This window comes from Panicum hallii, chromosome 1, assembly GCF_002211085.1.
Source record: "Panicum hallii strain FIL2 chromosome 1, PHallii_v3.1, whole genome shotgun sequence".
Lineage (NCBI taxonomy): Eukaryota > Viridiplantae > Streptophyta > Magnoliopsida > Poales > Poaceae > Panicum > Panicum hallii.
This window is the reverse complement of record NC_038042.1, coordinates 14,572,707-14,716,885: the sequence shown is the minus strand read 5'-3', so window position 1 is coordinate 14,716,885 and position 144,179 is coordinate 14,572,707.

The following is a 144,179-nucleotide window of genomic DNA, read 5'->3' as shown; positions in this document are numbered from 1 at the left end:
CAACAAGTTGGGTGGTTCCTAACAACTATGTTAAAAAGCTTTATATATTGACTACATTAATTATTTATATGATCTTGGTATTACTATTACACTATGGACTAATTAAATTATGTCTAACTTGTTTGACACCTAATTCTTGGTTGGAAATTTAATAACATGTTACACTATCAAAGAACAGTACCCTAAAATATTTTCATGATTTTTGGAATATTTATCATCTATAAAAATCTATCATATAAGATAAACTATACATTATTTCTAATTAAACTTGTACATTAAGAAAATATTACTTAATTATTAGGACAATTATTTTTCTTAAATTCTACATGTTAAAATAAAACTAACACAACTGGTTTCACCATTTTATCATTTTTCTATGTATTACTATGCATTTCTTAAGCCTACAATTAACCAAACTTAACATTTAAATTAGATCATCAAACATTCAGAAACTGAATTTTACCCCTTAAGTAAAGTTGTAGATATTTAACTTAGAATTCCAACAAAATTTATTTTGCATTTTTATGATTTTTCCCTGAATAGATACAGAATTTCTAAGTTAACAGCATTATTTACACAAGGGGGCCCTTCGGGACTATTCATCTGAGTCTACAATTGTGCACATAACCCCCTGAACTTTTGACTCTTCTAACCCGGGGTCCTTGGGCTGTGAACCAGAGCAGAGCAAGGCGGGGGCGGCCGTGTTCCGGCGACAGTGGTCACCGGCGGTGAGGTCCAAGGGCAGGGAAGGGTGCAGGAGCTCACGAGGGTTCTGTCGCACCACGTGTCGAGGGCTGGGGTGGCCGGAATGGTAGAGCTCGACGAGGACCCGAGGTGGCGGCGGAGGGGCCACCATCGACGGCGAGGTTCTGGCGGTGAACGTCAGTAGAGGACCTGCGCACGAGAACCAGTTCATCATGGGGAACGTGTAGGTACAATCAATTGGAAGGATTCATGTCGGATTCGAGGTGACCGACGGAGACAGTAGCGGCGGCGGCGAGAAAGAACGCCGGCGAGCGTCGGGGAGGCGCGGTGGTGGACTAGAGAGCTAATGGATGGGTCGGGGAGCTTCGGGGTGGTGATGTGGTGCTGGCTAAAAGGTCCTGGGGGTGTGGGGAGGCTCGAGTCGTGCTGCCCACGGTGAGGCCGAAGGCGGCGACGGCGGCGCTCGTCGGAGGCGAAGTTTCTGTGGGAATTGGGAGGCAACAGAGGGTCGTCGAGCACGAGCAAGCAACGGGGAAACTTGCACAAGGATGGATTGGGGCGGAGGAGGTCTGGTGTTGGCTGTCCACGGGCGTGCCGTGCGTGGCCGGAGCGGAAGAGGACGGCGGCGGAGGAATGTGGCTCGGACGCTCAGAATTGGGCACTGGGAGTAGCAGAACAGGATGTAGGCGTTGGAGTGGTGCTGCTGCGTGCGAGAGACCGAGAGTTAAGGCGCGGCGGTGGGCTGTCCACGGCGACGAGGAGGTGGCGGCCGGCGGAGGCTCGGGGTCGTCGTGGCGCACGCGCGCGAGGCCAGAAAGGAAGGGGAACTGGACCGGGAGAGGAAGGAGGCGACGCGTGGATACTTGCAGAGACTGGAGGTGGAGCTCGGGGTCCTGTGCCGGCGGTCAGCGGCGGAGGCAGAGCGGAGCAGAGGGGGAAGCGGCAGTGGCAGAGGTAGAAGAAGCAGGCAGGAGTCAGAAGGACTTGTTCGTGATTTCCACAAAGTTCAGGGACCTCTCAGTAAACTAAAAATTCTCACTGCTACAAAGGTCAAATGAAAAAGTGCTCAACATGAAAGTTGTAGAGTTTTTCAAACTCTACAATGTTGCTTTAGGGCTTAGGTTTAGAAACTCAAAGTTTACAGCTACTTAGATTATAGTTTGAAACAAGATGGAATTTAAGTTAAATTTGCCTTTGCCCACCTAAATTTGATCAAATTTTGGGCATATTTACAAATTTTCTGACCTGTCATGATTACTTGTATTTTTACACATTAACCCTTAAGTAAATTTGAATTTGACTTTTATATTCCAACCATTTCATATGTAACCCCTATATTTGTGTTAATTACACATAGGCCCTTGGTTTCATACAAAGTCTATTTCTTTTAGGTTTTAACTTAATATTTGTACTTTTCTTCTCTATAGTCATTTGAATTTGACATTTAAGAGCATTATCACACAATTGCACATAAGGACTTATAAAATTCATAATTTACAAATACACCCCTAGTTTTCTGTACAATTCATAACATACATACAACACACTAATACCTAATGTCTATATTCTAATTACATGAATGTTACAGCCTTCCCGTCCATCGTCTCCTTGTTGCAGTCCCACTCCATGTTGACTTGCTGAACGACAAGAAGAGAATCGCCATATACAAGTAGTCGCTTGATCCCTAGTGATATCGCCAAACGAAGCCCGTGAAGCAAGGCTTCATACTCGGCTTCATTGTTGGATACCTCCCAAAGGATCTGAAGGACGTACTTCAACTGTTCGCCCCGTGGAGAAATAAATAGGACTCCAGCGCCGCCGCCGTCGAGCTTGAGAGATCCATCGAAATACATGGTCCAGTGCTCTGGCTTATCAACTGGAGTTGAAATTTGATTCTCTCTCCACTCAGCCATAAAATCGACTAGAGCTTGGGACTTGATTGTAGTGCGTGGCTTGAAGTCGATTGACAAAGCCCCCAGTTCCACTGCCCACTTTGATATATGCCCCGTGGCATCTTAGTTATGAAGAATATCCACCAACGGGAAATCCGTAAACACAGTGATCTTGTACTCATCGAAATAATGGCACAACTTTCGTGAAGTAATTAGAATTGCGTAAAAGAGTTTCTGAACTGCCGGGTACCGTACTTTGCACTCGGAGAGTACTTCGCTGACGAAGTAGACAGGCCTCTGCACTCCAAATGCATGGCCTTCTTCGCCTCGCTCGACTACAATGACACAGCTGACAACATGAGTTGTCGCCGCAATGTAGAGTAGTAGACCTTCTCCCGGCAGTGGTGTCGTAAGGATTGGTGGAGACTGAAGGTGATGTTTCAGATCTTGCAGGGCCTGCTCGGCCTCTTCCGTCCATTGGAATTTATCTTGGCCTTCATGAGCTTGAAGAAGGGTAGTCCTCTCTCCCTGAGTCGGGAGATGAACCTGTTCAGGGCTGCCATGCATCCTGTCAGCTTCTGCACATCTTTGACTGTGGCCGGAGCCTCCATATCAGTGATGGCCGTGATCTTTATAGGATTGGCTTCAATTCCCCAGTTGCTGACGATGAACCCAAGCAGCTTCCCTGATGGCACCCTGAAAACGATTTGGTTGGGTTGAGCTTCCACCGAAATCTGTGTAGACTGCTGAACGTCTCTTCCAAATCTGCAATCAGGCCGTCGGAATTTCTGGTCTTGATGACCACATCATCCACGTAAGCCTCAACGTTTCGATGTAGCTGATCCGCGAAACACATCTCGATCGCACGCTGATATTCTCTGGTCTTGATTGACAAGCGATATATGCATATGTCCCATACGGGGTGATGAATGCGGTCTTGATTTGATCTTCCTCCTTAAGCGCAATCTGATGATATCCTGAATAGCAATCAAGAAAACAAAGAAGGACACAACCAGCTGTCGAGTCGACGACTTGATCAATGCGCGGTAGCCCAAAGTGATCTTTCGGGCAATGCTTGTTGAGATCAGTGTAGTCAACGCACATCCTCCATTCATTATTCTTTTTCCTTACAAGAACGGGATTAGCTACCCACTCTGGATGGATTACTTCTTTAATGAATCCAGCCGCGAGAAGTTTAGCTATTTCCCGTTTAATTGCCTCACGCTTGTCGTGGGCAAACCTTCGCAGATGTTGCTTTTTAGGCACAGCCTTTGGGTGTACATTCAGACTGTGCTCGATCAGCTCCCTGGGCATCCTGGAATATCCGCTGGTTTCCATGCGAATATGTCTCAGTTAGCCCAAAGGAAGCTGACAAGCGCGAGTTCCTATTTCTCACCTAAGCTCGCGCCGATGATAGCGGTCTTAGATGAGTCACCCTCCTAGAGCTAGATCATCTTGAGGGCCACATCGTCAGTCGACTGGATGCTCGACTTGCTGGCCTTTCTCGAAGGGATCTCCAGCCTGGACTGGGAGAGCTGCTGCGCGGCCGTGAGTACTTCCCCAGAAGCATCTGGCACACGAGTAGTCGAAGTATACTGGATCGCCTCCTGATTGCAATCATACGACTTTTTCAAGTCACCACGGAGAGTAAGCACTCCACTTAGTCCTGGCATCTTGAGAAGTAGATAAACGTAATGTGGTACTGCCAATGAATTTGGTGAGTGCCGGATAACCCAATATAGCATGATAAGAAGATTCAAAGTTAGCCACTTCGAATTTAATGAACTCGGTGCGGTAGTTCTCCCTCGTGCCGAAGGTGACTGGAAGAACTACCATTCCAAGTGGGTGCGCCACGTTACCTGGGATGATGCCATAGAAAGGGGACTTGCTCAGAACCAACATGTCCGTGAAGTCCAGGCCCATCTTAATCAGAGTGCTGACAAAGATGAGGTTGAGACTGCTCCCACCATCGATGAGCACCTTGGTGAGCCTGACCTCTGCCACCACTGGATCCAGGACCAGAGGGAACTTGCCGGGCTCCGAGAAGCTCGTCCACTGATCATCATGAGAGAACGAGATGGGGACCTCAGACCAACGGAGTGGTCGTGGTACCACCGGCTCGATGGACATGATCTCCCGGAGAAGCAGCTTCTGGTCCCGCCTGGAGCCGTAGTCTCCATCTCCCCCAAAGATGACATTAACGGTCTTCGAAGCATCCTGGAACTTCGCGTTGCGCCCTTGGTCCTCTTGGTCATCATCCTCGGGTTCCTTGTCTGCTGGCTTCTTGCTCTTCTTACCGCCACCGGAGTTGCTGAATATCCTCCGGAGGTGGTAACAGTCGATGGCCGCGTGATTGGCACCTGGGTGCCATGGGCATTTCTCCTGCAGGAGCTTCTCGAACTCCTCCTACATTGTCGACTTCTTGCCTCACGAGGGACGATCCATGGCTGCGATGAGATCATCTGGCCTACGCTTTCGGGGTGGACCCGAGTAGTCCCGCTGGCTTTTCTCATTGCGGTTGTCATTTGGACGCCTCAGATTGCTATCTTGGCGCCGCGGGAACCGCTCCCGAATCTTCTCCTCCTGTTCGGACTAGTTGTGCATCATGTCACAAAGGCCCGCAATAGTTTTCAGCCTGTTCTGCCCGAAATCTTTGTAGATGCCTGGGTCGGTTATGCCATTGTAGAAGCAGTCGATGATGTCGTCCTCCAAGATGTTCGCGATAGTAGCGCGAACGTCGAAGAAGCGACATGTGTAGGACCGCAGGAGCTCGTTACGTTCCTATTTACACTGAGCAAGATCATGATGAGTACCTGCGCGAGTGATTTCTCCCTGAAAGTTGTTGATGAAGACCTTCTTGAGCCGTTCCCAGGAGTCGATCTAGTTGTTGCTGAGGCTCTCCAGCCATGTGAGCGGCGCAGGGTCCAAAGCCATCGGAAAGTAGACAACCTTGGTGATGTTGGAGCCCCTGCGACTTCAATGGCCGTGGAGTAGCAACGTAGCCATTGTTGAGGAGCCTGCTTGCCGTCGTATTTGGTGATGCCGATCAGCTTGAAGCCCTCAGGGTACTTGTAGCTGCTGAACCGTGCGAAGAAAGCTGGGAAATGGTCGCTGCAGTCAGTACCTTCAGTCTCGACTTCTTCACGAACCTTGCGCCTGGAGTCGATCACGGACCGCGCATCGCGGCCTTCATTAATATGCTGGCGCAGGTCCTCTGGATGAGGCCGATGATTGGCCTATCGCGGGTTACCCCCTGGAGGTGGCTGCTGCCTCCCACCAGGGGCTTGGCTCCCGCGAGCGTTGTCGTTGTTGTGGCTGGGCTGAGGTCGAGGACGATCGCCAGCCATTCGGCTGTGAGCCTGGCACCGACTCTCGCCCACGCACTCCTCCCTGATAGCGGACGCTGGGTTTTGCTGATCCAGCTGGATCCAGGCCCTCTGCGCGTAAAGAAGTGCTTCACGCACATTCGGATCGTTATTGCGCTCAAGTATGGCCGTAACCTTGGCGATATTGGCCACCGGAGTCTGGAAGCCCCGTTCACTTACAGCGGCAAACTCAGGGTCAAGCTCGCGATGCATAGATCACCTACGCTCGTTGACCCTCCTCTGCCGGATTGTGCGGGCCCTGTTCCTGGCCCTCTGTGCCTCACGATCGGTGTTGTTCTCGTCGCCGGCGTTGGCCGTGGCCTCATCTTCGGAGACCGCATCAGATTCAATGATGGGAAAATCACCATCGTCCTCGCCTTCTTCCGCCATTAGTACCTGGCAGGAGGCGAGCTCATCAGAACTCGTGTCGACCAGTTCAGTCGACTCCTCCGCCACGGTAGCCAACGGCCTGCCTTCCTGGAAAGGCAAAGGCTCGAGGTGGGCCACAAGTCAATCCTCAACCTCGAGTAGATCGGAAAGCTTCATGCCCCTCCAATGTACGTAACGCCCCTCCGGTGTGGAGGTGATTATCAGATCACTGGCGTGAAAACAACCCGGAGCCCCCCGACATGCGGTGGCTTTGGGCCCTCCTTGTTGGAGCAGAGGATCCAGGTCCTTCTCTAACGCAGAGAGGGACCCGGAGATGTCGGCCTCCTGAAGATTAGTGGCCGGATTGCGTGAACTGAGTCAGGATCGGCTACGCGAACCCTTAGATTGTAATGATTCTAACACAAGGGAAGTTGCCGCAGCGCCGGATGAAGTCAAACCGGCAGCTGACTCCACCCTGTCCCCCCTTATATATCCAGGAGGCCAGGGTTACAAGAATACTAACCAACACCAGCTAAGGAATCGTACCAGAACATATCTCGAGTAGATTCCTTCTGGATCGGTTTGTCGGGTTTTATCCGGCTGCCCACCGAGGGGTATACCCACGGTGGTAGGTTTTCGGTTGGGATGTGCCGAGATCAGGAACTCGAAGGTGCAGACAACACAAGATTTAGACAGGTTCAGGCCGCAATATGCGTAATGCCCTACGTCCTGTATGATGGTTTGTATTGCCTTGATGTGATCTTCTGTTTTGAGGGGGTCCCTGCCCGCCCTTATATATCCAGGGGGACAGGGTTACATGAATCCTAGCCTGATACTAGCTCAGGAATCGTACTCAAGTACAACTCGAGTAGTTTCCTTCTATATCGACTAGTTCTACTCCGCATGCGGGTAGAATACAACATAAACAAGGTACAGGACACGTCCTATCCCCTAGCCTAATACGGACTCCTTGATGTACACAGCCCCGTGGCCCCGGGTCTGACAAGCCCCCGAGCTCTTCGTAGCTGAGTACTGCAGGCTCTTCGAGTACTTCTGAAGCAATCTTCGACTTCTTTCGAAGCTCCGTCTTGAAATTTCTCTTCGAGTACTCTTCTGACTGCAACGAAGCTATGAGGTGCTCATGCCCCGAATTCCCCCCTTTTTTTACATGGGGTGCGATGAATAATCGCACTCCATATGGAGTAGCCCCCGAGCCTTAGGTTGAATCGAAGAATCAGGCTGAGTGTCAAATTAGTCTTGAGTCTTCTTTTCTTCTTATCCTTCGAGTACTTTCGAAAAAATAAGTAGTCGATGCCACGTGTCTCACAGCCCCCGAGCCTTGAATCCAAATCTTTTTGGAAAAACGGATCCTAAAGGTCGTGGCAAAATGTTCCCTTTTCTGAAAATATAGTCCAAGATGATGTAATTGGCAGAAATTGAGCTCGAAACTCAAAAAACCTCTTTTTTCGGGACAATTAACCCTGAAAAAATGGTGAATCAAGTAACAACCCAAAAAATCCACCAAAAGACTGCTCATAGTCCAATTATTCCCTTTGTGCGATGCTTCACCTTTCACACAGTAAACCACTGCCTGAGCGCTGGTTATTTAACCCCGCAGTCAGTTAGAGTTTTTTTCCGTGCCTTCAGATCTTACACCGCCACTAGAGAAAAACAAAATCCCAATTAGAGCTTATTCTGCCGTCGCCCCACCACTGCCCTGCGTAGTCGAAAATCTGCGAGCCCGCGCACCGTAGCCCCCGAGCGTTGTGTGAACAACTCGTGGCTTAGCAGATTTGCAATGGCGCCGAAGAAAACCGACCAGAAGGACTTGAAGGAAGCGCAAGCAGCAGCCGGCGAGTGGTCGATTAGTAAGTGTTCTCGCTACAATCTCGCAAATTTGGTGTTGGGAGGTCTGCTTCAGGAGAGGGATCTCATCAATTGGCGCCTTCCCTTTCGTGATCCATTCCCCATGGAAAGCGTCGACGAGATCGTTTCTTTCTGCTCTTTTTCTGAACGGGGATTTGCCCTCCCCACTTGTTTGTTCTTCCGTGGCCTTCTCTATTTCTACGGGATTGAGCTGCAACACCTCAACCCGAACTCGATTTGCCACATCTCCATTTTCATTCACTTCTGTGAGGCCTTCCTCGGAATTGAGCCCCATTGGGCTCTTTTCCGCTATCTTTTCCGCGTGAAGCCCCAGCCCACCTCAAAAAATCCATCTGTGATAGGGGGCACTGGCATCCAGCTTAGGCAACATGCTAGTGAAAAATACATATCTTACATATTTCCTTCCAATGTCCCCGGGTGGAAACAGCAATGGTTCTACATTGCGAACCATGCCCCCCAACTCCCTGTGCGGTCAGGCAGGCCCCCTGTTCAGCGCGGCGAATGGACATTGGAGCCCGGTGAAGCCGAGATGGACCAAGTAAAAGAGCTACTAGAGTTGATTGCCGCACACAAAGAGATGGGGGTAACCGAGGCATCTATAATGTTATCATTCTTCAAACGCCGAATTCAACCCATCCAACAGCGCCATACCTTAGGATTCGAGTACATGGGTACTGAAGACCCATCCCGTATGTGCGCAGAAGAGCTTGGAGACGATGCTGCGCTTGTTCGCGTCAAGCGAATTCTGCTGGATGTGGATGCCATCCCTTATGTTCCAGCGGGATTTACAGCCCTGAATCGACCACCATCGGTGAGTGTTCGACTTCTCGACTTCTCCTTTGATATGAAGCGTTAAGACTGATTGACTATCTTAACATAGGATTCAACGGCGTTGTATCGGAGTTACCCGCCGCAACCCGATCTGCCTCGCCCTTATCACATGTTGCCCAGGGCTGCAGCCAAAGCACAGAAAGAAAGAATTGCTGGCAGCGAGTCGACCGCGGGCAGCCAGGCAACCGGGGAGAGGGTGCAAGCAAACGAATCCTCCGGATCATCCGTGGAATTATTTGAAGACGCACCTCAAATTCCCCAATGGCATCGGGAAATACGGAAACGCAAAGCCAGCACCGCTGGCCTCGCCGGGTAAGTACTTGTCAAACTATAAAGGTATCGAGTTGTTTTGCTGAATACTGATAACAACTCTATTTTGCAGTCCTTCATCTTCTTTGCCCAGCCCCCAGCACCAGAGGGTAGCCGAAGTGCCCCCCACCAGGAATGATGCACCAGAGACCGAACCCGCGGAAACTGATAGGGTGAACCCGTCACCTTCTCATGCAGACGATGTAACGGTCGCCGTGGCAGGCACTGTATCGGGCCAGCTCACGTCCTCGACTGAAACAGCTCCGCCGCCAGCAGTGGGTGCCGCGGCCATCGCCACGCCAACGCTGCCAGCCCCCTCGACTTGTACACCTGCACCTCCGGCCACGAGCACTGTGGTGAAGAAACCATTGAAGCTGGTGTTGAGGAAGCCAACAATGATCCGATCTCAAGTGTAAGTAACGCTCTGGACCCTGCCCTTAGCCATGTGTGGAAATCATAGTAAAGGTGTTGTGCTGTTGTCTTAAACAGATCAACAGCTGCGGTGACGCCAGAACCCGAGGTGCCTCCACCAGCCCCCGAGCCTTCGCTCGAGCAAGCCAACGCGCCAGAGCCAGCAGAGAGGGCAGATGTGGCCTTGCCTGACTCACCGCTGCCCGAGCTCAGCATGCGGAACTCGAAGCCACTGGTGATGAGCAAGTCAAGGCCTCCGTTACCGCACCCGTCGAAGTTGCAGGTAAATGATCCCGCTACCTTCTGCCGTAATCGTCGCTATGTTAAACACTTGTCCTTTGCAGAGACCCCACAGCCGTCAGCCTTGGAGGGTGCGGGTGCTTCTAACGAAGCAACCGTGCTGCCAAATACTGGAGGAGAGAACGATGACACACTCCAAATGATGCACCTCCCAAGGGACGACCTGAGCCGCCTGCGTCAAATGATCAACATTGCGCTTGATAAGTTTGCCCTGGTAAATCTTGTCTAGATCGCTGGTAACTGTATGCTCAATTCGTCTGTCTCTGACGTCCGAGAACGTGCAGGATATGAGCACAAAAGCTGATGAGCGGGCAGTGAAGCTGGAAGAGTCCGCCAAGAGTATCGACGAGCTGATGCAGGAGCGGGCCGGCTTCGAGCAAACCATCACTGATCTCCAAGGCCGACTCAAGGAGCAGCGGAAAACCCATCAAGGTACGTTGAATTCGATTCTCGAAATCGTACCCGCAGTTGATAACTCCATGGTCTGAAACCTGCTTATCATCGCAGAACTTAAAAAACTCTTAAATTATAAAGAGAGATTGCTTACTGATTTGAAGAACATGCTGTATCGCCGCGCAGATGAAGTCGAGAGTCTACGGAAAGTGATGGCCGACACGGAGAAGCAGTTCGTCGACTGCCTCCAGCAGATCAAGACTTTGGGCGAGGAGAAAGAGCAGCGCCAGAAGGAATTCGAAGATTTGAGGACAGCGGCCCAGGAACTCGTAGAGATGGTGGACCCTCGAGAAGACGGCGCTGAAGATGGGCCACCACTACTGGATCGACTTCGCGGGGCGCCGCAAAAAATCCTCAACTTCGTCACCGAGGCAGCCACAACATACGTGGGTCATGCTTTGGGCCTTGTGAAGTCCTTCTGGCCAAAGGCTCGGCTAGAAGTACTCGCGGAGGGTGCAGCTGCTGACTGTACTGACGAAAACTTCCACGAGTATTTGCTAGAGGTCCGGCCAGTAGCTGAAAAAATTGTAGGAAACATGGTCCAGGATTGAACCGTTAGTGTTTATGACTTTTGTAATATAAGAAACCACCTTTGTTATCTTGTAGCCTTATATGAAGTCTAAGAGCCCCGTCTGCTCTGTAGCAGGGACATGCTACATCCGAGTGCAGCGACTCAGAGAGTAGTCGATATAGCTCGTGAGCTCACCGGGTAGGCTAGATAAGATCCGACCGAGGGGACCCAACATGCCCGGAACGCGCGGTTTGTGGCGCGACGACTAGGATGCCTCATAGCAAACAGTCGAGAACTACCCTGGGTGCGACGACTTCAGGAGTAGTCGATATGGCCCATCATGTGGACATGTCAGACAAGTTAGATAGAACCCGAGCCAGACGGGCTTAACTAGTTTGACAAAAGCACGATTATCATCGCGACGACCCATATGCCTGGAGCAAGTAGTCGATTTGTATAAAACTTGAGCGTGGCCAAAGCCTCCGCATTGTATTCAAGAATTTACATTTCGAGTCATGTGGCACAAAGCCGCCATATTGACCCAGAAAGGAAAAAATTTGCCTTTGGCGCACACAGGATTTGAAAGTGAGTCTGCTTAGGGGTAGAACCGTCGCAGGTGCTGGATATTCCATGAATTGGGTACATCCTGACCATTGGGGTGTTGTAGTCGATAAGATCCTGGTCTTGTAACCCTCTTGACGATGAACGGTCCTTCCCATCGTGAGTTAAGCTTGTGCAAACCCGACTCATCCTGAACGCGACGAAGGACGAGGTCGCCTATGCTAAACGACCGTTCCTTAATGTTGCGATCATGATATCGCCGGATTCCCTGTAGGTAACGGGCTGATTGAACGAGAGCAGAGCAGTGAGCCTCTTCGACAGAGTCCAGCTCCAGCTGTCGTGCTTCGTCCGCCTCGCCTTCTTTATACATCTCGACCCTTGCGGATTTCCACATGATGTCTGCTGGGAGAATTGCCTCGGAGCCGTAGATAAGAAAGAACGGGGTCTGCCCTGTGGCTTTGGAAGGTTGAGTCCTGAGCCCCCAGATGACATGTGGCAACTCGTGAATCCACTTCCCGCCCTTCTTGCTATTGGCGTCGTAAAGTCTCTTCTTGAGGCCGTCGATAATCAAGCCGTTTGCCCGCTCGACTTGCCCATTTGCCCTTGGGTGTGCCACCGAAACATATTTGACCTCGATGGAAGAATTTTCACAGAATTCCTAGAATTGGTTGGCCGTGAAATTTGAACCCAAATCGGTGATAATAGTGTTGGGGAAGCCAAAACGATGCAAGATATCGGAGATGAAGTCGACCACCCTGTCTGGAGTGAGCTTGGCGATCGGTTTGAACTCGATCCACTTGGTGAACTTGTCGATAGCCACCAAAACATGAGTAAAACCTCCTGGTGCCGTTGCGAAGGGCCCAATCATGTCGAGGCTCCAGCAAGCGAACGGCCAGGAAGGCGGTATAGTAATGAGGGTGTGGGCCGGGACATGAGTTTGCTTGCCAAAGAACTGGCAGTTGTGACATCTTCGCACCAGATCTTCGGCATCGGACACGGTGGTGGGCCACCAGAAGCCAGCTCAAAACGCTGTGCCTACTAGCGTGCGTGACGCTGCATGGTTACCACACACGCCCTCGTGTATCTCTCGCAAAATGTCCAGGCCTTCTTCTGTCGTGACGCACTTCATGAGTACTCCAAATCGTGCGCTGTGCCGATAAAGTTTGTCTTCGACTAGGACAAACCCCTTGCTCCGTCGCATGACGCGGGTGGCAGCAGCGCTCTTAGGGTCCATCCCCGCCGGTAGTACAAGATCTCAGATGAAGTCGATAAAAGGTCCTCTCCAGTCCTCGCCGACCAGCATAACCTCCCGTTCTGGCTGTACAGAGCCAGTAGCGGTGGAGATCTGCGGTGAAGGGCTGATGGACGGGTGCTTCAACTCTTGAACGAATACCCCTGCTGGGACTTGTGCTCGTGTTGATCCCAGCTTAGATAAGGCATCGGTAGCGACATTGTGCTCTCGCAGCACATGATGAACTTCTAGGCCAGAAAATTTGTTTTCTAGCTTGCGTACCTCCTGTACATAGGCTTCCATGGTCACCTTGTTGCAGTCCCACTCCTTGTTGACTTGCTGAACGACCAAAAGTAAATCGCCGTATACAAGTAGCCGCTTGATCCCTAGTGATACCGCCAAACGAAGCCCGTGAAGCAAGGCTTCATACTCGGCTTCATTGTTGGATACCTCCCAGAGGATTTGGAGGATGTACTTGAGTTGTTCGCCTCTTGGGGAAATGAATAAAACTCCAGCGCTGCCGCCATCAAGCTTGAGAGAACCATAGAAGTACATGGTCCAATGCTCTGGCTTGTCAACTGGATTTGGAACTTGATTTTCCCTCCACTCTGCCATGAAGTCGACTAGAGCTTGGGACTTGATTGCGGTGCGTGGCTTGAAGTCGATCGACAAAGCCCCCAGTTCTATTGCCCACTTTGAAATACGACCCGTGGCGTCCTGGTTATGTAGAAAATCCGCCAGCGGGTAGTCTGTGATCACGGTGATCTGGTACTCTTCAAAGTAGTGGCGTAATTTCCTTGAAGTAATCAGTATGCCGTAGAGAAGCTTTTGGACCGCCGGGTACCGCACCTTAGACTCCGAGAGTACCTCACTGACAAAGTACACGGGCCTCTGCACGCCAAAAGCATGGCCCTCCTCGGATCGTTCGACAACAATGGCACTGCTAATAACATGGGTAGTTGCCGCAATGTAAAGTAAAAGGGTCTCACCCGGCAATGGAGCTGTGAGGATCGGGGGCGACTGTAGGTGTTGCTTGAGATCCTGCAGGGCCCGCTCGGCTTCCTCTGTCCAGTGAAACTTGTCTTGACGCTTTAAGAGTCAGAAAAAAGGTAGTCCTCTCTCCCCGAGCCGGGAGATGAATCTGTTGAGAGCTGCCATGCACCCTGTAAGTTTCTGCACATCTTTGATTGTGGCAGGTGCCTCCATATCAGTGATGGCGGTAATCTTTTCAGGGTTGGCCTCGATGCCCCGGTTACTGACATGAACCCGAGCAATTTACCCGATGGGATGCTGAAAACACACTTGGTCGGATTGAGCTTCCATCGATATTTCCTTAGGCTGGCGAAAGTTTCCTCCAGATCCGTGATCAGGCCCTCGGGACTCCTGGTTTTCATGACCACATCGTCCACGTAGGCCTCCATGTTCCGGTGTGACTGATCAGCAAAGTACATCTGAATTGCCCACTGATAGGTAGCGCCAGCGTTCTTCAACCCGAAGGACATCGTCTTGTAGGCATAAGTCCCAAACGGGGTGATGAACGCGGTCTTGATCTGGTCTTCTTCCTTGAGAGCAATCTGGTGGTACCCTGAATAACAATCAAGGAAACATAGCAGTACACAACCTGCGGTGGAGTCGACTACCTGATCGATGCGAGGGAGCCCAAAGTGATCCTTTGGGCAATGCTTGTTGAGATCGGTATAATCGACACACATTCTCCATTCTTTATTCTTTTTTAATACAAGAACCGGGTTAGCTACCCACTCTGGGTGGATTACTTCTTTAATGAATCCAGCCGTGAGGAGTTTAGCTATTTCCTGCTTGATAGCCTCCCGTTTATCAGGGGCAAAACGATGAAGTCGTTGCTTCTTTGGTACAGCTTGTGGATACACATTAAGACTATGCTTGATCAGCTCCTTGGGCACCCCTGGCATATCCGATGGTTTCCATGCGAATATGTCTCGGTTAGCCCGCAGGAAGCTGACGAGCGCGAGTTCCTATTTGTCACCCAAGCCCGCGCCGATGATGGCTGTCTTGGATGAGTCGCCCTTTTGGAGCTGGATCGACTTGAGAGCCACATCGCCTGTCAACTTGATGCCTGATTGGCTCGCCTTCTTCGTCGGGATGTCCAGCTCGGCTTGGGAAAGTTGCTGTGCGGCCGCGAGTACTTCTTCGGAAGCATCTGGCACGTGGGAAGTCGATGCATACTGGATGGCCTCTTGGTTGCAATCATAGGACTTCTTCAAGTCGCCTCGGAGCGTGAGCACGCCGCTGTGTCCTGGCATCTTGAGAAGTAAATAGACGTAATGCGGCACCGCCATGAACTTATCGAGCGCCAGCCTCCCCAGTATAGCATGGTAGGAAGATTCGAAGTTGGCCACCTCGAACTTGATGAACTCGGTTTGGTAATTCTCCCTCGTCCCAAGTGACTGGGAGAACGACCGTTCCAAGCGGGTGCGCGGCATTGCCAGGGACAATACCGTAAAAAGGAGCGTTGCTCGGTGTAAGCTTGTTGGTCAGGTCTAGACCCATCTTCTTCAGCGTACTGGCAAAGATAAGATTAAGTCCGCTCCCACCATCGATAAGAACCCGAGTAAGCTTGACTTCTGCGACCACGGGATCCAGCACCAGTGGGAACTTCCCAGGCTCGGAAAAGCTGGTCCATTGGTCATCACGGGAAAATGATATGGGGACCTCCGACCATCGGAGTGGTCGTGGTACCGCCGGTTCAACTGATAGAATTTCCCGTAGCAGCAACTTCTGTTCCCGCTTGGAGCAAAAATCTTCATCACCGCCAAAGATGACATTGACGGTCTTGGAGGCATCCTGGAACTAGGGCGTCTTAGATTTATCTTCCTGTTCCTCGTCTTCGGGCTCTTTGCCCGTTGACTTGTTGTTCTTGCCGTTTCCAGGAGAGCCAAAGGTGAGCTTGAGCTGAAAACAGTCGATCGCTGTGTGTTTGGAGTTGACGCACCACGGGCACTTCTTCTGCAGGAGTTTTTCAAACTTCTCCTGCGTGGTCGACTTCTTGCCCCGCGAAGGACGTTCCACAGCCGCGATGAGATCATATGGCTTGCCTTTTCGGGAAGAACCCGAAAAGTCCCGCTGGCCTTTGTCAGCCCGGTTGTCGTTGTTGCGCTTCTAGTTGAGGTTGGTGCGTCTTGGAAACCTCTCGCGCATCTTTTCTTCTTGTTCAGACTAGTCGTGCATCATGTCGCGTAGTCCTGCAACCGTCTTCGGCCTGTTACGCCCAAAATCACGATATATACCTGGGTCTGTGAGGCCGTTGTAGAAGCAGTCGATGATGTCCTCCTCCGAGATGTTGGCGATGGTGGCCCGTACATCGAAGAAACGTCGGGTGTAGGATCGGAGGAGCTCGTTACGCTCTTGCTTGCACTGGGCGAGGTCGTGCCGGGTTCCTACTCGGGATATCGCCCCCTGGAAGTTGTCGATGAAAACCTTCTTGAGGCCTTCTCAGGAGTCGATGGAATCGTTGGGGAGGCTTTCCAGCCAAGTCAGCGGTGCAGTCTCCAAAGCCATCGGAAAGTAGACGACTTTGGTAGTGTTGGAGCCGCCAGCCACCTCAATAGTAGTGGAGTAATAGCGGAGCCATTGTTGGGGGGCCTGCTTACCGTCATACTTGGTAATACCAATCGGCTTGAAACCCTCTGGGTACTTATAGCTGTTGAATCTCGCAGTGAATGCAGGAAAACGATCGCTGCAGTCAGCATCGTCTCGCTCGGCTACCTCGCGTTCCTATCGCCTCGAGTCGAGGACTGACCGGGCATCGCGCCCCTCATTGATCTTCTGGCGAAGGTCTGGTTGTTGACGTGGAGGGTTGGGCTGCCTCGAGTTGTTTGCCGGAGGTGGCTGCTGCCTCCCGCCGGTGAACTGACTCCCGCCCACACCATCATTGTTATTGCTGCGTTGGGGTCGCGGGCAATGACCTGTTGTTCGACTTGGGGCCTGGCTTCGGCTGTCTCCGACGTGCTCGTCCCTGACGAGTGATGCCGGAGCCTGCTGGTCTAGCTGGACCCACGCCCATTGGGCATAGAGGAGCGCTTGTCGAACGTTGGGGTCATTGCTTCGCTTGAGTAGTGCTGTTACCCGAGCAATGTTGGCCACAGGAGTCCTGAAGCCTCGTTCATCTACCGCAGCGAATTCAGCGTCGAGTTCGCGCTGTGCAGAACGTATGCGCTCGTTGGCCCGCCTTCTACGAACTGCACGAGCTCTGTTTCGTGCATGTCGCGCGTCGCGCTCGGCGTCGTTCTCGTCCACAGCTTCAGCGGTGTCTTCATCTTCTGATATCCCGTCAAGTGCACCGATGGGGATGAGAGCATCATCGTCCCCCTCTTCCACCATCAGAACTTGGCGAGTTGCGAGTTCTTCAGAGGGGGCTTCAACTAGTTCAGTCGAGCCCTCAGTTATGGTAGCCAACGCCCTGCCCTCCTGAAAAGGCAAAGGCTCAAGGTGGACTACCAAGCGGTCTTCATGTCCGAGTAGATCAGACAGATTCATCCCCCTCCAATGAACAATTCGTCCTTCGGAGGTGGTGGTGATCATCAGCCCACAAGTGGCCAGGTGATCCTCAGCCCCCCGACATGCGGTGGCCTCGGAACCTCCAGCCTGGAGCAGAGAGTCCAAGTCCTTTTCCAGCGCGGAAAAAGGAACAGTAGTGACAGACTCTGCCTCAGTTTCCCTAGCAGAATCAAAGAACAGCAACTCATCGAGACTATCGACAAAGTCATCGAGCCTTGAGGCGAGTGTTTTTAGCTTGATGGTGTCATCGACGATGAGCCGACGGAAACCGCCTGCGCCGTTAGCGACGCAGACCCACGAGCCAAAAATGAAGGTTGTGCCCTCAGGGAGCACGGGACTGGGGAACTTGAAAATTGCCATCGAGCTCTCCAGCGGATCTCTGATGCGCACCCCTACCTGGCGCGCCAGCTGTCGGGTTTTATCCGGCTGCCCACCGAGGGGTATACCCACGGTGGTAGGTTTTGGGTTGGGATGCGCCGAGATCAGGAACTCGAAGGTGCAGACAACACAAGATTTAGACAGGTTCAGGCCGCAATATGCGTAATGCCCTACGTCCTGTATGATGGTTTGTATTGCCTTGATGTTGATCTGGTGATCTTCTGTTTTGAGGGGGTCCCTGCCCGCCCTTATATATCCGGGGGGACAGGGTTACATGAATCCTAGCCTGATACTAGCTTAGGAATCGTACTCAAGTACAACTCGAGTAGTTTCCTTCTATATCGACTAGTTCTACTCCGCATGCGGGTAGAATACAACATAAACAAGGTACAGGACACGTCCTATCCCCTAGCCCAATACAGACTCCTTGATGTACACAGCCCCGTGGCCCCGGGTCTGACACGGTTAGCTTTATCTCCTATTTAAATGGGATAAATAAGAGATAAATGAGATAAATAAGAGATAAGACGGACTTAATCTCTTAAACCTCTTTAAACTACATTATGTACATAGTCCCGTAGCCCCGGGTCTGACAGAGGGGCCTGTCTTCTTGGTAAGGCAGTGTGTCAAGGTGTGCCACAAGGCGAGCGTCATCGCTGAGTAGTTCTTCGGGTTTCTTATGCTTCCAGTACACGAAACGGCCTTGTGGCGTTGATGTGATCATCAAACCTTGGTGAGTGCCCATAAAAGGCTCTGCACCATCATCAAAGTCCGAGTTGTAGGTTGTATGTGGTGTCGCCGAGATCAGAAACTCGAAGGTGTAAGCAACACAAGGTTTAGACAAGTTCGGACCGCAATGTGCGTAATACCCTACGTTCTGTATGGTGGTTTGTATTGCCTTGGATTGGTTATGCTTTGGAGAGGGTCCCTGCCTGCCCTTATATACTCTGCGGGGACAAGGTTACATGGAATCTAGACCAATACTAGCTTAAGAGTCCTACCCGAGTACTACTCGGGTAGTCTCCTTCTGTACCGACTAGTTTAGATGTATGCATGGAAGATGTTATGAGTAGGTTCTTGCGAGGGCTCAATTCTGAAATTCGAACCATGCTCATCCCTGAAACGTGCGACTATGTCTCTTACTTGTTTTGTCTTGCTCGTACAGCTGAAAATAAGATGTTATCATCTATGAATACTTGCAAGAATGATGTGACCCATGATGATTCACATTTGTCCACTCTGCATGCTAACCCAGAGCAGCAAATAGTGGAACCCGCTATTGATTTGCCTTTGTCACACTGTGATTTGCTTGCTAAACCTTGTTACAAAGATGAGTTTTGTGACACATCCATGGCATCACCACAACTAGAGATAGAGCACTATATTGTTCCCCTTTTGTTACCTAATATTTTTCAGGAAGATGATAACAATTCCATAGAGTGCATTGAAGAAATCAAGCTAGTACACCCACTGCTGCAGTTGGAAAAGAATGATCGTGCCGCACCTATAGCATTGGAAGAGAGCAAAGAAGGTAATGCAGGTGGAGCTAGAATCCCTCAAAGTAAGTAGGCACCTGTTGAAATGAATCTGTCCCATAATGATGCTAACCTCCAACAATCTTTGGTGACATCCTTTGCTACCTTGCCTTTGTTGGTAGCTGCATGTGTTTCTTGTGATAACAACGAGTTGCGTGATCATGTTGTCTATTCACCAATGACAAAATTAATGCTCCAACATGTTAAACCTATCTTGAATGATATACATGATGTTTCTAAACATGTCCATTTTGCCTTGTTAGCAAGAAGGATGAGCTGGAACTCCTATCCTCTTTTAACACATTAGGTTATATTGAATTTGATATTCTTTGTAATCTGAATTGTCTAAAAGAGAAACTTAAATTTGATTCTAGGTTGCTAAGTTTTCATTATTGTTCGCTTCATATTGGCAAATATGACAACAAAGGAGAATACTTGGTACATAAAGTTTATATTTGCTCTAATCTGAAAACTCCTTTTGGGCTGCAACAACATGATCAAATAATGGACTACACTAATGCAAGTGGTGTCTTGCATAGTTCCTCTACTTTTGTTCTTATGCAATATGTTCAGCCATAGGAAAGGGAGCAATATTCATTGTGGCCGTGCCACATTGTCATTGCTCCACGTGTTGATGTCAAAACAAATTCCATGGCTGCCCATTGGAGCAAGCGAAGGATGGCTTGTCATCAAGATGGGGAGGATGATGGGAGCATCCCCATGATGGCTGCACACACAAGGTCACCATAGCAGCAGCATGACTACTTCACCATGTTCGACTACAGCAACAACTTTGCTATAGCAACCTCAAATTGCTCTACATCAACCTCTTCACATTCAGTTGGGATAATAGGCCCAAGCTATGCACATGCCCATCGCTTCGTGTTTGCAATTGAGTTCCCCCGTGGCCTCCTCCTTTTATGCCTATTGCAGGACTTGGTGGTGTGGCTGATTTTAAACTACAAGCAAGAATTATGAAAGAGTTTGAGTCGAGGACGACTCAAATGTAAGAAGAGGAGGATGATATGGACATCCCTGCCCCTAATACAACCACATCTATGGAACAGCAAGGACAAAAAAGTCGCATAACTAATGATCGAGCTTACATGCCTAATCCTCAGGTAAATTCATTTCTAACTGTCCATACATATAGTTCTCAGAATTGGATGCTACTAAATTATGATGATGGATTTATATTTAGAAACATGAGTGAAGAACCAGCCAAGTGTGAGGGTGCGAGCAGCAAGCTTAGACCTGGAGGAAGATCAGACAACAACAGCTAGTTCAGACTAGAAGAAACAAGTTCGGACCACACATTCGGACCTATAGGAAGCGCCAGATTGAGATGGCCACAATTCTTGACTCCGGAGGTTGCTTGAGGTCCATGAGTACTTGTTGGAAACATATTGAAGTCTACTTTTAGATGATCTGGCCTCGTAATCAAATTAATCCGAAGCTGATCACAATCAGCCAAAGAACGTTCGGACCTCCAGTTTGAACGGAACCCCAGCTGTTGGGCCATTGGGCCTTGTTTTCAGTAGAGCCCATGAGAGGAGCGTCCTAGGGTTTGGATGGCTCATCCAGGACATCCTGGTAGCATCCTCCCTATAAATAGAAGTAGCGGCCACCATTTGAGACCTAATTTTTATTTTGTTGTAAGTTTAGCTTCTGCTACTTCCTAGTGAGCGCGTATATTGATTAGACCACCTGTTTGCTTGATTCAGAACCCCAACTTCGTATATTTTAGATTTATTCCTTGGGCAAGGTCTGTATGTTGTTTGCTTGTCTGCTTATTCTTACCTGTTTCTCGATTTGCTTGCAAGTTCAAGGTTGTTCTTGGAATAGCAAGAATAGCACAAATCGGAGGTGGTATAACTGTCGCTAAGGCGCAGCCCCTTGTGGTGTTGTAGTCGGGCAGCACAACGTTGATCCTCCTTCAAATCGAATTATCCTCCACTGTCATTGAAAGATCATGAACAAATCCAAGCGGATTCTATCATTTAAACGCTTACGATGATCTTTAGACACTGATTTGATAGTTGCGCTCCACCATGCCGAAAAACTTGTCGTCGATGAGGCAGGCCTGGCAATGGCCAAATTCAGGGTTGAGAGATTAGCGACCAGCATTGCCGGGTGAACACAAAGGTGAGGAGGAGATGCTGGGCTGTTTTCTGTTTCTGGTCGCAAAGCGGGCAAGCAGCTCGGTGAGGCAGGCCCCGCTTGGCGAGGCGATCAGCGGTCCAAATGCGTTGCTTGATGGCTAACCAAGGGAAGAACTTGCAGCGCAAAGGAGCCCAGCTCTTCCGGATTCGCCTCCTGGGTGGAAATCTGATGGAGCCAACAAAGCAGGCTGCATAAGCTGATTTACTGTTATAAGAACCTGACTGAGTTAGTTTCCACCGGAACTGATCAGGTACGCCCTGCTGTAGAACTACCCCATCCATAAGGTCCCAAACCTATAGATACTCCATCAAGACCTGAACTGATAAAGCACCTTTGGTGTCACGAACCCACCCTCTGTTTTGCGGTGCTTGGGCTACTGTCCTTGATTTTCTCACCCATTTTGGTACAGCTCTGAATAAATTGGGGGCTAATTCAGCCAGTGTTCCACTATTGAGCCGCCGTTCTGTCCAAAATAGAGGATGGATTCGCCGTCGCCGACCACTGCATCGACTGTCATATGAAAAAGAGCTTTTGCTTTCGCTGGCACTTGAATCGGCAGACCAGCCCAAGGTCCGTTGGGGTCAGTTTTTTGTGCCCATAGCTACAGGATCCGTAGTGCCCACCCAAAAACTTCCAGATTATGAATTCCCAGACCACCATATTCAAGAAGCCGCTGAATCTTGTCCCATGAGACCAGGCAGTTACCACCATTAGCTTTTTCCTGACCCTTCCAGAGGAAACCCCGACATTTTTTATCAATTGCTTTAATTACCCATCTCGGGAGATCTATTGCCATCATCATATAAGTGGAAGTGGCTGTCAGGACTACTCGAGTCAACACCAGCGGCCAGCCCTATTCATAAGGGAGGCCTTCCAGCCCGGCAGGTGATCTGCCACTTTGTCAATGAGAGGGAGCAGAACTTCGTTGCTGGGTTTCCCTGATGGCGAGAGGTAGCCCAAGATATTGGTAAGGAAAAATTTTAATTGAACAAGCCAAATACTCTGTCGTGCGCTGCAGGTCCTCCTCGGAGCAGTGAATTGGAGAAGCAGAACTTTTGGACAGATTGGTGTGGAGCCCCGAGGCTCGCCCAAATAAATCGAGTAGAAACTTCATGACCTGGAGATCATTGCTGGTGGGGTGTAGGAAGATCACAACATCATCAGCATAGAAGGAGGCCCGGTGTGTGACATGCTGAACCGCTAGTGGCAGCAGAAGATGCTGTTGGATAGCAAACTCTATTAAAGAATTCAGCACATCCATTACTAGGATGAAAAGCATTGGGGAGAGGGGATCCCCTTGTCGAAGACCACGGTGGTGATAAATGACATCACTCGGCACCCCATTGACCACGATCTGTGTAGATGAGGTAGAGAGGACCAGGCAGAGCAGGTTGCACCACTTCTGGCCGAACCCCAAGTGCTTCAGAACCTCAATCAAGAAAGGCCAAGAGACTGAATCGAAAGCTCTCGAGATATCTAGTTTGAGAAGGATGTGCGCTTCTTTCTTGCTGTGTAAGGCCTTCTTTCTTTGACTGGTTCACCGAGAGAGGTTACCGGCCCGTGTACTTTTCTTCCATCGGCACATCACCACCTCTGATACTTGTGCTTCTTGTGGCCTGCCGGAAGACCAGCAGCATATATTCTTCTCCTGCCCAAGAGCTGTTCAGGTTTGGTCCATGTTGTGGCCTTTGCACTCCACCTCACATCTGCAGGTGGTAGACTTATGGACCCATCAGGTGTTCCGTGATAACACTCAGAAGGTCCAATCTATGGTTATTACGTGTATCCTTTGGAACACTTGGAAGGCGAGAAATCGAAAGGCCTTCGACAATCTGGAGACCCCGGCTCGTATTGTGCTTCGTGCCATGACTAATTATATGAGTCTGTGGTTGTTTCGAGCTAAGAACCCCCTGTGTAAAGCTGCTCTTCGCAGCTGGTGTGATAGATTTGATCATGTAATAGGGTGATTATTCTCCTAGCTCTCACCTTCTCTATCTTTCACAAATCCTCTGTATGCTAACACTTGCATGAGTGATATATGTTCAGGCCGGCATTTGCCTGCCGTAGGTCATCCTCTCAAAAAAAATCAAATCATATGTTATATAAATTCCTGATCAAGCGATGCCAATGTCATATCTTTCTGTAGGGCTCTTGTATCGTGAGTGTTGCAAGTTAGATGGTTTTTTTTCTTGTATAATGTGGATAAAAATGACACTAGAACGGCACTATGACACATTGACACTCCATATCTTTTGGTCTTAGCCTTCAAGAAACGAAGAGAGTGCTCTATTTTCCATTCCTTTTGGTGTTTCAAACTTTTACTCATATCTAGATTGCTTCCATGATGTAATTGCTATGTGGCCACAACTCTTTGTGTGGTTTAGATAGGACCTTGTATCATTTAAGTTGTGTGACTGAAGGGGCCGGGATTGCAGGCTAGCTAACGACTCTGCATTTAGAGATATAGCAAACAACTTCAGCACAGGTATTTTGAATTTTGCCTACCTCTGTCTACATTTTCTATCACACATTCTGATTGGCTCATTTCTATCAACAAAATTATGGCTACAACACCAGGACCAGCACCTCCCAATGATGAGGAGCCTAAGAGGGAGGAGAAAACAACGTGAATACCGTGCAAGGAAAAAGGCTGAAGAAACCAAAACGCTAAAAAAAAGAGAGAAGAAAAGGAAACAACAGGAACAACGAGAAAGTAGGAAGGCTAATCATCATTAGCAGCTGCTATTTGGTAAAATGTTTAATTACAGTGTCATAAGGCACCATTACCCAATGTACATTGCTCTGCTCTACTGACATTTGTTATTGCAGCATCGTCACTAGCTAGGGTAATCCTTTTCATGCAGTGTGAGTTAAAATTCACTCTAATGACTAGGTTACATTTTGAAATAAGGATGCTGCAATAATATGGGTAGCATTGAGCGCTTGTTTCATTAGTCATGCAAGTGTTCGTAGTATTACCTGGGAGTTATTCTTGTGATTGCTCACTAACACTTTCTCTCTGATGTTTATATTTGACTCTCTCAGACACCTTTTCCTAAATCACTATTGCTTTGTAGTTTATATTTGAATTTTCTAATGCGTGCTTGAACAGTTTGAAAAGCAAAATACACCAGAGGTTTTCAACTATGTCTGATACAGCTTCTCAGGTTTAGACAGGTCTCAAATCTGTAAATGTCAAGCTGTGGTTGCAGTCATTTTATTTTAGATATGAACCTGCAGGTGGAGTTTTATCTGGACTTTGCTACGGTACTTCAAAGTAACCGTGGACCGTAGAACTTCATGGTTAAAATGAAGTATTACCACCTAGGAGGTAATAGTATTTATATATTTTTAATTCTAAAAGTAGAGAAAATATAGGAACTAACTTCCTATTAGATCTAACCAAAATCATATAACGTGACAGTTTCAACGTGACGCACATCCATATGCGCATGTTGACCGTTTAAACGTGACGAATTTGCGCAGGAAGAGCCATCGGCATTACTAGCATGTTTGGAAGCGGCCATGTGCATCTCTGCCTGGCCGGACTGATCACAATTTGGACCGTTAGCTAATGCAAACGTGACACGTACATATGTGCATGATGGACGTTTATTTTTTATTGTTTTTTCTTTAACGTGAATGCATTGACATGGGTTGATACTTGACACTTTAGAGGAACATAAAATAATAGCATTTAGCATGGGTGAGTTGTAACATCTTTTTCCTAATTGTGACATGGGTGTGTTGTAACATTTTGTTCCTAACATGATATGGGTTTGTTGTAACATTTTGTTCCTAACATGACATGGGTGAGTTGTAACATTTTTTCCTAACATGACCTGAGTACTAACCCAGTGTTTGATCAAGAAAATAATAGACACTTAACATGTTATATACTATGCATGTGACCCCTGTTTTTATAACGTGACTAAAAAAAAACAAAAATATTGCATATGTATATATGTTATAATTTTAAGATATATGTGACCCTATACACGTGACAATTGTTTTGGAAGATATACATACGTGGTATCAATCTACCTGATTTACGCCAGATTAGATTTAGATCTAACCAAAACATAACATGTTTGTACACTTTTTATTATTCCAACTGACAACAAATAAATGTGACATACTACTTACCCGCAAAAAAAAATGTGACATACTACGTGTAGATTCAACAACATCACAGCAAACAAGGGGAGCAAATCCACGCCAGAGTCCACCTGCACGCATGGTCGCATGCATGATAACCGAAATAGCATGTAATATCTTTTTTACATTTAATTAATTGACTTATCTCTTCTAAAATTCAAGGGTCCAGATTTATTGAACCTCTTTACCTCCTAGGAGGTAATTGGAGTACTGTAGCAAGGCCCGATTCTCATTTCTTTTGATCTTATTCAATGCTTGCGCTCCCTTTTTTTAGTGATCAGAAGCCACATAGCGCATTATATTGCTTATTTAATGTACCATTTCTGCTGTCTATGATGCAATTTTGGGATTGAGAGCATGGCTATGCCAATCTATTGATCCTTATGGCTGGATAGTTAAACTTACCGTATCATAGATTTGTTCAAGGTCTTCACCTTTTTAGAGGCTTTTGTTTTTGAAGATATTGAACTTGCGGTTGAAGAAATTGCCAGATCATTCGATTGCTTAACCAAAGGGAGTATATTGGGTTCATAATTGAGTTCTATCCGCAAATACTTTCTAACTGAATTTGCAATACGTGTTGTTAGATATTTCAATTCGAATATGAAAGCAATCGGTGCTCGTAGCCTAAGAGAGATAGGGGGTGATTAGGTAATTCTAAAACCTTAACATATGGCTCAAACTAGTTAGCACGAAATATAAGCTAAAACATATAATCTAGATGTGCAACTAGGGTTCAACTATTGTGAAAATTTTATCCCAAAAAGTTTTGCAACCTATAGCCAATCATAACAAGATATTACACTAAGAATGTAAAGGCAAATAGAATTGCAATAAGAAATGCAGAAGTTTAAAGGAAGGGGATGAGAGGAAACAAACTCTCGATATGAAGATTTATCCTGTGATATCGGTAGGCATAAAGCCATCCTTAGTCCACGTTTGTTGAAACACTCACTAAGAGTATTGCTTCCCGATCACCGAGTCTCTTCCGGAACTCTTCTTGACTCGCCACCAAGGCTCTCGCTAAGTCTCCGGTCACCTTGATGCCGTATCCACTAAGGAGGTTCTCCATGAAGGAAGGGGGTTTTCACATCCCCCGCACAAAGCTGTCGCTACCGCTCCACACCAAGCTAGAGGGTCGATGACTTGCCGACGAGCCACCAAGACTCCAAGACACCGGCACACCGAGATACAACTTGTGGTTCACTCAACAACTAGCACACAAGGCACCAACGCCTTGCTCTCACTCTCTCTAGAGCTAATTCTAGTACTAACGCTCTTAAAACTTGTGCTAAACCTAAGAATATGATCAATAAGCTCTTGGGTTGCTTGGAGAACTTCTTCAGAGTGTGGATAGCTTCTCACGAACTCCCGCCACCTCAATTAACCCGGGGTGAGGTCTTATATAGGCTAGAGGGCAGCTCATAGCCGTTGCTTACTGAAAGGATCGATGGACCAAGAGGGGGGGGGGTGAATTGGGCCTTTTTCAATTTCTAAAACAAGATAAAGCAACCTTAACCTATGCAAAACTAGAAAGGCACCAATTCACCAACCGGATAACTAAAAAACCTACACAAGCTAGATAAGATAAAAAGAGATAAAGCCTAGCAAGGTAGAGCTAACTAGTGATTCCTAAATCAAGCACATGAAAGAATTGCATGAAAGATAATGCTTGAAAAAGTAAAGTGGACAAGGGACAACCGGATTTTTTTCCGTGGTATCGATGTGTTGGCACACACCCCTAATCCACGTTGTGACACTCACAAAGAGTATTGTCACCTCCCAAGTCACCAAGACGAGGGCGCTCACTAAGAGTCTCCGTTCACCATCCCGGTGTGGTGGAGATCAAGCCACGTACAAATCTCTTCTCCGGGCTTCCACAATCCTTGGCAAGCTCCGCGAGAATCACCTCGATCACCAAGATCGCCTAGGTGATGCCAATCACCAAGAGTAACAAGCTAAGGCCTTCACTTGAGCAAGAACCAATCACCAAGAATGGATGCACACAAGCTTCTCTCTACTCAAGTCCTTAATCTTGCTTCTTGAATGATTGAATGAACAAGTGTATGAAATGTTGAAGCTCAAAGTGGCTCTTGACTATAGTATGTGTGTTTGGATGTTGCCTGGTGTCAAGAGTGGTAGAATGACCCATTGGAGGGGTATATATAGGCAGCTCACACGAATAGAGCCGTTGGAGAAAAAACTGCCAGAAAAACTGCGTAGCGCCGGTTAATCCGATGTCCCTCCAATAGTCATCGTCGGTTTAACCGGTGAATGTAAACTGCCACTTCTGAAAACTAGCCGTTACAGCTTGGGCAGATTAACCGTCGTTGCATCGGTTTAACCGGTGAGTGTAATCATCCATTGATCAACAGAAATACCAAGTCACTGGACAACTGCACCGACGTCCAATTTCAAATAGCGTCGGTTTAACCGGTGAGTGTAGTTGTCCACTGATCAACTGAAAACCGAGTCTCTGGACAACTGCACCGACGTCCAATTTCAAATAACGTCGGTTTAACCGGTGTATTGACTTGTCCAGACCGGCTGACCTCGTTTAACCGACGTATAGAAAACTTTAGACGTCGGTTAATCCGGTGTTAAGGATTTTTCTGATTTTGCCTTTTCTGACTTGAGTGTTGAATGAAATCCAAATATTCTTGAGGTATTGTAACACCCTAAGGTAATTTCCTCAAATTTTAATTAATTTATTTGGGCTTAAATAAATTTTCCAAGCTTTACTTTAATTTTCGTGGCATTTAAAGTAATTTATAACGCAAGAAAATAAAATTAATTATAAGATCAACTTGATTGTGCATTCATGCTGGTGCATTATTTTTGTTGTGTTGAATATATAGGTTTGAATTCAAATCGTATTTGAATTCAAGTAGAATTGTTTGATTTGGTGGAGTGTAGAAAAAGAAAGGGAATGGAAAGGAGCCCAGCCAGCCGGCCCACTCATCTCTCTTTCCCCCCCTCGGGCCCAGCTCTCCCCTCTTTCTTTCTCTTTCCCCGCGTGGGCCGAGCCCCGGCCCAGCTCCCCTCAGCGCTGGCTCCCCTTCCCACCTCTCTCTCTCTCTCTCTGACCGTGGGGTCCGACCTGTCAGCGCCGGTTCTCCCCTTTCTTCCTCCCCTTCCTCTGTTTTCCCGGCGCCAACGAACCCCGAGAACTCCGGCGAGCTCTCCTCCCCGGGCCCGCGCGCCAGGGGGACTCCGCGCGCTACAAAGGGCCGCCCCAAACCCTCCGGTGCCCTAACCCCGCCGCCACCCAGAACCCTAGCACCACCGGCCTCCTTTCCCTCCGCCGCGGGTAAGTTGCACGCCGCCGCTCAATTCCTCACCGCCGGCGCGCCATGCCCCCGTTGACCCCCTTTTACACCTTCACAGGGCCTGCACGTGGTGATTGGGTGGACCAGCAGGCCGGGAAGAGCACCACGCCGAGCTGTCCGCGAGCGCCGCCCCGTTTCCTCCGCCGGTCGTCGTCGGTGTCCTCCCTCCGCGGCAACTCCGGCCCTCACAAGCCCTTGGTGAGCTTCCCCTACCCTGCCTGGTCGTGATGCACCGAAAACCGTAGTGGTTAGGACTCGATTGCGCCCGGAACGCACGCACGCCGGCGTGACCGCCGCCCCGAGCCGCCCTCGCCGCGGGAATCGCCCACCCGAGCCCCGATCCGCCACGATGATAGCCCGGGTGGATTACCCGTACCGCCAGCTTCCTCCACGGCGTGGTCCCGAGCCAAACGAAGCCCGGACGGCCAAGTTTGGCCATCGCCGGCGTAGCGCCGCCGCGGGAGCGCGTCTCCGGCGACCTGCACCGCCGCTGGCGCGTCCGCGTAGTCCTGGCCGCCCGATCTGAGTCCAATGCTTCGGATTAGATCCAGCCGGGGTCGTGTGAGGGTCGTAAGATCCTGATCCGAAGGCTGATAGGCGCGCGTACCGGTTCGGGGTAGGAAAGGGGTTAGAGCCGTCTGATTCAAGATCCACGGCGAGGATTAGATACCGTTTAAGATGGATGCCGTCCGTTGGATCTAGATCCGAGGGACCCAAATCGCGCGTACCCCTTCGATTAGCAGATCTAATCTGAGCCGCCCGAGGAAGATCCAACGATCCAGAACAGATCTTACCGCTTCAGTCACGTCGTTTTTGCTAAAGAGCCCTTGTCTTTCTTGGAAACCAACCCGCGGTCCATCTTAAGTCAAAAGTAATTGCAGTTCAGCCCTGATTTCATTCGTTTAAGCCCCTGGCTTCTCTGGATTTTGAACCCGCAGTCCATCTCTTGAGTTTTCTCGAGCTAGCCCCTAGATCTAGGCTTTAATTACGTTTTAGTCCTCGGTTTTTGTCCAGAAGCCCCTGGAAGCTCCAGTTTTCTTACAAATAGGTCCCTGGATCCTGTTTTAAGCGTAGTTTTCGCGTTTTAGCTCCGTTTTAGGTGTTCTTTATATCCACGCGATCGTTGTAACGCGTAGAATAGATCTAGGCCAGTTTCACGTGTTGTTTTATTGTATTGGTGTACTGTTTTTCTTATATTTTGCTATTGTTTGCATGTGTGTGCATGTGTGGCCCATGTCTTGCTGTTACGATCGTGAGTAGACGCGGAGCCTTTGGATCAGTACCCGGAGCAGCCGTCTTCCGAGCAGTTCGAGCAGCAGCCGGGAGAGTACGAGGAAGGCAAGTATAACATGAACCTCCTATCACTTTTTAATACAATTTCATACTGCATTTTAATACTGTATACCTATAAGGACTTTCCTAGCCACCTTTATATCCTTTATATATATCCTTTGGGATTGCATTATGGTTAGTTGTGCTAGGTTGCTGCGCTATAACAAATCTTGGTCCTTTTTAATTAATTTGATTAATGGTCTTATGCAACTTAATTCTGGAGCCGACCCTCTGTGCTGTGTGCTTGAGTGGTTTGTGCGTCCTTAAAAGATGTTTTTGTTAGAAACATGGGTTAGGGGGCCAGCACGGTGCTTAGTGCTTAGTTGGCCACTCTCCATAAGGACCGGTTCATAGAGCGACAACCTGGGACAACCGCGCAACCACAAGACTGGAATGGGACGGTCTTGACTCACTAATTAGGTCGGGTTGGTTCGGGAGTAACTTACCTGCGTGGGCAAGAGGGGTGGTAAGCTTCAATGGTCCCTGCTCCTCTGGCTTGGTCTGTGCTGTGTGTCTTGTACCCCCGGAGGTGGGCCCCATCGTCGCTGATCCAGAATCCTTAGCGGTTACACCTTACCAACGTGATCCTTTGTAACGGTCTCGTAGTGTGCTTGCTAGCCATCTCACCTAAGGAAGTGTGATGAACAACTAGCGTAGTTCACGACTTGTGGGTAAAGTTGTGCAACCTCTCGAGAGTGTAAAACTGATATATCAGCTGTGCTCACAGTCATGAGCGGCCCAGATCCTCCGTCTGATTAGTGGGGTTATCAACCTTTGACGAGGGCGATTCCCCGGGTGGTTTTGGGTTTGGATGGTTCTCAGTAGTTCTTAATTAATATTGATTAATTCTTATGCAATTTGGGTTACGGTAATTCATCCACTTGTAGTAATTAGCTTTAATAAAAGTTTGCCAAGATTAAAAGCTAATGCAGTTGAGTCAGCTAACCTTAGAGCCTCATGCTCGTGTTATACTTGTTGAGTACTAGTTTGTACTCACACTTGCCTCTCTACTCTTCTGTTCTACTTCGGATATCTTCGACTGCTGCTCAGTGCCCGGCAACGTGGAGGATTACGTCAGTGGCTTCGACGACTTCTAGGCGTTTGTCTCCCAGTCGACGTCCCTGTGGCGCTCAGCTTTTCATGTATCTCTTTTACGCTTCCGCAACTCTTGAACCGATTCTTGATTCGGTTGTAATGAAACAATTTATTCATGATCTATTTACGATTTATATTAATGTTATTCGTGACATGTGTTGTGATATCTTGATAATCTGTTGTATATATGCGTGACTTGATCCTGGCGCATATATGATTGCTCGATTTATGTTCTTATAAATCGGGTGTGACAGGTATAAGTTGAGAACCACTTATTTGAGCTTCTAGAAACCTGAGTGACCATTGTGTGCATCCATTTTCAAATGACCATGTCCATGCTCAAGTTACTAAGCCTAAAACCCCTCTTAATAGTGCGATCACTACAAAACTACAAAACCTATACTAACCTAAGTGTCCTTCTCAACCTTATGACACTTAGGACTAGAAAGATCCTTAGTCTTGACACATTATAGAGTTGAATGCCGAGATCGCCTTTTTGAATAATGAAAATTAGGGGCCTCTTTTGACAAATAACCAAATGAGCAATAATGATCTATAAAGCTGCACAAACTCATTAGTCACAATAATGGTTGTCATTAATCACCGAAACATACCTTAAGGGCCTAGATGCTTACAATCTCCCCCTTTTTGGTGATTGATGACAACACTGACATAAATAACGAGAGAGCGAGAAGGATATGGCAAGAATAAACACAGGCAAACTCGAAAGAAAGGAACCAAAAAACTCAAAGGCTCAAACGAAATCCATAGATATGTCTCAAAAGCTCAGCATGCTCAAATGACAAATGTACATATCCATGAACTAAAACCAAATGTAAGACAATATATAATACAATAAGAGACAACAAAGTCCTGATCGAGCTCTCTCTAAAGCTACCCTCCCCCTGACTCCCTCTCCCCCTTTGGCATCAAAGCACAAAAAGGCTAGCTACTGATCCGGGTGCCGCGGGACGGCGAGGAAGCGATCCGGGTCATCATCATCGTCGTCAGACAGTGGGTCCTCGGTGACAGACGGAAGCTGCTGATCTGAAGTGCCGGTAGGTGCTGAGCTGACGGGAGGTGTAGCTGTCGTCGAGGCTGTCGTCGAGGCCCTGGTGCTAGCACTGCCTGGGAGAGGGTCCGTGGAAGTAGTAGCCGGCTCAGCAGAAGATGTGTCAACATCTGAAGTAGTAAGAGCTGATGCTGCCGGCTGTGACGACTGCTGAAGTAAGGACACCTCTCCGCCTCCCCCTGAAGGTAATGGCTGTGGTACGACGGGGAGGCCAACTGACTGCACAGCTGAGGGTGACTCCTGGAAGAGTGAGGTCGCAGGCAGAGGAGAGAAAAGAGGACGACTCGCAGACCCAAGAAGTGCTGACAGTGAGAACATGATCTCCGGGGTCGCAGAAGAAGCTGGAGCAGTGGGGGCCGGAGCAGGTGTAACTGCAAGTGGTGGTGCTCCGGCGCCCTGAAGACCTGACAGTGCTGGCTGCTGAGGGGCGAGTCCGGTGTGAGAATATAACTGTGAAATCATCCCGAACATCGCCATCATGCCCTGCTGCATCTGCTGAAACTGAGCGTCCGTCCTCTGAGAGACTCTGTCAATAAGGCCGACGAAACGCTCCTCTGTAGCAGCTCGCTCTCGGGCGGCCTCCCTCTGAATCTGTGCAAGCTGGGCCTCATGGGCTCTCCTGGCCTCCTCCTGTGCCCGGCGGTCCTCCCTCTGCTGAGTGACCAGCTGCTGTAAAAGTGCGGTGAGCTCAGACGGCTGAGACACCTGAGACTCTGAAACTGTAGTAGCAGCAGCTGACACTGGAGCTGGCTCTCCTGAACCTCCTGCCTCGTGATCATGACTAGCTGGAGCAGGTGCAGGGAAGTATTCCTCGTCCTCGGAGGAGTCTGACTCTAGGTCTGACCAATGAATCTCATCATCTCCCCCGGGAAGCTGTGCCTCTGCAGCAAGTAATGCCTCGTCCTCCTGGGCCACTCGGGCCTGTACCTCGGGTGACAGTCGTGCCATGGCAGCACGATCGGCCTGTCTCCCTCTCCTCCTGTCAGAGGGTGCTGTCGGGCGGTAGACGGGGAACCAGGGAACCTCGTCCTGTCTGTAGACTGCACTGACGGGTGACTCAGCTGGCACTATCATGGAGCAAATGAAACTGATCCAGTGAGCATAAGGAAACTGTCGTACTACGCCCATCCCGTCAGTGATAACATCCTCGATCTCTGCCAAAATAAAATCAACAATATCGAACGGCTCGTGAGTGAGGATGTGAAGTAGAAGGAGCTGCTGCAGACCAGTGAACCCCTCTGGGTAGCCACTCCTCGGGAGCAAAGTCCTCCGGAGTGCCATGTGAACTGCATAAGCCTCTGGGGTCAGCAGGCTGGGAACTCTGGCGTAGGAGGCCGGAAAGGGCTGGCGGAAACACTGAGAGATCGCCTCGTGTGAAGGTGCTATTCCGCCAATCATGGCTCTGCGCGGTGGATCTGCATCACCATATACCATCTCGTGCAGGGAGACGTCAACCAAGTCAACTCCTAGAATCCCTGCGAGTGTCGCTCTGGACAAACCAAACACCTGCCCCCCAAACATGAAGTGAACTGCTCTGCGCTCTGGGGCAATCCAAGCTGTGGCGTAGAAAACTCTGACCCAGTCCTCAATATATCTGTTCCTCTCAATCGAGAGCAACCTGGGCAGACCTCTGAAGTGATCGAAGTGCTCGCGGACATCGGCCCCCCCTGCAGCTGTCCTCAGTGAAACCCAGTCCAGTACTCGGTGAGGGAAAATCCTGTGGCCCCGCCTCTGGTAGGTCTCGTAGAAACTGGCCTGAAGGAGCGTCCAGAATCTACGATCGACCCTGCTGTCTCGTGTCACAGGAAACCACTCCTCCTCCTGTACACTCCACCTGAGCCTCTTGACCTTTGCCGCATTGGCCTTGGTCAAGTTCTGGAGCAGTACACCTGGCTCCAGACGCACGACAGTGTCCATGCGGAACACTGCGCGCTCGGCCGCTAGGGCCTCGGCTCGACGAGCTGCTGCTGCTGCTGCTGTGGACCTGCGAGGCTCCTGTGGCTGGTGGCCTCCTCGCGTCCTAGGTCCGGTGCGACGCTCGATCGCAGGTGAAGTCTCCTCAGCGGGGGACGTCTGCCGGGTGCGGCCAGAACGTCGTAGAGCTGGTGACTGTTGTGTACCCTGCCCCTGAGACTGCTCTGACTGCTCTGACTCTGAAACTGAATCGGACTCTGCCGCTGAGACTGACTGCTCTGACTCTGCTGCTGCTGCGGCTGTGGCTCTGGTGGCCCTGGCACCTCTGACTCGGCCCATGCCTCTGCCTCTGCCTCTGCCCCTGGCTGCCGGATCCCTGATAGCGAACGGACGAGCGCGGCCTGATGCCTGCTCCTCAGCGGCCTTAGCCACCATCTCGGCCCTCTCGGCCTCTCTCGCTGCCCGAGTCCGCTTGCGCGCGGGCTCCTCAACCACGATCTCCTTTCCCTTTCTCTTGTCACGACCCATCTCGACAAACCACAGAATCAAGAAAGCGAAGCGGTGAGCGAGGGCTAGCGCGATGGTTCGGGCAAAATGCCGAACACGTGGCGTGCGAGGCGTGGACGCGTGAGTGTGGTGCAATGCACGTGGGCAGCGGCACGGTGGAGATGCAGGACGTGCAAGCGACGGTGAGGAACGCACTGGCGATGGCAAGGTGGAGCTTGGGCGGCGCTGTTGTGGCGGCGACGGCGCGGTGGCACACGGGCGCAAGCGTGCGGGGCTGTGTGCGAGTGCGCGGGCGGCAGGTGACGGCGGCGGCGCGCAAGGTGTGCGGGAGCGGTTGAGCGGGTGACGGCGCGACGCACGGCGGCGCTACAGGCGGCGGTGTGACGGCGGCCGGTGGCGCAGCGCGGCGGCGGAGGCGACGGCGAGAGGGAGAAGGCGGAGCGACGGTTGGAAACCGAGAATGAGCAGAGGGTCGTGAGCGGGCAAGAGAGAAATATGACAAGTGGACCCCGCAGAATTTCTTATCGCCGGTTGATCCGACGCTTAGGTTTTGAACACCGGTTGATTGCGTCGGTGTAGTTTACCAGAAACTCTGCCAAATCTGCATCAGTACGCCGGTTGAACCGATGATCTGAAAAATGAACTCGTCGGTTGAACGCTGCAATTAACAGTTGATTTTCAGGTCAAAATTGTGTTCTGTTCATCGGTTGATCCGATGCTGCAAATTTTGTATACGCCGGTTGAACGCCTGAAATGACTGAGCTGTGGCTGACACTTAGTAACGCCGGTTAAACCGATGGGTATAGATCCATTGAACGTCGGTTTAACCGGTGAACCCAAAAAAAAAAACCCTCTCTCAGCTCACTTTTCTATGCTAAGTCCAATGAACTTATAAGATTCAACTAAACTCAAGTTAATGGACTTGCATAGGCGACTTTACCCCTCAAAATAGGATAGCTTAATAACTTAAATAGTTTTTCTTTTCAAAATCAAGGATAAGTCGCAAGAGAGACAAAGCGCCAAATTAAAATGTATGAGCCATGTCATAGGAATATTGAAGGAGGAAAGCTTCAAACTCACAATGACATCGCTCACTAGGCAATAACGCACCTAAAACTTTACTCTTTTCACTTCTCATGAATTAAGATCTTGCATGTAAAACAAGTCTCATCTTCATCAAGTGATCTCCTTTGTGACTTTTACGCATGCAATGATAATGCAAATTACAAACACATGCGAAAGAAAAGGTAAACATGAGATGCACAATTATATGACAAGAAGTGCATAGCGAGAATTTTAGATCTACTTGTCAAGATTGAACCCATGGAAAGCTTCTTCATGATGAGCCTTTCTACAAGCCTAGAGGAAAACAAGTGGACCACCACCTCTAGCTAAACCCTTGCTCATCACTATCTTACCATGGTTAGACAAGTGTCCTATATGTATGCATTTTTCTATATGACATGACAACTTACATGACGTTTGCCGCATCTAACACATTTAGCTCATTTCTTAGCCTAACAAAGGTACTCTCGTCTAAAGGTTTTGTGAAAATATCCGCCAATTGCTCCTCGGATCTCACACCTTGAAGGGAAATGTCCCCCTTGGCTTCGTGATCACGCAAGAAGTGATGGCGAATATCAATGTGCTTTGTGCGAGAGTGTTGAACAGGATTCTTGGCAATTTTTACGGCACTTTCATTGTCACAAAGGAGTGGTATTCTTCCTAGTTTCACACCAAAGTCCAAAAGGGTTTGCTTCATATATAGAATTTGGGCACAACATGCACCGGCAGCTATATATTCCGCTTCCGCGGTGGACAAAGCCACGGAATTTTGCTTCTTACTCGACCAAGAAACTAGAGAACGCCCAAGCAAGTGGCAACCCCCGGAGGTACTCTTGCGATCCACACGGCTTCCGGCAAAATCCGAATCCGAGTATCCCAAGAGATCTAAACTAGCGCCTTTGGGGTACCACAAGCCTATGCTAGGAGTGTGCTTGAGATACCGAAGGATCCTATTCACAGCCGAGAGATGTGACTCCTTAGGGTTAGCTTGAAAACGGGCACACAAGCACACGCTAAACATTATATCGGGCCTAGATGCGGTAAGGTAAAGCAAAGACCCTATCATAGAGCGATAGAGGGATTGGTCAACCGGTTTACCGTCCACATCCAAGTCGAGATGCCCATTGGTTGCCATGGGTGTCTTGATTGGCTTACATTCATCCATCTTGAACTTCTTCAAGATATCTTTAGTATATTTTTCTTGATAAATGAATGTCCCTTCCTTCATTTGTTTGACTTGAAAACCAAGGAAGAAGGTCAATTCGCCAATCATGGACATCTCGAATTCCCTAGACATCATGGTAGCAAACTCATGGCTTAGTAAATCATTAGTTGAGCCAAAGATAATATCGTCAACATAAATTTGACAAATGAAAAGATCCCCGTTGACGTCTTTTGTGAACAAGGTGGTGTCCACCCTCCCGATCTTGAAGCCTTGCATGATTAGGAAGTCACGAAGCCTCTCATACCAAGCCCTTGGAGCTTGTTTGAGTCCATAGAGTGCCTTGTGCAACCTATAAACATGATTAGGATTCCTCGGATCTTCAAACCCGGGAGGTTGCTCAACATAAACAAGTTCGTTAATAAAGCCATTTAAGAACGCACTTTTCACATCCATTTGATATAACTTAATATTATGATGTGAAGAGTAAGCAAGAAGGATGCGGATAGCTTCAAGTCTTGCGACCGGAGCAAAAGTTTCACCAAAATCCAAACCTTCGACTTGAGAAAACCCTTTTGCCACAAGTCTAGCTTTGTTGCGCACTACCACCCCATGTTCATCTTGCTTGTTCCGAAAAACCCACTTTGTGCCGATGATGTTCTTGTCTTTCGGAGGAGCTTCGAGGACCCAAACTTCATTGCGGGTGAAATTATTCAATTCTTCTTGCATGGTCATCACCCAATCCGAGTCCTCAAGTGCTTCCTCTATGCTAGTGGGTTCAATACAAGAAACAAACGAGTGATGTTCGCAAAATGAAGCATGCTTAGAACGAGTTCTTACTCCTTTGGAAGGACTACCAATGATTTGACCAATTGGATGATCCTTGGAGATGCGACCATGCTTCACTAGCGGTATTTGCGTGGATGCTTGTTGGGGTAGATCATGAGTGACTTGTGCTTGTGGTGGAACATTTTGCTCTTCTTGTTCTTGGACTTGGGGTGTTGGCGTTGACACATTTTCTTGGGTAGTGGATCAACTTTATCTTGATCTTCATTCCTTGGGGTGCCGCGGAGGTGTTTGGCAAAGATGAGGAAGTTCCTCCCCCTTGATCATTGTCTTCATGCACCTCTTCCGGCTTGATATCCCCAATGGACATTTCTTTAAGGCTTCTTCAATTCTTCATCCCCTACATTTTCATAGCCAACAACCTCCTCTTGGGAGCCATTAGATTCATCAAACTCCACATCACATGTTTCTTCAACTAACCCGGAGGTTTGATTGAATACTCTATATGCTTTGGAGTTTGATGCATAACCAAGAAAGAAACCTTCATCACATCTACTTTCAAACTTACCGAGCCTTTTCTTCTTATAAATGAAGCATTTGCAACCAAAGACCCGAAAGTATGATATATTTGGTTTCTTCCCGGTGATGAGCTCATATGGAGTTTTCTTGAGGAGTCGGTGAGGATACACCGGTTGGATGCATGACACGCCGTGTTAATTGCTTCCGCCCAAAACTTCTCGGACGTGCCATAATCATCCAACATTGCTCTTGCTAGGGTGATGAGTGTCTTGTTCTTTCTTTCCACCACACCATTTTGTTGGGGCGTGTAGGTGGCGGAAAACTCATGTTTGACTCCTTCTTCATCGCACCATTCTTCAATCTTCATATTTTTGAACTCGGTGCCGTTGTCACTCCGATCTTCACGATTGGGGAATTGTATTCCCTTTGAGCTTTTCTTGCAAATGACTTGAAGATTTCCGGAGTTTCACCCTTATCGCCTAGAAACATGACCCAAGTGTAACGTGAAAAATCATCAACAATTACTAGGCAATAGAGGTTACCACCAATGCTCTTGTATGAAGTTGGACCAAAGAGATCCATGTGTAGTAACTCGAGCGGCTTGGAGGTAGACAACATTGTCTTGATAGGATGATGAGTTGCAACTTGCTTCCCGGCTTGACATGCTTTGCATAGCTTGTTCTTGTCAAAAGTGACGTCCTTTATGCCGGTGATCATCCCTCTCTTGTGGGCTTTCTTGAGGTTGCTCATGCCAATATGAGCAATTCTTCTATGCCAAAGCCACCCAAGAGACGACTTGGTGAAGAGGCAAGTCATGGTGCTTGTTTGCTTTGAAGAGAAATCCACCAAATAGATATTGCCATGCCTAAACCCCGTGAATACCAATGACTTGTCTTTTTCATGAGTCACTACAACACCATTCTTGTCAAAGGCACACGTTAGTCCAAGATCATACAATTGTGCAATAGAAATGAGGTTAAAACTAAGTGTTTCTACAAACAAAACATTTGAAATGGATAAATCTTTTGAAATTGCAATTCTACCCAAACCTAAGACTTTCCCCTTGAGTTATCACCATAGGTGACATGTTCATGATCGCCGGGGTCTTCAAGTGAGGTGAACATGCTATCATTACCGGTCATATGTTGAGAGCAACCGCTATCAAGTACCCAATGTTTTCCACCGGTTTGTAGTTCACCTACACACATGAGAATTTATTTTTGAGTTTTCGGAACCCAAACAAGCTTTGGGCCTTGCACATGTGTGACAAGAGCTTTTGGGACCCAAAGTTGCTTGGGGAGCTTCTTCTTCGACTCCTTAGCAATTTTGCCAATAAACTTGGCTTTCACCTTGCCCTTCACTTACTCAAGAGAAAATGATTATTTTGAAACATTGATGAGTAATTCTTGGGTAATTTAGGAAGAGGACGTGATGGTAAAGTGCACTCCCTAGTGTGGTGCCCGGTGACTTGGCAGTGTTGGCAATATGAACCAACTTCCTTGATGAAGCTTGTCTTGATCTCCGGAGAAGGAGTTGTAGCCATGTTTGGCTCCGGAAATGAACCAAGACCTCTCTTACCATAGTCACGGGCATTGTTGAAGAGAATCTCCTTGTGGATGTATTCTCCCCTTGAGAGTTTCTCCACACTACTCTTGAGGCTTGCCACTTGATCCATCAATTCCTTTTCCCTAGAAGAGGCACGCTTGGGCACAACATTAGTGGCATATGCATCAATGAGTAGGTCATCACATGAAGTAGAAGCATTGACCTTTTCATTAACAACTTTCTCAAGACTTGGGTCAATTACTTCATAAGCAAATTCAAGTTCTTGATACTTGTGAGCCAACTCCCTATGCTCTTGTTTGAGCTTTTTGTGGCTCTCTTCAACTTGCGTAGTAAGTACAAGTGACTCATTGTGCTTTTTGAGCAAGTCATTGTACTTACTAAGTAAGTCGGAGTGGGCAAGCTCTAACTTGGCATGAGTGCTCTCAAGAACTTTAACTTTGCCCTTTTCCCTCTTGATGACGGATGTATACTCATTGATGAGGTTAGTAAATTCATTTGGATCAAGCTCTTCATCACTATCATCTTCACTATCTACCTCACATACCTTGGTGTTACCTTTTGCCATGAGGCACATAGGAGGCGGAGGTAGAGATGGTTCTTCATTGGTGAGGGCGATGGTGACAATGTCTTCTTCATCACTTGAGTCTTCGCTTGATGAGACATCGGTCACCCATTCTTGTTTCTCCACCAAGAAACTTTTCTTGGTGTGCCCTTTCTTCTTTGGGAAGAGCTTGGTCTTCTTGTCATGGGTCTTCTTCTTCCCAAATCTCTTGTTTTTGTTCTTCCTCTCCTCTTCTTCATCATCGCTTGAATCATGGCGATGCTTACTCTTGTTGTCCTTGCTTCTTTTGTCCGGCTTGGAGCAATTTGGACGAATGTGTCCTTTTTCGCCACAATTGTAGCAAATCTTGTTCTTGACATCCATTGGCCGGAACATTCCCTTCTTGGAGTCAAAGTTGAAGCCCTTCTTATTGATCTTCTCATTCAAGCGTGTGAACTTTCTCATCATGAGAGCAAGTTCTCCATCATCTTCAACACCGGATGAGCTCTCATGGTGATCATCTTCTTCATTGCTTGAGCTTGAGTCTTGTTTGACCATCTTGAGCTTGCGGGATTTGTTTGTCTTGGTCTTTAGAGCAATTGACTTGCTTGATGTTGGCTCTTCGGTCATACCAAGAATGCTCATTTCATGAGCGCGAATTTCGCCCACAAGTTCTCCTACTTCCATTGTGGCGAGATCCTCCTTTTGAAGCATAGCATTGATAATGTTATACTTGGGCTTCGGAAGGAGCATGAGGATCTTGCGGTTGATGGATGCACTGTCAATTTTGGATATTTCAAGTGCATTAATGTCCTTGACAATGACATTCAAGCGAGAATACATATCATTGCAATTTTCATGAGCTAGCATTTTGAAGGAATCATACTTAGCTCTAAACAAGTGATATTTTTGTTCACGAACTTTGGTGGAACCTTCATGTATTTCAATGAGCTCCTTCCAAATATCACTTGCTAGGTCCATGCCATTAACTCTAGCAAAGACCTCCTCACTAATAGCTTCGAAAATTGCATTTCTAGCTCTAGCATTCCATTTTAATTGGTCGGGGGTGGGATCTCCGGTGAACCCGACTTTAGTTGCCAACCACACTTCGGGGGCAATCGCATCAAGGTATGCGGCCATGCGAACTTTCCAATAGGCAAAGTTCTTGCCCTCGAAGTGAGGCGGCGAACCACCCATCTTGGCCATAGCTCTAGGCGGTGAAGCCTAATGATCCAAATGAGCAACGAGGCTCTGATACCAATTGAAAGGACCGATGGACCAAGAGGGGGGGTGAATTGGGCCTTTTTCAATTTCTAAAACAAGATAAAGCAACCTTAACCTATGCAAAACTAGAAAGGCACCAATTCACCAACCGGATAACTAAACAACCTACACAAGCTAGATAAGATAAAAAGAGATAAAGCCTAGCAAGGTAGAGCTAACTAGTGATTCCTAAATCAAGCACATGAAAGAATTGCATGAAAGATAATGCTTGAAAAAAGTAAAGTGGACATGGGACAACCGGATTTTTTTCCGTGGTATCGATGTGTTGGCACACACCCCTAATCCACGTTGTGACACTCACAAAGAGTATTGTCACCTCCCAAGTCACCAAGACGAGGGCGCTCACTAAGAGTCTCCGTTCACCATCCCGGTGTGGTGGAGATCAAGCCACGTACAAATCTCTTCTCCGGGCTTCCACAATCCTTGGCAAGCTCCGCGAGAATCACCTCGATCACCAAGATCGCCTAGGTGATGCCAATCACCAAGAGTAACAAGCTAAGGCCTTCACTTGAGCAAGAACCAATCACCAAGAATGGATGCACACAAGCTTCTCTCTACTCAAGTCCTTAATCTTGCTTCTTGAATGATTGAATGAACAAGTGTATGAAATGTTGAAGCTCAAAGTGGCTCTTGACTATAGTATGTGTGTTTGGATGTTGCCTGGTGTCAAGAGTAGTAGAATGACCCATTGGAGGGGTATATATGGGCAGCTCACACGAATAGAGCCGTTGGAGAAAAAGCTGCCAGAAAACTGCGTAGCGCCGGTTAATCCGACGTCCCTCCAATTGTCATCGTCGGTTTAACCGGTGAACGCAAACTGCCACTTCTGAAAACTAGCCGTTACAGCTTGGGCAGGTTAACCGTCGTTGCATCGGTTTAACCGGTGAGTGTAATCATCCTTTGATCAACAGAAATACCAAGTCACTGGACAACTGCACCGACGTCCAATTTCAAATAGCGTCGGTTTAACCGGTGAGTGTAGTTGTCCACTGATCAACTGAAAACCGAGTCTCTGGACAACTGCACCGACGTCCAATTTCAAATAACGTCGGTTTAACCGGTGTATTGACTTTTCCAGACCTGCTGACCTCGTTTAACCGACGTATATAAAACATGAGGCGTCGGTTAATCCGGTGATAAGGATTTTTCTGATTTTGCCTTTTCTGACTTGAGTCTTGAATGAAATCCAAATATTCTTGAGATATAAGTTGAGAACCACTTATTTGAGCTTCTAGAAACCTGAGTGACCATTGTGTGCATCCATTTTCAAATGACCATGTCCATGCTCAAGTTACTAAGCCTAAAACCCCTCTTAATAGTGCGATCACTACAAAACTATAAAACCTATACTAACCTAAGTGTCCTTCTCAACCTTATGACACTTAGGACTAGAAAGATCCTTAGTCTTGACAAATTATAGAGTTGAACGCCGAGATCGCCTTTTTGAATAATGAAAATTAGGGGCCTCTTTTGACATACAACCAAATGAGCAATAATGATCTATAAAGCTGCACAAACTCATTAGTTACAATAATGGTTGTCATTAATCACCGAAACATACCTTAAGGGCCTAGATGCTTACAGCAAGACTTGTGGCAAAAGGGTTTTCTCAAGTCGAAGGTTTGGATTTTGGTGAAACTTTTGCTCCGGTCGCAAGACTTGAAGCTATCCGCATTCTTCTTGCTTACTCTTCACATCATAATATTAAGTTATATCAAATGGATGTGAAAAGTGCTTTCTTAAATGGCTTTATTAACGAACTTGTTTATGTTGAGCAACCTCCCGGGTTTGAAGATCCGAGGAATCCCAACCATGTTTATAGGTTGCACAAGGCACTCTACGGGCTCAAACAAGCTCCAAGGGCTTGGTATGAGAGGCTTCGTGACTTCCTAATCATGCAAGGCTTCAAAATCGGGAGGGTGGACACCACTTTGTTCACAAAAGACGTCAACGGGGATCTTTTCATTTGTCAAATTTATGTTGACGATATTATCTTTGGCTCAACTAATGATTTACTAAGCCATGAGTTTGCTACCATGATGTCTAGAGAATTCGATATGTCTATGATTGGCGAATTGACTTTCTTCCTTGGTTTTCAAGTCAAACAAATGAAAGAAGGGACATTCATCTATCAAGAAAAATATAGTAAAGATATCTTGAAGAAATTCAAGATGGATGAATGCAAGCCAATTAAGACTCCTATGGCTACAAATGGGCATCTCGACTTGGATGTGGACGGTAAACCAGTTGATCAATCCCTCTATCGTTCTATGATAGGGTCTTTGCTTTACCTTACCGCATCTAGGCCCGATATAATGTTTAGTGTGTGCTTGTGTGCCCGTTTTCAAGCTAACCCTAAGGAATCACACCTTTCTGCTGTGAATAGGATCCTTCGGTATCTCAAGCACACTCCTAGCATAGGCTTGTGGTACCCCAAAGGCGCTAGCTTAGATCTCTTGGGATACTCGGATTCGGATTTTGCCGGAAGCCGTGTGGATCGCAAGAGTACCTCCGGGGGTTGCCACTTGCTTGGGCGTTCTCTAGTTTCTTGGTCGAGTAAGAAGCAAAATTCCGTGGCTTTGTCCACCGCGGAAGCGGAATATATAGCAGCCGGTGCATGTTGTGCCCAAATTCTATATATGAAGCAAACCCTTTTGGACTTTGGAGTGAAACTAGGAAGAATACCACTCCTTTGTGACAATGAAAGTGCCGTAAAAATTGCCAAGAATCCGGTTCAACACTCTCGCACAAAGCACATTGATATTCGCCATCACTTCTTGCGTGATCACGAAGCCAAGGGGGACATTTCCCTTCAAGGTGTGAGATCCGAGGAGCAATTGGCGGATATTTTCACAAAACCTTTAGACGAGAGTACCTTTGTTAGGCTAAGAAATGAGCTTAATGTATTAGATGCGGCAAACGTCATGTAAATTGCCATGTCATATAGAAAAATGCATACATATAGGACACTTGTCTAACCATGATAAGATAGTGATGAGCAAGGGTTTAGCTAGAGGTGGTGGTCCACTTGTTTTCCTCTAGGCTTGTAGAAAGGCTCATCATGAAGAAGCTTTCCGTGGGATCAAACTTGACAAGTAGAATTTAAATTCTCGCTATGCATTTTCTTGTCATATAGTTGTGCACTTCATGTTTACCTTTCCTTCGCATGTGGTTGTAGTTTGCATTATCATTGCATGCGTAAGGGTCACAAAGGAGATCACTTGATGAAAATGAGACTTGTTTTTACGTACAAGATCTTAATTCATGAGAAGTGAAAAGAGTAAAGTATTAGGAGCGTTATTGCCTAGTGAGCAATGTCGTGATGAGTATGAAGGCTTCCTTCTTCAATATTCCTACGACATAGCTCATACATTTTAATTTGGCGCTTTGTCTCTCTTGTGACTTTTCCTTAAGTTTGAAAAGAAAAATTATGTAAGCTAGTAAGCTATCCTATTTACTTTGAGGGGTAAAGTCGCCTATGCAAGTCCATTAACTTGAGTTTAGTTGAATTTTATAAGTTCATTGGACTTAGCATAGAAGAGTGAGCTGAGAGATGGTTTTTGGGTTCACCGGTTAAACTGACGTTCAATGGATCTATACCCATCGTTTTAACCGGCGTTACTAAGTGTCAGCCTCAGCTCAGTCATTTCAGGCGTTCAACCGGTGTATACAAAGTTTGCAGCATCGGATCAACCGGTGAACAGATCACAAATTTAACCTGAAAATCAACTGTTATTTGCATCGTTCAACCGACGAGTTCATTTTTCCGGGCATCGGTTCAACCGGCGTACAGATACAGATTTGGCAGGTTTTCTGGTAAACTACACCGACGCAATCAACCGGTGTTCAAAACCTAAGTGTCGGATCAACCGGCGATAAGAAAATCTGCGGGGTCCACATGTCATATATCTCTCTTGCCGGCTCACGACCATCTGCTCACTTTCGTTTTTCCGCCGTCCTTTCGACTTCGCCCTCCACTCCGCCATCCGTGCACCGCCGTCCGCCGCCCGCTCGCCGCCGCTGTCACCGTCCACCACCGTGCCGCCGTCGCCCGCGCCTTGCGACGCCCGTGCGCAGCTGCATTCTTGCGCCACCCCCGCGCCGCCGCTGTCCGCCTCCCACGTGCAACCGCCGGCCACCGTCAAATCGCCGCCCGTCGCGCCGCCGCTCACTGCACCGTCCTGCACTGCGCCCCTGCACAGCCCCGGCGCCGCCACCATCACATTCCACGCCGCCGCCTGCGCCCGCGCCGCCCACGCTCCACCGTGCCATCGCACTGCACCTCCACCAAGCTACTGCACACACGTGTTGCATTGCTCTCGCGCATTCACGCCGCGCTCCCTTTCGCTAGCCCTAGTTCGCAGCGCCGCATTCTTGTTTCTGTCGATTGTCGAGATGGGTCGTGACAAGAGGAAGGGTAAGGAGATCGTGGTCGAGGAGCCCGCTCGCAAGCGGACTCGCGCAGCGAGAGAGGCCGAGAGGGCCGAGATGGTGGCTAAGGCCGCCGAGGAGCAGGCATCAGGCCGTGCTCGTCCGTTTGCTATCAGGGACACGCCAGCCAGAGGCAGAGGCAGAGGGATGGGCAGAGTCCGAGGTGCCAGGGCCACTAGAGCCGCAGCAGCAGCAGCAGAGTCAGAGCAATCACTTTCAGCGGTAGAGTCCGATTCAGATTCAGATACAGTGCAGTCCGAGCAGTCTCAGGGGCAGGACACTCAGTCACCAGTTCTACGACGTTCTGGCCGCACCCGGCAGACGTCTCCCGCAGGTGACACTTCACCAGCGACCGAGCGTCGCACCGGACCGAGGACGCGAGGAGGCCACCAGCCACAGGAGCCTCGCAGGTCCACCGCAGCAGCAGCAGCAGCTCGTCGAGCCGAGGCCCTAGCGGCCGAGCGCGCAGTGTTCCGCATGGACACTGTCGTGCGTCTGGAGCCAGGTGTGCTGCTCCAGAACTTGACCAAGGCCAATGCAGCAAAGGTCAAGAGGCTCAGGTGGAGTGTACAAGAGGAGGAGTAGTTCCCGGTGACACGTGACAGCAGGGTTGATCGCAGATTCTGGACACTCCTTCAGGCCAGTTTCTACGAGACCTATCAGAGGCGGGGCCACAGGATCTTTCCTCACAGAGTTCTTGACTGGGTTTCACTGAGGACAGCCGCAGGGGGAGCTGATGTCAGGGAGCACTTTGCTCATTTCAGGGGACTGCCCAGATTACTTTCGATTGAGAGGAACCATTATATCGAGGATTGGGTTAGGGTTTTCTATGCCACAGCTTGGATAGCCCCAGAGCGCAGAGCTGTTCACTTCATGTTTGGAGGGCAGGTATTTGGATTGTCCAGAGCGACACTTGCTGGGATTCTTGGAGTTGACCTTGTTGACGTCTCTCTGCACGAGATGGTCTACGGTGATGCAGATCCACCTCGCAGGGCCATGATTGGCGGGATTGCACGTTCTCACGAGGCGATCTCACAGTGCTTCCGCCAGCCCTTTCCAGCCTCCTACGCCAGAGTCCCCAGCCTGCTGACCCCAGAGGCTTACGCTGTTCACATGGCACTCCGGAGGACGTTACTCCCGAGGAGTGGCTACCCAGAGGGGTTCACAGGACTGCAGCAGCTACTGCTTCTTCACATTCTCACTCACGAGCCGTTCGATATTGTTGACTTTATTCTGGCTGAGATTGAGGATGTCATCACTGACGGGATGGGCGTTGTACGACAGTTTCCTTATGCTCACTGGATCAGCTTCATCTGTTCTATGATTGTGCCAGCTGAGTCACCCGTCAGTGCAGTTTACAGGCAGGACGAGGTCCCCTGGTTTCCAGTCTACCGTCCGACCGCACCCTCAGACAGGAGGAGAGGCAGACAGGCAGATCGAGCTGCCATGGCACGGCTGTCACCTGAGGTACAGGCTCGTGTTGCTCAGGAGGATGAGGCACTGCTCACCGCAGAGGCACAGCTTCCCGGAGGAGATGATGAGATACATTGGTCAGACCTAGAGTCAGACTCCTCCGAGGACGAGGAGTACTTCCCTGCACCTGCTCCAGCGAGTCACGATCACGAGGCAGGAGGTTCCGGAGAGCCAGCTCCAGTGTCAGCTGCTGCTGCTACCACAGTTTCAGAGTCTCAGGTGTCTCAGCCGTCTGAGCTCACCGCACTTCTGCAGTAGCTGGTTACACAGCAGAGGGAGGACCGCCGTGCTCAGGAGGAGGCCAAGAGAGCCCATGAGGCCCAGCTTGCAGAGATACAGAGAGAGGCCGCCCGAGAGCGAGCTGCTACAGAGGAGCGTTTTGTCGGCCTCATTGACAGAGTATCTCAGAGGACAGACGCTCAGTTTCAGCAGATGCAGCAGGGCATGATGGCGATGTTCGGGATGATTTCACAGCTATATTCTCACACCGGACTCGCCCCACAGCAGCCAGGACCGTCAGGCCTTCAGGGCGCTGGAGCACCACCACTTGCAGTTACTCCAGCTCCAGCCTCCACTGCTCCAGCTTCTTCCGCGACCCCGGAGATCATGTTCTCACTGTCAGCACTACTTGGGTCTGCGAGTCATCCACTCTTCTCTCCACTGCCTGCGACCTCACTTTTCCAGGAGTCACCCTCAGCAGTGCAGTCTGCCGGCCTCCTCGTCGTTCCACAGACACTACCCTCAGGGGGAGGAGGAGAGGTCTCTTTGGTTCAGCAGTCGTCACAGCCGGCAGCATCAGCACTCACTACTTCAGATGTTGACACATCTTCTGCTGAGCCGGCTACTACTTCGACAGACCTGCCTCCAGGCAGCGCCAGCACACGAGCCTCCACGACAGCTACTCCTCCAGTCAGCTCAGCGCCTGCCGGCAGTTCAGATCCGCAGCTCCCTTCCGTCACCGAGGATCCACCGTCCGACGACGACGACGATGATGACCCAGATCGCTTCCTTGCAGTACCTCGTCAGCTGGATCCGTAGATCACTCCTTTTTGGGCTTTGATGCCAAAGGGGGAGAGGGAGTGAGAGTCAGGGGGAGGGTAGCATTAGAGAGAGCTCGTGGACCTTGATGTTTCTTATTGTATTATATTTGGTGTTAGTTCATGGATATGTACATTTGTCATTTGAGCATGCTGAGCTTTTGAGACATATCTATGGATTTCGTTTGAGCCATTGAGTTCCTTGATTCTCTCTTTTCGAGTTTGCTTGTGTTTATTCGTGCTTTATCTTTCTCGCTCTCTCGTTATCTATGTTTATGTTGTCATCAATCACCAAAAAGGGGGAGATTGTAAGCATCTAGGCCCTCAAGGTATGTTTCGGTGATTAATGACAACCATTATCGTGACTAATGAGTTTGTGCAGATTTATAGATCATTATCGCTCATTTGGATATATGTCAAAAGAGGCCCCTAATTTTCATTATTCAAAAAGGCGATCTCGGCATTCAACTCAATAATATATCAAGACTAAGGATCTTTCTAGTCCTAAGTGTCATAAGGTTGAGAAGGACACTTAGGTTAGTATAGGTTTTATAGTTTTGTAGTGATCGCACTATTAAGAGGGGTTTAGGCTTAGTAACTTGAGCATGGACATGGTCATTTGAAAATGGATGCACACAATGGTCACTCAGGTTTCTAGAAGCTCAAATAAGTGGTCCTCAACTTATATCTCAAGAAATATTTGGATTTCATTCAAGACTCAAGTCAGAAAACACAAAATCAGAAAAATCCTTAACACCGGTTTAACCGACGCCTCAAGTTTTCTATACGTCGGTTAAACGAGGTCAGCAGAGTCTGGACAAGTCTATACACCGGTTCAACCGACGATATTTAAATTTAACGTCGGTGCAGTTGTCCAGAGACTTGGTTTTTAGTTGATCAGTGGACAACTACACTCACCGGTTAAACCGACGCTGTTTGAAATTGGACGTCGGTGCAGTTGTCCAGTGACTTGGTTTTTCAGTTGTTCAATGGATGACTACACTCACCGGTTTAACCGATGCAATGACGGTTAATCTGCCCAAGCTGTAACGGCTAGTTTTCAGAAGGGGCAGTTTACATTCACCGGTTAAACCGACGATGACTATTGGAGGGACGTCGGATTAACCGGCGCTGCGCAGTTTTCTGGCAGCTTTTTCTCTAACGGCTCTATTCGTGTGAGCTGCCTATATATACCCCTCCAATGGGTCATTCTAATACTCTTGACACCAGGCAACACCCAAACACTCATACTATAGTCAAGAGCCACCTTGAGCTTCATCATTTCATACACTTGTTCATTCAATCATTCAAGAAGCAAGATTAAGGACTTGAGTAGAGAGAAGCTTGTGTGCATCCATTCTTGGTGATTGGTTCTTGCTCAAGTGAAGGCCTTAGCTTGTTACTCTTGGTGATTGGCGTCACCTAGGCGATCTTGGTGATCAAGGTGATTCTCGCGGAGCTTGCCAAGGATTGTGGAAGCCCGGAGAAGAAGATTGTACGTGGCTTGATCTCCACCACACCGGGATGGTGAACGGAGACTCTTAGTGAGCGCCCTCGTCTTGGTGACTTGGGAGGTGACAATACTCTTTGTGAGTGTCACAACGTGGATTAGGGGTGTGTGCCAACACATCGATACCACGGGAAAAAATCTGGTTGTCCCTTGTCCACTTTACTTATTCAAGCATTATCTTTCATGCAATTCATTCATGTGCTTGATTTAGGAATCACTAGTTAGCTCTATCTTGCTAGGCTTTATCTCTTTTTATCTTACCTAGCTTGCGTAGGTTGTTTAGTTATCCGGTTGGTGAATTGGTGCCTTTCTAGTTTTGCATAGGTTAAGATTGCTTTATCTTGTTTTAGAAATTGAAAAAGGCCCAATTCACCCCCCCTCTTGGTCCATCGATCCTTTCAACCCGCCATGACAGGATCTGGAACGAGCAGAAATTTTCCCAGCTCGGAGAAGCTGGTCCATTGATCATCCCTGGAAAAGGAGATTGGGACCTCGCTGTATCTTAGAGGCTTTTGCGTGGCCGGCTCTACATAGAGGATTTCACGCAGGGTCAGCTTCTACGCGCGCTTGGAGGGGAATACGCCGTCTTCGCCGAAGATGACGTTGATGACGTTCTTTGGATCCTAGAAGTCTTGAGCCCCCAACTTGTCACCCTTCCCGTCGTCCTCCTGGTCCTTTCGATTTCCTGCTTGAGGGAGGGGTGGGGCATTGAGTGAGTTGCGGAGGCTGACGCACTTGAAGAGCGTGTGTCGCGACTTCGGGTGCATCGAGCATTGTTTGTGCAAGATTTTCTCAAATTGTGTGTCATTGTTCCCCAACTTCTTGCCACGCGGATTGCACTCAACATCCACGACTTCTTGGTCTAGCTTGCACTTTCGGGGGTTCCCCGAGTGGTTACACTAGCTCTTTGTCGAAGTGGCTGTTGCCATTGCCCTGCTTGTCACTGTTGCGCTTGGCGAAGCGGTCGTTCTCCTTGTCTTCCTAGTTATCCCACCGTGCCATCATGTCACGTAGCTCCACGGTAGTAGTTGGGCAATTGGTTCGAAGTTGTGGTATGTGTGCTTCAAGAAGAGCCCGTTCTGGAAGTGGCGGATGACGTCCTCGTCGGTGATGTTGGCGATGGTGGCACGTGTCTCGAAGAAATGTCGGGTGTAGGATCTTAGGGTCTCATTCATCTCTTGCTTCACTAGAGATAGCCCGTGGCGAGTGCCCACTCTGATCATGGATCCTTGGAAGGTTTCGATGAAGGCCCACTTGAGGTCCGTCCAAGAGTCGATAGAGTTTGGTTTGAGGCTTTCAAGCCAAGTGAGGGGTGCGGACTCCAGAGCTACTGGGAAGTAGAGAGCTTTGGTGGTGTTGGATTCCCCTGAAACCTCGATGGCAATGGAGTAGCATTGGATCCACTGGCAAGGGTCCTGCTTGCCATCGTACTTGGGGATTCCGACTGGTTTGAACTCCTTGGGATAGGATTTGTCGGTGATGTTGGAACTAAAGGCGGGGAAGCAATCGTTGTCGTCATCATCGTGGTACCTGTTGGTATGGTCCCTTCTCCTTGCTTCAATAACACTCCGCACATCACAGCCGTCATTGATCATCTGCCTGAGGTCGATCGTGGGGGCGTCGTGAAGGCTGGCCTCGAGTGGAGCTTGGCCTTGAGGCCTTGCACCATGCTGGTTGCAAGGTTGGTGAGTAGATTGTTGTACTTCTTATTCCTCATTGCCACACGCGGATGGGTGACCCTCGTTGCGCTGGCGGCTATCGTTCCTCCGGTACCTGGGGCCTCCTCCGAGGGTGCGACTGATCAGCGTAGTTTCGCCATTGTGCTCAGACCTCAAGGGCAGATTCCGAGTGGAAGACAGTGGATGTTGCCCGTCGAGTTGCACGAGTGCGCAATGGGTCAGGTACTGCACCCTTTGTGTGGTAGTTGTTGGGCTAGTAGAGCTAATTCTATGATGGCGCCAATTGGTGTACGGTACTCCCGATCCGCGACTACTGCAAAAGCGTTGTTGAGGTTCCTTCTGTATATTGGATCATGAGCGCAGTTTTCTGCATGTCGCCTACACTGGGCGTGCTTGGCGTTCTTCACCCGCCGGATCCTTCTGTGCTCCTCGTTCTCATCCTGGGGGTATCAGCTATGGGCTCATCGGCAGAGACGTCCGCGAGTTGCTCGTCATCGTACTCAGGACCCAGCTCATCATCATCCACGTTGCAAAGGCCATGTAGACTTGATGATCCGGCGAGTTGTTAGCCGTAAGGCTATACTCGAGTAGCTCTGTGCTATTATCTCCTTCTTCCACGATGGGAAAGAGAGGTTTGCCCTCCTGGAAGGGTAGTTCCTGCCTGAAGGCCACAAGGCGGAACTCGTAATTGAGTAGTTCGGAGGGCGCAAAGCCCTTCCAGTACACGAAATGGCCTTGCAGCGTTGATGTTATGGTTAAACGCAGATGGCTGCCCAAAATCGATTCGGTGTGGCCATCGGGTTGTGAGTGGTTTTCAAGAGCGGGGGCCTCCCAGTGGGCGGTGGCTCCCTCATCTCCGAGTCCTCCTCGGCTCGGGCTTGAAGGTGTAGTACTAAGCAACGAGTACACTTCGTTGGAGTCCGAGTAGTTGTCAAAAATGGGGGCCGCCCGGCAAGCGGTGGCTCCCATGTTTTTGAACTTGAGTAGCAGATCTAAGTCCTCGTCCAAGTCAGAGAGGGACTTAGGTCGTGTGGTCACCTCAGATTGGTTTAAGTCCGATCCGGCTAGTTCTGGTGCATCACGAGTAGATGTCGCGTTGAAAATGGACATCTTTTCAATCTACAGGGCCAAATCGAGGAGCAACAACTCATCGAGGTTGTCGACGAACTCGCCGAGGTTGCTGCTTCGAGTTGATATAGAGGCCTCTGGCTTCTTGGAGTCGACTAGGTGGCTGTTGAAGCCACCTAAGCCATTGGTGATGCAGATCTAGAACCGAAGATGAAGGTTGTGCCCTTGTCGAGCACGGCACTAGTGAAGTTGAACGATGCCATCGAGTTCTTCGGTGGATGCTTGATGAACACCCCTACCTGGTGTGCCAGGTGTTAGTGTTTTACCACCACACCCACCGAGGGATACCCCTGAGGTGGTGAGTTTGTAGGTAGGGTGTCGCCGAGATTAGAAACTTGAAGGTGCAAAGAACACAAGGTTTATACAGGTTCGGGCCACCGAGAGCGTAATACCCTACGTCCTGTTTGGTTTGTATTTCCTTAGGTAGTGATTGGGTGATCTCCTATTTGGAGGGGGTTCCTATCCACCCTTATATAGTCTGGAGGGACAGGTTTACATGGAAGTCTTAGTCGGGTACAAGCCCAGGAGTACTACCTGAGTACTTTTTAGGTAGTTTCCTACCGTGTCTGACTAGTTTTACTACTGTAAGTAGTCCTACTACACTACAAGTGCGCAGTCCCGTATGCCCGGGTTTGACAGCGGCCAAACTCTTAGCCGTTCTAGAAAATCATAGGCCTATTTTTGGCTACTCACTCTAGGACCTAAAGAGAATTAGCCCAACCTCTGCACTCACTGCATCCCTATAGACCCAGCCAGCACACCTTCTAGGGAACCTCAGCATAGGCTGAAAAATGTGATGAAGGAAGTTGTCAAGAAAGAAGTCCTGAAGCTTTTGCACGCCAGGATCATTTATCTCGTGCCTCCCAGTGAGTGGGTGTGTCCCATCCAGGTTGTGCCAAAGAAAGGAGGAATGACGGTCGTTGAAAACAGCAAAAACGAGCTGATCCCACAACGAACTGTCAAGGGATGGAGAATGTGCATAGATTACTGTATGCTCAACTCGGCAATGAAGAAAGATCACTTCCCACTGCCCTTCATTGATGAAATGTTAGAGCGGCTGGCTAAGCACTCTTTCTTCTGTTTCCTTGATGGGTATTCGGGTTATCACCAAATCCCCATCCACCCCGATGATCAAAGCAAGACCATGTTTACATGCCCCTATGGAACGTATGCTTATCGAAGAATATCATTCAGGCTTTGCAATGCTCCTGCATCGTTCCAAAGGTGCATGACGTCTATCTTCTCTGACATGATTGAAGAAACCATGGAAGGTGATGGACGACTTTTCCGTCTATGGGAAAACTTTCGATCATTGTCTCGAGAATTTAGACAAGGTCTTGCAAAGGTGCCAAGAAAAGGACCTGGTATTATACTAGGAGAAGTGCTTGGGCATCTTGTGTCCGAAAGAGGAATCAAGGTGGACAGAGCTAATATAGAAGTCATAGAAAAGCTTCCACCTCCGGTAAATGTAAAAGGGATCCGCAGTTTTTAGGTCATGCGGGGTTCTACAGGCGGTTCATTAAGGATTTCTCTCAGATCACTACACCCCTAACGAATCTTCTAGCTAAGGACACGCCTTTTGAGTTTATTGATGAGTGCTTAAAATCCTTTCTTATCTTAAAAAAAGCGCTCATTTCAACTTTGATCATTCAACCTCCTGATTGGATGCTCCCTTTTGAAATAATGTGTGATGCAAGTGATTATGCTGTTAGGGCAGTCCTTGGCCAAACCAAAGATAAAAAGCATCATGCAATTGCCTATGCAAGTAAAACTTTGACAGGAGCACAACTGAACTATGCAACAAATGAAAAAGAGCTTCAAGTTGTTGTGTTTGCAATTGATAAGTTTAGATCTTACTTGGTTGGTGCAAAAGTTATTATTTTTACCGATCATGCTGCCCTGAAATACTTGCTTACCCAGAAAGATGCTAAACCTTGTTTGCTAAGATGGATTTTGCTACTCCACAAATTTGACCTTGAAATAAAAAGATAAAAAGGGAGTAGAAAATACTATTACCGATCAATTGTCACGTATGCCTATCACTAACTCGCAGGAACTGCCCATCAATGATTTTCTACGCGACGACATGCTGCTAAAGGTAACAGACTCAAACCTGTGGTACGCAAACATCGTGAATTTTATGGTTTCAGGTTACGTATCACCTGGAGAAAATAGGAAGAAGCTGTTGTATGAGAGCAGATGCCACTTGTGGGATCATCTGTACCTGTACAGAGTACGCTTAGATGGTCTGCTTAGAAGATGCGAGCGAGTAGCTGAAGCGATCCAAATCATTGAAAAATGCCGCTCTGCACCATATGGAGGCCACTATTGCGTATTTAGCATCCAAGAGAAAATATGGCAAAGTGGGTTCTACTGGCCATCAATGTATGAGGATACCCGAGAGTTCATCCGGAGGTGTCGGAGGTGCCAAATGCAGGGAGGCACCACCTTACGTGATGAAATGCCCCTGAACTTCAATCTTCAAGTGGAGTTGTTCGACATTTGGGGATTGACTTCGTGGGACCATTCCCGAAGTCTAAGGATTGCGAATACATCCTGGTTGCCGTCAACTATGTGTCCAAGTGGGTAGAAGCATTGCCATACAGAGCTACTGATGCCAAGCGTGCCCGCAAGATGTTCCATGAGATCATCTTCCCACGCTTTGGGACTCCAAGAATGGCGATAAGTGATGGAGGATCCCACCTCATTGGTCGGACCTTCCGAAACTTTCTAAATGATCTTGGGGCACAGCACAACATCGCAACTCCATACCATCCACAGATTAGTGGCCAAGCAGAAACATCTAATAAGCAAATTTAGAATATTCTGCAGACGACGACGAATGAAATGGGGAAGGGATGGAAGAATAAGCTACTCGATGCACTCTGGGCATATAGGATGGCTTACAAAACCCCCATAGGCATGTCACCATACCATCTGGTATATGGAAAAACATGCCATTTACCAATCGAGTTGGAACACAGGGCCCACCAGGCCATTCGGACTTGGAATATGGACAGCAAACTATCACGAAGAAACAGAAAAATTTAGCTATCTCAGTTGGAAGAATGGAGAGAGAGAGAGAGAGCATATCACAGTGCCAGAATATAGAAAGATAGAGCAAAAAGATGGCATGACAAGAGGATCAAGCCCAAGGAATTCAAAGTCGGAGACAAGATACTCTTATTCAATTCCAATGTGAAATTCTTCGGGCAAGGAAAACTTCGCAGCAAGTGGATAGGACCATATACCGTCGTTAACATGTCTTCACATGGGGCGATCACAATCTAGGATGACGAAGGTAAAAAATTTCCAAGGTAAACGGTCATCACTTAACTATTTTTCTTGCACCTTCAGAACTAAATGAAGTTGTAGATGTTATAAACTAAAAACATTTTCAATAAATCACATCTATTAAATAAAAATGAGTGCCCAAAACCTCTTGGCCTCAAGAACCCGTGAGAGGAGCCTGGGGCCCAGCTGGGCCCACAGAGGTTCGGCCGACCCCTGCCTGGAGCCGATGGCCCCCACCTTTCACTGAGTTTTGGAAGGTTGAGTATGGCTTTTGATCCTCTCACCTTTAAATTGCACCTCTCCTCCTTCACTGCTCCTTATCTCTACATCTTTCTCTTCCATTACTTCTCCTCCTCAACACCTCGGCACCACCATGGTTGGAAAGTCCATCGTCCCGTTCGTCGGCTCCGTGTCAACTTTCGCTCTCAAAGGAGAGCCTTCGGCGGTGAACAAGGCTTTGGCCACTGCCTGCACCGAGGAGGAGATCGAGGCAATAATGGAGACACCTCTAGGTGTGCTGCCTGCACCCCAGTTGAATATGACCCTGAGCGGGGCCAAGAGGGGGTTGACCAACCCCCAAGGTCGGCCGACCCAAGGAGGCGGCCCCTTAGCCCCCCTCTCTGCGTTGCGCTCCACCAAGTTATGAAGCACGCTGAAGGGCAAGGGAGGATGCGCACATCCATATCAGAGGTCGACAACGGGCGTTCTCGGCCCCAAGAAGATGGTAGCAACGCATCTTTTCCATGACGACGACAATGAGCCGCACCTAGCATCGGGAGAGCGCTATGAGTACACCCTAAAGAACAAGTCTGGCGACGTCGTCTACCACAACTACTCCACACCATCTACACGCCCGATAGTCCTTCGCCTAGGCCATGTTTTCATGTTGTAGGAATCTGTACCCCCTACCGGAGGGTACAGCAAGGGTGTAAAGCCAGCCCTGACTCTGAAGGATAAGGAGCAGGCCAAATCAGTCGCCTCGTCCCCCTTGCGCAGGAAGATCCGGAGGCATCGCTCACCTCCACCAATCAAACGGCCCCCAGGGCGTTATAAGAGCAGCGAGGAAAAGACTCCTAAGGGACCGACCATCGCTCTGCTCATGCGCACCATCATTGAGATGCGCAAAGTGCAGAAAAAGCTGAACCACCAGGTTGCGAAGAGCGCATTAGAGCTCAAGTCCCTTAGGGACAACTATGAGACGCTCTGCTGTGGTCTTTTCTCCATGGTGAGCAACTTGGCAAAGACCGTTGGGAAGGATGACGCCTAAAGGTCACATCCTTTGCCTTTCGTCCTATCACTTGGGCACATTTAGTTTATTTCCCTTCAAATTTTTATTTCCAATTTCCCTTTCAATTGTAATGTGCCCCTATTTTATAATTCAATAAAGATTTGCACTCCCAGGTTTTTCAAACTGGTAGAGTTTGCCTCTATTTTGTCTTTGTCTCAAATAAAATAGGTACAAAAATAAGTGTGGGGGGAGCACCCCCGAAAACTTAGGGCCAGACAAGGACCGAGCACCACGATCACGATGAAGCCCGGGAGGCTCACCTAGGGTCGGCCGAACCTAGGTGAAGCCCCTACAGCTCCTGCTTCATCCTTCATGCTGGTTTGCATTACCACACACGCATACCTTCCTGTTTAAATTCAAAAACAGAAAATTTAATTAATATAAAAATGGGTGGCTTTGCACTCCATACGCTATCCTCAATATGGGGTTGGTTACATCTACAACCCAAATGGAAGCCAAGCCTTTCGTGGTTCAAAAATGCGGAATCTCATCTCAATCATGATTTGTCAGGACTTTTCAGAGTAAGTTCTTTGGCTTGGACAGGACATTTAGTTCATGTTGCTATTCCTGGATCCAGGGGGGAGTACGTTCGATGGAATAATTTCTTAGATGTATTACCCTATCCCCAGGGGTTGGGTCCCCTTCTGACGGGTCAGTGGAATCTTTATGCCCAAAATCCTGATTCAGTAATCATTTATTTGGTACCACTCAAGGAGCGGGAACTGCCATTCTGACCCTTCTTGTGAACTAAAATTTTATAGCGAACCCATGCTATCTAATAATTGACTTCTGAGATATGGTCAAATGAATGGAACCTAGCTCTTCCTTGCAAAGTACTTGGGATTTCTTTTATAAAATTGAAAATTCTATAGCAAGGCTCCTCAATTGTCAATAAAATTCCTATCCAAGGCCATATGCTAAGATAAATAAAAACTTTCTACATTTGCAACTTATTTTCTTGTTGAGCTTTGTCAACATTTCATATTCCCATGATCAAGATCATGTACATGTATCCACCTTTTGCTACGCTTCTACACTAGAAGATGGCAAGCATTTTATCCACCCACCCACAAAATAAAAATCCATGTTGTTACCTGACCACTCTCTCGAAAAGTTATTGTTATGAAAAAGAAGACATGGGCTATAAAAGAAAGAATAAAAGACATGCTCAAGTAAGCATGATGAAAAGAGAGGCAGACAGAGAGAGAGAAGAAATATAGCCCATGTCCAAAGAAAAGGGAGAGAGATGGCTCATAAAAAGGAGTTCATGCATCATCCACAAAAAATATCCACACACCTGCACATCTTGATCAAGGACTATGACTTGCTTCTCCTTGGGATCCGATCTTTGACTTAGTAATATATGAGAAACAAGTATGCCTTCAGTCTTTCCCTACCCTGAGCTCCACATAAGCCTAGTTTGAGGTAGGAAGGAAAGAAGGCATCACTTTGCCTTGGTGAGAAAGATACAAAAAAAAAGAGTGATCCGAGAGGACAAGTTGAGGAGCTAAGCAAGGAAAGCCAAGGGACCTGAAGTTTAAACCGTTCCAAATTTTAATTGTTAAGATTAGCTTGGTAGACACTCAAAAAGTTCACAGGTATAGGGAAAGCTTGGAATAACTTGTATGCAGGTTACATCAAAGGAGTTGCATCCACCTTGGTCCTTCAACCTTTACACGAGGACGAACAAAATGACCAAGTGTGGGGGTGTTGTTGGCTGTCCTTAAGTTGAAAATCAACTGCCAACGTCTGCATCAATTAACTTCGAATAAATTACCAAAACTAGAGATAAGGAATTTAACTCTAACTATTTCCACAAGTTTTGGTGAATCATGATTTGCAGGCAACCATAAAAAGTACCCTAAAGTAGCATACACAAAAGATCATATCTTGTGTTACACTTACAAGGAGGACCCAAACAACAGGCCAAACTGATGTCCAAAGGCGGTAAACACCCAAAAGATAAGATCAAGGTCCACCTACCAGCCACTCACTCGAAGGTGGTGGCTAGAGGCCCCACCAGGGGGTCAGTCGACCCCAGGGGTCGGCCAACCCTGGCCTGGTTCCCATCCAGGTGTAGATTGGCGGGAAGGACTCCACCACCTTTAGAACATTGTTTATCAGTGTTTCCTTGTATTGTTCAGTCAGGAACCGCCCTTGGAGTAGTATATAAGGAGGAGACCTCTCACTCATGTGAGAACACAATTTTGGAGAAGAATAAGAGAGGAGGATTCCACCTTGTAGAGCTACTTTGTAGAGTAGGTTAGGGAGTGTGTGGAGGAAAAGTCCAGGAGGAGAACTGGAGTTGTTGGCCTCCTGCTACTTGTACCTCAGCGGATATGAACCTCTTTTGACTAAGTATTTGGGTTCATCTATGGTGGTGAGCTCTTATTGAAGTTAAATTTTGTTATCTTTTGCTTGCGGGATCATAGTTCATTCTTTGAACATTTGTTTCTAGCCTAAGGACTTGAGTCTTAAGATGGTGTCTGGTCGGGGTAAGAAGCAGCGATTGATAGCGTAGACATAGTGTCTAGGCTTGAAGTTGCCTTTGGTTGCTACCCTTCCCCACGGTCTATCGGGGTAGGCGGCAGGTGGTGACAGCCTTGTCCGTCCTTCGTAGTCCCCCATGTTTAGGTTGGGCGTAGAGGTAATAGCCGGATACTCTTGGCGGACCAGGAGTAAGTCGGTGCCTGAAGCAAGCAAGTGACAGCTCAGCTTATCTTTTCTAAGTACCTCTATCCTTAGTCAACCACACTACCCAGAACCATACTATCTTCTCTTTCCCTTCGGTAAACTAACTAGCAGACCGTTACACCTCCATTCCTTGAGAAATATACAATACCCTAAGTACTCTCTGGGTGAAGTGCTACAGCGGTATATTCATGCACTTGCGGATTCTTCTGTGAACGTTAAAAAATACCAACAGAGACACCACAACCACCTCTTCCTGAGATGAAGCCATTGCCTCCTGGATTGAAGTATGCTTTCCTCCACAACAACCGAAGCATGCCAGTCGCCATTAGTGATACATGGAAATAGAGTGAGACTTGATGGTTTATTGCAGTCTTGGAGAAGTACCAATCCGTCATTGGGTATTCTGTACAATACTTGAAAGGGATTAGCCCCAACTTATGCACTCATCGCATTCCTATGGAGCCGGACCATAAGCCATCAAGAGAACAACATCAATGGCTTAATGATACGATGAGGGAGGTGGTCAAGAAAGAGGTTCTGAAGCTATTGCATGTGAGCATCTTCTACCCCGTGCAAGAGTGAGTGGGTCAATCTAGTTCAAGTAGTTCCGAAGAAGGGAGGCATGCCAGTTGTATATAATGAGAAGAATGAGTCAATTCCTCATAGGACAATCATAGGCTGGAGAATGTGCATCGATTACCTGATGCTCAACAAAGCTACCAGGAAAGATCACTTCCCTCTGCCCTTCATCACTGAGATGGTTGACAAAGTTATAGATAATTTCACAAGCTTTCCATAGAGTATAAGAAGACTCAAATCCGAGTTCGTATGACAGAGTTATGATCAAAATACCGAACTGGACAGAAACAAATCTAATCTGGACACGACGACGAGATTGAAACGGACAAGATACTACCATGCAAAACATAAACTAAACCAAAAACACGACCCAAACCAGCAAAAAAAACTATAACTAGGGCACAAATTCAGCGATGCAGACTCTGAAAACGAAAGTGCAAAGGCTAATCGATGGTTGTAGGATGGGGAAACAAATCTTTTTAGGGTTTTTTGTGGACTTTAGGACGAGGAACAAAAATCAATCTAAAGGGCACACAATAATACCTCACGGGCAACCTAATAACTGATACCACTTGATAGGATGTTGATTCCCGATCTTCCGAGAGGTATGGTAAACTTGATTGGTGGAGAACTCAACGTTGATGATCCAAGGCTCCGAACGAATAGAACCCTGCAATTACTACACCACTGCTCCGTTGGTTATCACCCGTGTCACACGAATAACCTCGCCATGAAGGCTTGTCCCTGCAAGCGCAATCAAGAATACAAGCAAGAACAGGAGATGCAATCAAACAGACTTGATTACGAGGTGGAGTCTCACAAACCGATGAACAGTGACACTGTTCGATGACAGATTAAATCTAAGCAACAACCCCCAAAACCCTAAAGTGGCGACGACTACTGAATAGAAAGGAGTTAGGGCGTGCAAGTTCCCTAGACGCAACCCTAACGGGCTTCAACACGGTACACGGGCCAACGGCCCAATAGACGGTGACATAGCACCCTGATAGATTTTGGATGCCCACTTGTGTTGATGATTCCTATCGACTCAGAAGGAATTTTAAGGTGGAACCATTGCCATTGGAAGCTCTATGAAATTCTGGTTCCAATCATATATAGAACGTCCAAATCTGACTCCGTATGTGACCAGGGCGTTAGTTTTGGTGAAGTAAGGTTCTGGAATCCGAGGTGGACTCGTTTGATATTGTTTAGGACTCTGACTTGGGTTGGACGTCCCTTGCTGGTCCTCTCCCCCTCTATGCCTATCTTTGAGTACTCGATCATCATCTACATGATTCCTAATTATAATAATATTTTTAGGTAGCAATCTATTCTCAAAATAAGTAAACAAGTAACATAGGAACAAGCTCACCTTATCTTTAGCACGAATGGTTGTACATAAGCATATCACATACTCATCATCCATGTCCTTATCAACTGGCAAAGCACTCATTCTTCTACTACCTCAATGACTACTCTAGTTATCATCAAATTCCTATTCATCCCAATGATTAGAGCAAAACTACCTTCACCTGCCCCCACAAAACGTTCATTTATTGACGAATGTCTTTTGGTCTATGCAACACACCTACATTGTTTCAACGGTGTGCGATGGTGATATCTTCTTAGTTGATAGAGAACATTTTGGATGTTATAATGGATGACTTCTCAATTTGTGGGAAGGACTTCAAAAAATGTCTTGAGAATTTGGACAAAGTTCTCAACAGGTGACTTGAAACACACTTAGTCCTTAATTAGAAGAAGTGTCATTTCATGGTCAGAGAAGGAATCATCCTTGGACACAGTGTCAGAAAGTGGGATCAAAGTAGATCATGCCAAGGTTGAAGTAATCGAACAATTGCCACCCGCAATGAATGTCAAGGGAGTTCAAAGTTTCTTGGGGCACATCGGCTTTTGTCAGAGGTTCATCCAGGATTTTTCCCATATAGCCCAGCCTTTGACAAGTCTTCTTGCCAAAGAAATTCCATTCAACTTCGATGAAGATTGCCTCATAGCCATCTACACCCTCAAGAAGGCACTCGTATCTGCACATGTCATACAGCCGCCTGACTGGAATCTCCCATTCGAGATTATGTGTGATGCAAGTGAGTACGCAGTCGTGGAAGTTTTGGGTCAATGCAAGGATAAGCATCACTTTGCCATATCATATGCCAGTAAGATACTAACTAGGCTAGAGCTCAACTACACAATAATGGAGAAGAAACTTCTAGCAGTGATGTTTGCCATTGACAAGTTCAGATCTACTTGGTTGGTGCTAAGGTGATAGTATACACGAATCATGCTACACTAAAGTACCTTCTGACTAAGAAATATTCCAAGCCATGACTCATCTGTTGCATTCTGTTCTTGCAAGAATTTGATTTGGAAATTAGAGATAAGAAAGGAGCAGAGAATTGTGTAGCTAATCATCTCTCAAGGATGCAAGTCAAAGGATCATACTTACCCATTGATGACTACTTGAGAGATGATACCCTCTGAAAGGTCACTACATCCAGTCCATAGTACGCAAACTTAGTGAACTTCATGGTGACCCGACACATACCTCTAGAATACAAGAAGTTGATTTACCTCAACACATATCAACTTTGGGATGACCCTTACCTATTCAAAGTCTATGTTGATGGATTACTCCACTGCTGCATCCCATTATGTGAGACCCGCAAGATACTTGAGCGGTGCCACTCCTCACCACATGGAGGGCACTATGGAGCATTCCGGACACATGCTAAAGCCAAGCTTACGGAATGCAGCCTGCACATGTTTGGATGCCAGTTTCTCTTAGCCATGCTTGGCTAATGCAAAATGGATTGTACGGCCTGCATAGTGGCGAACAAGTTTCAATCTCGTCTTCGCTTAGGCAGTCTAGCTAGCATCCGCGTCCGCCATCTCGTCACCTCCCATCTCTTTTCCATCTCCTCACCTCTCCCTTTTTCCATCTCTCCTGTCATCAAGAGTCTCGCACTGGTGTAACACCCTAATTTTCAAATTAGGAACCTAAATAAATTTTGCTAGATTCTTTACAGGATCCATTAGGTTTTTATTCAATTATTTTGAGTTTAGAGCATTTATCGTGAATTAATAGTAATGTACTTAACCATAAAAGGAAATATAAGGAAATATAGTTCTTGTGCATTTCATGCCGCATTGCATTATTTTATTGTTTGTCTTCAATTTACATTTAAATTCAAATACATTTGAATGCAATTCTTTTTCTTCCTCTTTCTCTTTGGGCCCGTCCCACTCTCTCTTTTTTTCCCCTCTCTTCTTTTCTTCCCGCACGGCCCAGTCCAGCTGGCCTTTCCTTTCTTCTCCCTCCACCGCGTGGCCCAGCCCAGCAGTTGCTTCGCTCTTCTTTTCCCCAGCCCAACAGCCCACCCGTGCGCCAGTTCCCTCCTCCCCTTCTCTCGCTCGCTGACAGGCAGGGGCCGCTTACCGGGGTCGTCCCCGACCTCGAGCTCGACTCGGGCTCGAGCCTGAGTCCGGCCACGGTAAGGCACGACCTCCGCCCACGCGCTACCCCGGGCCCGCACGTCAAGGCCCCCTCGGCCGCCCTATAATGCTGCCGTCCCGTGCCCTAGGCTCCGCACATCGTGCAGCCGCCGCCTCTTTGCCTCGAAGCCCTAGCCTGCTCCGGCTTCGCCGCCAAGCTCGGGGACGCCGCCATCTTGCCACCACCGCTCTGTCGCCCCCGCCCGCTGCCGAAGCTCCATGTGAAGGTGGACATCATCGCCCGCCCTTTTTCCCCCCTTTTTCCCCGCCTTCTCATGCGCGCAATGCCTCGTCGGAGCTCCGTGACCGCGCGCCGCCGTCATCCGCCTTCCTCGGCCCCTGGCGCCTTGTCTCAACCCCCTAAATGCGTTCCCCTCCTTGCTCTCTTCCTCCCAAGCCAAAACCGAGTCGAAACCATGGCTGGAGTCGCGTTTACGCGATTTCCCGACGAGCCGCAGCCACCCGCCGTCGCAAATCCTCGCCGCCGGCTCCAGCGCCAGCGCCTGCGCCGCCTTAACCTCGCGCAGCCATCCGATCCAGATCCGACGGTCTAGAATAGATCTAGACTGGGGTCAAATAACCCGATACTGGTCAATCCTAGGAAATTTTTGCACTTTAGCCACTAAATTCTATCGAAATCACCCAAAGTCCACGACAGTTCAAAAGTATTCATGAGTAGATCCTTTTTCTTCTGTTTAAGCCCCTGTCCTTTTCTAAAATAGAACCCGCCATCCCTAGCCCCTCTATTTTTCATTCTAAACCCTAGATTTAAGGTTTAATTATGTTCTAGCCCTCGGTTTCTTTGCCTAGAGCCCTTCTAGTTTCAAATCTTTTTACAAATGAGCCCCTGGAATCATGTTTTAGCCATAACTTCTCCGTTTTAACTCCGTTTTCATCGATTCTTTCGCTCACGCGGCCCTTGCGACATATACAGTAGCTTTATAATGTTGTTTTGCTCTATTTATATTGTTTGGTGTATTGTTTCTTATTTATTGTATTTGTTTGTTTATATGTACTTGTGTGTTATGATAGACGATGCGCAGTTCGAGGGTCCGCAAGAGCAAGGCTTTGAAGATGTTCCTGAGTAGCAGCCGTACTTTGATGAAGGCAAGTGGTCCTTGATCATATTCCCATCCTAATAACTTTCTAAATACACATATTTACTTTATTTGCATGCATGAGTCTATAATATGATGGATCCCAAACTAAGGATATGCCTAGTTTTTTTGAACTTCCTTGATTAAATCTAGGTTGTTATATTTATGTTGTAGCTACGCTAGTTGCTTTTACTTAGATTTTGGTTGAATAACCTGGAAAGTACACTACACTGGTTTAACTTCATGTTCTGGAATACTTTATTGGTAATAACTTCAAGATCATTGCATTAATTGGAACATGGAGAACCACCTAGAAAAATAGTGCAACCACAATACTACATGGCTTTGGTCTTGGCTAATTAATAAGAAACTTTAGCTTGTAATGGTCTTACCGAAAGGGCAAGAAGGGAGTGCGTTGATGGGGTATAGCTCGGTCCTCATGGAGGTTTTGTTTATGGTCCTTGGCTAAGGTACCGCCTCATTAGGGAGGGTTATGACCACTGCGGCCTGAAACTTTAGCGGACCATTGCAAATTAGGGAATCTTTGTAAAGGCCTTGTAGTGAATCCCTGCCACTCACCTCGGAAGTATTTAAGTGACTTGCAAACCTGGTATTAAGGGAAACACGAGTTGTGGGTAAAGTGTACAACCTCTGCAGAGTGAAAACTGATATATCAGCCGTGCTCACGGTTAAGAGCGGCTTAGACCCTCACATCCTCACATGATAATTGAATTTAAAGATGAACTAAATTGATGTGTTTTATTCATGGTGTTGTTACTTATCTCTTATATTTATTTAAGGGTTGGTATATACTTACACTTAGTTAATGCTTGCTAAATAAAACTTGGTCAATTAAAAATACTTATCGCAGTCAAACCATGTCAGCATTTCCTTGATTTTGGCCTTGCATATCATATAATTTACTCCACTTGCTGAGTACCAACTTACTCACGCTTGCTTTATTAAAACTAATGTTGCTCAGAACAAGATAATTGTCCGAAGTTCCCTGAAGATTTTGAAGAGTACTAGGCATATGTCTCCCAGTTATCTGCCTGTGAAGTTGAAGTCCGCTGCTAGTTATAAACGTTTATTTATTCGCTTAAGACTTTTGGTCATGTAATAAAGTATAATGATACTCTCTTTCGTTATGATATTGTTCGGTTGTACACTTGTATACTCTATCATATGTGTGGAACTTGATCCTGGCACACATATGAGATGCATTCGGTTCCTTTTCAAAACCGGATGTGACAACTAGCTGTGCTGCTCCTATTCGGAGATGGCGACGGACACCACCTTATCTTCCTGGCGGCGGCACGGGGGCTGTGCAAGGGAGGCAGCCTTGCAGGCACTGGTGCTGCTGCATGGCCTGCAACGGCAAGGGGAACAATCAGATGTTGCCGCTCCTGCTGGGGACTCGGGCGCCGATCTGGGAGCTGCGCCTACGCCGGCGGTGCTTGAAAGGAAGCCGCTACGGCCAAGTCATTGATAGTGTGAGGATGGGTTGCATGAGGAGTTCGAGCTTCGGGCTGTTGCAGATCTTCGGCATCCTCCATGAATGAATCTTAGCTGCGGAGCACAAGATGATTTAGAGACAAGCCATTAGCAGCTGCTTGCCGATTTTGATGAGGAAACGCTGGGATTGTGGCTTGTGTGGTTATGTAGGAAGGGTGCAGGAGCAGCACAAGAGCTTGTGCTTGAATTGCTGATTGGATTCAGAGGGAACACGATTGCAGGAATCGATGGAGGAGCATGCCTGCAGTTCCCAATCTGATAATGTAACACCCTAATTTTTTGCAAAGTACAAAAAAATAATTTGAATGGCATGATAGGTTAAATGGTTACATGATTTTTGATAAGCAACATTCTTAAAGTATAAAAGAAATATAAGGAAAATATATGTCATGCGCATTCATGCTCTTTGCATTGTCTCCTTGATTGTATTTTATTTGGATTTAAGTTTGAATTCAATTCCTTGATTCAAATTCAAAAGCATTTGCTCTTTCTCTCTTTTCCCTCTCTTTTTCTCCCCTTTGGGCCCAGCCCAGCCCGGCTGGCCACCCCCTCCCTTCCCTTTCTTTGCTCTGCAACCCGGCCTTTTTCCCTTTCTCTCCGCTCGGTCCGGTCCACCCCGCGCGGCCCAAGGCCCGCGCCTCCCCCCTCCTTCCTTTCCCCGTGCGCTCCCTCTCTTCTCTGGGCCGCAGCTCGCCCGACGGCCCAGCCCCGCGCGCGCACCCCGCTCTCTCCCTTCTCTCCCTCTCTCTGGCGCTGACAGGCGGGGCCCGCCTGTCAGGCCCTTCCCCTCCCCCGCGCACCGAGCCGCCGCCGCCGCTCCTCGCCGCCGGCCGCCGTCTACGGCCGCCGCCTCCCCATCTCTTCACCCTAATCAAGTTCCCCGCGTCGCCCTCTTTCTCCCCGTCTAAACCCGGGCCAAAACCGAGCCGGTAACGCGAAATCGCGTGTTTCCGGCGAAGCGCCGCCGTCCTCGCCTCGCCGCCGGCGTCCCGCCGCCGCACCCGCGCCACCCCGCGTCGCCCCGAGCCGGCCGGCCGTTGGATCTAAATCCAACGGCCCAGAACAGATCTAGCCGCGAGTCAAAACAGATCGCGTACCGGTCAACCGTGCCGTTTTGCAAAATAGCCCTTTGAGTTTTCCGAAATCAACCCGCGCTCCGTCTCAGTTCAAAACTATTTGCGTTATAGTCCTGATTCTTCCGTTTAGACCCCTGAGGATTTTCAAAATCGAACCCGCCGTCCAATACCCCTCAGTTTTGCGTGCTAGCCCCTCTATCTAGGGTTTATTTACGATCTAGCCCCTGGTTTCTCTATTTTAGGTCCTTTTAGATCTAAATCTTCGCAGATAAGCCCCTGGAACTCCGTTTTAGCCCTAACTTCTCCGTTTTAACTCTGATTTCATCGATTCTTGCGCTCACGCGATCCTTACGACTTGTACAACGTTTTTAAAATATTATTTTGTTCTGTTTTCATTGATTGGTGTACTGTTCTTATTTTATTTCATTTGCTTGTTTGTATGTGCTCGTGTGCGACGTTAGACGGTGCGCAGTTCGAGGATTCGCAGGGACAAGACTTTGAAGAATTTCCTGAGCAGCAGCAGTTTGCTAACGAAGGCAAGTGGCCCTTGATCATGCTTTCAGTCCTATTAATGTCACAATTACACCTTTACTTTTATGCATGCATGTGTCTAGAATATGATGGAACCCAATTAAGGATATGACTAGATTTTATTGAACTTCCTTGTTTAAACCTGGGTTGTTTTATTTATGTTATAGCTACGCTAGTTGCTTAATGATAGTTTTTGGATGTTTGGAAATCATGTTGCTTCCTATATCTCTCATGTCCTTTGGAATATTGTTATGGCAATCAAACAAGCTTATTGAATGAATTGGAACATGGAGAACCACCCAGGAAAACAGTACAACCACAGTACTATATGGCTCTGGTCTTGGCTAATTAATTAGAAACCTTAGCTTGTGATGATCTTACCGAAAGGGCAAGAGGGGTTGCATTGACGGGGTATAGCTCGGTCCTTTGAGGCACATAGCTATGTGAACCTTGGCTAAGGTATTTTCCTCAATAGGGAGGGTTATGACCGCTTTGACTTGAAACCTTAGCGGATTATCATGAGTTAGGGAATCTTTGTAAAGGCCTCATAGTGAATCCCTGCCACTCACCTTGGAAGTGTTTAAGGGCCTTGCAAACCCGGGCATAAAGGGAAACACGAGCTGTGGGTAAAGTGTACAACCTCTGCAGAGTGAAAACTGATATATCAGCCGTGCTCACGGTTAAGAGCGGCTTGGACCCTCACATGATAATTGAACTTGAAGATGATTTAAGCTGTTGTTCTTATGGTTAAAGTTGTTTATTTACTCAGTTTTTATATAAGGGTTGGTATAAACTTAAACCTAGTTAATGCTTGCTAAATAAAACTTGACCAAACTAAAATGCATATCGCAGTCAAACCATGTCAGCTTATCCTTGATTTGGCCTTGCATGTCATATAATTTACTCCACTTGCTGAGTACCAACCATAAGTGTACTCACGCTTGTTTTATTAAAACCAATGCTGCTCAGAGCAAGATAACTTTCCGGAGTTTCCCGAAGACATTGGAGATTTCTAGGCGAGTGTCTCCCAGTCAACCGCCTGTGAAGTTGAAGTCCGCTGCTACTTGTCGACGTTTGTTTATTCGTTTAAGATTAAGACTGTCGGTCATGTAATAAAGTACTATTACACTCTTATTCGTTAATGCATTGTTCGGATATTCGCTTGTGACGTCTACTGTATGTGCGGAACTTGATCCTGGTGCACATATGGGATGCATTCAGTTACCTTTTCTAAACCGGGTGTGACAGAAGTGGTATCAGAGCCGTGTTGACTGTAGGACGTTAGCCTAGCTAGTAATGGTCGAATTTTAAGTCTTATCTAGCTTAGTAGCCAAGCTTCTGCCTTCTTGCTTTTGAAAACTGCTTATTTTCTTGATTATATCGTTATCCTTCTACCTTTTTCTCTTTGAAAACACGCTTGTCTCTCAAGTGTGTTGATGTTTGCAAAAATGCCATCTTGCTTTAAGGTCACTCATAGCATCTCCCTCTAAATGTTCTCTATCTTGCGTTGCTCTCGTTTCTGTTGCAGATGGTCAGAATCAGGCAGACTGCCCGTAAGAGCACCCGTGGACCACCGCATCCGATTCATCACTCGCAGGAAGTGCCCGACCCACTGGATGACCATCACTGTGACCATTCCAACGGGGGATGGGTGGACACCGACACTGAGGAGGAGCCCATGGAGTTGCCAGACGACCATCCAGAGGTCTCAAGTGGCAGCAATGAGGGCCCTGCAGGAGGGGATGGTGGTGATTCAGGTGCCGCAGATGGAGACAAGGATAAGGGTGATGCTGAGGACTCCGATGCGCCAGGAGATGATGATGACGATCCAGATGATGGTCCGGAGCCAGCTGTCGCCACGACCCCACCACCACCTGAGCCTCACTACGGGAAGCAGATACTTCACTTGGAATCTGCCGAGGGTCCATTCCCCGCGCTTCTCTGGAGGGCCATGCAGAGGATTGGCTTTCCGCGGAAGCCACATTTTGAGGCTCACTTGTTCAAGAATGCACAGCAGGAAGAAGAATGGTTGGTGTCTGTGTTGATTTGCGTTCCGGAAGAGAGACCTGGATGCTGGGTGGAATACTCTAAGCACATTGATGAGGTGCCCAGGAGGACTTTGGAGGCAGGGACTAGTGAAGCTGCCAGGAGGGCACTCTACTTTCTTTGCTACGCTTACAAGGAAGAGCTCCAGGGCACTGAGTTTCAGCAGTTTCCACAACGCAAGAGGGGAGCTACATGTGCGCAGATTCCTGCTCCACCCCCGGGGAAGGGAGTCTGCTCATGGACACTACTCAGGAGCTGGTCGCCGCTCTCAGCACGGATCTAGATGCAGCCGGAGCAGAGATCCAGGAGGTCAAGAAGAAGCTGATGAAGACCATCCGGGAGAAGGCAATTCTGGAGGCTCGGCTGAGAGGAGATCCAGTGTTACCTCCGGAGTGTGACAGCATTGAACCAAAGGAGTATTTGCCGGAGTCACCCCCTCGCAAGCGTATTCATTATGGGGAGCCCGGCTATCGCACCATCTACCGTTAGAGGATAGATTTAGGAGTTAAGATAGGAGTAAATTTTCTTTTTAGGATAGTAGTTTTCTAAGAGTCTTTTGTAATCGTTAGTACGAACGATCTTAATAGTGTGTTAAATTAGATTAATGTGAAAGTGTGCTTGGTTTTGTGACAATGTTTGAGTTGGATCTTTGTAATGATTGCGTTAGGTTGTGGAGTGATGACCACAACCATATCAAGTTATTAATACAAATATATAGTTAGTAAAATTTTGGGGTTGTTTTTTTCTTCCGTTGCTATCTTTATCTTGCCCTTGTTCCTATCCAATTTCCATGATTGAGTTCATGAGTCTCTTTTCTCTAACCCAATCAGATGGTGAACACCAGGTCCGGATCAGGAGTTGATCAACCTGCAGCGCCGCGGCGGAGGGTGCGCAGCAACACCAACCCTAACCCGCCACCAAGTCAACCGCACCAGACGCCACCTGCAGGAATGGAGCAGTTTCTCGCCGCCCAGACTGAGCTGCTGACCAACATGGCGAACACCATCGCCAACATGCAAGCTCAGATGAACCAAGCGCCACCACCTCCACCACCACCAGCAAGGGACAGGCACAGGGAGTTCATGAGTCACAAGCCTCCCACATTCTCTCATTCACCGGATCCACTCCAAGCTGATGACTGGATCAAGACTGTGGAGAAGATGCTCAACCTCGCCCAGTGTACCGACAGGGAGAAGGTTCTTTATGCTTCAGGCAGACTGGAAGGGACCGCAGCGGATTGGTGGGATGCTTACACAGCAGCTCATGACAACCCCGACGCTATCGGCTGGCAGGAGTTCAGGAGCAAATTCAGGGAGCAGCACATACCCAAGGGCCTGATGAAGCTCAAGAAGTAGGAGTTCCTTGCTTTGAAGCAAGGGGTAATGTCCGTGAGTGAGTATCGGGACAAGTTCATCCAACTGTCTCGTTACGCCCCTGCCGATGTCGCAGATGATGAGGAGAAGCAGGATCACTTCAGGGAGGGTCTGATTGGTCCTATCAAATATCAGCTAATGGTGCATACTTTCGACAGTTTCCAGAAAATGGTGGATAAAGCCATCATGGTGGAGCATGCTCGCAAGGAGATGGGTGAGCAGAAAAGGAAGTACGAGTCACCGACGCAGTTCAGCAGTAATGCACGTCCTCGCTTCATTGCCCCGCAGGGAACACCTTTCCGCTCAGGGGGGCAGAATGTCAACTTCGGGCAGAGTCAGTACCCGCGCTTCAACCAACAGGGGCAGCAGCAGCAGCAGCAAGCTCAACATGCCGGTCAGTCAGTGCAGCGCTCCAACTTTCAGCAGAATCGTCAGGGCACCCCTACAGGCACACCGATGAGAAACAATGCCACCGCTCCCGCCGGTGGTAATACTTGCTACTGATGTGGTGAAGCGGGACATTATGCCAATGCATGTCCCAAGAAAAATACTCAACACACTCCAGGTCAGTTTAACAACAGTGGACAGAGGCAGACACCGCAGCAGCAGCAACAGCCCCGAAACAACATGCAGACGCCCCAGGGCAACAAAGGTCAGCAAAACTATGTCCGCGGGCGAGTGAATCATGTGGCCGCGGAGACCGCTCAGGAGGCTCAGGACGTTGTGTTCGGTATGTTCCTAGTCAACTCTGCTCCTGCATCAGTTTTGTTTGATTCCGGCGCATCGCATTCTTTTATTTCCGCTCAGTTTGTTGCAAAACATGGCATTCCCGTGCATTCTATGTCAAACCACATGCTAGTTAGTTCACCTGGGGGAAATATGAGGGCCATGTATCAGTGCCTTGGGGTCAATTTCAAAATTGTGGGCAGAGAGTTTCGTGCAAACTTTGTGGTGCTGGATTCCAAGGGAATCGATGTCATACTCGGAATGGGATGGCTGAGCAAAGTTGATGCAGTCATTCAGTGTGCCAAAAGGTCAGTACTTCTCACTAGTCCAGAAGGTGAAAGATTCGAGTTTGTTGCAACGCTTCCGTCAGCAGCGGATTGTGCAGTGAATCAGTTGAAGGCAAGTTCGATGAAGGATATCAGAGTTGTCAGCGAGTACCCGGATGTCTTTCCGGATGATTTGCCAGGTATGCCACCCGAACGTGATATTGAATTTATTATAGATCTTTTACCTGGTACTGCACCTATTGCTAAGAGGCCATATAGAATGTCTGTTGGTGAATTAGAGGAACTTAAGAAACAACTGAAAGAATTGCTAGGTAAGGGGTACATTCGTCCTAGTTCGTCACCTTGGGGAGCACCTGTGATATTCGTTGAAAAGAAAGATGGTACACAGCGGATGTGTGTTGACTACAGGGCCTTGAATGAGGTGACTATCAAGAACAAGTATCCATTGCCGCGTATAGAAGACTTGTTTGATCAGTTGAGGGGAGCCAAGGTATTCTCAAAGATCGACTTGAGGTCAGGTTACCATCAGCTGAGGATACGACCTTCGGATATTGCCAAGACAGCATTCACTACCAGGTATGGGTTATACGAGTATACGGTGATGTCGTTTGGGTTGACTAATGCTCCAGCTTACTTTATGTACCTGATGAACAAAGTGTTCATGGAGTATCTCGACAAGTTTGTGGTGGTGTTCATTGATGATATTCTGGTATACTCCAAGGATGAGGAGGAACATGAGGAGCACTTGAGACTCGTCTTGCAGAAGCTCCGGGATAATCAGTTGTATGCTAAGCTCAGCAAGTGTGAATTTTGGCTGAATGAGGTCTCATTTCTGGGTCATGTCATTACCGGCGGAGGTATTGCAGTGGATCCAGGGAAAGTAAAAGATGTGTTGAAATGGGAGCCACCCACGAACGTTTCGGAAATCCGGAGTTTCCTAGGACTTGCGGGATACTACAGGAGATTTATTGAAGGCTTCTCTAAGATAGTGAAACCCCTTACGTCACTGCTAGAGAAGGACAAGAAATTTATATGGTCTGCGGCATGTCAGGACAGTTTCGAGGAACTGAAAAAGAGGTTGACAACTGCACCGGTGTTAGCTATGCCTGATATTTACAAAAGCTTCGATATATATTGTGACGCTTCTAAGCAGGGTCTTGGTTGTGTATTGATGCAAGAGGGACATGTGATTGCATATGCATCCCGTCAATTGAGAAAGCATGAACAGAACTACCCCACGCACGATCTGGAGTTGGCAGCAGTAGTACATGCTCTGAAAATATGGAGGCACTATTTGTTGGGTCACCGGTGCCAGATATACACCGATCATAAGAGTTTGAAGTACATTTTCACTCAGAATGATCTCAATTTAAGACAGCGAAGGTGGTTAGAGCTCATCAAGGATTATGACCTGGAGATACACTACCATCCCGGGAAGGCAAATGTGGTTGCGGATGCCTTGAGTCGCAAGAGCTATGTGGACGCAACGATGATTAGCCAAATGCCTCGGGAGTTGTACAGGGAGTTTGAACGACTCAACCTGGGGTTCGTCGCTCATACGGAAGGAATCACTATAGAGGTAGAGCCGACCCTCGACCAGGACATACGAAAGGGTCAGCTTGAGGATCCTAAGATTCAGGAGATAAAAGAGATGATAGGAGCAGGCAAGGCACCAGATTTTACTGAAGATGAACATGGGGCAGTATGGTTCAGAAAGAGGATATGTGTACCAGATGTGGACCACCTCCGAGAGAAAATTCTGCAGGAAGCTCATGACTCAGCTTATTCAATACATCCTGGCAGTACTAAGATGTATCAGGATTTGAAGGAAAGGTATTGGTGGTATGGCATGAAACGTGACGTTGCAGCTCACGTGGCATTGTGTGATGTGTGTCAGAGAGTTAAGGCAGAACATCAGAGACCAGCCGGATTGTTACAGCCTTTGAAGGTGCCGGAGTGGAAATGGGAAGAAATCGGTATGGATTTCATTGTGGGGTTGCCACGAACACGAGATGGTTACGATTCTATATGGGTCATAGTGGATCGACTGACCAAGGTAGCTCACTTTATACCGGTAAAAACTACATATACAGGTGCACGATTGGCAGAATTGTACATCTCGCGAATTGTGTGCTTGCATGGAGTACCTAAGAAGATAGTATCAGACAGGGGTACTCAGTTTACGTCTCGATTCTGGCAAAAGTTGCATGAGTCAATGGATACGAAGTTGAATTTCAGCTCCGCTTACCATCCGCAGACAGATGGGCAAACCGAAAGGACAAATCAGGTGTTAGAGGATATGCTCAGAGCTTGCGCGTTGAAACATGGAGGCAGTTGGGATAAGAGTTTGCTGTTTGCGGAGTTCTCTTATAACAACAGTTATCAGGCCAGTCTAAAGATGGCACCGTTCGAGGCATTGTATGGCAGGAAGTGCAGGACTCCGCTGTATTGGAGTGAGACAGGTGAAAGTCAGCTGTTCGGGCCTGAGATCATTAAAGAGGCTGAAAGGCAGGTACAGGTTGTTCGTGAGAACTTGAAGGTGGCTCAGTCGAGGCAGAAAAGCTATGCAGATACTCGACGACGGGAGTTGACCTTCGAGGAGGGTGACTACGTATATCTGAAAGTGTCACCAATCAGAGGTTTGCGCAGATTCAAGGTCAAAGGAAAATTGTCGCCTCGTTACATTGGTCCGTTCAAGATTCTAGAACGGAAAGGCGAGGTGGCCTATCAACTAGAGTTACCCGCACGGTTGTCAGACGTACACAATGTATTTCATATCTCCCAGTTGAAGAAATGCTTGAGAGTACCTGAGGAGCAGTTACCGCTGGAGGAACTGGATGTGCAGGAGGACTTGACTTATGAGGAGCACCCGATCAAGGTACTGGACACAGCAGAGAGAATTACCCGGAGTAAGAGAATTCGGATGTGCAGGGTTCAGTGGAGTCACCATTCAGAGGATGAGGCTACCTGGGAACGAGAGGATGAGTTACAGGCAGATTTTCCCCAACTCTTTGCTAGCCCAGCCGAATCTCGAGGACGAGATTCCTTTTAAGGGGGGTAGGTTTGTAACACCCTAATTTTTTGCAAAGTACAAAAAAATAATTTGAATGGCATGATAGGTTAAATGGTTACATGATTTTTGATAAGCAACATTCTTAAAGTATAAAAGAAATATAAGGAAAATATATGTCATGCGCATTCATGCTCTTTGCATTGTCTCCTTGATTGTATTTTATTTGGATTTAAGTTTGAATTCAATTCCTTGATTCAAATTCAAAAGCATTTGCTCTTTCTCTCTTTTCCCTCTCTTTTTCTCCCCTTTGGGCCCAGCCCAGCCCGGCTAGCCACCCCCTCCCTTCCCTTTCTTTGCTCTGCAACCCGGCCTTTTTCCCTTTCTCTCCGCTCGGTCCGGTCCACCCCGCGCGGCCCAAGGCCCGCGCCTCCCCCCCTCCTTCCTTTCCCCGTGCGCTCCCTCTCTTCTCTGGGCCGCAGCTCGCCCGACGGCCCAGCCCCGCGCGCGCACCCCGCTCTCTCCCTTCTCTCCCTCTCTCTGGCGCTGACAGGCGGGGCCCGCCTGTCAGGCCCTTCCCCTCCCCCGCGCACCGAGCCGCCGCCGCCGCTCCTCGCCGCCGGCCGCCGTCTACGGCCGCCGCCTCCCCATCTCTTCACCCTAATCAAGTTCCCCGCGTCGCCCTCTTTCTCCCCGTCTAAACCCGGGCCAAAACCGAGCCGGTAACGCGAAATCGCGTGTTTCCGGCGAAGCGCCGCCGTCCTCGCCTCGCCGCCGGCGTCCCGCCGCCGCACCCGCGCCACCCCGCGTCGCCCCGAGCCGGCCGGCCGTTGGATCTAAATCCAACGGCCCAGAGCAGATCTAGCCGTGAGTCAAAACAGATCGCGTACCGGTCAACCGTGCCGTTTTGCAAAATAGCCCTTTGAGTTTTCCGAAATCAACCCGCGCTCCATCTCAGTTCAAAACTATTTGCGTTATAGTCCTGATTCTTCCGTTTAGACCCCTGAGGATTTTCAAAATCGAACCCGCCGTCCAATACCCCTCAGTTTTGCGTGCTAGCCCCTCTGTCTAGGGTTTATTTACGATCTAGCCCCTGGTTTCTCTATTTTAGGTCCTTTTAGATCTAAATCTTCGCAGATAAGCCCCTGGAACCCCGTTTTAGCCCTAACTTCTCCGTTTTAACTCTGATTTCATCGATTCTTGCGCTCACGCGATCCTTACGACTTGTACAATGTTTTTAAAATATTATTTTGTTCTGTTTTCATTGATTGGTGTACTGTTCTTATTTTATTTCATTTGCTTGTTTGTATGTGCTCGTGTGCGACGTTAGACGGTGCGCAGTTCGAGGATTCGCAGGGACAAGACTTTGAAGAATTTCCTGAGCAGCAGCAGTTTGCTAACGAAGGCAAGTGGCCCTTGATCATGCTTTCAGTCCTATTAATGTCACAATTACACCTTTACTTTTATGCATGCATGTGTCTAGAATATGATGGAACCCAATTAAGGATATGACTAGATTTTATTGAACTTCCTTGTTTAAACCTGGGTTGTTTTATTTATGTTATAGCTACGCTAGTTGCTTAATGATAGTTTTTGGATGTTTGGAAATCATGTTGCTTCCTATATCTCTCATGTCCTTTGGAATATTGTTATGGCAATCAAACAAGCTTATTGAATGAATTGGAACATGGAGAACCACCCAGGAAAACAGTACAACCACAGTACTATATGGCTCTGGTCTTGGCTAATTAATTAGAAACCTTAGCTTGTGATGATCTTACCGAAAGGGCAAGAGGGGTTGCATTGACGGGGTATAGCTCGGTCCTTTGAGGCACATAGCTATGTGAACCTTGGCTAAGGTATTTTCCTCAATAGGGAGGGTTATGACCGCTTTGACTTGAAACCTTAGCGGATTATCATGAGTTAGGGAATCTTTGTAAAGGCCTCATAGTGAATCCCTGCCACTCACCTTGGAAGTGTTTAAGGGCCTTGCAAACCCGGGCATAAAGGGAAACACGAGCTGTGGGTAAAGTGTACAACCTCTGCAGAGTGAAAACTGATATATCAGCCGTGCTCACGGTTAAGAGCGGCTTGGACCCTCACATGATAATTGAACTTGAAGATGATTTAAGCTGTTGTTCTTATGGTTGAAGTTGTTTATTTACTCAGTTTTTATATAAGGGTTGGTATAAACTTAAACCTAGTTAATGCTTGCTAAATAAAACTTGACCAAACTAAAATGCATATCGCAGTCAAACCATGTCAGCTTATCCTTGATTTGGCCTTGCATGTCATATAATTTACTCCACTTGCTGAGTACCAACCATAAGTGTACTCACGCTTGTTTTATTAAAACCAATGCTGCTCAGAGCAAGATAACTTTCCGGAGTTTCCCGAAGACATTGGAGATTTCTAGGCGAGTGTCTCCCAGTCAACCGCCTGTGAAGTTGAAGTCCGCTGCTACTTGTCGACGTTTGTTTATTCGTTTAAGATTAAGACTGTCGGTCATGTAATAAAGTACTATTACACTCTTATTCGTTAATGCATTGTTCGGTCACATTTTTATCATTTTTCTGCTATTTATTATGCATTTTCTTAGTCTACAACTACTCAAAATTAGTATTTAAATTAGAGCACAAACTACTTATAAACTGAAAGTCAATCCATAAGAAAAGTTGCAGATCTTAAAATGAGGATTCCAACAAATTTTAGTTTGCATTTTTATGACTTTTCCTTGAATTGATATAGAATTTTCAAGTTGATAGCATAAATAACAAAAAGGTCCTAACTGGCACTATTTCTCTAAGTCATGTGCTTTGCAAACAGCCCCCTGGGCTTTTGCATCTTCTAACCCGTGGTCCTCAGCCTCGGTCAGAGAGGGGGCGTGAGGTTTGACCGGCCAGTCCCGGCGACGGTGATCGCCGGCGGCGAGGATGGAGGGGTAGGGAAACACCACGAGGTCCTTGCGCACCTGTGGCTGCTCGGGATCGGTTGGGGGCAACCTGTAGCGGTGGCGCGGTAGAGACAGGCGGTCGGCGGCGGAGGGGAACGGTGGGGGCAATGGTCTGGTGGTCGTGGGCGGCGAGGAAGTGGTCGGGGAGCTTCCCGGCGGTGTGAGGAAGCTCGGTGCGGGGTCAATTGGGGTTGAGGAAGGCCGGAGAGGGGTGCCCCACGGCGAGCAGGAGGCGGCGGCGAGCGACACTCGTCGGCAATGGTGTTCTGGCTGGAATTGGAGGGCGATTGGGGGTCGGTGAGCACGAGCAGATGTCAGGGAAGCTTGCTAGGGGGTTGATGGGGGGCGAGGGGCGCTCGGTGGCGGCTGTCCACGGCGAGGCCGAGCGGCGGCGGGTGGAGTTCGCCGGCGCGCGTGTTGGGAAGCCGGTGTGGCGCCTAAAGGGACTAATTGAGAGGTTGCAAAGCTTCACGGGGTCATGAGGAGATGAGCTAAAGGGTCGTCATGGTGCGGGGACGGCGGAGGTGAATGGCCCACGGTGAGCAAGTACCACTGGAGCGGAAGCAGGGAAGGGCGGCAGTGGAGCTCGGGTCTAGTGTTGGGGAAACGGCAAAAGCGCAAGAGGAACGGTTTGCTGAAGTGCTCCGGGTGCTAATGCGCATGGGCTTTAAGGCCCTGGGGTTCTGCACTGAGCTGTCCATGGTGGCGACAATGTGGCGGCCGGCGGCAACTCGGGAGTTCGTGGCGTGCGCGGAGAAAGGCAGCAAGGAAGGGGGAACAGGGCCAGGGCGAGGGGAGAGGGACGCGTGGAGGGAGGGGAAGCAGGAGGTGGGCGGCGGCGGCCTGCACAGCGGCGGCCGGGGGAGCTGCACCGGCGGCAGAGCAGGGGAGGCAGGGGAACAGAGGGGGTTCAGAGGAAGAAGAAGAGAGGGAAAAGGTCCGAAGGACCTATGAGCAAAATTAAAAGATTCTAGGGGCCTTACGGTAAAGCAAAATTTTCCACTGATCTAAAGGTTTAATGAGAAAACACCCAAAATGAAAGTTGTAGAGTTTTTCAAAGTATACAATATTGCTTTAAGGTTCAAGTTCAAAAAGCCAAATTTTACAGCTTTACATATTAAATTTTTGAGTAAAGGTAGAATTTGAATTCTTTTGTCCTTACCAAAGTGGATTTGATGAAATTTTGGATACGTTCACAAGTTTTCATGGGATGTCATGATGACTTGTATTCTTACATGTTAGCCCTTAAGTAAACATGAAAGTTACTTTTACACTTCAACTATTTTACATAAAAGGCCCTATGATTTTTGTTTTAATCACACTTAGGTCCCTGTTTTTACTTAAAGGCTTATTTTCCTTAGGATTTAACCTATCTTTTACACTTTCTTTCCTATGGTAATATAAATTTGACACCTAGTATTATATTTATCCTAGGTTTTAATGCTATCTTCCATTTCACCCAATTAACACTCAGGGACCTGTATTTTACCGAAATTACAATTATACCCCTAGTCTTTTGTACTACTCACATATACCATAGCAAGCATACATATTTTTCACTAAAACCTAGTGTCTATGTTTCTAATTACCTGAATGTTACAGTCGAGTTCTCCACCAATCAAGTTTACCGTACCTCTCGGAACATCGGGACTCAACCTCCTATTAGAGCCCCAACCCTCTGGATGGACAGACATCATACTAGAGCAAATATACAAATACCGAAACCGTTGCCGTGGCACTAGATTTACTCTTCTATTCATGCAAGGTATAAGTTACAAATATAAACTAATCATAGCATACATGCCTGACACCGTAGAATATAAATTATATGATATATAAATCTAGAAGATAACTCTATCAAAGATATTCGAGGATTACATAGTAGAGGAAGAGCAAAACCCATACCGAATACTTCTAGGCAACCTCAGGAACTCATAGAACAGCTACTTCAGCCTACACTCCACTAGCCTATGGACTAAGCAAGAGAGAAACTTGAGAGAGAGCAACTTGAGGTGTGTCTTCATTTGGAGCCCCTCCCTTCATATTTATAGATGCGTCCCAGGGATGCACGGCCGGTAATACAACTCATTTTACTTGGAACCGACATGGAGGAGCAATAGGGAGGTGCCACGTGGAAGCTCTAAGTCGGTGGAGCTGGCCATGGCTCCAATCAACCTCAGCCTTTGCTGAGTGGCTGGTAGATGGGCCTTCATATTTACACATGCACATGATTATCCTCAGCTCTAGGCTTCCAGGCACTACTGGGAGAACCACACATGACTGGCAGAGGAGCCACCAGCCAACTCGACTAGTTTATGCACCTCCTACAGCCACTACTCGAATGGGGAGGGTTACGCCGGACGAACAGGGCTGTCACTACCTGTCGCTTACATCATCAAACCATGGGATAGGACCACATCCGGCCACACTAATTAACCCATACACAATGTCTACATTAATGAACGATACTCTAGTATCCCACGCGGAGCCCCCACCCTCCGGATGGACAGACATCATACTAGAGCAAACATACGAATACCGGAACGGTTGCGGTGGCACTAGATTTACTCTTCTAATCATGCAAGGTATAAGTTACAAATATAAACTAATCATAGCATACATGTCTGACACCGCAGAATATAAATTATGTGATATATAAATCTAGAAGATAACTCTATCAAAGATATCCGAGGATTACATAGGAGAGGAAGAGCAAAACCCATACCGAATACTCCTAGGCAACCTCAGGAACTCGTAGAACAGCTAGTTCAGCCTACACTCCACTAGCCTATGGACTAAGCAAGAGAGAAACTTGAGAGAGAGCAACTTGAGGTGTGTCTTCATTTGGAGTCCCTCCCTTCATATTTATAGATGTGTCCCAGGGATGCACGGCCGGCAATACAACTCATTTTACCTAGAACCGACATGGAGGAGCAATAGGGAGGTGACATGTGGAAGCTCTAAGTCGGTGGAGCTGGCCATGGCTCCAACCAACCTCAGCCTTTGCTGAGTGGCTGGTAGATGGGCCTTGATGACTCCTGTGCAAGGCTTGGAGTTATCCTAAGTTGGTTGCTTGCTTTGGTGGGCCCTTTGATCCATGTGAAGCTAAACGATGCGTTCTGATTGGTCGATGACTTTTGCCTTCGATTCAAGGGTGTGTTTTCCCTTCATTTCTGCTCAAATTCTTACATAGCACTAATTTCCACAGGACATGTGGAAATGATATTCTTCTAGATAAATATGCGTGTAAGAAATGTTAGTTTTCCCAATTTTCTGATCAAATTGACGGCCACAATTGGTCCATAACGAGCGTCAACAAAGCGTCGGGCCTGCTGGTGTTCTTCTCCAAGCTTGTACTTCAATGAATGCTGGCTTCCTTCATAGTAAAGTAAGTGAGTATTCGTGATTCCTTAGTGATTATATTTGAGTGAGATCAGTTCTCTTACTTGCGGGTTCAACACTCTATATTTATAAACAGTGTCGTAGTTTGCTAGGGGATATCAGACGTAGTTAGACTACGGTAGTAATCAGTAGTGTAGATGTGGTATCTAGGCTAAGGGTTATCCTTCGTTTGCCTTATATCCCATGGATTGCAAGAGGTAGGCCATAGGTGGTGACAGCGCTATTGATCCTTTTAACCCTCCATGTTTGGATATAGCGTAGATTTGTTGGCTAGAGTCGCCTGGCAGATCAGGAGTAAGCTGGTTCCCGAAGTGAGTATTTTTCCTGAGAGATCAACCTTTAACTCTCCTATAGTGATACCTTAGGAATCCTCTCTACCCTCACCACCTATCTTGGTGTGTCCTTGGACCGACTAAATTATAAGTTAGTACACACACGTTCCCTTGGATTCAGTATCCTTAGAATACTCTAAGGTGAAAGCTACAACGGTATCCGTACGCTTGCAGATTTATTTGCTATCGCTAAAATACCAACTAGAGATATGGAATACATCATGCACATCTGAGGGCGAGAAGGTAACTCCAACTTGTATGCTACTTCACCTCTTCTCTCTAGCACCTGAAACGGTCCAATGTACTTGGGTGATAGCTTCCCCTTGACTTTGAACCTGTGAAGACCCCGAATTGGCGAGACCTTCAAATAGACATAAAACCAACTTCAAATTCCTATTCTCTGCGTCTAGTGTCTGAATAACTCTTCTATCTAGATTGAGCTGTCCTCAAGTTCTCTCGGATGATCTGAACTTGCTGTTCTGCATCTTTCAGAATTTCTTGCCCTAACACTTGACTTTCACCAGTTTTGTTCCAATGCAAAGGTATTCTGCACCTTCTGCCATACAAAGCCTCAGAGGGCAACATCTTTAGACTTGCCTGGAAACTGTTGTTTTAAGAGAACTCGACATACGACAGACTCTTGTCCCAACTAGTTCCATACTTCAGAGCACAGGCTCTCAATATGTCCTCCAATATCTGATTGGTTCTCTCTATCTGGCCATCAGTCTGTGGGTGATAAGCTGAGCTGAAATTCAGTTGGATATACATATCTCATGTAATTTCTGCCAAAAGCAAGAAGTGAACTGAGTACCTTGATCAGAGACTATCTTCTTAGGCACACCATGCAAACCCACAATTCTGGACATATACAACTCTGCTAGCTTGGCACTAGAATAAGTAGTCTTTACTAGAATAAAGTGAGCTACTTTGGTCAGACGATCCACAATTACCCATACAGAATCATATCCACCCTGAGTATTAGGCAAACCCACAATAAAATCCATACTGATTTCTTCCCACTTCCATATAGGAATCTGTAATGGTTGAAGTAACCTAGCTTGGCTCTGGTGTTCTACCTTTACTCTCTAACAAATTTCACACAAAGCCACGTACACAGCCATGTCTCTCTTCATGCCATACCATCAATACAACCGCTTCTAGTCCTGATTCATCTTGGTGCTTCCAGGATGGATCGAATAAGCTAAATCATGGGCTTCCCTCAAGATCATTTTCCTGATAGATTCTATAGTAGGCACACAAATCCTCTTTTTGAACCAAACTGTCTTTTGAGCATCTTCTGTGAAGCCTGGGGCTTTGTATTCCTTAATGAGCTCTTTGATCTCTTTTATTTTCTCATCCTCAAGCTCTCCCTTCCTGATATCCTGCTCCACTGTCGACTCAACTTCTAGAGTTACCCCTTCAGTATGACAGACTATCCAAAGATTGAGTCTCTCAAACTCTCTGCACAACTCAAAAGGATATGGTAGCACCACATTAGCTTGACTCTTTCTGCTCAAGGCATCTGCCACAACATTAGCCTTCCCTAGATGATAGTTAATACCCAAATCATAATCCTTGATTAGCTCCAACCATCTACGTTGTTTGAGATTAAGATCAATATGAGTGAAGATACATTTCAGACTCTACGATCAGTATAAATCTCACATCTATTTCCCGAAACATAGTGCCTCAAGATCTTGAGTGCCTGTACCATAGCTGCTAGTTCCATGTTGACGGTCCTTATGTCTCAAAATCAACCACCAACCTCTGCATCTTTAAATATAAAATAATCACTCCTTAACCTATACGAACTAATCCGCAAGCGCACGGATACCGGTGTAGCTTTCACTAGGGAGTTTACCTAGGATATCGAATCCAAGGAACATTAAGCTCAACCGGACCTAGAACTAGTTCAACCGGACCCAACAGGGGAAGAGAGGTACGTGGGTAGAGGGCCTAATGACGGTTAGCCTACTCATTACCCAGAAGACTTGCTACTAACTAACTTGATCTGCTTTGGCGGCTGGAAGAGGAAGGACTGCAGAAAGGGGTGAGAGGGTAGTCCACTGGTAACTTGCTGCTACTGCTATGAAAGCACCCGAACGTGGTGGACTACAAGGGACGGACAGGGCTGTCAGCACCTGCCGCCTACCACACTGTTCTATGGGGTGGAACACAACCCGAGGTAACTAACCAAGTCTAAGCACCACACCTAAACTATCGAGTCACTTACTCCTACCTCCCGGCAAGGTAAAGAGCATTCTCAAATAGGCAGAACTTGGTACCTACGCAGACTAGGGATCCCGCAGATCAACGAAAGAAAGTAAACAAGTAACTGAAGTAAAGAGAAAGACTAGCGAGATACCGACAAGAGACGAGGAACTTCACTCCAAATATGCTTCATTCCTTTGAGGCTACAAAGTTGGAGGTGAGCCAAAGAACTTGGCTCGGCTCCAGACTCTCACCTCGCACTCATCCCTATTCTACTCTAAGGATAGAAAATCTTTGCTTGAGACTCCTCTTCTTTCCAAATGGTGTGTGTTGGAATGGAGGTATGGGCAGCTATTTATAGCTCTCCAAGGTCGGTTCTTGGATAGATGCTTAGCTTGTACGCTGTCTTGATGGTTAAGGAAACTGCCAGCTGAAGGGGGTCATGTGACGTGCAAGTTGGAGGCCGGCTGGTCTCTCCCAGGCCGGCCGGCCTGGGATTGTTGCCACTTGGCACCGCCTTTGGCGTGGATGTCTGAGATGACTTCCTGATGCTGGTTATGGTTGCACATCTGCTGTTTCTTCAGTTGTAAGGCCGGCCGGCCTTGACCAAGCTGGTCGGCTTGGTTCTGGCACATCTTGGCCCTCCATTCCACCGTCTTGTTGATTGATGCATGGGATTTACCCAGAGAGGCAGTTCGAAGCCTGAAGTTGTGCTGAGTCGCTGCATGTGGACCCATGGATCCAGGGCACATGCCTTTCAACCATAGGATGCATTTCTTTATGATGTGCCGGTCAGGATTGCTCGGGGATGTGTTTCTCTGCATGCAGGTGAAAGTTGAGCAATGTTGGCCCTAGTGCCAAGCCGGCTCGCCTGAGGGAGGCCGGCCAGCCTGGGATTTCTCCCAAATCAGCCCAAATTTGTACAGTGAGTCCCTGAAGTCACATATGCATTAAAACTAGTAGAATCTCATTAATTTAAATCAATTTAGGTTGGTGTAGGCCTTATAAGCATTAATTCTAGAGTAATGTTGGTGGTCAAAATCATCAAAAATCGACCGTCAACACGCCCCTACAACTAGACTTTGCTCGTACGAAGCAAGGGGTAAACTTAGATCCAGAGGATCAAGCAAAGTCCGGGGTCATGAGATCAAAGTATGCATAAGATTTATTTCTAAGCTTTCCTCATACCTTGGATTCCTAGTGGCTAACAACATCACCTTTGAATATTGATTCCCAGAACAACTTAATGGGGAACTTGACTCATTTCCTTTTCTCGGTACTTGGAGATTTTGCAAAATTTTCAAAACAGGAGGCATGCTCTCATATCTCTCAACTCACTCTTGGTCTCTCGTTTTGTGTTTGATCGTCACTAAGCTTTTTCAAGAAACCTTTCCTACTTCTAGATTGGCCTTTGTGTAGCTCATGGTAGTGATGGAATTGCATAACTTCCTCATTTATTTTGCAAGATCAAAACTCTTGTCTTTGAGAGATCATGTTATCTTTAGAACTTGGTCAAGTGCAAGTGTGTGTGAGGGATGAATGTCCTTGAGTGGTGTTTAATCTTGGCTTCTCCATCTTTCCCTTCAACCATTTTTTTTGCTCGAGTAGGATTGTTTCCTCACTCTCTTCTTTTTTTATTTTTCCTTCAGGGTAATGGAGAGCTTATGATAAACCAATTCTGATGGACTTTATTGATGAACGTGCGTGGTGGTTGACCAAAGTGCTAGATGATCATGACATTCCTCTAAAGGCAGATATATTTGATCAAGCTCAAAATGTTGAAAGACAGCTATGTGGGTTCAAATTTAAACACTGTATGGCTCTGGATATGACTTTATAAGATTGAGAGTGAATCAGAATTGCCTCACTTTACCCTTTAAAATAAAATCTCCAAGACTTTGAACTAGAAAGAACATGTCTCACATTTCATCATCTCATGAGGGTCAATAAACAAAAGTTCAAGTGATCCTATCATGTAAGTTCCAAAGGCAACAAGTACTTGCATAAGAAATAAAACATAGGCACCTTTGAAAACTCATGTATGAATTCATCTCTTCCAAGTATTTCATTCAAATGTTTTTTAATTTCATTTAGTCAGACACGAATTTGAATGAAAACCAGGGAAGGAAAGGAAGATGGGGTCGCAAACCTCTATGACGAGTTGTAGCGCAGCAGGTGGCTGACCAATGGGGCCGGCTAGCCTGCCTTTGTGGCTTGAACACCAAGTTCAGGTTCCATGCATGCAGGCTCGGCTCCAGAGTCCTGTTGCACCTGGCGATGTTCTGGTTTGGCAAAAGTGTAGTCCGGCCGGCTTGAGGGAGGCCGCCCGGCCATGAGTCGTGTCCGATCACGCTCAGTTTTGTCCAGGGGTTCGCCTCGGTGATGCTCATGTTGTTCCTCTGCGCACTTGGTGAAGTTTAGAACACGGGGTCGGTTGGCACACAAGTGTGCACCAACCAACAAACAAAGCATGAAGCAAATTTTTTTCTTTTTCTTTATTCAAACTCAATTAGGCGCTGATGAAAATAGAGTTTGAGAGAATAAATTTGAGGAAATAAATTTGTGCCTAATCCTAGACTATCCTTGATAACAGCACGATTAAGGTTCGGCCATGACCAAAGACTAGGGGGTTATAGCACCGTGATCCGTAGTGTTAAGCACTAAGAAAGGCCCTTCCCACTTACTTCTAAGCTTCCCATAACCAGACAACTGAAAGCGGGAATTAAAGAGTAGTATGTTATCTCCCACTTTGAAGTGCTCGATCTTGATCCACTTATTGTGCCATCTTTTCATTTGCTCCTTGTAGAGCTTGGAGCTGTGGTAGGCCTTCTCCCTCCATTCATCCAACTCAACCAGTTGGATTTGTCATTTAGCTCCAGCTTATTGGATATCCATATTCCACCTCTTGATCGCCTAGTGGGATTTCAACTCAAGTTCAACCGGTAGATGGCAGGTTTTGCCATAAACCAGCTGGTACGGTGTCATTACTATTGGCATCTTGAAAGTTATTCAATAAGCCCAGAGTGCCTCGGGTAACTTGCTTTTCCATCCTTTCCCCATGGCATCAACCGTTTTCTGCAGAATGTTCTTGATTTGTTTGATTAATGTTTCTGCTTGGCCACTTGTCTAGGGATGGTATGGAGTAGCAATCCGGTGATCTACTCCCAACTCGCTGAGACACTTCCTAATGTCTTACCATCACTGATCACGACTCTAGGAACTTCAAAGCAAGGAAATATGGTTTCCTAGAGCATTTTCTTTGAGTTCTTTGAGTCGGCCGCAACGCAGGGAAGTGCTTCAACCCGTTTGGACACGTAGTCCATTGCACGAACATGTACTTCTGACCTCTTGGTTACCGCCGCAAAACTCCTTAGTGTCTCCATACATGGTTAGCCAGAAGAATCCCTTTTGCCAAACCTTAGCATGGGTTCAGACTGCTTAGTAATGCCCTCCATGAGGAGTAACAACGCTCAAGAATCTTGCGGGTCTCACATAGCGTGATGCAGTGGTGGAGAAACCATAAGCACAGACTTTAAATAGATAGGGGTCATCCCAGAGGTGCTAAGGTGGATTAACTTCTTTCTGTCTTCTCCCGGAGGTATATATCCAGTCACCATGTAATTCACCAAGTTTGCATACCATGGACTGGATGAAGTGACCTTTAGGAGAGTATCATCTCTAATTTGTCATCAATCGTTAGGTCCGGTCCCTTAACTTGCATCCTTGAGAGATGATCAGCCACACAGTTACCTACTCCTTTCTTTTCTCCGATTTCTAGATCAAACACTTGGAGGAGCAAAATCCAACGGATGAGTCGTGGCTTGGCATCCTTCTTGGTCAAGAGGTACTTTAGTGTAGCATGATCCATCTATACTATCACCTTAGCACCAACCAGGTAGGGTCTGAACTTGTCAATGGTGAGCACCACTACCAGAAGTTCCTTCTCCGTTGGTGCATAGTTAAGTTGAGTTCCGGTCAATGTCTCACTAGCATAAGATATGTCATAATGCTATTTATCTCTGCATTTACCCAACACTGCACCGATGGTGTAGTCTCTTGCATCGCACATGGTCTCAAAAGGAAGTTTCCAATCTGGAGGTTGTATTATGAGTGCATAAACGAGTGCCATCTTGAGGGTGTAGAATGCAACGAGGCAATCTTCATCGAAGTTACATGGTGTCTCCCAGAAAACTCCAAACTCCCTTGACATTTGTTGGGGGCGGCAACTGTTCGATTACCTCGATCTTTGCCTGATCCACTTCTATCCCTCTTTCTGACATTCTATGTCCGAGGATAATCCCTTCTTTGACCATGGAGTGACACTTCTCCCAACTAAGGATTAAGTGCATTTCTTGGCATCTCTTGAGAACTTTGTCCAAAATCTAAAGGTACTCCTCAAAGTTCTTGCCATAGACTAAGAAATCATCTATGAGTACCTCCTTGATGTTCTTGATTAGGTCAGAGAAGATCGCCATCATACACCTCTGAAATGAAGCAGGTGTGTTGCAAAGACCAAACAACATTCACCGGTAAGCGAACGTGCCGTAGGGACAGGTGAAGACAGTATTACTCTGGTCATCCGGATGAATTAGAATTTGATGATAACCAGAGTATCCGTCGAGGTGGCATATAAATGAGTGCTTTGCCATCAGTTCAAGCATCTCATCGAAGAAGGGGAAAGGGAAGTGACCCACCATCCAGTAACTATCCAATGAGGTATGAGCTTATTTCTCTCATTCTGGACAACTGTCATGCCTCCCTTCTTCGGAGCAACTTGAACTTGTCTGACCCACTCACTATCTTGCACGGGGCAGATGATGCCCGTGTGTAGTAGCTTAAGAACCTCTTTCATAACTACCTCCCTCATCGCATCATTAAGCCGTCACTGATGTTCTCTTGACGGCTTATGGTCTGACTCCAATGGGATGCGACGGGTGCATAACTTGGGGCTGATCCCCTTCTAGTCTTGTAGAGAATATCCAATGATGGATCAGTACTTCTCAAAGACTGTAACGACCCACCGAGTCTCACTCTCTGTTAGCTTACCACTGATGACAACTGGCGTGCTTCTGTTGTTGTGGAGGAAAGCATACTTCAAACCAGGAGGCAACGGGTTTAGCTCAAGAATAAGAGGTTGCAGTTTCTCTTCTTCGTTGAGCTTACTCTAGTCGTCCGAATCTGTTTCCTAGGTGAAGTGAATGGCATCTTCTTCAATATTGGGCTAAGCTAAACCTTCTTAAATGATGCTCATCGCTTCCTCCACTGGGTCTTTCTCTGGTCTAGCTTCTGCAATAGTGTTGCAAGAATGAACTAGGCTGACCGAGATTCTATCTTTGCCAACCTTAACCTTGAGGCTTGCTTGGTCTCTGTTGGGGTTGACAAGTGGCTCTATTGGCTGACCGATCAAGATGAACTCTTCACCTTTAGGGATATCGAAGATGTGAAAATCCAAGAATGCCTTGTTATGCCCCATCTTCAAGTACATAACGCGGAGGATTCATGTACTCTTCACAATCTGGCCGTCGATCCACTTCAAGTACTTTCGAGAGAAAGTCAGGGGGTTCTTCTGGTGCAACGTGATCTGCCATTGTTTTGGACATCATATTCACCTCAACTTTCGGACTGTAAAAGACTTCTTGCGGCGCAGCGTCCCCAATAGTGTAGAGGAGTACTCTAAAGATCTGTATGATGCTACTGCTGGACTCCACTTCCTATGTCCATTCCTTGCTCATAATCGCAGTAAGACCTTCAATCTGCGGTGTGGCATCTAGAATGAATGCCTCAGGTCTTGAGCATATGCACTTGTGCTCCTTCGGCCTGGTTGAAACATTGCCAAGCTCCACATACTCTTCTCCTGTGAAGAGATTAGGGATGAACATTGGCATATCTTCGGTGAGGGGCTCATGATCTATGGACTCGATTGGTTCGGTGATTTCTTCTATGTATGGTGGAGGTGGAGAGGATGCAGCTGATAGAGTGTGAACTTGTTGCTTCTCTTTGGGCTGATCAATTAGCTCGGGTGGATCATCAAAGACTCCATTATGCTGAGTGTTGTCAAGGACCTTCTCCAGAATGGTTCTTACTTCAGCAGCTGTCTTGTACATGACGGATCCCTCGGAGATGACATTCATGAAATGCGCGCTCTCCGGCTTAAGTTCACCAATGATGCGCTACATTAGCATCTTTTCCGGAGTACCATGAGGTCACCCGGAAATTTGCCATCAGCATAAATCTTTCCCACTCTCCTCCAAGTGACTCTTCGCCTTGCTTGAATGTTAGCAGTTAAACGCAAAGTTACAGCACTTTGGTAACAAGGAAGAAGAATAAGCAGGACTCATCCTTCAACTTGATCCAATCTCCTCCAACTTTCCCTGCCTTCCGGTCGTACCAAATTTTCACTTCTCCTGTCAGAGAGAATGGAAAGAGCTTCCACTGTAGGGTGTCTTGGTTCATACCGGGTATCGCCAATAAAGAGCAATTGTGCTTGAATACCTGTAGGTGAACATAGGGACTCTCATCCTTTCTACTAGAGAAGGACTATGCACACACCATGGCTATGAGTCTGGGACAAATCTCATAACCATCAGATAAATGGGATGGCAAGGTGGAGGCGGTTCCAAGTACTCGAGGGATGGAACTACCTGATAATTAGGAGAAATCTCATAACTATTAGATAAATGTGAAGTATTGCTACCATTCCCCAGCAACGATGCCAGAAAGCTTGTTGGCACTTCTTAGCCTATACGAACTAATCCGCAAGCGCATGGATACCGATGTAGCTTTCACTAGGGAGTTTGCCTGGGATATCGAATCCAAGGACCATTAAGCGCAACCGGACCTAGAACTAGTTCATCTGAACCCACAGGGGAAGAGAGGTACATGGGTAGAGGGCCTAATGATGGTTAGCCTACTCATTACAAAGAAGACTTGCTATTAAACTAACTTGATCTACTTTAGTGGTTGGAAGAGAAAGGACTGCAGAAAGGGGTGAGAGGGGAGTCGAACAGCAACCTGCTACTACTGCTATGAAAGCACCCGAACGTGGTAGACTACAAGGGCCGGACAGGGCTGTCACCACCTGTCGCCTACCACACCATTCCGTGGGTTGGAACACAACCCGAGGTAACTAACCAAGTCTAAGCACCATGCCTAAACCATCGAGTCACTTACTCCTACCTCCCGGCAAGGTAAAGAGCATTCTAAAATAGGTAGAACTTGGTACCTACACACACTAGGGATCCCGCAGATCAATGAAAGAAAGTAAACAAGTAACTGAAGTAAAGAGAAAGACTAGCGAGATACCGATGAGAGACGAGGAACTTCACTCCAAATATGCTTCATTCCTCCGAGGCTACAAAGTTGGAGGTGAGCCGAAAAACTTGGCTCACCTCCAGACTCTCACCTCGCACTCATCTCTATTCTACTCTAAGGATAGACAATCTTTGCTTGAGACTCATCTTCTCTCCAAATGGTGTGTGTTGGAATGGAGGTATGGGCAGCTATTTATAGTTCTCCAAGGTTGGTTCTTGGATAGATGCTTAGCTTGTATGCTGTCTTGACGGTTAAGGAAACTGCCAGCTGAAGGGGGTCGCGTGACGTGCAAGTTGGAGGCCCGCCGGTCTCTCCCAGGCCGGCCGGCCTGGGATTGTTGCCACTTGGCACCGCCTTTGGTGTGGATGTCCAAGATGGCTTCCTGATGGTGGTTATGGTTGCAAATCAGCCGTTTCTTCAGTTGTAAGGCCGGCTGGCCTTGACCAAGCAAGTCAGCTTGGTTCTGGCGCATCTTGGCCCCCCATTCCACCGTCTTGTTGACTGATGCATGGGATTTACCCAGAGAGGTGGTTCGAAGCCTGAAGTTGTGCTGAGTCGCTGCATGTGGACCCATGGATCCAAGGCACATGCCTTTCAACCGTAGGATGCATTTCTTTATGATGTGCCGGTCAGGATTGCTTGGGGATGTGTTCTCTGCATGCAGGTGAAAGTTGAGCCGTGTTGGCCAATCTTTGGCCGGAAGAACACCCTTATCTCTGCAAAGGTGGTGGCTATGGTTTCCATACATAGAGATGGCAGGAACCGACCTTGAAGGGGTATAAAAGGAGGAGAGACCCTCACCCACAACACAACACATTTTTGAGATGAAGAAGTAGAGGGACTCCACCACCTTTTGTAAAATTAGGATAGGGAGTGTGTGAGGAGGAAGTGTGGAGGAGAGCTAGACTTGTCCGCCTCTCTCCGACCTTGTACCTCGAAGGATAAGATCCATTTGTGTAAGTATCCGGGTTCGTCTACTGGTGAGTTCTTGGTAAAGTTACCCTTATATTGTTATTCGTTTGTGGGTTCATCGTCCATTCTTATAGCGGATACTCTAGTAGAGGGCCCCTGATAGTGACGGGATAACCCTACGCAACAGTAGAGTAGTAGTCGATGACATAAACGTGGTGTTTAGGCCCTAGATTACCTTTGTTTGTTGCGAGCACCACGGTGTTGAGGGGTAGGTGGCAGGTGGTGATAGCCCTGTCCATCCACCACGAACTTTTCATGGTTTGTTGTAACACCCTAAATTTTCAGGTGAAGCGTCCCCCCCATCAGGGAAGACTTAAAAGTGTGAATTTATCAGTCCCAGGAGGCTGATAACACTTTTATTACAACAGATGGTACCTCACCGTACAACTCTTCGCGGTAATGGGCAATGAAGCGCCACTATCGCGAGGATTACAACTAAAACCCACACTACTACACTAGTTACGAAAAGAGGATCATCAGAGTCTTGCGCCATGCGGAATCCAACGGTGGCCTCAACCACAGGCAAGACTGGGTGCAGGACGAAACCCTAGTCGTTGTCTTCGGGGACGTAGTCTGGGTCTTCCACTGTAAAAATAGGAATGGGGTGAGTACAAACGTACTCAGCAAGTCCAATCACACCCACGGAGGGGGTATAACAGAAATTAATGCAAAGGACAATCCAAGGGTACGGTTAGGGTTTGTTTGCGGAAAACTCGGTTATATGCAAAGGTTCGATTATAAATATTTTCAAAACTAGTTTTCAAACACCAAGAAGCACGTAATGTTGATCCACACAGGATCCAAGTTTTAAACTGCCACCGGACTCCCCGTCCGCCGTAGCACACGGCACAACTGCCGGACACCTTCCAAACAACTCACACCAGCCCAACCATTCCCAGAGAGAAACACTAGTTATGTGACCACACCATAACTTGCCCAATACCGTGGGCACGGCTATTCGAATAGATTTTCAACTCTGCAGAGGGGTGCAACTTTACCCACAGGTGGGGTACCACAGCACGAACACCTTAGTGCCGGTGCAGATCCCATCAAAACCCTTACCCACCTTAGCTAGACCTGACTAGCCACCACGGGATCTATCAAGGGGTCATTCGACCTATCACCAAGGTTTAACCGGGGCATAAGTCACACAGAGCTTATCCCGTCTCCTTGATCACCCGTTGCTCCCAGCTCTCCTGATGGCTATCAGACTAACTAGTGGGGTTAGGCCAAGCCGTTGCCCATACAACGGTCAAGTGGTTTGCACGACAGGAAGCTAGGTGAGACGACACATCAACTCGGTCCTTAGGGGTGACAAGATGGATATCTCCCTTCCACGCTCAACCACACAGGTACGAGCACACCAACGGCAATTCACACAGAAATGCCATCCATCCCGTCTAACTCACTTTTCAAAAACACATTTTAACCCTTCCCACACGCACACACACTTTCTCTGCAAAACCAGGTGGTCAAGGTATGGTTATCACAAGTAGGGGTGGCTATCCTACCATGTTTTCAGCACACAAAACCATGCAATTTTATAAAACAGGCCTCCGGGTTGTGTTTATAAAAACTAGGACAGAAACATGCATCAAAGGGTGGAGTTGAACTTGCCATCGTCAAACCCTTGCGGGAGGTCCTGATCGAAGCACCGTCCTTCGGGTTCGGGGCCGTAGAACTGGTCCTCGGTTGCTTGGTCGCAGTCGGGAACTTCTTCGTTCACTCCGTGTCCTACGACGCAAACAGACAGACATACAATCAAGCGAAAGGACTAAAAGCTTTTATCGTTGGGCTTGAATCGGAAATAATTTAGTTACGGAGTTAGGGGTGATATCTTTAGGTGGTTTCTTAATGGCATGGCCAAAACTATACTAGAAACGGAGTGGTAAAGTTTCGGGTCAATCGGAGGTCGTTTCGCACATAAAATGACGAGCTAAAGGGGGTTCGGGTGGTTAAACAGGGCTCCAGGGGTTTATTCGTAAGTGCCTGGAGGGGGCAAGGGCCTATTTGCAAATCCTAGAAATGCGCAGGGCACGCTAAAGGATGTCAAGTATAATTGGGTTTGTGTAATGGAGGGTTTACTTTGAAATATTAAAAAGGGCGAGGTTTCTTTTGCAAAGAACGGGTGAATAGGGGTGTTCCTAAAAGGGGGGTTTCTTTGGGGAAATACAGGGGAGGCCAGGGGGTTATGGGCAAAATGCCCTTTCTTCTTCCTCCTGCCGCAGGAAACAGGGGAGGGGAAAAGGGAGGGGCTCGGCGCCGGCCCAATCCCGGCGGCCGAGGCCCAGGGCGGCTCGAGCGCGTGGGGGAAAAGGGGGAGGGGCGCGTGGGGATCCCATCCCCGGCCTCACCTCGGGCTGAGGCGGAGCGTGGAGGCCGGCCGACGGGGGACGGCGGCGGCGGGTGGTGCGGCACGGGCGGGCGGCAATGGGGGCGCGGGGAGAGCCAGGAGGCGGCGGTGGGAGCTGTGGGGGAACGAGGGGCTGCGCGAGGGCCTATTTATAGGCGGCCGAGTGGGCGGGCGGGTGGAGGCCGGCGGAGCGGCTCCGGGCGGCCATTAATGGCGCTCGGGTCGCAACACGGCGTGCGGCAAGGCGCCAGCGCCGAGGCGGCGTTGAGCACGTGGGGGAGGAGGGGCCGGGGGCTGTGCGCACAGGGCGGCGCGGGCGGCGAGGTGGGGTGCGGCAGCGGCGGGCGGCGCGTCGCCACGTCTCGGCCGTGCGCGCGGAGCGACGGGCGGCACGGCGGGCGGCGCGGCACGCGGTGCACGCGCATGCGCACGCGTGGGCGCGGGCAGCCGGCGTGGCGCGGGCCAGGGGGGCGGCCGGTGCCCAGGAGCTGGGCGGCGCTCGGGAGCAGAGGAGAGAAGGGAGGAGAAGAGAGGAGGGAAAAGAAGAAAGGAAGAAAAGGAAGAGAGGAAAAAAAGGGAAAAAAAAGAAATAGAAGGGAGAGAGAAAGGAAGGAAAAGAGAAAGGGGAGAGAGAGAGTGTCGGCGCCGGTCGCGGCGGCGACCGCGGCCGGTCGGCCACGCGCGGGGAGCGCACTGCGCGAGGAGGAAGGAATCGCGCCGGCGTTGATTGCAAAAAGCGGTCGCGCGCGGTTGTCGTGACGCGGCCGGGCGCTGTGCAGCACAGGGCGGAAAACGTGACAGCGCGCGTGTGGCGAAGAGGGTCAGGGTTTTTCGACGGTTAAGTTTTTAGTCGGAACGCGTAGTTTAGATTTGAAATTTTCGGGGCGTTACATCAGGTTAGGAACAAAAACAAAATTTTGTTAGATTTGTTGCAAGCTCGATAAGGTTCTATTTAAATTCTTCCGATTTCAGAACATTTATCTTGAATTATAAATAATTTGCTTGGCCATAAAAATAAATATAAGGAAAATAGGCTTTGTGTATTTCATGCTGATGCATTGTTTTATGGTTTGTTTTTAGTTGAAGTTAAATTTCAAACTTAAATTCAAACAAATTTTCTTGTTTCTTTTTCCTTCCTCCCTCTTTTCCCTTTTGGGCCCCATCCAAATCTCTCTCTCTCTCTCCCTCTCTCTCTCTTTCCCTCTTGGCCCAGCCCACTCTCTCTTTCTTCCTCCCCTTTCTTTTCCTCCCGCGCAGCCTAGCCTGTCCAATTCCCTCTCCACTTTCTCCTCCCCCCCCCACGCGACCCAACCTGCTCAGGCCGGCCCAGCCACCTCCCCGTGCCAGCTTGCCCCACCTTCCCCTCTCTTCTCCCCTTCCTCTCTCATCGCCAGGTGGAACCCGCTTGTTAGGCCCGTCCTCAAGCTCGAGCTAGGCTCGGACTCGTGAACGAGTCTAGCCGTAGCATGCCTCCCCACGTGCCTTGGGCTCACACGCTGAGGCCCTGCAGCTGCCCCCATGTCCCTTGCCTCCCATCAAGCCGTAGCCACCGCTCCTCGCCTCGCGAAACCCTAGCCCTAGCCGCCGCCCTCGAGCTCAGGGCACCGCCACGCCGCCGTTCCACCACCTCTCTTCGCCAGCCAAGCGCCACTTGAGCTCCGCGTCGTGGTAAGCCTCATCGCCGGCGCTCCTTTCCCTCCCTCTTGCTTCCTCATGCCGGAAAACTGAGCCGAAAACGTGTTATCGCGTAACTTCAGCGAGCTCCGACGCCACCTACCATCACATGACTCGCCGCCGGCGCCCAGCGGCAACACCTCGAGCCGCCCAGCCCTTACCACCGTCGGATCTTGATCCAACGGATCAGATCCGATCTAGACCGGGTCAATACAACCCATACCGGTCAACCCTAGTTGGTTTTGCAAAAGAGACCCTCTATTTTCTCAAAATCAACCTGCGGTCCGCCCTAGTTCAAAAGTAATTACGTTTAGGTCCTTCTTATTCTGTTTTAACCCTTGATCTTTTCTAAAATATAACCCGCCATCCCTACCCTCTTTGTTTCTAAATCTAACCCCTAGATTTAAGGTTTATTTATGTTTTAGCCCACGGTTTCTTCGTTTAGAGCCCTTTTATTTTTAAATCTTTTACAAATAAGCCCCTAGAACCATGTTTTAGCCATAACTTTTCTGTTTTAACTCCGTTTTCATTGATTCTTGCACTCACACGATCCTTACGACGTGTATAGTAGCTTTATAACCTTGTTTTGATCTGTTTACATTGTTTGGTGTATTGTTTCTTATTTATTGTACTTACTTGCTTTTATGTACTTGTGTGATGCGATAGATGGTGCGCAGTTCGAGGATCCGCAAGAGCAAGGCTTTGAAGACGCCCCTGAGCAGTAGCAGTGCTTTGAGGAAGGCAACTGATCTTTGATCATATTTTGGTCCTAATAATCTTAATATATACCTTTACTTTATATGCATGCATGTGTCTATAATATGATGGATCCCAAACTAAGGACGTACCTAGTTTCTATTGTACTTCCTTGATTAAATTAGGGTTGTTTATTATATGTTGTAGCTTTGCTAGTTGCTTCTACTTAGACTATGGTTGGTTAACTTGGAAACAATGCTACACTTGTTTTACTTCATGTTCTGTAGTGCCTTAAGGTGATAACTATAAGATGATTGCATTAATTGGAACATGGAGAACCATCTAGGAAAACAGTGCAACCACAATACTACATGGCCCTGGTCTTGATTAATTAATTAGAAACTTTAACTTCTAATGACCTTACCGAAAGGTGCAAGAGGGAGTGCGTTGATGAGGTATAGCCCGGTCCTCTTGGAGGCTTTGTTTATGGTCCTTGGCTAAGGTACCGCCTCATTAGGGAGGGTTATGACCACTGCAGCCTGAAACCTTAGCGGATCATTGCAAGTTAGGGAATCTTTGTTAACGTCTCGTAGTGAATCCCTGCCACTCACCTTGGAAGTGTTTAAGGACCTTGCAAACCCAGGCATCAAGGGAAACACGAGTTGTGGGTAAAGTGTACAACCTCTGCAGAGTGAAAACTGATATATCAGCCGTGCTCACAGTTAAGAGCGGCTTGGACCCTCATATGATAATTGAACTGGAAGATGATTTAAATTGATGTTCTTTATTTATGTCGTTGTTACTTATCTCTTTTACTTGTTTAAGGGTTTTGGTATATACTTACACTAGATAATGCTTGCTAAATAAAACTTGGGCAACTAAAAATGCTTATCGTAGTCAAACTTTGTCAGCTTTTCCTTGATGTTGGCCTTGCATGTCATATAATTTACTCCACTTGCTGACTACCAACTATAAGTGTACTCACACTTGCTTTATTAAAACTAATGCTGCTCAGAGCAAGTTAACTGTCCGGAATTCCCTGAAGATTTTGAGGAGTTCTAGGCGTATGTCTCCCAATCATCTGCCTGTGAAGTTGAAGTTCCGCTACTAGTTAAAATATTTATTTGTTTGCTTAAGATTAAGACTTTCGGTCGTGTAATAAAGTATTCTAATACTCTCTCTCATTATGATATTGTTTCAGATATACACTTGTATCATCTATCATACGTGTGTGAACTTGATCCTGGCGCACATATGAGATGCATTCGATTCCTTTCTAAAACCGGGTGTGACATTTGTGAACTCCCCCATGTTCGGGTTCGTAGTAGAGCTAATAGCCGAAGGTCCTTAGCAGACCAGGCTTAGATTGGTGCTTGAAGTAAACCAATAGTAGCCTAAGTTTATATTTCCTTGATCCTTTAGTTTAGACCAATCACACTACCCAAGGCCATTCTACCTCTTGTTCTCTGGGGTAAACTAGTTAGAAGACCTTACACCTCCGTTCCCTGAGAAAATATGGTACCCTGAATACTCTTCGGGTGCTGTGCTACAGCAGCATATCCGTGCGCTTGCGAATTTATTCGTAATCATTAAGAAATACCAACAAGCATTTCTGGTGCTGTTGCCAGGGAACGGTTGTTGTAGTTGTTTCTGAACCTAGTTTGCCCATGTACCCTTTGTTTTATCTTTCTCTTTCTTCTATCCTTTTGTTACCATGGAGCATACTTATATCTAAAAACTTTTTGCTCCCAAGGGCAAGTTCTTAGAGCCACCCCAATCATCCAAGCCCATCGTAGCTTCTGGCTATGAACTTCATCCTGGCTTCATTGCCATGGTTCGGGAACAACCCTTCTCAGGTTTCGATGATGAAAACCCTTACCACCACTTGCGAGAGTTTGAGCGGTTGTGCTCGTGCCTAACCATCTCAGGCATGGCACAAGACACACTTCGGTGGAAGTTGTTTCCTTTCTCGCTTGATGAGAGAGCGAAGCAATGGTACACCCATAATGTAGGAAAGGTATAGGGAGAATGGAACGAACTAAGAGTGATGAGTACATGTCAACTGTTACTCAAGTTACACATAAGCAAGTGCATGAAGGGCCAATTATACGTAGCCGTGCAAAACTACTCCAAAAAAGAGGTGAACTCACTCCTAGCTGAAACTAACTTCAATATACATGAGAATATTATACTACCTAAGTGTTCTCCTTTGGTTGTACTTAGGTATACACATGAAGAGAAGAAGCAGGATTGGACCACCAAAAACGGACCACAAAAAAAGAAACAGCCATAACTTTTGATTCCGAAAAGTTATGAAGGTCATTGAGCACATTTTGGAAAGATTATGAAGCCTACTTTCCAATACAAGAAACATATTGCGTATTTTGAGCTTAAAATAAGACGTTATGATCAATTCAGTGAAGATCGCTCAGAAGGTCAACAGTCTTCTCAAGACAGAATGTTGGTACAACTTCTCATACAAGTCTATATTAACCTGTCACGTTCCATGGTACAGGTTATGTACATGGATGGAAAGCTTATCAACTCCACTTTCCATCCCAACAAATAGCGTATCATTTGGAATTTCAAGCAGAGAATAATGACCAGTTTACTGAAGGCTGCGCAGAAGGCTAGGAGACACGTGGGAACTGAAGACCACTTCTTGAATGCCTCCACCAGTTGGCCTTCCACCTCCCAATGTGGTGACTTCAGTTCATACCTAACTAGGAGGGTTGTTCCTAGTATAAGTATCATCTATGTGCTACTAGAAAACAACTTTTGATCATTTGATAAACTAATATGGTATTGCAGTCGCGCTGCCGAGTGTCTTACACACCTTTGTTCTTGCGAGTTCTTCTTGGACTTGTGAGGAAGATCTCTTCGAGGTCCCCTAATTCATGCTCTATGGCTTCCAGCTCGGCTGCATCGTTTTGTGTGGATTAGTCCCGGTTTGTGGTTCTGCGATCGTTCGGAGATCGAGTTGAAGTCCTCAAGGTTTCTCCATGTCGCTTGGTCGCATCCAACCTTGGCAGGTATGAAGCTACTTATCTGCTGTTCGCAGCAAAGTTACCCTTGTTCTTAAACCTACTGTCATGAAGATCGGGCCATCCTTGTGTCAATTCATATCAGCCCCTATCATGTGGTAATCAGAGCTATCGTTGTCACGGTAGGTTTTGTTATCATCCATATATTTACCATTTACTTTATCATCTAATTTTATTTCATATCCTATAGTCCACATAGAGCCAAACAAAAAAATCCTAAAGCCTTTTCATGGTACTGTTACCTTTGTGTGTTGTGTTCATCTATTTTTGTTATCCGCACCCCTATTAGTATTAAAAAATTAGAAAAAATTGTGAAAGAAAGAGTTTAAAACGAAAGAAAGGTCAAAAAAGGAGGAAGAGAAGAAAAGTTGAAAGGGGTTGTGTTGCGGATCGTGTTACTGCTAGATTAAGATTTGTAATCTCAGGTTTGTGGTGTACTAAACAGCAACATTTACATATCTTTTGAACGATTTACGTCACTTGGGTACAGTACCATAGCCTCCCTTGAACAGCCACCTATAGCTCCACAAAAGCCGTAAACCGGACCTCTCGACTCCTAATCTTTTCAACCGCTTAGTAACAATTGGGTTACTGCCACTTTTTGCACACTCACTGTCCTTGAGAATGGGTAAGAACTTAGGTAAGCAAGAGGTGAGGTTGTGTGATTCCACAAATTTACCTATTCCACATTTCTTGCATAAGTGCTAACATGGCAGGATCTAATTCGAGTGTTTTTGGTGGTCGAAATGGAGAAGAACCACCAATTTTGCATGCTGAGTTTCGTTACCTACAAAACTCTCTGTTGGAGGAGATGGAGAGGATGTTCAATGAATATCTTTCTACAGTGGGCGGTCAGGCTCCGCAACAACATAGCCCGACCAATTCTTGTGATGGTCTCTTTGGCCATAGTGGACAACATGGGTGAGGTACTTGTGGGCGTAGTTTTCGCCCCCGTGTGCTCATAGATGATGAAGATTATTGTATGTCCACCAAAAGGAAAGTTCAGCAAGAGGCATGTGGAAGGTCCTATGGAAGCAAATCCATCTCAGCTCCAAGGCCTAAAAAGACTCTTGACACATTTGTTGTTGGAGGACAATCTCAAGTGCCAAAATATGATGAAGAGGCTGGCGTTAGCTCCATATCTGAATATGCAAATGATTCTTCAACCGAAGCTAGGTCAACATCATTTGAGGAGGATTTAGTTGCTAGATCTATTGCAACCATTGTTGTTCCAAAGCCATTAGAGAATATGGTGAAGTATGACACGTATGCATATGTTGCTTCACAAGACGGTGAAGTGATTATGCATCAAAACCGATGTGAGAAAGAGAGCCACCAACCAAATTTGAGTGCAAGAGTTCAAAATGAAAAGATGAAAGATTCCACCATATGTGAGGAGGAGAGCCACAAAATTCTTTGTGAGAGAGATACACAAAAATTGTGGGAAAAAGAAGATGAGTCATGTGAGGAATTATTTACTACTAACACGATAATACCTTCTTCTAGTCTTGTTCCTTGTGTGATGCATGCTGATGAAGACAAAGATGTGGTGAATTATGATAAACACCCAATATTCGATAAGGAAGATCAAGTGATGGCCATGGTCAACGATACGATGCATGATGTTTCAATGCTCACACATCTTGAAGATGGCTGCAAATTCCTTGACCCATTAGTTGATTCATCAAGACCAAATAGATCAACAATGGACGTAAAAATTCAGAGATTCAAATGATGGTGCATATAGAATCGTTGGATTTAAAAGGTATGGAAAATAATTCAAATCAGAGCTTCCGACACATAATAGTGAGTACTTGTGATACTACTGTTTTAGCAATAGAACATAATCAAAATCTTTGTGCTGATTTGACTGAATCTCATGTTGATACAAGTGTTGAATTTTGTTTTAAAGAGAGCCTTTGTGCTTTGACTGATGCTTGCAACACTTCATATACCGACAAACTTCATCATGTTCAGTCGGTTACATGTGGTGATTTCTTTGCAAGGATATGTCTTATTGGTTGTTTTGTTATACTATGCTTAACATGCCTATCAATATTGATAAAATACTTGAGAAAATTTGTATGATAACATCCTTGAGATCTTTGAATGCTGCACATAGCTGCAAGTTCACATTTGTTTTGATTGGAGAACATGTTGTAGATACCTTTCATGTTCATGCAATTTCCGTAATATATGACAAGTTTGCTGACTTGACTCAAAAATGTTGAGTGATAAACTAAGTGATACATCTTTTGAGATGAATCAATTGCTTGGTGCTTGTTACTTAGAACAGTTAATGTTGTTCTCTTGTTCATACCTTCCACTAGAAGAAAGAAATCATGTGTGTTGACAGCGCTTAAGTACCAAATTTAGGCCGTCAACTCCTGCATAAACACTAGAACTTCAACATTAGTGGTAAGGGTTATTACTAACGAATTCCACAAGTGTTGGTAAATATTTGAATGCAGGTCAATTAGAGGAGAAAACACACCTCAAGAGCAAGGAAACACACCCCTCAATCCAAGGCAAAAGGCGTCGACCAATCAGAGTGCCCCGTTCAGCCTAACATAGATCAAAGGGCCCACAAACACATGCAACTGACTTAGGACTCGGCCAAGCCTTGCACAGCTATCACCGGGGCCCACCTGCTAGCCTCTCAGAGGAGGCTGAGGTTGGTTAGTGGCTTGGCTGGTTCCGCTGAACCAACCAGTTCGGCCGAACCAAGACCACGTCCACCGACTTACCTCTTGCATGTGGTAGCTCCTCCTTCCTCCTCAAGGTCAGTTCGAGGTGAATCCCCTTCAATTGCCGGCCGAGACACCCCTGGACAAAACTATAAATATGAGGGGAGGGGCTCCTAAATGAGACACACTTCACCATTCCTCTCTTGTGCTTACACTCTTATATTTGAGCTCAAGGCTCCTTAGAGGCTTAGTGCTACCTAGGTAGTGCTTAGAAAATAGGGAGAGAGTGAGGGGTAGCTAGGTGGAGTGCCGGGGTGTCGGCACTCTCCTCCTATCTTGTACCTCTACAGATGCTGGCTTCCTTCAGAGTTAAGTAACTTTATATTCGTGATTCCTTCTAATAGTGTTATAGTTGATTCTCTTGATATGCATGAGTAGTCTATGACATTTGCTATCTTAGTGTAGGCTTGTATGTTCTCATGTATGCTAATTGACCTTGATATAGTATACACTAGTATTGCGTATATCGGAGTGAGATCAGTTCTCTTACTCGTGGGTTCGTCACTCTATATTTATACGGAGTACTGTAGTTTGCTAAGAGAGCTCAGATGTAGTTAGACTGCAGTAGTAATCAGTAGCGTAGACGTGGTGTCTAGGCTAAGGGTTATCCTTCATTTGCCTTATATCCCACGGATTGCTAGAGGTAGGTTGTAGGTGGTGACAGCCCTATCGGTCCTTTGTAACCCTCCACGTTAAGATATAGCGTAGAGCTTTTGGTCGGAGTCGCCTGGCAGACCAGGAGTAAGCCAGTGCCCAAAGCGAGTATTTTGCCCGAGAGATCGACCTTTTACTCACCTATAGTGCTACCTTAGGAATCCTATCTACCCTCACCACCTAGAATGGAAGTTAGTGCAGACACGTTCTCTTGGATTCGGTAACCGTTGGAATACTCTAAGGTGAAAGCTACAACAATATCCGTACATTTGTGGATTTATTCGCACATCACTAAATTACCCAACAAGCTTTTTGGCGTCGTTGCTGGGGAACAGTTGATGTATCTTTCTTAGTACCTAGTTGTCCTCGTATCTTTTGCTTTTGTTTCCTTCTACCTTTACACCTGCTACCCATGGAGAAGCCTTCTTTTCACAGCATCTCTACCGCAAGGGGCGAGTTCTATGAGCCGCCATCATCTTCTACATCTGGCTATTAACTCTGTTTGGTTCGGGACAGCCCTTATCGCTTTGGTTCGGGAGCTTTCTTCTCTGGGTTACGTAGCCAAAACCCAGACCACCATTTGCATGAGTTCGAGCAGCTGTGTTCGCGCTTTTCTTTTGTAAACATGACACAAGATGTCCTCAGGTGGAAGTTGTTCCCCTTCTCACTTAAGGGGAAGGCTAAGCAATGGTACACGTGTGCCGCAGGTGTCGCGAATGGCAGCTGGGACAACCTTAGAAAGAGATTCTCTATCATCTTCTTTTAGCAGAATAAGAAGGAAACTTTAGGTGCAGCTTGGGCTAGATTTTCGCTCTTAGTGAAATCTGACCCTATCATATCGATACTCAATCCTTTGGTGCTTCAAAAATTTTATAAGAGTCTCGATAAGGATTCCGCCAATTATCTCGACTTCATCACTAGAGGGGTATCTCTCCACAAGATTCCGGCTGAAGGAAGTGAAATCTTAGGTCATATATCCAAGAATACCTCCTTCATGGTCAAATCTAAACCTCTCCGGGAAGAGTGTGAGTCGAGCCATGAGGATCTTCTAGCGACTGAATCTGATCCTTCACCGTCCACATCCTCACATTCAGCCATAGAACCCTCAACTAAACTAGGAACATCGGAGGGAGAAGAAATTCGACCTCCAAAGTTCCCTTCTCAATTCAAGGATGATCCATCTAGAAAACATAGAAACACCTCGAATGCCTTTGATGCCCAATGATGGAAGAAGCCTTCTTCTATCCACACCGACCAATCTAGAAATCCCTTGACAGAACCTTCCCTCAGGCCTAAGGTATCTCCTTCTCCTCTTGATCCTCCCAACGAAGCAATTCTCAAGGAGGCCATAGAGGAGGAATGGTCAGATGGAATGAGACGCTTTTCTGAAGCAATTTGGATTAGTTCACCATCTACGATCATTCCTTGCTCTATAAGAGGAAATATCATAGAAGCCCATTTGAACCCCATCATGGAGGTCAATATCATGCCATGGCACTTAGCGTACATGCTTTTCAGCAATGTACTGCTAAGACCATCCGACAAGCTCCTCAGAAGTTGTCCATCTGGACACATCCTTGAATGTCGAGGGGTCACAAGTGCCGTGCCACTCACAATAGAAAGAATCAAGGTCAACCTAGACTTCTACATCTTTGACATCCTTGATTCTGATCTTCAACTAGGCTACCCGCTAGAAAAACTTCTCGAAGCATCTCAAGGGAGCCTAGATGAAAAGCTTAGGGAAACCGCTTCTGCCACCGCTACCTCTTGTTTAGAAAATCCTTTGGTGAAGACTCTTCCTAAGCAAAACCCACTGGAGAAGATGGTGCATGCATCTCTATTCGTATCATCCGACCGTTCTCTTTGAGGTTGCAAAATTTGCCACTCACAAAGAGCACAACTCAGAAGAAATCCTTCACCTTTGTGAAGACGAACAATCATTATCACCCTCGATCGACTTTGCGTCTCTTCCCGCTGGCCTGGAGTGCGTTGTTCTCGACCACGATCGAGATCCAACCATGATCTTTCACAATGAATCTCTTGAGATGGAGAATCCATGGGCCATGGAATTTTATGAGTCGCCGACTCTGGAGTTAGAAGGAATAGATTCTATAGATGAGCATGGCAGCTTCATTTCTGAAATACCACAAGAACCATGCTCGTTCAATGACTCTCCAGAGTCAGGCAAGCTTTGTGCCCCGAGCATGTACGAGGACTGTAACCACCTCAAGGTCCTCTCTGGCAAAACCTTTAGAAGGCTAGTTGTAGATGCATATGTTTATCACAAACATTACAAATTTTGTGGATGCTCTGTGGGACTAACCTTGCAGCTAAAGCTTCATGACGCATCAACAATTGGTGGTAAGATGAAGTTCCCATGGCTGAGCTTGTGACCATAAACAAAGCACTGCCGGAAGATAGCCTGGATTTTCATTTCCCCTTCGAATAAAAGCAAGATCATGTCTTTAGGATAAACTCTCCTTAGGGTATTTTTGGTCACTAACCATTCTAGGTGGAGATTAAAAAGAACGATGGACAGGTGACTCCTAAGAACATGAGAGTTGCACCAACTACAACACCATGATAAGTCTTGGTGAGGGATTATTAAGGGAAGCTTGAACTCCACACGCTTGAGTTGTGTTGCTCAGCAATGCAAACTCCAAGTGTGGGGGAGGTATGAGAGTACCCCAACTAAGTTCTTTTCATGCCAATTCTTATCTTGGTTTGCAGAGGGCGTTAGTTCTTGCATCTTGCCCCATTAAAAAAACAAAAATATTTAAGTTTGAATAAAGTAAGGCTCCATGGTTCTTGAACCAGTAGAGTCCCTTTTGTTTTCCATCATTTGTTTGAATAAAGGACCAGATCCAAGCACAAGTGTGGGGGAGATCTCTCAAGTTCATTATTGCCATACACGCACAAGATCTCCCACAAAGGTATCGCACAACATCGACTGCGCCAACATGACAAGGGACAAGGCGAGGGCACCAGAGTGAGTCAGCCATCCCCATGGTTTGGCCGAATCACCACTAGTCCGCCTCGATCTCCATCTTCTTCAAGAGCGATGATTTGTGCACCCTCTACCTCTCTACTCTCCTTGATTCATAATGTTTGAATGAATTTTAAATCTGACTCACTAAACTCCAACTCAAAAATAAAATGAATCAGCATGCTCCACTTGCTCTACATGTCTCCTATGGTTGGCTTGCATATGTTTTATTCCATACTTATCATCTTGATTCTTGTGAATAAAAATATTTAGGAAAGCATGCTCATCTAAGTAGTTGATGTTTGATATATGGTTTGTATGATTCTCGCTCCTACTGTTTAAGTGTTTGGGAACTTTATTTGAAAATTTGAAAAAAACTTTGCATAGCTCCTCTTTGATATGCCAAAGTCCTACCAAAGTCATATGATGAGACATCTTGAAAACCCTATACACATATGCTGCTTGTCTTTGCATTGAGCTTTGTCAAATTGTTGTGACCCTTGTGAGAATGTGTTTCAAGCTTTCATGATCAAGATTCATGTGCACACCATATACCCCCTGCTATGCGTCTATGCGAAGTTAGCATTGTACCATCCATCCATTCTACAAATAAATGCTCCGCAATATATGTTGGTCTCTCTCTCCAAGCTTTGGTTACAAAAGAGACATGGGCTATCGAAAAAAATATGGACACATGAAGTTCCGAGTAAAAAAAATTGGACACATGAAGGTCCAAGAAAAAGAAAAAGAAAGATAGCCGTGTTGTCTAAAGAATTTACATAGGAAGAGAGATCATACAAAAGGAGTTTCCATTTCATCCACCATTCATCATCCACCATATCCATAAATGTGCACATCTTGATCTGATTGCATGACTTGTTCTTCTCCATGGATCCAGTTTTTGACTTTGCAATAAATGCAATACAAGTATGCCTTATCCTTCATACCCTACCTTGAGCTCCACATATAGCCATCATTAGAAGTAGAAAATGCCTTGGTGAGGACATATACACATTAAGCAATCTGAGAGAATCAAATAAGGAGCTAAGAAAGGTTTGTTTGAAAATGTATTGAAAAATCCCAAGCTACTCGACATGAGGAGTAGAAGTGATTCGATTCAAAACCATTCCATGCCTCAACAACCCAAGATGGTATGATATACACTTCAAGGTTCACAAGTGCAAGGTATGGATTGGAATAGCCCTTATGCTCGCTTCATACCTGTGGAAATCATATTTCACAATAGCCCTTTCTCCTTCACTCAAGGACAAGCAAAGGCTAAGTGTGGGGGTGTTGTTGACGGCGCTTAAGTACCAAAATTTAGGTTGTCAACTCCTGCATAAACACCGGAAAGACAAGCATCAACATTAGTAGTAGGGATCATTACTAACGAATTCCACAAGTGTTGGTAAATATTTGTATGCAGGTCAAATAGAGGAGAAAACACACCTCAAGAGCAAGAAAACACAACCTTCAATCCAAAGCAAAAGGCGTCAACCAATCAGAGCGTGTCGTTGAGCCTCACATGGATCAAAGGGCCCACAAACACATGCAACCGACTTAGGATAGGGCCAAGCCTTGCATAGGTGTCACCAGGGCTCACCTGCCAGCCTCTCAAAGGAGGCTGAGGTAGGTTGGTGGCCTGGCTGGTTCGGCCGAACCAGAACCAAGGCCACCGACTTACCTCTTGCACGTGGCAGCTCCTCCTTCCTCCTCAAGGTTGGTTCCAGGTGAATCCCCCTTAATTGCTGGCCGAGACTCCCCTAGACAAATCTATAAATATGAGGGGAGGGGCTCCTAAATGAGACACACTTCACCATTCCTCTCTTGTGCTTATACTCTTACATTTGAGCTCAAGGCTCCTTAGAGGCTTAGTGCTGCTTAGGTAGTGCTTAGAAAATTGGGAGAGAGTGAGGGGTAGCTGCGTGGAGTGTTGGGGTGTCAGCACTCTCCTCCCAGCTTGTACCTCTACGGATTCTGGGTTCCTTTGGAGTTAAGTAAGTTTGTGTTTGTGATTCTTTCTTATAGTGTTATACTTGGTTCTCTTGATATGTATGAGTAGTCTATGACCTTTGCTATCTTAGTGTCACACCCTAAAATATTTAATTTTAGGATGTGAATGTCTTGTAGAATTTGTTCATCCATCTTTAGGTTTTTTCAAGAATTTTCTAGATTTTTCTAGCAATTATTATTTTTTTCCGTAGAGCTAAATCCATTTATTGGAAAGTTCTAAAATCTTTTTCTCAAATCCCAAGTATTTTATTTGGATTCCTTGTGTCCCAAATTATGTCTAGAGTTTTCCTCGAAATTTTTAGAATTTGTTCTGGATATATTTTTCATGGTTTAAAAGATTTATCTAGATTTTTCTAGATTTATTTTAAGCTTGAAAATATATTTTGGAAAATGAATTCTTTTTCTTTTCATCTCGAGCTTGACTCAAATTTATTTTTGGTCCAATTCGCCCCAAGACCTAGAATCGTGCTGTTGAGCTCAGCCACCGCTTTGATCTCGTCGTCTTTCGAGTTCCGTCATAAAAAAAAGAAGACTTCCTTCCCAAGTTCAATATCTCATCTAGTCGAGCCGAGCCATTTCTTCTCTGTCCATCCTTTTTCAATTGCCCTCTCTGTCATCCTAAGATGCCCCATTCGAGTTCCCCATCCTCTAATCATTCTCCCTAATCAAATCACGCTTGAAACGGAGCCGTAGCCTGATTTTGGTGTTTTCTGATGATGTCTCCGGTTTTGTAAGTGCAAGCTCTAGTGACCTACATTGCCATTGCAAGACCTCAAACTGACCCACCAACAACCTAGCCCGATCTCTCTCTCTTTCTCTCTCTTTTGTTTCGTGCTCTTGAATGGCCCGTTCGTGTTCGACCAGCACCGTTAGCTCGTTTTCATGTTCAGCTACCACCATCCCATCCTCTTCTTTTCCTTCCTCAACATGGCAGCTATGTCATGCCAAACTTAGCTTTTCTGTGGGTGCGTGCCAGGACTCGTTGATCGAGTCCGATCTAGACACACATGCCTGATCTCATCATACACTCGTACGCCGTGTATGGGCCGAGCTAGCTGTTCGCCATGTGCTATTTTGGACTTCGTTCAAAACTGGAGGACTCTGCTGTTGTGCTCAACATGAGTGTCACACGAACATGGCCATCCACGCGCTATTAAAAGGTGCAACTCACTCGACCTCTTTCTGCCTTCTTTCTCTTTTGGGTCCGTTCTCCTAATCTGACCAGTAGCATGAACTATCATGCTCACCAGCTTGCCGAGCACCTCTCTCCTCTTTCCCTTGGCCCAACACTGCTCAGTCAACCTACCCGTTCATCTTTAGCTAGCCAACATTTAACTTCGACCACACCCAAAACTGTTCAGGCCTAGCACGACGAACCGCACAGCACCTGTTGCAGCCTAGTGCCTTGGCGTGCTTGTGGCAGAACCAATCCGCTTGAATTATTCCGGTTCAAGTGCGCTAGTCATCACTATACAGGTGATACTAACTCAACGCACTTCAAACGGAACAACCGATTGGTCTGTCGGGTCACCACCCGATTCAACCACGGTTACACAGGAGCGAGGTAGGTTTACCTCGCACGAAGGCGAGTTTACAATCACACCACAGCTCACCAACTTTTAATTCACAGAAATATTAAACATTATTACAATCTGTTTCAAACTTAAAGTAAACTTATACAAACATTGTTTAAAACTACAAGCTATGCAAGCTTGTTCAGAGTCACAGCGGAAGAAATTAACACGCGACTACACACGTCGCGCAAGTTGACACCATGCTCAGCCCGAAAAATGGTGTCATTCTGGAGGGTCATTGCCAGCCGGGGACGGATCCCACTCCACGGACCAGCCAAACGGAATAGAGAATGGCCAGGCTAGACTATTTATTTGGTTCTCACAGGCCATACCTGAAAGACAGACTAGCAAGACTTAACCGAGATTGGGTATACTTAGCCCGAAGCTAGACCATGGAGGATTGAGAGGTTCTGGTTTTCTTTTTACTGAAAAGCAAAGAGTATGATCTAACTTTCATGTTTTAGCTTTCAGATTCTAGTTTCATTAACTATTCTAGGTAAGCACCTATACTAGACAAGCAAGGTAGAGATTAGCATCCATCAAGATTATTCCAACAATAGTTACGGTTCTTACTCTATATGGTAGAAGGAGCAAGTAGTCTCAATCTCTGTGAGAAACGGACAATTCTGAATCGAGTTTCATAACCTTGCAAGGGTAAACCTAACTCACACACTTGGAACATCCAATGATCGGTCCAAAGCAACCGTTTGCCTTTCATTCCGACTCGTGGATCAGGGCCACCACAAGCGACTGTAGGACCATACGCACACAAATGTGCAGGACGTACATCTGTAGTGCGACTACATGACCGTACTCCTGTCCACTGTGCGGAACGTACTCCTGCACGTCGGTGTGTGTGCAAAAAACCAAATTACGAGTGGTGGGGGGTATGTCCACTCCTCGGGCCGATCGGTTACTAGGCTTACCGCTTACCATATTTCGCGGCATGTGGCTAGTACTTTCAAACACTTGACCACAGCTACCACACACTGCGACCTTATAAACTTTTATCAACACAGATGGGGTAACCTTTCAAGTCATGATACTGCACATGACCCCGTCCATCATCCTTATAGTGATTGCAGAATAGTAAATATTCAACTCCTATATCGCGCGAGTGACAGAAAATCACTCGACTTCTGCCGGTCCTATTAGCAGAGCATCTATTCGTTAAGGACTCAGGCACAATACATAGGTTCCTAGGATTCATGCATCTAGGGTTCCATTTCAACTCCTAGACTTAATGCATAATATAGATATATAAGTATAAAACTGTATAAGTGTAATAATTTAAAATACTGGGTTATGCATCGGGGCTTGCCTTCTTGAGCGGGGCTGGGGTCAGGGATGTCAAAGACTTCCGAACCTTGGTTCGGGGCTTCAGCTAAACCCTCGGTGACATTCACCTGGTCTTCAGAAAACCCTTGCTCGGGTTCCGGGACTAGTTCGTAGATTCCGTCGTCGAGTGTTGCTGACTCTACATGATATGCAATGATTTGAATTAGGTGGTTCTTGAGTTAAGAATTTTACTTCACGATAATGTTGCAATCTAAAAAAATTGATAAACTAAACTTCATAAAATAAGAGATTTGAATTCAAACCTACTATTTGTATCTTAATTCAATTATCATAATTAATTGGATTAATTGAATTAGGTTAACAAGTTTGATTTTTATTTTGAAATCCACAAAGGCTATGGCCTTGAATTTTTGTGGGTAAGTTTACTTCTAAAAGATGAGCTTATTATGAATTTTTCATAAATTTCTGAAAACAGAAACTAAAGCATTTGAATTAAGTTCAAATTTCAAGTTTAAATTCAAACCTTAGGCAAAACAGTACCATAAATTCTTGAAAGATTTACTATGAACTACACAATTACAGAACATCGCATGGTAAAAAGATCTAAGCATGAAAACCTTAGTAACATGCTTGAATAAATTTAAACCATTTCAAGTTTGATTTGCATAAGTTTAAATGAGTTCAAGTTAGGGTTCAGTACTGCCGGTGAAACTTGCACACAATGTCACTCATAAACAGGCTACACACCAAAAATCATAAGCAATAGAGCTAGCATGCAAAAGTTATACTCAAGATACCCTTTTGCTAAACTTTAAAATAACTCAAAAAGAATTTGGTTTCAAACCAGACTCTAATAACCAAAGTTGTAGAGCTAAACTTCTGGAGTACAACAAAACTGGTTTGACAATTTTTGGATATTTCTACAAATTCCTATAAATTTTCAAAGTTGACTGATTTGAAATGGGGGTACTGATTTTTCACAGAAAGGACCCTAAAAAGATTTGAATCCTTGCAATTGGGTCCTTAGCCGGGTTAAACAGAGAAGCCGATCGATGGCGATCGAATTCCGGTGAGGGGGCTCATCGGTGGCTAGGGGAAAGTGGGGGAAAAGGTTCAGGAGCTCACGACAGTCACGGGGGTGGCCAGAGTTGAGGAAGAAAGGGGCTGAGGCGGCGAGTCGACGGTGAACAGAGGCGGGCGGCGGGGCTCCGAGGGACGACGACGGCGTTCCGGTGGCCGGAGTGCCGGAGGGCGGCAGGGAAGTGGCTAGAAAGCTTCCTCGGTGTGATGTGGTGTTGGTGGTGCGCTTGGCAGGGGCTGAGAGGGGGTGGAGCGTCAGGACGACGGCGAGACCGAGCGGCGGCGGAGCTCGAGCTCACCAGCGCGGTGGTCCGGGATATGTGGGTGCAGGGAATGGAATTGGACTGCTCAGTGAGCTTTAGTGGGTTGCGGCGGTGCTGTAGGAGCACTGGCTGGCGGGTGTGGGGCGGCGAAGGCGGCTGACGACGGCGAGCCGAGGCAGCGGCGGAGCTCCGGCGAGGCGTGGCGCTCGGAAAGAAGGAAGAGAAGTAGAATAGGAGTGCGTGAGTGCAAGAGTGAGTCCGTGGGGAGCTCATGGACGTGCTTCAAGTTGAGGAGGAGGCACGGTGAGCGAGAGCTGCTGCTGGCAAGCCGATGAGCGCGTGGCGCTCAGGGCGACGGCGGCGCGACGTGGAGGGGCGAGGAGAGGGCCAGCGCGGGTCGGGTGAGCGGCGGGCGCGGCGCTGGAGGGCACATGGCGCGGAGAGGAGCGGCGCGGGGCAGCTGGGGCTCGAGAAACGGCCGGCAAAGGCAGCGGGGTCACGGGCGTGAGGCAGAGCAGGAGGGACTGGAGGTGGATGAAGGAGGGCTGGTTTGGAATTTTCTAAAAATGCAGGGACTCCACTGTAAAACCAAATTCACTTCCAAAACATAGTTCAAATGAAAATGTGCCCAAAAGCAAAAGTGTAGAGCTTAGCAAGATCTACAACTTTGCTTTAAGGGTCAGCTTCAAAAGAGTTAGGGATTTGAATCTAATTTAAAACTTGGCAAAATTTTAAACTTCAGAGATATCCTATTTAAATTCTACACTCCAATTGAATCCTTAGGTAGTTTCACTTCTCACAGAGGTTTAAAAGTAAATACTTGCTTCTTGCAAAACAACCCTTTACATATTTTGATTTTACCTACCATTCTCACACATTTTGCACAAAAGGACCTAAATTTTCCAGAATTACAAAAAGACCCTTTTGCCTTTGCATTAAAGTTTTTAACACACATACAAAAGATCAAACACACAAACTCATATTAGAATCTAGTGTGTTTTAATCCTAAGTACCTGAATGTCATAGCCTTCCCCCCTAAAAAGAATCTCATCCCGAGATTCCGAAACAGGATGGAATCGGACGATCAGATTTGGGAGTTGGCTTGAAGGAAGTCTGGAAAGTTACGCTGAAGATATGACTCGGTTTCGCAAGTCACTTCTTCTTCAGTGTGATGGTCCCACTGAATTTTGAACATCCTGATGGTTTCTCTTCTAGTACTTCTTTCTTTGGTGTCTAGTACTTTGATCGGATGCTCGGTATTTTGAACATCCTGATGGTTTCTCTTCTAGTACTTCTTTCTTTGGTGTCTAGTACTTCTTTGGCTCACTAGATTGGGAATCAATGATCTCGGTAGGAATTTTGATGCACTTCCTAAGTTGAGATACATGGAAGATATCATGAATGGCCGCTAGTTGAGGAGGAAGTTGAAGACGATAAGCTACGGGTCCACAAACTTCGATGATTTCAAAGGGTCCAATATATCGAGGAGCAAGCTTCCCTTTTATGCCAAATCGTTGAATACCTCGAGTAGGAGATACTCGAAGATATACGAAGTTTCCAACCTGGAACTGTAATGGTCTCCTTCGTATGTCAGCATAGCTTTTCTATTGAGATTGGGCTGCTTTTAGACTATTCTGAATAGTCTTCACCTTTTCCTCTGGTTCAGTGACAAGGTCGGGTCCAAAGATTTTACGCTCGCCGGTTTGTGACCAACCCAAAGGAGTTCAGCATCGGTGACCGTATAATGCTTCGAACGGAGCCATCTTGAGACTTGTTTGATAACTGTTGTTGTAGGAAAATTCTGCCAGTGACAAGCATTTGTCCCAATTTTTGTCATACTGAAGTACGCAGGCTCTAAGCATATCTTCTAGAATCTGATTTATCCTTTCCGTTTGCCCGTCTATCTGAGGATGATATGCGGAGCTTCGAATTAACTTAGTTCCAAGAGCATGTTGAAGTTGCTCCCAGAATCGAGCGATGAATTGTGCTCCATGATCAGAAATGATCATTTTAGGCACTCCATGGAGACGAACGATTTGATCTAGATAGATCTCATGCACGGGCAGAAAATGGGCGGTCTTGGTTAATCGATCAACGATTACCCAAATAGAATCATGCCTCTGGGAGGTGTTGGGTAAGCCAACGATAAAATCCATGCTGATATCCTCCCACTTCCAGGAAGGAATGGGTAGAGGTTAAAGAATACTAGCAGTTTTTAGATGATTAGCCTTAATCCTTTGGCAGATATCACACTCCGAGACATATCTTGCAATTTCTCGCTTCATGCGAGTCCACCAAAAGTTCTGTTTCAAATCTTGGAACATCTTGGTACTGCCGGGGTGCATAGAGAATTTGGACAGATGAGCCTCGTCCAATATCTGGTTACGAAGCTTATGGTCCTTGGGTACAATGATACACTCATTGAACCATAGAACCCCTTCGTGATCTACTCTCGAAAGCACCTCGAAAGCACTTGTACTTTTCTTCTCCTTGTGCTAACTTCTACTGGATGATTCTGACCCCTTTGTCATGCTGTTGTGCCAGGACGATGTTATCCCTAAGTGTAGCTTCAACTGAGAGATGGTTCGAGCTACCTTGAGGAATGATCTCTAGATTGAGCTTCCTCATCTCCCAACAAAGAGTCTCATTGAAAGTCTCTACTGACAAGCAAGAGCAATGTGCCTTGCGGCTAAGTGCATTCGCAACAACGTTGGCCTTGCCTGGATGATAGTGTACTTCTAGATCATAATCCTTAATAAGCTCTAGCCAACGTCTTTGCCTCATATTCAGATCTGCTTGCATGAAGATGTACTTGAGGCTTTTGTGGTCAGTGTAGATATGGCACTTTGTACCCATCAGATGATGTCTCCAAATCTAAGTGCATGGATAACGGCTGCGAGTTCAAGATCATGTGTAGGATAGTTCTGTTCATGAGTCCTGAGTGCTCGCGATGCATAAGCAATCACTCGGTTGTCTTGCATAAGCACACAACCAAGTCCGATTCCCGAAGCATCACAATAAATGTCAAAAGGTTTGGAAACATCCGGTTGAGCCAAAACTGGGGCAGTAGTGAGATGTGCTCTGAGGGTGTGGAATGCATCTTCACATTTCTGATCCCAGGAGTATTTAACTCCTTTCTTTAGCAGTTCAGTCATAGGCTTGGCTATTCTTGAGAAGTCAGGAATGAAACGACGATAATAGCCAGCTAGACCAAGAAAACTGCGGATCTGATGGACTGAAGTAGAAGGCTTCCAGTCCAGCACTTCTTGGACTTTACTGGGATCAACGGATATACCGTCACTGGAGATAGTGTGACCCAGAAATTTAACGGTATCCAGCCAAAACTCGCATTTGGAGAATTTGGCGTACAAGTGGTGATCTCTTAATCTCTAAAGAACAATATGGAGATGGTTCGCATGATCTTCCGGATTTTTGGAATAAATCAGAATGTCATCAATGAAGAGCACTACGAATTTGTCGAGTTCTTGCATGAAAACAAAGTTCATGAGATACATGAAGTATGCTGGTGTATTGGTAAGACCAAACGACATGACTAAATATTCATAGAGTCCATATCTGGTGGAAAAGGCTATTTTCGGAATGTCACTCGGCCTGATCTTGATTTGATGATATCCGGAGCGGAGGTCAATCTTAGAGAATACCCGGGCTCCGGCTAACTGATCGAACAGAATGTCAATGTGGGGCAGAGGATACTTGTTTTTGATGGTTACCGCATTGAGGGGACGATAATCTACACATAGCCTTAAGCTATTGTCCTTTTTCTTCACGAATAGGGTTGGACAACCCCATGGTGAAGCACTCGGATGAATGAAACCCTTATCAAGGAGGTCCTGGAGTTGGATTTTTAACTCTGCCAGCTCATTGGGTGGCATACAATAGGGCCTCCTAGAGATGGGGGCTGTGCCGGGTTGTAGTTCTATGACAAACTCAATATCCCTATCCGAGGGCATTCCAGGCAAATCATCTGGAAAAGCATAGGCACAAGAGTTGTTGCACTCCCGTTGTGGAAGATAGAGAATAGTAGTTTCATGATTAGATGAATCTATCTCCACGGCTCGGGAAGAGATATCTAATGACACTCGGTGCCTAGTCATCCAATCCATTCCTAGTAGGATATCCATTCCTTCTAGGTCAAAAACTAGCAAATCTATCTTTACCAGATTTCTACCCAACGGAATTGGCACACTTCTACAAACTTGGTGTTAATGTTTGTAGCTTCAAACTTAACCTTAGCATTCTTTCAACATGTTTAGTTCATGATAATATTTTGAGAGTCAGAAACCTAGTGTAACTGAAGTTATGAATATAGGCTTAGATTCAAAGGAAATTCATGAACAATAGTTCTGGTTCATGAATAATTATGATAATATGCTGGAATGTTACTCTTGTACAGTAGAACATGTCCATAAATTTTGAACCCCAGATCTTGTATAGAACTACAATTATAAATGTATCTTAATCATTTAATGTGTGTTCTTGTTTAATTTTGTGGCATAGTTTCTGTTCAAATAAAATCCTGATAAATTTATAGTAAATGTAATTAGACTAAAGCAATGTTTAGTAATTTTTATAGCCTTAGTTTTAAAGTGCATTGCTCTATAAAATTCATTTAAATTTTACATGTTGTTTATTTAAATCATTTATTTTGATTAATCTGTCGCATAAACATGTTAAGTGTAATTAGTTTGTTTGCTTACGATAACCAAGTATACTACCTAATGTATTTAGTTTAGATGTTTAGGGTAATAAACCCTGTTACCTAATGTAACTAAACAATTTAGATAATACCCGATAAATGAATGCCCAGTAAAAGAGTGAATAACATGTTTGATAAATAGAATGTCTTTCGTGTTGCATTGTTGATAAGTTTGGTAGTGTTAGCTCATATTTTTGTGATAAAGATGTGAGATGTTTAGTTAATCCTTTCACACGAGTGCTCATGTCCCTACCATCAAGACCTTGTCCTTATCTTGATTGCAGTCTCCTTAAGGTCCTTTTCGTATAAGGATCCTTGTTAGTTCAGGTGTATCTGCTGCTTAGCTAATACATCTCTGTAGCTATGCTTCAGCATCGGCTATTAGCTCAGCCACTAAGCATCCATTTCAATTGAATCTATGATGTTTCATTGTAACGGCTGTCAGCCGATGGAATTCATTTGATATGCTTCTACCATCGGCTGGTTAGCCGATACGGTTGTTATCTTTCTAATATCGGCTACTGCCGATACAATTCTTTTGTTCTGTCCTACATCGGCTGCACATAGTCGATGTATCGGAGATGCACACACGATCTTAGGGTTCTTGCTATCAGCTGATCCAAGCCAATTCTGATCGTTTTCTATAACGGCCAGATATAACCAATCCATTTTAGTTACCCTTCTCTGTCAGCACACTTATACCAGCCGATTTATCGACTAAGATATTGGCCACACACCCCTTTAGCTATATACCTATAGGACACAAACCTATCGGCCATATGCCTTTTGGCTACGCATCCATAGGATACCTATCAGCTGTATGCCCATCAACCTCACACCCTCTTTATCTACCCATCTATCAACACCAGCCCATCGGCCACATTCTCTTTAGTCTAGTTCCATGTTTGTAGTCTCATTGGCTTAAGTCCGATGCTAATGTCCTGTTCCACCTGGCGATTCTTTTACCGACGTAATCAAGCCGATACAACCACACCTAGTTACATAGAATAACACTTAAGAACATCTTAGTTAGGCACAGTTATTATAGAGTAGGACAATCAGCTACGCGGCTGATATGACCTAGTAAATATAGGAGAACATTAAGGGTGAAAACCAGCTACACAGCCGACCCACCAATCGGCTGAATACGCCAAGACAAAGACCATACGGATGCATAGTTTGACTAGTCTACCAATACACCATCGGCTAGTTACTCGCACTAATCGACTAGCATGCTGATTCACAGATCGACTAGAACACGTACACAAATCGGCTCAGTCGATGTTCACACAATCAACTAGTTTTGTTAAAGCATAGATCGTCTATGCCGATACGCACGCGATCGGCTAGGTATGCCGATACTCACACAGATCAGTTAAGACACAGCTACTTTAGCAAACACCCCTTTTGCTAAAGTAATCGATGCTTTCATCGATCAATTAGGAAACCGATGCACCTATCAATCAGCTACATAGTCCAAAGTACACAACCCTAAATCAGTAAGATAGCACAGTAGGCACGCCTCTGTTAGGCATGACCAAAGCACATCAATCGGCTAAACCTGATGCACCCTCGTTGACTAAGGCAAGCCGATACACCAACCATCAGTTAGGCAAAAACATGCTAATAACTAGATCTAGTCAGCAAGATCCTTCCTTGTTCTATCTTTGAAACACTGTACCTTTAATATTCCTACCTCTATCAGCCGTTTTAACCTTAGGTGAAACCAAATCGGTTAATCTCTTCTGCTCATATACAGAAACTACTCATGCCGATTTCTCTTCTAAACAGAAATCAGCAGATTTTCTAATACTGTGTAGATTGCTCCCTCCTTTGCCAATTCTATCGGCTGAACCCTGTTGTTTTCAATCGGCTCTGTTGTAACCTTCAACAAATAGCCGATTTTAATCAGTTGTCCAACTAAAGCTCTACCCAAGTTAGTTTATGATCTTTTTGATTGTTATGTGAGTAGTATGTTAAATGAGTGTTGGATTGCAACTTTATCGTGAAGTAAAATAGCTTTATGTGCATGCTTTGAATGTGATGTTTGCATTGCATGTAGATACGACTACTTTCACAGACGATACCTATGAGATCTCCCAGGAGTCTGCAGAGGATGTTTCTGTAGACCATGTGAACGTTGTTGCAAGATTCTCTAAAGGCCCGAACCCAGGTTCGAAAGATCTTAACTTTACTGACTCCAGCCCCACCAGCAAAGGCAAGCCCTGGACATAACCCCCTACTTTAATTACACTGCAATCTATATTTATTTCTACCTATCTATGCATTAAGTTCTTAGGAGTTGTATGGAAAACCCTAGTGTTATCTTCCTAGGAACCAATGTACTGAATACTAGGACTTGAGTTCGAATAGCTGCTATGCTAATAGGACCGGTAGAAGTCGGGTGATTTTCTGTCACTCGCGCGATATAGGAATTGCAATGCTTACATTCCTGTAATCACTATAAGGATGACGGACGGGATTTAGGTGATGTATCATGATGGAGATGATACCCATCTGTGTTGGTGAATTTGATTAAGGTCGTAGTGTATGATTGACCTTAGAAATATTTTTAGTATAAAGTTTGACCAACAAAGTCTTCTGGTAAAACTACGTTGGTTTCGTTAAGGATTGTGCTTAGTACGTAAAGCCCTAAGGTGATGATATAAAGGGAGTTATAGGTGGCTATAGTATATGTATATATAACTCTAACTACCAACATTACTTTTCTGTCAAAACTTAAGTTTATGCACAATCCAATTTTACATTCGGTAAAGACACCTTCGATGATGAGGTAAGAAGGTAAGGATCCTCAGCTAACTGGGGAGTTAGCCTTCCCGTCGGTGATGCGAACTGAACGCTGTTTCTCAAGCAGTGGCCTACTTGAGATGCTGCCAATATACCGACTTGAGTAGGTTATATTGGGAGTAAATGGTTAGGCGCAGGGTATGGCGATCGCTGTTCATGCCCCCGCATTTGCGGTATTCCGTGAATACGTTGTTTCAATAACGTATGTTAACGTCGTCTGTACGGCGGTAATTGTACAGATGCTGTTTCTATAGTGAACAGTAATGTTTGGGGACGCTTTCATGACATGCTGGCATGAAAGGTTCGGTATATATATATCTTATGGTTTTCTGCAGGTACGCTAACCACGGTTAAAATAGGTTAAGACGAATAGGATTTATCGACTAGCTATTACAGGGAGAGACGTATTTATATTGTGCCACCGTAACTAACCACGTAAGACCAAGATTACTTGGCAGTTATTTTTGATTGTAAGGATGATAGTATGTGCATGCATATTTCATGAGTTAAACAAAGTGAATGTTTTGTTGTTCTAAGGATATCTAGAGTGTTGATAATCACAAGTGCAGCCTTGAAATAGTCATACCGAGAGCCTTAGGGTTTAGTGTTTCGGCCTTTATCTTTACATCCTCAAGATCTATAACATTCTTTCGATTTTCAGACTTTGCTGTTATCAGAATAGGTATCTTATTTCTTTTACCTTGTGAGTTTTTAGCCGAATAGCTGCATTACAGTCATTCCATAAGTCTAACTCACATTTTTCCGCAGTCTTTTCAAGGTGTATGATTGAAAGCTTGTATCTATGTTTTTCTTAAGGATGCTTAGAGTGACTTGTAGTGTTGGAATGTTGTTTTGGAATAGTGTGGCTTAAGTTAAGGCTCGCTTTTATTAGGTTTGTGATGATAGGTGAACCAGTCCAATTGCCGAACCTCCCAATTCTTGTTTTCCTGAATCTCGGGACGAGATTCTTTTTTAGGGGGGAAGGCTGTGACAGTTCAAGTATTTGTAAAACTAGGCACATTATTTATTAGTGTGAAGTATGTGCTGGTTAGTGTAAAGTTTGTGTGTATTTATATGAAGCTTTAAAAAACAACTTGAATGCAAGTCAAAAGGGTATCTTTTATGATTATGGAAAAAATTAGGGTTGTTTTTTTGCAAAATGTATTAGATGGAAAGTAATTTCAAAATAGGTGAAGGGTTGTTTTGCAAACACATTATATTACTTTTCTATAAAAAAATGTATTTACCCAAAGGTTTCATTTGTAATGGTTGTGTTGAAATGTATGTGTTGAATTGAGTGCATTTGTGAAAATAAGGACCTATGTTTAATTTTCCAAAAGTATGAGTCCTTTTATGCAACTATTGAATTACAAAAGTAACTTTCAAAAGTTTAGTAGGGGTAAAAGTGTAAAAATGCCCGTCATCATTACTTTGCATAGAAACTTGCATTTAGGTCCTAAATGTTATGAAATTTACACCCTTTAGGACAAAAACATTATAATTTTGATTTTAGTCCAAGGTTTTAAATTAACACTTCATTCTTTGAGTTTTTGAATTTAAACTCTAAAACAAAGTTGTAGGATTTGAAAAGTTGCACAACTTTTATTTTAAACACTTTTTCATTTGAACTCTAGTACAGTGGTTAAATTCTTCTTTACACCTAGGTCCCTGTATTTTCTAAATTTGTGCACAGGTCCTTGGAAAAATTCCCTTTCTTCTTCCTCTCTGTTTTCTCTCTGCTTTGTCGCCACCGCTCGCCGCAGATACAGCAGCTCGCCTACACCACCTCTTGCTCGGGCGTCATCCACGCGTCGCCTTGAGGCCTCCCCACCGCGCTAGCTCTCCCCTGTGACTCCCCGCGCTGCCACGCGCCGCTGTTGCCGAGCCGCATCAGTAGCCGCTCGCCGCCGCTGTCGCCTGTGCCGTGCCCCTACCCTCCTCCTCCTCCTACTTAAGCCCGCAAACAAGTGCCAGCATACCCTCCTTTGCTCTCTTGCTCTCGCCCTCCTCTTCCCTTCCTTCCTTCTTCTGCTTCTTCGAACAGAACCACCCGCCGCCATGGCCGCCCGTGGGGACTTCCCCTCCGGTCATCCTCCTCCCAAGCTGTGCTAAAGCTGTGCTAAAGCTGAACTTTGAAATATAAGTTGTGCATATCTTGAATAGCTCTGTGTAAAATTTGCAGGGCCAGATCTATTGTTTGGCTATGATGTTTGAGTATTTTTGATGTAGGTTGATGAAAACCTCATAAATTAATTCTAGATGCATCTGTTCATATTTGTAGCTTAAAACTTAACCTTAGCATTCTTTCAACATGTTTAGTTCATGATAAAAGTTTGAGATTCAGAAACCTAGTGTAACTGAAGTTATGAATATAGGCTTAGATTCAAAGGAAATTCACAAACAATAGTTCTGGTTCATGAATAATTATGATAATATGCTGGAATGTTACTCTTGTACAGTAGAACATGTCCACAAATTTTGAACCCTAGATCTAGTATAGAACTACAATTATAAATGTATCTTAATCATTTAATGTGTGTTCTTGTTTAATTTTGTGGCATAGTTTCTTTTTAAATAAAATTCTAATAAATTTATAGTAAATGTAATTAGACTAAAGTAATGTTTAGTAATTTTTATAGCCTTAGTTTGAAAGTGCATTGCTCTATAAAATTCATTTAAATTTTACATGTTGTTTATTTAAATCATTTATTTTGATTAATCTGTTGCATAAAGATGTTAAGTGTAATTAGTTTGTTTGCTTAAGATAACCAAGTATACTACCTAATGTATTTAGTTTAGATGTTTAGGGTAATCAACCTTGTTACCTAATGTAACTAAACAATTTAGATAATACCCGATAAATGAATGCCCAGTAAAAGAGTGAATAATATGTTTGATAAATAGAATGTCTTTCGTGTTGCATTGTTGATAAGTTTGGTAGTTTTAGCTCATATTTTTGTGATAGAGATGTGTGATGTTTAGTTAATCCCTTCACACGAGTGCTAATGTCCCTGCCATCAAGACCTTGTCCTTGTCTTGATTGCAGTGTCCTTAAGGTCCTTTTCATATAAGGATCCTTGTTAGTTCGGGTGTATCTGCTGCTTAGCTAATACATCTCTGTAGCTATGCTTTAGCATCGGTTATTAGCTCAGCCGCTAAGCATCCATTTCAATTGAATCTATGATGTTTCATTGTAACGGCTGTCAGCCGATGCAATTCATTTGATATGCTTCTACCATCGGCTGGTTAGCCGATACGGTTGTTATCTTTCTAATATCAGCTACTGTCGATACAATTCTTTTGTTCTGTCCTACATCGGCTGCACATAGTCGATGTATCGGAGATGCACACACGATCTTAGGGTTCTTGCTATCAGCTGATCCAAGCCAATTCTGATCGTTTTCTATAACGGCCAGATATAACCAATCCATTTTAGTTACCCTTCTCTGTCAGCACACTATACCAGCCGATTTATCGACTAAGATATTGTCCACACACCCCTTTAGCTATATACCTATAGGACACACACCTATCGGCCATATGCCTTTTGGCTACGCATCCGTAGGACACCCATCAGCTGTATGCCCATCAACCTCACGGCCTCTTTAGCTACCCATCTATCAACACCAGCCCATCGGCCACATTCTCTTTAGTCTAGTTCCATGTTTGTAGTCTCATCGGCTTAAGTCCAATGTTAATGTCCTGTTCCACCTGGTTCTTGTAACGGATCCAGTTTAGATGGCCCCATCGGCTAGATGTCAATCGATTGTTTTACCTACGTAATCAAGCCGATACAACCACCCCTAGTTACCTAGAATAACACTTAAGCACATCTTAGTTAGGCACAGTTATTACAGAGTAGGACAATCAGCTACGCGGCTGATATGACCCAGTAAATATAGGAGAACATTAAGGGTGAAAACCAGCTACACAACCGACCCACCAATCGGCTGAATACGCCAAGACTTAGACCATACGGATGCATAGTTTGACTAGTCTACCAATACACCATCGGCTAGTTGCTCGCACTAATCGACTAGCATGCCGATTCATAGATTGACTAGAACACGTACACAAATCGGCTCAGCCGATGTTCACACAATCAACTAGTTTTGTTAAAGCATAGATCGGCTATGCCGATACGCACGCGATCGGCTAGGTATGCCGATACTCACACAGATCAGTTAAGACACAGCTGCTTTAGGAAACACCCCTTTTTCTAAAGTAATCGATGCTTTACCCCTTTTGCTAAAGTAATCGATGCTTTCATCGATCAATTAGGAAACCGATGCACCCATCAATCGGCTACACAGGCCAAAGTACACAACCCTAGATCAGTAAGATAGCACAGTAGACACGCCTCTGTTAGGCACGACCAAAGCACATCAATCGGCTAAACCTGATGCACCCTCGTCGACTAAGGCAAGCCGATACACCAACCATCAGTGAGGCAAAAATATGCTGATAACTAGATCTAGTCAGCAAGATCCTTCCTTGTTCTATCCTTGAAACACCGTACCTTTAATATTCCTACCTCTATCAGCCGTTTTAACCTTAGGTGAAACCAAATCGGTTAATCTCTTTTGCTCATATACAGAAACTACTCATGCCGATTTCTCTTCTAAACAGAAATCAGCAGATTTCCTAATACAGTGTAGATAGCTCCCTCCTTTGCCAATTCTATCGGCTGAACCCTGTTGTTTTCAATCGGCTCTGTTGTAACCTTCAACAAATAGCCGATTTTAATCAGTTGTCCAACTAAAGCTCTACCCAAGTTAGTTTCTGATCTTTTTTATTGTTATGTGAGTAGTATGTTAAATGAGTGTTGGATTGCAATTTTATCGTGAAGTAAAATAGCTTTATGTGCACACTTTGAATGTGATGTTTGCATTGCATGTAGATACGACTACTTTCACAGATGATACCTATGAGATCTCCCAGGAGTCTGCAGAGGATGTTTCTGTAGACCATGTGAATGTTGTTGCAAGATTCTCTGAAGGCCCGAACCCAGGTTTGGAAGATCTTAACTTTACTAACTCCAACCCACCAGCAAAGGCAAGCCCCGGATATAACCCCCTACTTTAATTACACTGCAATCTATATTTATTTATACCTATCTATGCATTAAGTTCTTAGGAGTTGTATGGGAAACCCTAGTTGCATCTTCCTAGGAACCAATGTACTGAATACTAGGACTTGAGTTCAAATAGCTGCTACGCTAATAGGACCGGTAGAAGTCGGGTGATTTCCTGTCACTCACGCGATATAGGAATTACAATGCTTACATTCCTGTAATCACTATAAGGATGACGGACGGGATTTAGGTGATGTATCATGATGGTGATGATACCCATCTGTGTTGGTGAATTTGATTAAGGTCGCAGTGTGTGGTAGCGGTGGTTAAGCGTTTGAAGATACTATCCACATGCGCGAAATATGGTAAGCGGTAAGCCTAGTAACCAATCGGCCCGAGGAGTGGACATACCTCCCACCACTCGTATTTGGTTTTTCCTGTTACTCGCTTCGACGTATGGGAATACGTGTTGCCGGGCAACCAGGAGTACTGTCGTGTAGTCGCACTACAGACGTACGTCCTGCACATTGGATGTGCGTATGGTCCTGCAGAGGCTTGTGGTGGATCTGATCGACGAGTCGGAGTGAAAGGCAAACGGTTGCTTTGAAATAATCTCTGGATATTCCAAGCGTGTGAGTTAGGTTAACCCTTGCAAGGCTGAAATTCGATTTAGGAATCGTTCGTTTCTCGCGGAGATTGAGACTGCTTGATCCCTTTGCCACATAGAGTAACAAGAGCAACTATATGGTTATCAAAGATGATGTTTGGCTAAAGATTCTGCCATGCTTGAATAGTTATAGATGCTTATCTTGAATGGATAATCACGTAGAACTTGAAAGCTAAAATTTAAAATTAAGGATCTACTCTTTGTTGCTTTTCAGCTGAAAACTGTACTCATAACCAGAAAAGCCTTCATGAGTCTAGTTACATGGCAAAGTATACCATGAAATGGGTAAGTCTTGCTGAGTATTAGAATACTCAGTCTTGCATTGTGACTTTTATTCAGGTAATCCCCCTGAAGACTCTGCTCTGCCTATGCCAGGGCCTTACCCTTTGCCCGATGGTTGGTCTATGGAGTGGGACCCATCCCCGGCCAACACTGATTATACCAAGTGATGTCATGCCAGGGCTTAGCATATATCCATACTGGCGACGTGTACAGGGGTTGTGGTTTAAATTCCGCTGCTGTAAACTTGAAAACTTGAACCGGCTTGTAATAAATCCTATCAGTTGAAGCTGATATTACTTTTGAAAAACTCAGGTATTATAAATGCCTGTGATGTAAAATACAATGGTGATTGTATCTCTGGACTCGCCTTCGTGCGACGTACCTTGTTTGATCCTGCATTCGGTGGTTCATCGGGACGTTACCCACCAGGCCAAGGTATTACACTATTTGAAGTACGTTGGAGCCCTTAAAAGAGGACTTGCATACTTGAGCCGGTGTAATTCAGATTGGTTCTGCCACAGTAAGAAGTGTAAATACTCCAAGGCTTCATTGAAAGGGGTAAAATTTATTTTGGATTTCTTTGAAATTGAATGATTTGTTGACTTTTAAAAATAATTTCAAAACCCTAACTCTTTTGAAGTTGCACCCTAAAGCAAAGTGGTAGATCTTTTTAAGCATACACTTTTGATTTTGGGCATATGTTTATTAGAGCTATAGTTTGGAAGGAAATTTTACTTTACAGTGAACTCCTTAAACTTTTACAAAATTTACGAACAGGTCCTCGTCTTCTTCCTCCTGCTTCCCCCTCTCTATTTCTCTGCAGCGCCGCCCACCGCCCATCGCCAGCTGCGCCTTCGCCGCTCTTCCTGCGCCACCTGGCCCCTAGCTCGCCCGCCCGCCGCTTAACCGACCTCGCTGGCTCCTCCTCGCGCAGACGCGTCGCGCCGCTGCCCGCCCGAGCCGCCACGCGCGCCGTTGACCACCAGCAGCTGCTTGCCGCCGGCCCGCATGCCTCTTTTTAGCTTGGGAACGCACCCAGCGAACTTCTCCCTTCTTCTATCCCCTCGCGCGCACCCGCATTCCTGTTCTATTCTCCGCTCTACTACTTCGCCGGAGCTCCTCTGTCCACCGCCGTCAGCCATCTCTGCCACTCTCCAATTTCGTGCTCCAGCAGCACTGCCGCGTCTCATTGCCCCTTCCTGATCCGCTCTTCTTCCTCCTCCCGCGCATGCGCAGCCTAGAACGCCGCGCTGGCGATCTCACTCTCCGCCGCCATTCTAATTCTAGTCGAACCGAAGTTCCACCTCTTCTCCTCCTCGCCAAGAGCACCATCAGCACCACATCTCCACGCCGAAGCTCCCTGACCAATTTCCCTTCACCTTCCTACACTCCAGTCATCGGAACACCGTTGCCACACTCGGAACCTCACCACGCCGGCTCTGTATCTAGTCGAACCGCCGCCTCCGAGCTTCCCTTCTACGATTCCAACCACTCCCAAGTCCGCTGTGAGCTCCTGAACCTTTTTCCCCACCTTTCCTTCGCCGCCAGTGCGCCTCCTCGCCAGATTTTAATCGCCGTCGCTCAACTTCTTCTGTTCAAGTTGATTAGGGACCCAAATGCAAGTCTTTGTTCTTTCTAGAGTCTTGTTTGCAAAATACACGCCCATCAGCTACACACCCATCGGCCACACGCTCATCGACTACACGTCGATGGGCTACACCTCTATTGGCTACTTTTGCTGAAGAAAAATCACAGTCGATGCACATCCCCAATTGCTAGATAAGCTATCTAAAAAATATGCTGTTCAGTAGATCCGATCAGCTCTGTAGTAACCTTCACCAAATAGCCGTTTTGAACAAAGTTTTTACACTAGAAACTCTACTTGAGTTTATTTTCAAATCTTTTTGTTGTTTGTACAAATTAGTTAAGTCTTGAAGTGATGTATTGAATATATTCTTGTTGGATTGCAACTTTATCGTGAAAACAAAATAATTACCATTTGCTTCAAATCATTGCATATCATGTAGATTTGACTACACTCGCCGACGGTACCTACGAGCTAATCCTGGAACACAACGAGGGTATTTCTGAAGCTTAAAAAAACGTCGCCAAGGGTCTTTCTGAAGCCCTGAACCCAGGTTCAGAAGATAATGACATCACTGACGCTAGCCTCACCAGTGAAGGCAAGCCTCGGTGCATAATCCAGTATTTTAAATTATGCACTTATATTGTTATATATCTATCTTGTGCATTAAGTGCTAGGAGTTGTTATGAAACCCTAGTTGCATGAAACCTAGGAACCTATGTGTGACAGTTCGTGTACTTGTAATGCTAGGCAAATATTTTGTTAGTGTGAAATATGTGTTTGTTTGTATATGTGAAACATTTGAAAATTTAAAAGTGCAAGTGAAAAAGGGGTATTTTTGTAATTACAGAAGAATCTAGGGTTGTTTTCGTAAAATGTATTTGGATTAGGGTAATTTCGAAATAAGTGAAACGTGGTTTTGGTAAATATGTTTTTCTTATATTATTCCTTGTAAAAGTGAAAAAGTTGTATTTTGGTAAAAATAAGGGTATTTATGCAATTTTATAAAAGTAAAAGTCCTTTTATGCAAATGTTTGATTTATAAAAGTAACTTTCAAATTTACTCAGGGCTAAAGTGTAAAAAGTGCAAGTCATCATGACATGTCTATCCAATCATTATGACGATTCTATCCCGTCATTATGACATGTCATAAATGCTTGCATTTAAGTCCTGAATTTTATGAAATTACACTTTAAGGACAAAAGCAACTCAAATCCAACTTTTATTCAAAACTTCACGCGTAAAAAATATAAATTTTGCGTTTTTGAACTTGGGCCCTAAAGCAATGTTGTAGAGTTTGAAAAACTCTCCAACTTTCGTTTTGGTCACTTCTTCGTTTGGGTTTTAAATCAACGGAAAATTTTGTTTTATAAATAGGTCCCTACATTTCTCTGATTTTACGTATAAGCCCTTGGGAAATCTGTTTTCCCTTTCTCCTCTGTTCTTTCTCTCTCTGCCTTATCTTCTCCCTGGCGCTTCTTTGTTTCTTGGCCGGCAGCACCTCTCTGCTCCTTTCTTTTTGTTCCTCCCCTCTCTCCTCCACCGACCGGAGCAGGCAGCAAGCGCAGGCGGCGGGCGCTCAGGGCCGGGCGGGCGACGGCTCGAGCGCGAGCGCGCAGGGCGCGCGGCTGGCAGCCCAGGCGCGCAAGCGGGAGGCAGGCCAGCGGCTGGCCAGCGGCGCACGGCGCGTGGGAGCAGGCGCCAGGCGAGCGCAGGGGCAGCGGCCCGGGGGCGCGCGCGTGCGAGCGCTGCGCGGGAGGGGCTGGTGCTGGGCGGCTTGGTGTGCGACAGGGCCAGGCGGCACGGGCCGAGCGGCGCGCAGGCACTGGAGCACGTGGAGTCTGGCGGCAGCGGCCAGGCGCGGTGCTGCGCGCGGAAGCGGAACGAGCAGGAGGCAGCGCTGGTGCTGGGCGGCGGCGCTGGTGCTGGGCGGCAGCACTGGCGAGCGGTCCACGCGCGCGAGGCTGGGCGGCGGCAGTGCGCGGGGCGTGCGGCAGGCGGCCGCGGCCCAAGCAGCAGGCGGGGTGGCGGTGGCCCAAGGCGGGAGCGTTGGCGGCGCTCGGGCGGTTGCGGCCCAGGCGAGCGAGCGGGCAGCTGCGGCAGCAGGTGGCGCCGAGCGATGCGCGAGCGCGCACGGCAGACGAACGGCGCAGCTGCGGTGGCTCGGCAAGTGTGCGCAGAGGTGGAATGCGTACGGGAGGTACCGGAGGCGAGCGCTGGAGTGAGCGGCTCGCAGAAGCAGAAGCAGATGCGGCACGGGCTCAGGCGTGGGCGAGCCCGAGGCAGAGCGGCGCCAGAGCGGAGCGAGGACGGCTCGTGGAGGCGCGCGGGCGAACGGCAAGCACTGGTGGCGTGCGAAGCGTGGCACGGGAGCGCGCTGGCTCGGGCGTGGAAGCAGGTCCGGCATTGGCGCGCGGCTCGGGAGCAGACGAGGCGCGAGCGGGAGCAGGTGATGCGGTCCTGGCGAGCGGAGACGCGCGTGAGCCGAGCGCAGGAGCGGGAGCTAAAACGCAGCACAGTGGAAGCAGCGCGTCGGCTCGGAAGTGGCGTGGGCAGGAACAAGTGTTGGAGCGGGCAATGGCGGCACAGGAGGAATGGGTGCGCGGGAGCAGAGCGCGCGAGCGACGACCGCAGCTGGGTTGGCGCGAACGGCTCCGGCATGAGCTGATGCGGCGCGACGCAAGCAAACTGACGTCGAGCGAGTACGGGAGCTAGAGCGGCATGGTTTCGGCGGTGCAGGAGCTCGCGTGCTGAAGAGCCGGTGCGGGTGCTGGAGCGGCAAGAACGTGAGTGACGCCGAGCGGGTGGCGCGAACGTGCGCGTAGTGACGCGCAGAAGCTGGCAGGGTGTGCAGGTATTAGGCGGCCGGAGTAAGCACGGCACAGATGCAGGCGGCGTGGGCGTGTGAGTGCAGGAGTAGAACTTGAGCGGAGGTGAACGGCCCGGAGTGAGCAATGACGTGCAAGGCGGTTTCAGACACGTGAGCAGCAGTGCGATGCGGGCCAAGAACGCGCGCGGTTCGGGCGTGCGCGGGCGGAAAAGAGACGTGGCGAATCGGGACAGACCCACACAAAGGGCGACCAGGTCGCGCACGGCAGTACCTTGGCAAGGATGGTCGCGGAGGGACCTGCGACGCGGCAAGGCCGAGGTGAGTGCGGGCCTGACAACAGGAGGAAGAGGAATAATCATGCAGGGCGACGACGTGCAGAGCGATGATGTGTGGAGGTGGTGTCCGGATGCGGTGAGCTCAGAGGAACCACGCACGGTGAGCTCCCTTAATCCTAGCGGAGGCGGAGAAGCGCTTATGGCGCGGCTAGTCAGAAGGAGGAGTTAGCCTAGCGAATCAGTTCGGCTCCATCGTCATGTCTCAGAATCCACGACATCCAGCAACTTCTACTCTTCGTCACCGTTGAGCTCTTCTCCTAACCAATCTTGTTTGGGAATTCACTTTCCGTCTGTTCTCCTCCATAACCAAGGTTTGCTCTGATTCTTTGAATCTTTCTAATGCCGGCGATTCCTTTGCCGGAATATCGTTGTTAACTTCCTGTTATCTGTTTTCCCGAACCAGGGACTTGATTGTTTTGTTTTAGAAAGTTCTAGAGTATTCTTTATAAATTTCTAGAACTTTCTTTATTTCAAACCAATGAACTTCTACATTACATAGAAATTTGTAAGAAGTTCATAAAAATGCAAAATTAGTTTTGTTTGAACCTTTAGATTAAAATCTACAAGTTTTATGTTGTACTCTTGAATTGAAAATCTTGATGTGTGGTCTAGGTCAAGTGTTAGGGAATGAATGTTTTATTGTGCTTTGTATTGTATGCTTGTGTTATAGCTGGAAAGTAAGCCATAGCATGTATGTCTTAAATAGAGTTGTGTGATATCTAGTTAATCTTCTTATACGAGTGCTCATGTCCCTGCCATCAGGACTTTGTCCTCGTCTCGATTGCTGTTTCTTTAGGTTCCTTGTTGTATAAGGATCCCCGTTAGTTCTTGCGTGTCTGCTGCTTAGCCAAAACATCTCTACGGCTATGCTTCAGCGTTGGCTATTAGTTCAGCTGCTAAGCATCCGCTTTCCTTGAGTCTAGGATGTTTCTGTATAACAGCTGTCAGTCGATACTTCCATCATCGACCGATTAGCTGATATGGTTGTTACCTTTCTAGTATCGGCTACTGCCGATACGATTCTTTTGTTCTGTTCTATATCGACTGCACAGAGTCGATGTATCGAAGAGACACCCACGATCTTAAGGTTCTTGTTATCGGCCGATCCAAGCCGATTCTAGTTGTTTTCCGTATCGGTCAAACACGGCCGATCGATCCTTAGTTTCCGCTTCCTTATCCACATACCTCTATCAGTCGATTTATCGACTGAAAGATCGGCTATCTACATCTATCGGTCATGTATCCTCAACCACACTTTATTCGGCTATACGTCACTCAATTGTTGTGCTGACGTAATCGAGTCGATATAACCACACTTAGTTACCTAGAATAACACTTAAGCACATCTCAGTTAAGACAACTGCTTTAGGAATCATTCCTCTGCCAAAGTAATCGATGCTTTCATCGATCATCTAGGAACCCGATACACCTTTCCATCGGCTAAACTCTCGTTGTTTCCAATCGGCTCTGTTGTAATCTTCAACAAGTAGCCGATCATAATTAGATGTCCTCTTAAAGCTCTATCTAAGTTTAGTTTCAGATCTTTTTGGGTGTTAGATGAATAGTGTGTTATATGAATGCTAAATTGCAATTGTATTGGGAAGTAAAGTAGTGTTATGTGCACACTTTGAATGTAATGTCGCATTGCATGTAGATATGATTACTTCGGTAACGGTACCTACGAGATCTCCCCGGAGTCTACGGAGGATGTTCCTGAAGACCGAGTGAATGTCACCAAGAGATCAACTGAAGCCCCGAACCAAAGTTTGGAAGATGTTGACTTACTGACTTCAGACCCACCAGTAAAGGCAAGCCCCGGACATATCCCACTACTTTATTTACACAGCAACCTATATCTATTTATATTATATCTTGCATTAAGTCTAGGAGTTGTAATGAAACCCTAGATGCATGAATCTTAGGAATCTAATGTATTGTACCCGAGTCCTTATCGGATAGATGCTCCGCTAATAGGACCGGTAGAAGTCGAGTGATTTCCTATCACTCGCGCGATATAGGAGTTGCATGTTTACATTTTTGCAATCAGTATAAGGATGACGGATAGGGTCATGTGCTGCATCATGACCTGAAGTTTTACCCTGTCTGTTTTGTTAAAAGTTGATAAGGTCGATCCATGTGGTAGTGGTGGCTAAGTTTTTGAAAGTACTAGCCACATACCGCGAAATATGGTAAGCGGTAAGCCTAGTACCCGATTGGCCCGGCAAATGGACGCGCTCCCACCACTCGACTTTTATTTTATGTTTACACGCACCGACGTGTGGGAGTACGTTCTGCAAGGCAGACAGGAATACGGGCTTTGTAGTCGCGCTACAGACGTATGTCCTGTACACATTGGGTGTGCGTACGGTTGTGGTGGCCCCGATCCATAACCCGGAATATGAGGGAAACGGTTGCTCGGAACACCCTATCGGTACTCCGAGCGTGTGAGTTAGGTTTACCTTGCAAGGTTAAATTCGATTCGAATCGTCCACCTCTCACGAGGATTGAGACTGCTTATCCCTTCTGCCACATTGAGTAAAAAGTATAACTGTTGATGAGATAATCTTGGTGAATGATAATATCTATCATGCTTGTTTAGTATAGGTGCTAACCTAGAATGGCTAATCAAACTAGAATCTGAAAGCTAAAACTTGAAAATAGGTTATATTCTTAGTTGCTTTTCAGCTAAAACTAAACCCGGAACCATTACAAGCTTTCATGAGTCTAGCTATGGGCTAAAGTATACCCAATCCCGGGTAAGCCTTGCTGAGTATTAGTATACTCAGCCTTGCTAGTTTTATATTTTTCAGGTAAAGCCCTTGAAGACCCTACTCTTTCCCTGTTTTGGCCCTGTGCTCTCCCAGAAGGTTGGTCCGTGGAATGGGGTCCGTCCCCGACCAACATTGGTGATACCGAGTGATGTCGTGCCCGGGCTTAGCATGACATCCATCTTGACGACGTATTGTAAATCTTCGCATATGTTTTCCGCTGCTAATAACCCTAGCTTTATCAGTTTGTAATGTTTTCTCCAAATTTGAAACTTCGTACTACTTTTAGAAACTCTTGTAATGTAATTTCCTATGATGTAAAATATGATGGTGACTGTATCTCTGGACTCACCTTCGTGTGAGGTAACCTTATTTGATCCTGTGTATCGGTGGTTTATCGGGACGTTACCCGACAGGCCAAGGGATTATACCGTTTGAAGCACGTTGGAGCCCTCGGATGTGGACTCGCGTACTTGAGCCGGTATAATTCAGGTTGGTTCTGCCACACTATGTAATGTTTTCGAGTCCTTATCGAGTAGATGCTTTGGTAATAGGACCCACAGAAGTCGAGTGATTTTCTGTCACTCGTACGATATAGGAGTTGATTGTTTACTATTTTGCAATCACTATAAGGATCACGGGACGGGGTTATGTGCAGTACCATGACATGGAATGATACCCCGTCTATGTTGATCAATTTGATAAGGCCGCAGTGTGTGGTAGTGGTGGTCAAGTGTTTGAAAGTACTAGCCACATACCGTAAATATGGTACACGGTAAGCCTAGTACCTGATTGGCCCGGCAAGTGGACATATCCCCCACCACTCGAATTTTGGTTTATGTACACACGCACCAACGTGTGGGAGTACATTCTGCATAGCATACGGGAGTACAGTCATACAGTCACGCTGTAGACATACGTCCTGCACATTGGATGTGCGTATGGTCCAGCAGTCGCTTGTGGTGGCGCTGATCCATGACCCGGAATATGAGGGGAATGGTTGCCTGAAAAGGAAAGTTTCCGAGCGTGTGAGTTAGGATCCCTTGCAAGGTTATGAAATTCGATTCAGGAATAGTCTGTTTCTCGCGGTGATTGAGACTGCTTGATACTTCTGCCACATAGAGTAACAAGAGCAACAGTTGGTGGAATAATATTGATGTATGATTTAAAACCTAACTTGCTTGTCTAGTATAGATGCTCACTTAGAATGGCTAATTGAACTAGAATCTGAAAGCTAAAATATGGAAATAAGGACATACTCTTTGTTGTTTTTCAGCAAAAGAAACCTAGAGCCTTTCAACATCTCATGGTCTAGTTATGGGCTATGTATACCCAATTGACGGGTAAGCCTTGCTGAGTATTAGTATCCTCAGTCTTGCTAGTAATGTGGTTTTCAGATATGTCATTCGAGGACTCAATTGCTAGTTCTCCTTGGCCCTGCACTTTACCGCCTAGCTAGTCCATGGAATGGGATCCGTCCCCGGCCAGCAATGACCCTTCGGAATGACACCATGCTTTGGGCTAAGTATGGTGCCTTATTTGCGACGAGTAGTCGCGTTGTTGTATCTTTTCCGCTGCTATCTCTGAATAATGTTCGTTAAGACTTGAAGTTTTCAAACAATATCTGTATAAATTTATTTCAGTTAGGTTTGCAGTACTCTACTAGAAACCGGTTTGTAATAACTACTATGACTATGTTGTAAAAATGTAACGGTGATTGTATCTTTGGACTCGCCTTCGTGCGAGGTACGCTTGAACGATCCGAAATCCGGTGGTTTCATCGGGACGTTACCCGACAGACCATTGGGTTATTCCGTTTGAAGTGCGTTGAGGTCATATCGCCTATATACCAATGATCTACGCACTTGAGCTGAAATAATTCAAGCGGTTCTGCCACACCCAGCCCCCCCTACCGCAAACGTCCCTGCACGCGAATCTGGGAGCGCCCCCGCCCCTTCTGCTCAGCCCCGCGTGCCCTTGTGCTGCATGCTAGCCCTCCTGCATCCCCACCAGGACATGCAGCACCGCCACCAGGAGAACCAGCCACGAACAGAACACAGCCGCCTCCTTCCCGATCCGATTCCGGCCGCCATGGTGCATCTCCGCCATGGGTGAGCGGTAAAATCGAATCCCCTCGTTGTACTCTTTCTTTTCCCCCAAATCCCAAGCCCTCTCATGCCCGAAATCACCAGGAATCCGACCAACAGTGGGTGCCGGCCACCATGGGAGCTGTTCCCAAGCTTTCTGCATCTAAGCCCTCGAGAAACTGTGTAATAAATCTATTTTTCTTTGTGTCTTGCAAAATCTGCAGAAAACCACCTAGAACTATTGCATCTTTTCAACCCAGCCCCACCCATGGTCTTTTTCAGATCTAACCCTATCCTTTGACCTTTCTGCAAGCACTATTTCGTGTGTCTTGCAAAATTTTTCTGCTAGCACTTCACGTCTATAGTTAATCGCAACTAGGTCCTACAACTTTTTTTCTTCCGTGGAATCATCGTTTTAGATCCATTTTGACCCATTCTTGTTGCGTTAGTTTTCTTTTAGCGTAAGCTTCAGTTAAATAGTCTGGTGTACCATTGTTCCTGTTTTAAAAATTAAATATAGATTTAATTTGATTAATATTCTCTCATCTAGTTTTTCCAATTAAAATTGAATTAGATCTATACTCCGGTTTTCATAATTAATGTAACTTGATTAATACCAACTCAAATATATTTTAATATAGTTTGTTTAGTTCAACATGAACTGTAAAGTTCGACATTTAGATGCTCTCACCAGTTTCTTTTCTAATTAATTATTTAATTAGTGTAATTTATATATAGAGAATTATAAATACAAAATATAATATGAGTTAATTATAATCAAGAATATTTTCTTTCAAATATCCTTTATATTTATTTTCTAAATTAAAATAAATGAAGATTATAGTTCTGTTGTTCTCTTTTATAACATAAATCTTCCGATAGCCGTTTCTTTTCGACCGTAGCTCCGTTTTTCTCATTTCTTGCACTCTCGTGACTGTAGCAACGAGCCCTATTCTTTTGTACGCTCTTTTAAAGCTTTCCTTTTGTTTGGTGTATCTGTTCTTAGTTGTTCTTATTTGTTTGTTTGTTGTTTTGCTTGGGCCCGATGCTTGTGTGACGTTAAAAGGAGTGCAATCCAAGAGCTTTTAAGCTTAAGAGTTTCAAGAATAAGAGTTGAAGACTCTGAGCAGCTATTCTCTAAAAGAAATGCAAGTGTTTCCTTGATCATTGTTTTGTCCTAATAATCACAATAAATATAACTTTTCTGCATGCATGCATGTGTCCTAATTTTGATGGATCTTAATTAAGAATATGCCTAGTCTTTATGATCATTCTTTGTCAACCTGGGTTTTACCTTTGTATTGGGTAGCTTTTGCTTAGTTGCTATAACTGGTTCCGATTTGGAAATAATTTATAACCATGATGACAACAATGATGATGCTGCACCTATTTTATCCATGTTCACGGATAATTTGTGTTGTTAATTACAAGATCATATGGTTAATCGGAATATGGAGAACCACCCAGGAAAACAGTGCAACCACAATACCATATGGCTCTGGTCTTGGCTGATTAACTAGAAACACTAGCTTGACGATCTTACCGAAAAGGCAAGAGGGGTTGCATCATTGGGGTATAGCTCGGTCCTCTCGAGGCTTCATGATATGTGGTCCTTGGCTAAGGCACTTCTTCATTAGGGAGAGTTATGACCGCCTTGGTTGAAACCTTAGCGGATTGTCATAAGTTAGAGAATCTTTGTAAAGGCCTCAGAGTGAATCCCTTGCCACTCAACTCGGAAGTGTTTAAGAGGCTAGCTACCTCAGGCAAATCAGGAGACACGAATTGTGGGTAAAGTGTATAACCTCTGCAGATTGAAAACTGATATACCAGCCGTGCTCACGGTTAAGAGTGGCTTGGACCCTCACATGATTAATGAACTTGAAAATAAATTAAATCATGGACCATATTTATGGTTATCATTATGCTTCTGTTATATCACTTCTGTTTCTTTTAATGTGGGTTTTGATATATACTTCTACCTTAGTAATCAGGTGCTAATAAAACTTGACCAACTAAAATTGCTTATCGCAGTAAGCCAGTCAGCCTTTTCTTGCTTTTGGCCTTCATCTCATATAATTCCCAACACTTGCTGAGTATCAACCATAAATGTACTCACGCTTGTTATAATTGCTGCTCAGAAGAGAAAGTTGTCGTGAAGTCTTTTGAAGATGATACTGAGCTCTAGGCCTACGCAACCCCTGGTCGATTGCCTATGAAGTTTGGAGTCCGCGTTTCCAGGATAAGCTGTATAACTCTGAGAGTCTTTTAATCTTTTATTTCTCTTTTCATGATACTGTTACTGATTATTCACTGATGAAGTCACTATATGTATGAAACTTGATCCTGGCATACATATAGTTATGCATTCGATTTTATCCTTAAAATCGGGTGTGACACTTAGTAAAGGCTTGTATGCTCTCATGTATGCTAATAGACCTTGATATAGTATACACTAGTGGTGCGTATATCTAAGTGAGATCAGTTCTCTTACTCGCGGGTTCGTCGCTCTGTATTTATACAGAGTGTTGTAGTTTGCTACAAGAGCTCAGACGTAGTTAGACTGCAGTAGTAAGCAGTAGCGTAGATGTGGTGTCTAGGCTAAGGGTTATCCTTCATTTGCCTTATATCCCAAGGATTGCTAGAGGTCAGTCATAAGTGGTGACAACCCTATCGGTCCTTTGTAACTCTCCACATTTGGATATAGCGTAGAGCTGTTGGCCGAAGTCGCCTGGCTAACCATGAGTAATCCGGTGCCCGAAGTGAGTATTTTGCTCGAGAGATCGACCTTGCTAGAGGTCAGTCATAAGTGGTGACAACCCTATCGGTCCTTTGTAACTCTCCACATTTGGATATAGCGTAGAGCTGTTGGCCGAAGTCGCCTGGCTAACCATGAGTAATCCGGTGCCCGAAGTGAGTATTTTGCTTGAGAGATCGACCTTTAACTCACCTATAGTGCTACCTTAGGAATCCTCTCTACCCTCACTGATGATGACATCACTCCTTTAGATATGCACAACAATCCTCCAATGAGCATTCAAGGTCCAATTACAAGAGCTCGCGCGCGACAACTTAATTTAGAGGTGAGCTCGTTCCTAAGCACTTCTTTGTTTGGTTTTGGGAATAGATCGCTACCTTATGATTATGTTATGATTAGGAACTAAGGGAAGGACCAGGAAATACTCAAGGAAGGGCTTGGAGGCGTGATGGATTAGCAGGGGAACCCAAGTCGAGGTGGAGACCCAAACCAAGTTGACTTCGTGGCCGTTTCGGAGTCCAGGAGCAGTCTGCGCTAAAACTGGTCTCACGGTTGCATACGGGCTCGGATTTGGCCTTTCTTTATATGTATGAAAACTTAAGAAGACGGTGGTTCCAATGGCTCTGGTCTCAGGTCCAAATTCATCCGGAGTCGTTAGGAATCATCAAAGGAAGTTGACATCCAGAATCTGATTCGGTGTTGTGACGCCGTATTTTGGCCTTTGGCACTTGTACCGTGTTGGAACCCATTAGGGTTGCATCCAGGGGGTTTTGCATGACCCTAGGCTCCATAAATCAGTAGCCACTGCCCAAGATTAGTTTTTGGGTTTTGCTTTAGATTAATCTATCTTCGAACAGTCACCATTGATCGGTTTGTGAAACCCCAACTTCGTGTGCTTAATCATTCATCTGCAGTTTGTCACTTTCAATTGAGAGCTGCGTTCTTTTGTGTTCTTGCTTGTTTTCTTCATGGTGCTAACCAGATTGTGACACTGTTGATAACCAGAGGAGTCATGGTGCTAAGATTGCCGGGTTTGAGTCTGCTGATTTGAAGCCGGATCGGTGTGTCATGCTCCACCAAAACGAGAGTTATCCTTCACTCGACGGAAGATCGGGCCCCCTAGTTCCCATCACTCACCACCTATCATGATGTGTCCTTGGACGGACTAGAATAGAAGTTAGTGTACACACGTTCCCTTGGATTCGATAACCCTTGGAATACTCCGAGGTGAAAGCTACAACGGTATCCGTGCGCTTACGGATATATTCGCACATCACTAAATTACCCAACAATGTGCAAAGCAATGCTAGTGCGCTCAAAAGTCATTCATCTACATCCTGGAGTATTGAGTTTGAAAGGTATACTTCTAAACCCATGAATAAAGTGTGCCACAATAATTTTTTGAATGCCATGAATGCTCAACATCCGTTTGATGAAAAGCTTGATATTGCAAAGATGAAATATGTTAATATAAATCAAATGATAGGTTTGAAAGAAATTTTTGTGCTCCCTTCTTCGAAGCTATTTGCAGGTTGGCCAAAGTTCAGGGACTGTTTCTTACTTGGAAAAGGAAATAATGTGATAATGAATTGTAAAGAAACAAATGGACAAAACCAAATAAAATATTATAGGAATTTTCATATACATACACCCTCTATATCACTTCTTCATTGATCAGTTTAAAAAGCCATTTACTCTTAAAAAGACATTTTTTAACAGTGAGGTCTGTTATTTCCAATGTATTCGTGAAATTTGAAACGACCCAATGATCAGCTCACCATGTGCATTATTTTTCTTAGCAATCATATGGCGGTGATCCTCTTTAACCAAATTTAGGTTTTGGCATCCTAAATATATATCCATCTAACCGTACTTGAAGAACACAAGTTATGGTACTCGGCTGGCTTGCTTGTGGAAAATTATTAGTAGGGATGGTAGTTGATGTGAACCCGTTAGGATTTATTTCTGATCTTTCGATGAGAGGCGTGGGATAACTCGATTGATGGAGGAGACGACGTTCACGGCTCAACTACAGCCTTTTAAGGATGTTGCCGCCTTAGCATCCGATACACCACCTCCTATGGTTGCCGCGATCTTGTGGAGCGCGACACCTCGGCCACTAGGACACTCGTCCTGCAAGCAATCGAAGAACTAGCAAGAACAAGTAGAACAAGTACTGAAAATATGAGATGTAATTGAAAGTCTCAAACTAAATCTCAAATATGGTGGGGTTCCAGACCAAGTGGACGGGCGGCTGGATCAGCACGCGCGCCTACAAGGAAGTAGCAAAAGCTAAACTAGCAACTAACAAAACCCGCATATTCTTGGCGGTGGCTAAAGGTTATAAGGAAGTGGGAGAATGACCACAAGAGTGCTGGGGTCATATCCCAGCTGTGACACTCAGGTAATTAGCTAGGTCATACCTCAGAAATTAAGTAAGCTTGTATGTTCAAAGTTTGGCAAAAATGTATTCTATGTATGCAATGTTATGGAAGAAAGGATGTTTATGTAATTAACATTAACTAAAGGTCCTTTTATGCAAAATGGATGGGGATGAGGGGAGAGTTTAAAAGTATAAGGGTTATCTTGCAAAAAGTGATATCAGTGGTTTAATTTCAAAAATATGTATGAAATCGCCATAGGATATATGTGTAAAAGTAATTTTACTTAAGGATTTACACAAAATGTAAAATTATTACTAAGTCTATGTTATCTCCAAAACTATTGCTCAAATGCAGGTGAACCTTAAAGAAAAGTTGTAGAGTTTGAAAAACCATGCACTTTTTCTTTTTGGACCATCTTCATTTGAGCATTGGTTTAAAAGTTGCAAGACCTTTACAGTAAGGTCCCTGTCTTTCTCTGAAATTATAGATCAGCCCATAAATCAGTTCATCCCCTTCTTCCTCAGGCGCCTCTGCTCCCCTGCTCTGCCCCCCCCTGGTTCCTCTGCCACCGGAGTAAAGCGCCGCTCTGGCTCACCGCCGGCCACCTCCCGTGCCCCCCCCCCTTGCCACGCGTTGCTTTCCTGCTCCTCACCGCCCTAGACTTCTGCCGCTGGCGCCCCACCCGAGCGCCACGATTCCTTCCCCCGACTGCCAGCACTGCACGCCGGAGTGCCGGCCGCCGCCGCAATTCCTCCGCAAGCCGGCCTTATTTTCCCCTCTCTTCGGTTCAATAGCATCAGTAGACTCCCCTTGTTCCATTTGCCCAGAAAGTTTGCCTGCCCAGCTTGTGCCGAGCTCCTCCCACCCTTGCCGCCCAACCCATTCCTCCGGTGAACATCGGGTCACCGTGGGCCGCCACACCCAAGCCACCACCGCCTGCACCGAGCCCTCCGGGAGTTTCCCCAGTGCCCACCGGTGCTCCTCAGCCCTTAGCCGCCCCTCAATTCCGGCCGAGGAGCTGCCTCGACCAGCGCCCGCCCGCCGCCGCCATCTGCCCACCGTGGGCCGGCCGTCTCAGCCACCCTCCCGCCTTTAGGACTCTACAGCCGGTTTCCCCATGCTCCAGTGAAGCTCCCCGACCTAATCCTTAACGCCCCCGACCTCTGGACCCTTGCTCCCGCCCTCCACCTTCGCCGCCGGCCGCCTGCCTCCGTCGAACTACCACTGCTGGTCACCCTTACTCCAATCCCAAGTGTTCCCAGGTGCGTGAAGGGTTGTTGATGCTTCCCCTCCCCTTTGATTCCACCGCCGGTGATCGCCGTCGACCGTGCGTGCCGGTCAACCCCGCCACCCCTCTGTTTTGGACCGCCAGGGAGCTCGGGTTAGAAGAAGCAAAAGCCCAGGGGGCTATTTGCAAACTGTAAGACTCAGAGGAATAGTTCTGTTAAGGACCTGTGTGCAAGAGTTTTTGTTATTTCATGTGAGAGTCTTTTCTGTCTTGTAAAATTTGTAACAAATCACAGAAAAATCCTAAAATGGCAAAACTAGTTTTGTTAGAAACTAGATTTCAAATTCTATAACTTTGGTTAATAAAGTCTAGTGTGAAACAATTTACTTTTATCCTCATTGTTAAACCTAAGAGTAGGGAATGACTTATGCGTAACTTTGATATTCAATACTTGATTACTTAGGAAGTTTAACTTAAATATTTCTTGAACTCTAGATAACTTGATGCAAGGTTACAAACTTAACTTTAATTTAAACTTAATTTCTTTTATTATGAAACTTTCAACTTTAAAATAAACCTAATATATAACCTTCTCTAATTGGAATCTTTTAATATTCACTAATGTGATGTTTTATAATGCTAATATATAATCAAATTCCTATGATCTTTCCTTTAAAGTTTTGAATTTAAATTTTAGTTCATTTCAAATTTAATCTAAACATTTAATTTGTATTACAATAAAATTCTACCATATCTTTATAAATAGTGTTTCAAATCTAAACCCTTTTTATTCTATGCATGTTTGTGTGAGTTATACTATTTGAAATGTGATTTGTAAATTCAAATTTCACCTTATTAATTTAGTACATTTCATATAGATTTAACGACACTTGACGACGGAGATTACGAACTGGTCTTAGGACAAGACCAAGGCTTTCCGGAAGATCCAGCACAAGTCGTCGAAGGACTAACTGAAGTTCCGAACCCGAGTTCGGAAATCTCTGACTCTCCTGCCCCCACCCCCACTCCAGAAGGCAAGCCCC